The sequence below is a fragment of the Euwallacea similis genome, chromosome 9 (genome assembly GCF_039881205.1).
Source record: "Euwallacea similis isolate ESF13 chromosome 9, ESF131.1, whole genome shotgun sequence".
NCBI classification, from domain to species: Eukaryota; Metazoa; Arthropoda; class Insecta; order Coleoptera; family Curculionidae; genus Euwallacea; species Euwallacea similis.
Genome location: NC_089617.1, coordinates 261,895 through 372,152, shown reverse-complemented (window position 1 = coordinate 372,152; position 110,258 = coordinate 261,895). Strand labels below are relative to the sequence as shown.

At 33.4% G+C, this 110,258-nt stretch overlaps 11 protein-coding genes across 13 annotated transcripts; 7 read left to right on the top strand and 4 right to left on the bottom strand.

Annotated features, from left to right (window-relative positions):
* The first annotated feature begins 739 nt into the window (after positions 1-739).
* Positions 740-7,800, top strand: LOC136411026 (uncharacterized). The gene is made up of 7 exons (XM_066393431.1): positions 740-908; positions 964-1,198; positions 1,261-1,492; positions 1,676-6,065; positions 6,638-7,102; positions 7,344-7,423; positions 7,476-7,800. Exons 1-7 carry the CDS (start codon positions 755-757, stop codon positions 7,629-7,631), a joined length of 5,712 nt encoding a protein of 1,903 aa, XP_066249528.1. The 5' UTR covers positions 740-754; the 3' UTR covers positions 7,632-7,800.
* Positions 7,801-8,801: 1,001 nt separating this feature from the next.
* On the top strand, positions 8,802-20,331 carry LOC136410763 (PTB domain-containing engulfment adapter protein 1-like). Of its 3 annotated transcripts, XM_066393075.1 has the most exons (9): positions 8,803-8,873; positions 8,943-8,997; positions 17,325-17,494; positions 17,990-18,229; positions 18,291-18,701; positions 18,758-18,913; positions 18,974-19,082; positions 19,141-19,258; positions 20,100-20,331. In XM_066393075.1, exons 3-9 carry the CDS (start codon positions 17,326-17,328, stop codon positions 20,172-20,174), a joined length of 1,278 nt encoding a protein of 425 aa, XP_066249172.1. In that variant the 5' UTR covers positions 8,803-8,873; positions 8,943-8,997; position 17,325; the 3' UTR covers positions 20,175-20,331. The 3 variants fall into 3 exon arrangements, with proteins under 3 accessions (XP_066249171.1, XP_066249172.1, XP_066249173.1); XM_066393074.1 differs by having other exon boundaries at positions 8,802-8,997; XM_066393076.1 differs by lacking the exons at positions 8,803-8,873; positions 8,943-8,997 and adding an exon at positions 15,869-16,074.
* Positions 20,332-20,538: 207 nt separating this feature from the next.
* Positions 20,539-30,979, bottom strand: LOC136410660 (oxysterol-binding protein-related protein 3-like). Its single transcript, XM_066392918.1, has 15 exons — positions 30,794-30,979; positions 30,648-30,724; positions 27,375-27,694; positions 27,025-27,319; positions 26,133-26,338; positions 25,925-26,074; positions 25,685-25,868; positions 25,362-25,603; positions 25,173-25,310; positions 24,974-25,097; positions 24,586-24,687; positions 24,272-24,530; positions 23,877-24,201; positions 23,429-23,649; positions 20,539-23,376 (listed from the first exon to the last, which is right to left on the bottom strand). Exons 3-15 carry the CDS (start codon positions 27,672-27,674, stop codon positions 23,139-23,141), a joined length of 2,784 nt encoding a protein of 927 aa, XP_066249015.1. The 5' UTR covers positions 27,675-27,694; positions 30,648-30,724; positions 30,794-30,979; the 3' UTR covers positions 20,539-23,138.
* Positions 30,980-31,317: 338 nt separating this feature from the next.
* On the top strand, positions 31,318-32,066 carry Dad1 (dolichyl-diphosphooligosaccharide--protein glycosyltransferase subunit). The gene is made up of 2 exons (XM_066393180.1): positions 31,318-31,596; positions 31,885-32,066. The coding sequence occupies exons 1-2, from the start codon at positions 31,389-31,391 to the stop codon at positions 32,013-32,015; spliced, it is 339 nt and encodes a 112-aa protein (XP_066249277.1). The 5' UTR covers positions 31,318-31,388; the 3' UTR covers positions 32,016-32,066.
* Positions 32,067-32,550: 484 nt separating this feature from the next.
* Positions 32,551-35,831, bottom strand: Rs1 (Dead-box helicase Rs1). The gene is made up of 6 exons (XM_066393179.1): positions 35,619-35,831; positions 34,868-35,351; positions 34,472-34,672; positions 34,050-34,416; positions 33,585-33,905; positions 32,551-33,283 (listed from the first exon to the last, which is right to left on the bottom strand). Exons 1-6 carry the CDS (start codon positions 35,712-35,714, stop codon positions 32,626-32,628), a joined length of 2,127 nt encoding a protein of 708 aa, XP_066249276.1. The 5' UTR covers positions 35,715-35,831; the 3' UTR covers positions 32,551-32,625.
* A 7,119-nt stretch (positions 35,832-42,950) lies between these two features.
* LOC136410972 (microtubule-associated protein Jupiter-like) lies at positions 42,951-66,609 on the top strand. The gene is made up of 4 exons (XM_066393363.1): positions 42,951-43,123; positions 57,572-57,750; positions 63,381-63,467; positions 65,814-66,609. The coding sequence occupies exons 1-4, from the start codon at positions 43,062-43,064 to the stop codon at positions 65,930-65,932; spliced, it is 447 nt and encodes a 148-aa protein (XP_066249460.1). The 5' UTR covers positions 42,951-43,061; the 3' UTR covers positions 65,933-66,609.
* Positions 66,610-69,577: 2,968 nt separating this feature from the next.
* Positions 69,578-74,756, top strand: LOC136410909 (uncharacterized). Its single transcript, XM_066393274.1, has 3 exons — positions 69,578-69,833; positions 69,991-70,121; positions 73,214-74,756. Exons 1-3 carry the CDS (start codon positions 69,771-69,773, stop codon positions 74,577-74,579), a joined length of 1,560 nt encoding a protein of 519 aa, XP_066249371.1. The 5' UTR covers positions 69,578-69,770; the 3' UTR covers positions 74,580-74,756.
* Positions 74,757-75,051: 295 nt separating this feature from the next.
* On the top strand, positions 75,052-77,109 carry LOC136410829 (uncharacterized). The gene is made up of 2 exons (XM_066393183.1): positions 75,052-76,389; positions 76,449-77,109. Exons 1-2 carry the CDS (start codon positions 75,974-75,976, stop codon positions 76,519-76,521), a joined length of 489 nt encoding a protein of 162 aa, XP_066249280.1. The 5' UTR covers positions 75,052-75,973; the 3' UTR covers positions 76,522-77,109.
* A 42-nt stretch (positions 77,110-77,151) lies between these two features.
* On the top strand, positions 77,152-79,218 carry LOC136410828 (odorant receptor 10-like). Its single transcript, XM_066393182.1, has 5 exons — positions 77,152-78,217; positions 78,270-78,369; positions 78,563-78,664; positions 78,757-78,912; positions 79,052-79,218. Exons 1-5 carry the CDS (start codon positions 77,469-77,471, stop codon positions 79,103-79,105), a joined length of 1,161 nt encoding a protein of 386 aa, XP_066249279.1. The 5' UTR covers positions 77,152-77,468; the 3' UTR covers positions 79,106-79,218.
* A 4,937-nt stretch (positions 79,219-84,155) lies between these two features.
* On the bottom strand, positions 84,156-88,698 carry LOC136411081 (uncharacterized). The gene has a single exon (XM_066393485.1). It carries the CDS (start codon positions 88,612-88,614, stop codon positions 86,407-86,409), a length of 2,208 nt encoding a protein of 735 aa, XP_066249582.1. The 5' UTR covers positions 88,615-88,698; the 3' UTR covers positions 84,156-86,406.
* Positions 88,699-94,704: 6,006 nt separating this feature from the next.
* On the bottom strand, positions 94,705-110,052 carry LOC136410764 (doublesex- and mab-3-related transcription factor A2-like). The gene is made up of 4 exons (XM_066393077.1): positions 109,782-110,052; positions 103,472-103,764; positions 95,796-96,177; positions 94,705-95,560 (listed from the first exon to the last, which is right to left on the bottom strand). The coding sequence occupies exons 1-4, from the start codon at positions 109,952-109,954 to the stop codon at positions 95,269-95,271; spliced, it is 1,140 nt and encodes a 379-aa protein (XP_066249174.1). The 5' UTR covers positions 109,955-110,052; the 3' UTR covers positions 94,705-95,268.
* Between the last annotated feature and the right edge of the window lie 206 nt (positions 110,053-110,258).

Genomic DNA, 110,258 nt, shown 5'->3' with positions numbered 1-110,258 from the left:
AGTTGAAAATATCAGTGTTGACACTTTAGTGCCAAAAACTTAGCTAAGGAAGCAACCCTTTGTCTGTTTATAAGTAATATAAGTAAAATGTACTTGTAATCTTGTGTTTTACAAGAAATTTGCCATTCCAGAAGGTTTGTTTCTCGAAACTGGGGCTTTGTGAACTTCTGAAGTAATATGCCATTGGAGTTAATTTATGTGGCAAGTCTGTGAAACTGTTATTTTATGCATTTCACAGCTTGCCAGCAAATTGACAACAGATATTTAGAAAATGCAGTTAGAAATTACAATCCGTTCCCCCCTCTCCCTATCCCTTTTGTAGGCCAGCATCATCCTGTGTATATAAATGACTGTTCCTCCATTAATAAGACGATATGTTAATATTTGTTGCTTTTATATTTTTTAAAGTAGTAGGTTTGAACAATAAAAAAGTATTTTTCTGGCAAGCTAAATCTGTCAACGTTGCTTCCTAAATTTAATTACATAGGTCATTTGTTTCCCTTAAGTGTATTAAGCTGAAAAGCTGGATGTTACCAGCTACTCGTCAAATCATGTTGTCAGGCAAAAATCTGCCAACGTGACGTTAATTAAGCGAATTCTAGGTTGTATGTATTCAATTTTCATTTTCAAGTTAAGTAAGTTTTGCATTATGCTATCAGATAAGCAGTTTAGTTTCTAAGACTTCTTTTATTCACGTTTCTCAAACAAAAGTAAATTACAGTAATTATCAAATGTTTATTGTTAATAGATAACCATGAGTGCAACAAATATTCAAATAGCAATCCGGATAAGGCCGTTTATAGAACGCGAAAAACGAGAAAAATTGGAACCGCAATGGAAGATTAGCGAGAACAGCATAGTTCAGATTGATAGTACCCAAGATGTTATCGGGGAACCCTACAGCTTTGGTAACTTACTTGGTGATTAATCAGTGATATCCTGAAACAAGAAAAATGTTCTTAGATCACATATTTGACGACACAGCTTCAAACCAAGATGTCTACGATTCGATTGTACATCCTCTGGTTTTGTCATGTTTGGAAGGAATTAATTGTACCATATTTGCTTATGGCCAAACATCTTCCGGTAAAACACACACAGTAATGGGCGAAAAAGGCACTCCTGGCATTCTCAAATACATGGTGGATAATATTTTTAAATACATAGAGAGCGACGACTCCAAGCAGTTCCTTTTGAGGTATTATCAAAAAATAGTATCAGACCTTGCTCTTTACATCTGGACATATAACTGTATTTCAGGTGTTCATTCTTGGAGATATATAATGAGAAAATCAATGATTTGTTAGACACAGACGCCATAGATCTTAAGATTAGAGAACACAACAGCAGCGTATATGTGATTGTTAATGAACAAGTAATTAGCAAACGCGAAGAATTATTTTTCCTGATGCGGAAAGGCATGAAAACCAGAAAAACTGGATGCACCGACATGAACGAGAGGTCTAGCAGGTCTCACACAATTTTTAGATTGGTAAGCAAGTGTATGTTTAGTTGTTCAACTTATAGGACTCCCCTTGCCCTTGCATGATAGTTCATGGGTGTAACCTAATGTGTTTCTCTTTAATGTTAACCTTAAATTTGAAACATTTCAGTTATTGCTATAATAAGAAAATATATAATATTCTCATTTCTATGTCTTTCCTTCTCTCAACAGATCATCCAAGCCCAAAACCAAGGCTCGGGCGGTCAATATACCGAGTCAATCTTAAGCCTCGTGGATTTGGCAGGCTCGGAAAGAGTGGGCCAAATGAAGATGGACCGTGACAGACAGATGGAAGGAGTCTGTATTAATAAATCCTTGACCACATTAGGGCTGGTCATTCGAAAACTAAGTGATAATGAGCAGTACATAAACTACAGGGATTCAAAGCTGACAAGACTTTTACAGCATTCTCTTGGGGGCAATTCCAAGACACTGATCATTGCCGCTATCACCACAGCAGTGGCCGAAGAGACTAAGTCTACCTTAGAATTCGCCCAGAGAGCCAAATATGTCCGAAATAGGCCGATAATAAACAAACGAGCAACTGATAAAGATCAACTTAAAATTTATGAACACCTTTATGAAGACTGCAAGACTCAATTGGAGTCTGTAGTAGCTGAGAAGTTGGAAAGTGAGAAAACAATACTTGCTTTAAAATGTAAATTGTACAATATAAAGAAGTTTAGCGGGTTCACTATGGATAGTTCTTCAAACAACAGTACGATTCCAAATAGAAGGCACACGTTAGGGCCAGGGCACTATCATCGAGGCAAGGAAAATACTCCAGTTGCTCTTGTAGATTTTGCCAACTGCACGGAAGACGCACAGCTTGGCACTATTATTGAAAGCAAAGAGGAAGAATTAATAAAAACGCCAAGTTTGTTAAGGTCTCCTGTGACAGCGTTTCAGGAAGGACAATCTGCAACCCCAAAAACTCATCAAATACATAAACTGAAACTGGAGGTAAAATCTATCGAGGAGTCGTACGAATCTTTAAAAGAATTTACGAACCTAGAAAAAGAATTTTTTGGGGATATAGGTAATCGGCTCGGGGAATACCGCGATTATATAGGTCTATTAACGGAGAAGAATTGTTGGTACATTAGTATAATCAGTGAATTGAAAGAAGAACTTCGAACCATGAAATCAATGCTGATTCGCCTTAAAAACGGTTTATCAGGCCAATCTCAAACCAGTGAGTTCTTAGACACGATTATGGAAGAAGAATTGGATCATCTCAGCAGGAACATTCAAAGTTTACCTAGCGAGCGGGAATTTTATGAGAAAGATGAGATAATGAAAAATCATATTAGTGAGAAATTATCATTCCAAACCAGTTTGCTAGAATTACAAAGTGAAAATGATCGCCTTGCAGCGCAGCTAGCTGCAAGAGACTATCAAATAAAATCACTCACAGATGATATGAAAACGGTCAAAAAAATCAGCGAAGCAGAGGTAGAAATTCTTTCTAACAAAATCCAAAAAATGGCCGAATACAAGGAAGAAATGCACAAGAAAATGTCCCAAATGCAGGCAGATTTGGAAGACCGTACTGGAGAAGAGCAACTGAACTGTATGAAAGCTGAGAAAATACTTTTAACCAACAAACTGGAAAATGCGGAACTTCAAATTGAGAATATGCGGCAACAACTTGCAACCGCTCTAGAAGATTTGGAGGAGAAAACTGAATTGTACCAAACAATGCTCAACCAATACGGTTCAAAAGATGATCAAATTATCAATTTGGAAAAGGAGTTTGAAGCTCTTAAAGAACAGCAACTTCAACTTCTTGAAGACTCCTCAATGTATTCGCAATTTGAAACTCTTTCAAGTAAAGAAAAAGACCAACTTGCAAGTTTATCTTTGAAATTGAATGCCAAGGAAGCGGAGTGTCAAAGATTCGCTGACGACAAAGTGTCTTTAACAAATTTATTGAAAGAGATGGAAAGCGACAAGGAAAATATAGTAGGTGCGCTGGGCAAGGAAAACGCGGAGCTGAGAAACCAATTGGACACTCTTGCTAAGGAAAATCAGCGATTGGAAAGCGAACTTCAAGACGTGCAATTAGATTTCGATGCCGAGTTGAAAGAAACGGACAAACTCTGTAAAGAATTGGACAAACTAACAGATTCAGAGGCTCAAAAATCTTGTCATATTAAAATGCTGGAAGAAGAACAATCCAAATTGAAAATTTTCAGTGAGAATAAAGTTGCAGAAATAGAATCTTTGAATCAAGATCGTGAAGCTTTAAGCCGGAAAGTTACAGATCAAGATACACTAATTAAATCTCTACGCCAAGAAATTGATTTTAAAGACGAACAAATCCAGTCCTCTCTTAAGGAAAACGCTAAATTGGAAGAAGAAATTCGCATCTCAAAGGATGAATGCAACTTGAAATCGACTTTGAAAGACAGCAAAAGTTGTGAAAATGTTGCAGGTTTATATCAAGAGACTGAAAGTAAGGCTGAACAAATTGAATCTCTGCAGAAGGAAATTATTTCTAAAGAAGCTAAAATTCAATCTTCGCTTACAGAAAACGTGAAACTTCAAGAAAAAATTCGCATTATAAAAGAAGAATGTGATGGCTTGAGAACGACTTTGTGTAGTCTTCAATCAGTACAAAAGGAAATCGAAAATGTCGAAACTTTGCGTCGAGAAACTGAAAACAAAGCTGCACAAATTGAATCTTTGCGTGAGGAAATCAGTTCTAAAGAGGCCAAAATTGAATCTTTGCTTGCAGAAAACTTGAAACTTCGTGAAGAAATTCGCATCATTAATGAAGAATCTGATCGTTTTAAAATAACTTTGAATGATCTTCAATCGACACAAAAAGAAAGAATCGATAATGTTGAAGATTTGCGCCAAGAAACTGAGATTAAGGCTGCACAAATCGAGTCTCTTCGTGAGGAAATCAGTTCTAAAGTGGCCAAAATTGAATCTTTGCTTGCAGAAAATTTGAAACTTCGCGAAGAAATTCGCATTATTAATGAAGAATCTGATCACTTGAAAATAACTCTGAATGATCTTCAATCAACACAAAAAGAAAGAATAGAGAATGTTGAAGGTTTGCGTCAAGAAATTGAGATTAAGGCTGCACAAATCGAATCTCTTCGTGAGGAAATCGGTTCTAAAGTGGCCAAAATTGAATTTTTGCTTGCAGAAAACTTGAAACTTCGCGAAGAAATTCGCATTATTAATGAAGAATCAGATCGCTTGAAAATAACTTTGAGTGACCTCCAATTGACACAAAAAGAAAGAATTGAGAATATTGAAGGTTTGCGTCAGGAAACTGAAAGTAAAGCGGTAAAAATTAAATCTCTGCATGAGGAAATCAGTTCGAAAGAGGCCAAAATTCAAAATTTCCTTATAGAAAACTCGAAACTTCAAGAAGAAATTTGCTCTGTAAAGGAAGAAACTGATGGTTTGAAAAAAAGTTTGAGTTACCTTCAGTCGAAACAAAATGAGAAAATCGAAAACGTTGAGGCATTGCGGCAACAAATTGAGAGAAAGGATACAGAAATTCGGTCGTCATTGCAAGAAATCTCTAAACTGCGTACAGAACTCGGTGTTGCAAAGAAAGAACATGGATGCTTGAAAGTGACATTGACTAACCATCAGTTGGAACAGAAAGAAATAATTGAAAACTTACAAAAGGAAATTCAAAAAAAAAATTTAGAAACCAAAAGCCTTAAACAAATAGCAGAAGACAATAAGTGTTTGAAGAGTCAATTAAATGACAAGAATACATCTTACAATTTACTGTTCAAAGAACATTCGGCTTTAAATTTACGTGTTACCACTTTAGAGGCAACTCTTAAAGAGTTGGAGCAAACGATAGAGACTCAGAAAAAGACAGCCGACAACTTTAAAACCTGTTCCAAAATATTGACAACTGACTTGGCCAATTTGCATAGTAACGACTCCCAAAAAGTTACCGAGTTGCAACAAGAACTGGCTTTAAGTCAACATAATTTAGATAAACAATCGCACGAGATTCAATTGAAGACACTGCACGAAGTAAAGTCTCGTCAGCGATTAAATGAGTCTATAGAGAAAGCGAATTTGCTCTCTGAAACAACCCGTTTGCGCAACGAGAATTTAGGACTGAAAAAACAGCTGAGGTCCTTATTCGCATTGTCCGAGCCGCTGAAACAAGAAGAAGCACTTGATGATGGGGCGATCTGGGAGAGTGACGAAATGAAATCGATTCTTTTAGGAGTGCAAAAGTTCAAAGAGTTCTTCAAAGTGAAATTGTGGAAAACTGATGGTTTGGCAAGAGAAAGAAATGATTTAGAGTTCAAAATACGCAGTCTGGAAGCTTCCGAATTAAAGATGCGAGGAGAATTGCGAGTAAGTCTCAAGAAATGTCAGGAATTACATGGAAAAATCGACTTATTGGAAGAGCAACTGTCCAAAGCCAAGGAGAATGTGGTCTTAAAATCTAAAGAATCGGGCATTGGAAGTAAAAAATTTGGTCAACTCTTCGCGCAGCAACCTGAAGCATTTGACAATTCTCCCGAACCTTTAGAGTTGCGTTATTTCTTTGCTGATCTTGATCCAGGTAAGTCATAGATTTTGTTTAATTTTACGAACGTTAGACGATTATCTTTGCTTCCCATATTTCAACAATATAGTTTCGTAAAATGTTCTTTTTGTCTTGCTTTTATTTACATATGGTAAAGTGTTTTTCATATACATAAATCACCTTCAATAGATTTGAAAACGTTGCATATTGGTTCAAACGTAGAAAACTGAAGTAATCATTGGAAAGTCCGGTGTATTTATTCGTTCTTCCCTTGGAGGTAGAAGCGAAGCATCGGTGGACGTAGAGCGGCGTGTATCACGCGCTTTCAGTTCGAATTGAGCGCAGATATGTCTTTTTTCCACTGATTCCCACACAACTAATAAAAAATGCAAACTTTTTTTAAACTTTTTTGTGAGCCAGGAATAACATTTAAGGGACTTCACAAAGCTAAATTAGCTGAAATTTTTTTGCCGGAAGCAGTACGCTTAAACAGTTTCTAAAATATGGGCGCTTATTTTGCTTATTTAACCACACAGTCTTTTTAAGTACCAAAAAAATCAATGCTAAATCCTTTTTACTAAAATTTTGAATACTTAATTTTTCAACAGGTCGTCTGGCCCGCGAAAACTCCGACCTACAAAAAAAATTGAAAGATCTTAGTCGAACACATGAGCATAGTCAATCCAAATTCACTACGTTAAAACAGAACTATGAGTCCTTAATAAAAAATAAATGCGATTTAATCTCCATAGTAGAGAAAAAAGAGAATGAATTTTCAACGATTCAACGGAAACTTAATTCCATCCAAGAAGAAAACAAGAAATTGAAGCTCATAGTTGAAGAGTATCATAAGCAGGAAATAAATTTGGGAGCAAGTAGTTTGACAAACGGTAGAGAATCGAAAAAAACGTTGCCTGTTATACATGGGGATGAGGACAAGAAGTCCATTACGCCCCGATTGTCAGATCGACCACGATCAATGTCGCCTCATCAAGTGAGGAAGATCAGGAGGCAGTCACTTGTGGACCAGAGAAGAGGTTTATCTCCTGAGATAGATTCTACTGAGTGCCTTGGTAAGTAGGAATATTTAGGTTTTCTGGTCATATTACGCTTTTAAGTACCTTTTTTTTATGATCTTTGAGATTTCCTAGTCCTTATTGAACTTTTCAAATGACACACCCAGCATATTAGTACTTTTTTGGACGCTGCTGGCAATACTTTGAAAAATTTCCTATAGCAATCTTTATGCCCGTTATTTCATGAGGTCACATTTTCTGTAAATCGTAACAAGGTATCTTTGTTCCTCACGTTTAGCAAATGGACCAATACGCGTTAAAACGTCAGAATTTGATGTGGAAGAACCCGTGCGTTGTATGTTGAATAAAGAAGTACAGGTTAGTTAATTTATAACTGTAGAGGTTTAAAAATTATCGGTGATTTCTCTAGGTTTCCTGCGAATGTTGTCTTCGGAAACAAAAAGAAAATGATGAATTGGCAGATAAATATAAGAAACTGAATAAACTCGCTTTGATGAGAAGAAAAGAAGGAAATATACTAAGGCAAAAATTAAATCTCCCACCAGATTGTCCGGTGATACCTTAGAACTCGTAGCGGTCAAGTATACGTTACTGTGATATGTTAAGGTGTCAAGTCTGAATTAGTTTTAGCTGGTGGTTTTTTTCCACTGTGTTTTTTTGGAGAATTTTATTCCGCTGAAGAATGTGTTTTCATGCCTGGCCAAAATGCACTAATTTGTATTATGTTGTTAAAATAGAATTGTGATGAGGTAAATAAACAATTTTTTTTTAGTTTTTATAGATTTTATATTGTTTAATTTCAAAAATATCCAACATACCACTACAAAGAACTAGGAACAAGTGTTTAAAATGTATGGAAAATGTTTGGTAATTATATTTCATGGAATTCGTGCATTTTTATTCGTATTTGCGTAGAAAATGCTCTCTTCTTAAAAAGCATTCAAACAGTTTTTAAGCAACATGCTGATTTTCGTCAATTTTACAAACACTAAATTATTCCGAGTAAATAACACTTTTTTCCTTTTTGTTATTGACTTTTTAACAACCATAAAACTCTAAATAGGAATAAAAAACTACTTTTATTTCATTGTTATTTTTCATGTAAAAACTAAAACCATCATATGTTCTAGGTAATTTACCCACGTATCCTTGCATGGCGAAGATAACAGAGCTCGATAAATATCTTTAACAAAGAAAAGATCAAATTCAGGGAAAAAAAATGTCTCGCACTCAGTGCTGGAAAATACTAGTTTCTATATGTAAATGTGTGCAGAAAAGTGGTAATTTTCTATTAGTATATACAGTAATAGAAAAAATGATCACGTTTAGACTGAGAAAAAGTGCCTTAAAAAAGAGATTTCCATTTTTCGTTTCCCTATAATTTATGATGAAAAGAAATGAATGAAATAGTAATTTTCAGTTTTTGTTAATATCTCTTTTTAATTTTTGTACATTAAAAATTCAAAATGGCCCTCTAATGATAAAGGCGCAACAGAATCTGTATCTAATGGTTTTTGAAGATACACATAATCGTAATAGTAAATTTTGGGATAGTGTTTAAGTACTAGGGTTTTATGATTTAATAGGGAACACCCCGTGCTGTGCACCTACTTTTTAATATATTTAAGCAAAAAAAATCTAATTCGGTCTGATAGCACTACCACTGCTGGTAATTTCTATGAAACGATCGAGCAGCAGTGGGTGTACGTAGATACCTTTCTGCGACTTCCGCAAAGTACTGAACTATCGGGTTCCAACCAGCCATTCAGTCGTTCTTCGAACCGCTGGGTACCGAGAGAACCAGCAGGTTTGTATCGTTAGTTTCGCCTGCTATAGATGACGTGTTTGCATTCTTAATTTGGTTTTTGTTAGCTAGAATAACGTATCTCGGGTTTTTTTGTTGTTATTGCTGTTGGAACCACTACAACAAGGTAAGATTATTTCACATTGATGAGCAGTGCCAAATACTTATTTGATAGTTACGTTTCAAACTGTCAATATTATGATTTTAAGTGGTAACCAGAGGTGTCTTTTTTTGCATGTAAATTAAAATTTTATTTGCATTTACCTGATAGGAATGGAAGGCACATTTGAAACGCCGCTGTACGATTACTCTTAACGACAAGTGCAAATTTTCATATGACCTTAGCATTAAATTGAACTAATGTGATGGAATTCTCTTTGCTTGTACCTGCTTATTATACCCAACCATGTAAATTCTTTCTTTGAGAGATATTAACGATCGTAATTTTTCTTTTATTGAAATCCGGTAATATTCAGTGTCTAGGTAGTTGTAGATCATTTTTGTTTGCGGTATTGCTGATCAGCGAGTCGAGCGATCGGCAAGAAAGCAAAAAATGTAGTAAATACAGTGAGAATTTTCAATAAATATAATATGGGAAAGTTGGTAATATACGTAAATCAAATTGTTGTCCTATAAAATGAATAAGAAAAATAAATTGCATTTCTCCTCTATTCTTTGCTAAAAGAGGTATAGCGAAGTTCACATTGCTTGCTTAAGCTACAGAGGTGTTTGATGAGCTGTCTTCACACAGTATTTTATTGGAACAATATGCCAGTAAAGTGTACAAATAAGAAGAAACACATCAATAATATTAATTAATATTTTTATAATTTCGGAATTTTTCCAATGTTGAAAGGTCCTCATTTATACTCAGCAATTTGATCTAACTCATATCTTCTTCTGCAATCAAGATTCTCGCACTTTTACAGTACTTTGTGGCATCCTGTATAAATTGATTTCCCACTGGCACTTCACATTAATTAGATGTTTAAGTGTGAAAAATTCCCATCATCGATTGCTTTCTTTATTCAGCACTTGTATATCTATGGCTCCTGTTTATAATTTACAGAGTCTTAACTGTTTATTCTGAAAAATATGAAATATTTCTTGTTGTTGAGAAGTGTTCAAGGCTTGTTAAAATTGCAAAAATTAAATCAGAATAAATGCCAAAAGACCTTTAGAAGAAGGTCGAAATATTTTAGGTTTTAAATAAAATTCTCTGTATTTTAACGTATTTTTGGTATTGCTCCAAAATTTTAAAAATATTACGGGGAGTACTATTTCAATTCGCAATATCCATCATTTTTTGAACTTCCAAAGTCTGTAATGTAATTTCAAACTGTTTAAGATAACTTTTCATTTTTGTCAATTTATGTAAACAAATTTGTTGGTCAAACGGGTAATTTCAATAATTATAGCGTTTCCGCTTTTTTATTCTAATTCCATTTAATTTTAGTTAAAGTGGTCTAATTATTCGAATCAAAGTAAGTAAACTTACTTAAAAATCGAGGTGATTTTACAGTGGTCTCTTACCATAAAAGAGGTGAGAGATTTTTAAAGGCCACAGTTGTAGTTTTTAGGATATTTCTAAGTCCACCTGAAATCAACTAAACTACTCCACCAGATGAAGGGTTTTTTTTGATCAGAAACAGATTTGTCCATCTACTATGACTAATGCTGTTTTGAAGCATATTCGATTGCTAAAATATTGAACTTCAACTTTCTGTTTGTGTTAGACACGAGTTGGTCTTGCATTTTGCAGAAAACCAAGACTTTTTTGCTTGTAGATTTGGTTTTGAATGATGACAAAATCAGAAATGTTTCGTTTTCACTGAGTTAGTGCGGTCCCGATTTCCGATATGGTTCTATCAACTAAATATTTGAAGGATATTTACAAACCTGTTTAATTGATTTTTAATTTTCGATGTTTGTACATTGTATCCGGAATTCGAACAGAACTCTAAATATCCGAGAAATTGAGAAAGGTGAATGTTTTTAAGAAAAAACTTACACAACGGAACAGGAAAAAAATTATCCGGAACAATTATTTTCCTAACAAGTGCGAAAAGTGATACGTTGTAGTGCGAGTAAAATACTCTCCCTCGTACTGGTGCGGAAAAGTGCGTTTTCCGTCACGCAAATATTTTTTTTTCATATACTGAACGTCTATTACAGAGTGTTGAATTTTAGCTGGTCACGTTCTATAACTAAGAAATTCGAATATAAGTACAGTATGCAAATGTTTGACACGTGTTTCTTATTGGTTTTTCTTATATCTTTGAGTGTGTACCCACTTATATTTTTTGTGTGATCAAAATATTAATAAAGGTGGGTATTAACACACAGTTCATTTACTTTAGTCAACTTTCGCTTACTGGCTAGGTTGACTGGTTGTTAATATCTATTCGTCTCAGTCTGCTACGGTTTGGTTCCGGTTTATTGTTAACTTCGTGAATATTTTCCACGGGTTTATTATCAAAATAGTATTTTGTTAAACACTTTTGCTGAAAGCAAAATAAACACTCACTCTGTTGCAACGGCATCGGCATGAGTGCATACTGCTGTTGTGAAAAAGTCCTTATTTTAGGATTCTTAAAAATGGATCATTTTACAATTTAGGGGTTGATACTCGCATAGCTTTTAATCGTAAATAAATTAACATTTTAAATGGTCCTATAGCAATCAATGGAAATTTCGTCGACTGCCTCATGCGACTGCAGATCACCAAACATTCTATAGGACGTCTTACATTTATATTCGAATTCATTCGTGTAATTATTGATTCCCACCCAATCTGTCCAACCCCAAAATCTGGATTAAACCTTCAGTCATCAGTCTTTATAGCGAGTAATTTTACCACCACCGAGCTCAGCCTTGAAAACTCATGTATTCTGCACAGTGCCTCTATAATCTTCTGGAAAATTCGCCAATTCACAAGCGCCAATTTCTTTCAGAAAATTCGTTTCGCTTTCCATTGCCCCTTTTCACATTATCTTTTGACCACTGGACATTGTGTCATCTTGCACAGTTATGGGCTCAATATCTGCAGGAGTGTGGTAACACCATCAAAAAACTACCTTTTTACTTTTTTCTTTGTGAGTACGAATAAAAATCCACCACAGGTTATTCAGTTACCGTCTCAGGCTGATCAGCTTCAGAAGCGTTATGCTGTTGACAAGGTATATATTAGCTCATTTGAGTGTTCATCATTCTGAAGTTATTTTTCCTATGGTACGATTGCTTCTTCTTTCAGATCAGACTGAGCAATTTCCTAGATAAATTTTGTGTGGAATGTGTTTTTACTATCAGCAGGAATCGCATCAGCAGAAGGCTCTTAATATGCGGAACTGGTGGATGTCTTTTGAATCACAATGTTTCGTTTAAGAAATACTACTTTCCTAGATTTAACAGTTCGTTTGGTGTTAGATCGAGTGTCCTGTAAGCTTTGCTGTTCTCCGCATATCTAACAAGAATCGTAAGCGCGCACACACATACATTACTTGTGTATGAAAGTTATTGAAGCCAACTGGATTTCATTTGATCGGTACATATTGAACAGGAATCAAGTTTTTATAAAAATTCATCAAGCCAGTTTAACTCGCTAAGCCCAACAATGACTTAATCTTCACTTGAACGTAACAGCTCAACTAACATTTTTTTAAAGAAAGCTTAAAGGTCAAACGTTGCAGGCATTTAGAATTCTGAAAGCAAAGAAAATAAACTGCCTTTTTGCCGCGTATTCTGCAAATCCAGGATGTAATAGAATGTAAAACCTCAACACAAATCCGAGGTAATCTTTAACTTGAAATCACGATTTGCTACAGCAATTCGATCTGGTGTCACTGTTCCCGTTCTCATTCATGTACCATATTAGCAATGTGCATCTTTTCGCTGTAATTTGTCGAAATCGACGTGATTTCGATATTACGTTTACGTACGATTACGTTTTCAGAAAGGTCAATAAACAAATAAATTACGGAAGATTAACTATTAAATTAACGAGTAAGAAACCAATTAATACATTAAATGTAATTTAATTGCTGCTTTTCTATGAAGTTATTAAAACGTTTTCTACCACCGATGTAGGAGAGATCGAAATTGATTCGTTGGAGTGAAATAGTATATACCTACCTGAATATAACGTTATTTAACCGGTAAATTGGATTTCTTAGCAAACTTCTTGTAGACATTCTCTCATGCTAGTCTAAGTGTGCAAAAAACTTCAATATAGGGTAATACCGCAATAAAAGAAAGTGATACCAAAGTGAAAATGGAATCTCCATACATTCAGTATATTAGCTATTGGGTAAACTTTAGATATCTAGCTAAGCTAAGCATCAAAATGATCAGCCGCGCAAACTTCGGGTCGCTTTTCTAACGTGAAAAGAACTATTTTTCAGTAATACAAAAGACGTGAATCATAAGGTTGGAAAAAGCGCACAATCCAAATTCAAACAATCGTAAACTTTTCGCAAAAGATATAATTTCCGTTTCTTTCATAGTCTGAAAGGTCATCTTATGGGGGAGGTTTTTTTAATAATTACTCAATTATAATTCCACCATTTTTTGAGTCACCTTGTAGGGAATATTCCATCGACCTTAATCAACCTTTTACTGTTACTCGTCGAGGGCCATTGCAGGAGATTACGTCTGTCGCAAAAAGTTTACGACTGTTTAAATCCGATCGCAGATTCTCAATATCCCCTTTTCCTTACTTCCATAATATCATTTTCGTTATTATGCTAAATTATAACTAACGAGTTTATTAATCCAATATTTATAGGTAACAAACTTACTTGCTGGACATGATCTCGAAGGACTGCTTAATAATGAGCGAGGTGTTTAGCTGCAAGTTTGGAACTTTTGAGCAATATTTGAATGCGGTTTAATACATAACGACATACCCATAGTTAATGTAATGAATCGCAACTATTAAATATATTTCAACAATGTTGTTGACCCCTTTTAATTTATTTAAATTCAATTCGACATTCACAATAAGAATGTTGATTTTTCGTTCCTGCACATATCGAATCGACCGCGACAAGTGGGCTGTTAATTGGATCATGATATGCAGTATGGGTATGAAATCACATTTCTGAATTGGTGCCTACATAATACAAAGTGAGTAAAAACCAAAAAGTTACATATGATTTTGCGAACACCAAATCCGTACTGAATCGCCTGAAGATGAGTAAAAAGCTTCAAAATAATTCCTGAAACCAATATTTTTATGTAAACAGTGCAGTTCCTTATAGCGAAAGCCTGGCTTTGGGAAACGGGGTGAAACACGAAGGTTTTATAGAAATCGGGGTCGCAGTAAACGGAGTTTAAAAAAGAGTTTAAACCTGATGTAAATCTACACAAGAAATATTAAAGTTTTAAACAAATTTGTTACAAGATCTTGGAAGACCCACCACCACTGATTTCGGGAAGCTACGCTTTTTTGTAAAAAAAAAATAATTTTCGATATAGAAGAAGCCACTGTTTTTGGCGGAGAGTTTGAAACCTCAAATCGTTTTTCCAAATCTGCGATTCTGTAGAAATTAGTGTCGTACCAGTCGAGAAGGAACTCTGGTTCCGTTAATCACAATTTTTCCATAAACAATAATAATTAGGTTCCCACAGATCCCATCTCACGAAACGTTTCACTTCTGCATTTTTCTTTGTTTCATAAATGGCTTGTAGTTAATAAATAGAAATCTGAGGTACACTGGTTTTACAAACGACAAAGAATGCTCATTATTAACTGCCTCCGGCGAATTCTGAGATGTTTTATTATTACATAACCGGTATAAGCAAAACTAGTTGCGGTAATGATTTTTCTTTTGTTGTCATGTTTTGCATAGATAAATATTTACTTACCAGGAATTTTCAGATTTTTCAATGCTAAATTAACCATGAAGTATTTGTCTTACCTAAACACTCCAATACAGGAACGGATTTAGAGGTAAGTAAGGGCTAGGTGCAAAGTAAAATCGTGTGAGCCTGGACCTGCTTGCAATAATCAATATGCAGGAAATCCTTGGCTTAACTAATTGTTTTTTATTTGTTATCACAAAGGTTTCTCACAATTACACAATTATGTTTCCCAGGTATTCTTCTGTTGGTCCTGGTTATTATTTTAAAATTACATACGGCGCGCCATTGCTTTTAGCGTAATTAATATTTTTTCAAATTATAGAGAACTTTACAGCACTCAGTGTAATTTAAACCACTGGTGTGTCATCGATTTTTATTATTTAACATTTGTGTATTGTGCATCTCTTCTTTTGATGGACAAAAATGCATGTTTTAGAAATTACGAGGAACACCTATTCTGCTTAATAATTCAGGTAATCGTTGCTATATCAAAGTGTTTTTAAATCAAACAATGTTTAGAAATTATTTATTTTGTATTTCTTTTTTTTTTGTCTTATTTCTCAATCCAAAATTGCGTCTAGCATGCCCCTGATTTTTTATTACACCTATAGATTTTTTTTAATTATAGGAGAACCTTTGCAGATTCTTAAATTATTCTTTTATTCGTACCTTTTTCTTTTGGTCCTTGACCTTAAAATGTGTCCAGCATGCCCCTCTTTTCACCGTATTTAAATATAAAAATTGGTATCGCAGCCTTTTAAGATTCGTTAATTTTCCTCTATTTTTATTGGTTCCGGTTCTTACTGGATCCGGACGCACGTTTTTTGAAACTGCAGGGAACCCTCTCTTACGGCCGATGGCGCATTTAGGGGTAAATGAGAACACGGGCGCACCATCGAACCACCCGACTCTATGACCGTCTCTTGTTCAAACGGAGACTCCAATAAATTAAAATTACAGCACAGGTGAAGTGACGATATTCAAACAGCTGGATAAATACAATAATTACAGTCTTTTAAGTATCTGTTTGGAGTTTTTAACTATTGGGTACTATCATCAATAAACCAAACGGTTTAACTATACAGGTACCATGCATGAAACCCGACACTGTGGCACAACGACACCATCAATGGCTGACTATGTTACGGTACCACACTATCGCTTGGTACGAGCACAATACTGTGTAATTCGTTATTAAATCGCAACACAATCCACCAAATAAGTCTTAAATTGAACCATCCTGTCTGCTTGGAATGCATTCGCGTTAACCTTTGTTAAACCGTGCCCACGGGTCTGAGTGTTGTTTCATGGACACCCAGTAATTGTTTGCGGAAACTTAAAGGTAAGCCGCAGGGTTTTTTTTTTTATTAAGAAATCTCTGTTCAGTCCCTACTTAGACTTTGATTTTTTGCAGTTAAATTTAGCTGGAATATAAGTTTCTAGTTAAGGTTGCCGTAACATTAATGACCCAGTCTTAAAGACAGGTAATCTATTATTAACTCCATACAGTGCTCGCAGTTTTCCATGGACAATTGTTATTATTATCTAATTGTTTATAAACCTGCTTAATCTAAAAGGAAAGAGGGAATTAATTAGAAATTTCCTTCTAACAGCCGGATAGGCGTGCTTATTTGGCCATAATTTTTGCAATTATCGTGATTAAGATCTAATTTGAACTGGTGGAATTAGAACTGCATTTACAAGATTCCACACAGGTGTTGACTTCTGCTGACGCACGTTTTGCTGCAGAAGGCAAAGGTTGTTTCATTCGATCGTACAGTAGATTTAAGATTTCACTGTAAATATTTTTTAAAGCGATTTTTCCAATTTCCAACGTTCCCGTATTTCGTTACTCGTGCTATAGAATGAAAGGTGCAATTTTAATTTCCCTTTTAGCCTTTAGATTTATCAGTAAAATAATCGTCTCTCGTTACGAGAGAAAATGTCAGAACTATAATATTACAGTTAGTTGTTTTGTATGATTGTCTGTTTGTCATTAGGTATTCAGATCATGAAGCTGGCTCCTACGGAAGATCGCGTTGTCATTGAACTCCTTTACCACGTACCTATCTCTGAAGACCATTACATATTTCATCTCACTTGGGTTACCTTCTTCTTCTACCTCTCGTATTCACTTACCTATCTGTGGCTTGGCAATTTGGAATTATGAGTTGTAGATTTGGAAAGGGAAAAAATGATAGTTATTTACTTTGTGACAACATCAAATACTTCTCATAAATAATAAAAAGTATTCCGATCGCCCTTTAGACCAAAAAATTCACATAAACTGCGTACTTTGTCAAAGCGAATCTTCCTCACTATACATAAACTAGTTGCGTCTCTTCCTACATTTGCCGAACAGTACATTTTTTTTCCTGGTAGCAATTTAAATCTTCATTTTTGCCTACAGTAAACTCTGGTTGAGTCTAATGTACGGATATTTTAACAAATTCGAGTAAATGCATAAATGGAACACAATAGAATGGTCAGTTTTTATCTTCTAAGTACAAAAAAATTCAGAAAAATATCAACTAGTTTTTCTATGAACCCAATAAACAGCAAATTTTTTTACCCTTGTTTGTTTTTTTTCAGAATGTCCACATTGTTAAAATGGGCACAAAATACTCAAGGCAAGCTTTCAAATAATAAGAATAGCAGTAACGGCGACAGGAAATGGATTCACCCACCTGATTCGCTTCAAAAAGGGCATATTGCTTACTTGGTCAAATTTTTAGGAAACACACTAGTTGATGAAGCCAAAGGTGAGTATGTTTTTTAACTATGGCTACGTTTAATCAGCCCGTAAACCTCAAAGACCAAGTTCTACCTTATCAGATCTCGTGAGATCGGTTCACCTATCAGATACTTTCCACTGATATTGCCGATTTGTACCTGCGTTTAATTGATTCGTGATGAACCGAACTGATGATATCTAATAGGCCTTAATCGTCATAGATAACGAAAGAAATTCTATTACCTTTTCTTAAGGGTTTTTGTACCTGTGATACCTGATGCGAGCTTACGTCTAGACTGGGTTTGTTGTCGAGAATTACGTGATAAATTTTGTCAATAAACCAAGTTTGAAGGTAAACCGTCGTCATGTTTGCTAGTTCATGTCCTTATTAATGAATAAAAGCTGATTGAATTCATGCTAATTATTTTTAAGAAGAAAATGATATTTTCATTGTTAAAACAATGTACCTGAAAAGGTTCTATACAATTCTCCTTAATTTCCAGAATTCCTTCCTAATTTGCAGGAATAGAAGTAGTCAAAGAAGCCATACGAAAACTCAGGTTTACGCAGCAGCTGCGCAAAAGCGAAACTGGTGCTAAAACGAAGAAAGTAGAACTGACGGTTAGCGTCGATGGAGTGGCCATCCAGGAACCCAGAACACACAACATCCTTCATCAGTTCCCTTTACATCAAATCTCTTATTGTGCCGATGATAAAGGGGAAAAGAAGTTCTTTTCGTTTATAGCCAAACAACAAAATCCGGGTAAGGAGCTTCGAATTTGAATGAATTTCTAGTTAACGCAAAAATTGTGTTCTCTTGGCAGAAAACGAGTCAGAAGAAAAACACTCCTGTTTCGTCTTCATATCCGATAAACTTGCAGAGGAAATCACGCTCACCATAGGCCAAGCATTCGAATTGGCTTACAAACGATTTCTGGAAACGTCTGGCAAGGATTTAGAGGCCCAACAGAAAGCGATAATAATAGAAGAAAAGGTTAAAAAGTCAGAACGCGAATTGAATATTTACAAACAACGATTATTAGAAATAAGTCAAATTCCTTCTATGAAACTGGAAATTGATGCCTATTTAAGAAGGAACAATCTTAAAACTTTGGTGGATGTAGATTCGATAGTAAAGAGCAATACCAACGGCTCGAGCTCGCCACCACGAAAACAAGAAAATGGGCAAAGTGCTAGAGTGGAAACTGCTAACATTATCGATTTTAATGGCTCAGGTTAGAAATTATTTAGTTATTTGCATTGCCATATTAATAAATGATTATTATTACAGTGCCACCAGTACCACCCCGTAGCGGAGATAATATTCCAACCATAGGCACTAAACTAGAGGGTCTATTGCTGCACGAGCTGGAACCTGATGATGATTTTAATCCGAGGTCGTTCGAAAATAACAATAGTGTAGGGCAGACAAAGAATTTGCCATTTAGTGAGTTGAAAGTAAAATTTTTATCTGAATTGCGAGTATAATTTTTTTTAACTGCATTAGTCGCTCCACCTCCAAAACCCGCCAAACGAACCAATCTCACTTTGAACACACAACAAAGTACTGGCTCTGATCAACTATCTTTGTCAACTCCCACTGCAACTCCAAATAGGTAATGTACATGTTGCTTGAATTATACAAGATTGGCTTGATTTTGTAAGTTTTTCTAGTATCTCTAGTTCAAAAATCGATCCTTTTGAGATGGGTGATTTTGGAGCTAACATGACAACCTCTCAAGATATAGAAAATGCAATTGGATTGGTAGATAAAAGGATTATGGAAATGAAGGTGAGATAATACTAGTTTTAATGAAATGCGTTCACGATTCTTCATATATACGGGGTGTTTTCTAAATTTTAGACCAAAATTTAGGGGGCTACTCTCTAAGTAATTTTAAGAATTTTTTGTCTTTCAATGATTTTTGGAAAAATGCTTTGTTTCTTAGATACAAGGTGATAAATGTTTTTCATGAAATTTATTAAAAGCTACAATAATTGTTCAAAATGACTGCCGCTAACTTGGATGCATGCTTTTAGTCTCTCTTCATTGACAGCCGAACACTTTCAAAAATACCAGAACTGTTTTTTATTGAATTGGATCTATCAATTATGCAATTTCTCAAATCTTCCATGTAAACTGATGATTTTAAATGACCCTATCGGAAATAGTCCAGAGGGTTCAAGTCTGGAGATCTAACTAGCCATAAGTGAAGTCGATCACGACCAATCCAGCGATCTTCATATATGTTTTCCATTAAATCGATATGTTTCCATTAAAAATCCTCGAGAAATCCTACCAAAATGCCCTAATAAAAAATTTAGTCAATAAACATTTATGGTCTTGTATCTAGGGAACAAAGTATTTTTCCTTAAACCGGCAAAGGACAAAAAATTCTTAAAATTACTCAGAGAATAGCCCCCTAAATTTTTGCCTAACATTTAGGAAACACCCGGTACATAATTGAACTTGTAACATACTAACCGGTTTCCATTATATGGTATCTATAGATTGTACATACGTAGGTAATAAGTAGAGAATATCGATCATAGAACTGCTATTAGGCAGCAATCGTCATCACAAAAATGGAATAATTTGAAAATAATTTAAAATATATTTATCTTGTTTTCAGGCAGGATTTTCCAGAGGAATAAGTTTTGGAAACGATGATTTTTCATTAGAAAGCTTGGATCCATTGAAGAACTAACACGGCAAGTCATCTGAATTTATGAGTATTAAGTGATACATTTATTGTGTTTATTATGACATTTAATTGCACGCTCGTTACAATTGTTTTCTACAGAATGATGTAATCTTTAATATTTATTTTTATATTAAAAGTTATCAACACAAAATTAACTCTGTATTTTCTCTTTCTTTTTTCATCTCCAGTAAAAAACCGTGTAATTTATTAGTCACGTCAATCAGTAGTGAATTAGAAATGTATTAGGTGGTTCATTTTATGGAGTGTGGGTCTGCCACTGGTCTGCCAATTAGAAGCATTGAAAAGAATGTTTAAAATTAAATCATCTATTTAGAATACTGCTCTCAGGGAAATATTAAACAACAAATTGCATATTTTTATATTAGGTTTTATTGCCTTTTTCCGAATTATCAACATATCACGAATAGTGCAACAATTAACGCTATTTATCCTGCTACTAATGGTTTCTTATTCTGACAATTAATTGTTACGTTTAATGCAAAATACTTTGTTCGTATATTAGTACCTCATCTTTTCGCTAGGCGGAATTGACGACAACTTTGTTCGACTTACTGTTCGCTTAAAACTCCCCTTAAGCTTTGTAATATACAGGGCGGTCCACTTTTTTATAGCAAGACTAACAGTCGATGGAAAAACTTATTTTAAGAAGAAAATTTCATATCAACGAAGGCCCATAAATGTTTCGTTTTAAATATACCGAGCATTAAAAATTAAAAAAAACGTTCGATTATTTTTTATAATACTCCAACCTCTGGAGATCTTTAAACCAAATTTGGTATACAGCATCATATTGTATGCTGCCATATTCAGTAATAATATCACGGCCCACAAGCAACCAGTACCGGAGTTGTGGGGTTTTACTACCATAAAATTTAATAAATTACTAATACCTGTCCTATTTATCGATCCCGTCTAAAATTAAATTTTATTATTTATGACTGTTAATGGTACGTACTGCATAATTAAAAGTGACAAAAATGCACTTAATTTAAAGTAGGTGTTCAAAATATGAACCATTTCGTTGCACATATAATTCACACCGACGTCTAATGGACCGGAGAACACCGATTAAATTATGATTTCTCGAGTCAGTACACGCATCTCTAATGCTGCGAATAAGTTTTTCCTTTGCTTCCACAGGAGTTGCACACACTTGTTCTTTTAAAAATCCCCAAACGAAAAAGTCAAACGGGGTTAGGTCGGGGGAATTTGTTAATTTTTTTTTCTATTAAATTTGTTGCGCAACTGAGCCAGATACAAAAAAATGTCAAGAGACATTTTTTGTAGAGAATAAATTACTCATGTAGGGAAAAAAAATTTGATTTCAGACATGACCGTATTAATAATTGATTTAATTTTATGGTAGTAAAACCCCACAACTCCGGCACTAGTTGTTTGTGGGCCGTGATATTATACCTGCATGTGACAGCATACAATGTGATGCTGTACATCAAATTTGGTTTAAATACCTCCAAAAGCTGAAGTACTATAAAAAATAATCGAACTTTTTTTTTAATTTTCCACGCGCGATATATTTAAAACGAAGCGTTTATGGGCCTTTGTTGATATGAAATTTTCTTCTTAAAATAAGTTTTTCTATCGACTGTTAAAATGCTGCTACAAAAAAGTGGACTACCCTGTATTTAAAGCAGCGAAACAAAAATAAATTCTTAAATTTTGACAAGAACCCAAGGCAAGATAAATACCGTAGTATTTCTGCAACCACCGCACATGGCTGAATTACCTGAATACCTTGAAGCTTAGCGGTTAGGAATAACAATAACATCATAAATTTAATAATAAATACTAGGTACTGTACGTCACAGCTATATTGCGTCGCGGGATGGCCACATTTAATCGCCGTAGAAATACTCAATTTATTTTAAACTTCTTAAATTCAAAAACACCACATAAATATTTCACGTTTACGTCTAAAATTACCGAACCTATAAAGTAAAAATTGGGCTACAGTCGACTATTAATTAAAGCTTTGTTATTCCTGTTGCAAGTATGAGGAGCGAATTAGGAGAGTTGCGAAAAAAATACTGCGGTGTGATTTCTGCATAGTAAAAGAACTACAGACATAAAAGGCGATTTAAAGTATTTCTGAACTTTCAGCAAGCTTTGCTCTCTCACAGAAATCAGTGTAAGGCTGTAAACAACGCCCTAAAACGCTCTACGTACATTTCAGAAAAACTTTGATTTCAATTGACTTATTTTAAGTTTCTAATTTTTCGCGTTTACGAAGGAGTAGATCCATTAAATATGAAATAAGTAATAAAATTACAAAATGCAAATCTGCTTTGCTGCCATTCCACTAGTTGCAATTGATCATCACAGATAGATAGGGGATAAAATTGAACGTAACCAGCCACAAAATAAATTAGTATAAGTAAATACAGGGATAAAAAGCTTAACGAAAAGAAAAAAAAGGTTAACAGTTTCTCTGGAATATACACTTGCTTGAATACATAATAATACAATAAGATAACGATGAAGATTCATTCTTTTGAGAAAATGATCAATCTTACAATGTCGTTTCAATAAACCACCGACACACTAACGCATTTTAAAATAAATTCTATGCAAATTACATCAAGTTATATTACCATAACTTAATTTTTGAAAACAGGATGGATCGCAAGTTTGTCTTACATAACACATTTGCATGAATTCATTTAGCAATGATCCATGCAACATCTGTAAATAAGAAACCTTGTGACATTGCAACAAAAATCACCAAACACTCAATAAAATCAACAATTAAAAACCGTTACAAATTAAAAAATAAAATACAATAATAGGAACAAAAATTGCATTTTAATGCGACTTTTTACCGAAACGACACTACAATTTTGAACACCTGTTGTCGACTCTCTGCAACAGCATCAACAAAAAAACCTTAGACATTGAATATTTTAAAAATATATAGTTTATTTTTTATTGTCACCAAAGGGACTCAAACTGCAGATTACTGAAACCGGGCCTTTCACGTAATTCCCAATATTTACCATTATACTCCCAAACGTCTTCGCGCGGATTCGAGAACCAACGAGGTTCATACGGAATGCCCAACTCTTCCCTGCGCTTGCGCCGATCTCTTTGCGCATTTTCCAGTTGCGACTTTAAATTTTCTGCGGTATTCAAGTCGCCCTCCTCCAGAGCTTTTTGGTCTGGCCGGAACCTGATTTGTGACAATACTGCTAGGACTGGTAAATTTATTACAATCTACCCACCTGGTGTCTGTAGGCGGTAGCATGGAAGAATTGGGGCCCAGCTCGTTCAGCTCAATTGCAAATCTCGTGAAACCATAGTAGTGTTCATGGTTTTCTGGTAAGTTGCCAGCGCGCCATATACATCGGGCCGAAGGAGCGATTCCGCAGTAGAGTGACTCTGACCATTTGCCGAAGAGGCGACATACTTGTTTACCCGCCTCATCGTATACGGCACCTACCACCTTGAAAAACACATATACGTTGATTTTCTTTTAATTAACAATAAAACAATAATATAATTTCAAAGTGCTTTCACACATATCTCAGTAACGTTTCTTTATAACTAAGTCGAAGACGAGATATAAATATCACACACAAAAGTGCAATTTTACCTATACAAATGGAGGCATAAATTTGTATTTTTCAATAGTCATTATGTAATTCAAATTGCTGTTTTTACAAAACTGACCTCATGCCTTTTCGATGACCAATAACTCGCCTTTGAGAACGTTAGCTTGCAAGTAACTTTCCCGTCATCGATTTTCAGTTCACCATACTGATCAACCCATCGCTGGTTGCTGAACAAATTGTGGACGCAGGTAGTCACTTTATTCCACGTATAAACATCCCCTGTTTTGGGCAACATCACTCGAACGTAACCAACCGGCTGGAACTCCATACTTTTGCCCCAAAACTTGGTTTTAATCCGTGCGTCCTGCCAAAACGTGAAATTTGGACTTTCCGCGTAACAGGCACTGATTGGCGGATGATGAGAAACTTGTTCCCCTACGAATCTAAAATTTTTTACATGTCGAAACAAAGTTAAAAATTCGATTTAATATCATGATAGGAAAAATAATATACCTGAAACCCCGATCTTCCCTGATACACTCATACGTTTCGCCTAATAGCGGATTGAAAGGTTTGTTTCCAGCTCTACTTAAAGTGCTCGCATACGCAGACACAGCAAAAGCCGCAATGTGCACCATTCGTTCGTAGGGATCATCAATATTAGCTGCCCTATCTAATAATTCCGAATACTCCAATTCCTCGCAAAGTCGTTGCAAAGCATTCAGAGGTTCATTTAAAGCTACTGGCATACTGACTTGGGATAGATCTTTGCCTAAAATCAAGTTTTGTTAGTAATTAAATTTTGTTTGCTTTTCAATATTACTTACCTATATTTTTACTAAGGAGATTCCACAAGGAAAGACCGCCTGTATGGGGTCGTGGAGCAGGTAAGGTTGTTCGCCTACCTGTTAGACTCCGGTCTAATAAGTCTGGAAGAGAAAATATAAAATTACTCCATTGCTAGTACTAGATATACAGAGTGTGGAAATTTCTACACAGTTATAAATTATAGAGTTACAAAAAAAAACAAGATTTAAATTAAATTTAAATAAGAAGAACCGTTGCTCTTAGCTTAGAATAGGAAGGTATTTGAAGGATGTTGCTTTGACGAGTCATAAGTGTATCCTGTCCAAGGAACAATCAATAAATAAAGTTTTTTTGCAAAATTCTTACCGTTACTTTCCTAGTGCTGAAGTATGAATAAACTTTACTCACCTCCCGTCTCTAAGCTAGAAACTGGACGGTGCAACTCAGTTCCCAAATCTGATTCAGAACTGATACTTCCCTCTCCGCTTGAAAAAGAATCTGCTTCCGAGCTACTTTCTGATCTTGTACGAACCTAGTAAAATGAAAAAGGGAAAAATATATACACACATGTTATCTATAAAAATGAAATAAAATTCAACACTCTTACCTCGCTTTCTTCATCCTTTTCATCATCAGCGCTCTGATAAATTGCAGTTTTATCAGTGGCGAGGTCCTCAGCGTCAAAAAACTCGGTAGCGCTGACACAAGACGAGCTATAGCTTAACGAACTACTGTAACGCAACCCCTGGAAACATAAGTATTTATGCAAATTCAAGCACCACCTAAAAAAATGTACTTTTTCTTTTAACTGTTCCAAACCGGCAACTTCCTCCACATTTGAGGCCTCGTGGATCTTCAATAGGCGGCTCTTTAAATCCAAGTTTTGCTTCAGAATCTTACTAAGATCGTCTTTTAGGCTTATCGTATTTTGATTAGTGGGGTTATTAAATAGTGCACATGGTTCGGAATCGAGGGTTGTTTTGAGCCGTTCTCGTTCCGAATTTAAGTTATGAATTATACTTTTCAGATCACCTACCACTACGAATCAAAATTTAAAAAGTTTCCATACCTACACCTGATTAATGAATAATTCATTTAATCATATCAGGTATATCTTACCTATTCTGGCCAAATTAATAAACTCGTCCCTGAGTTGTATATCAGCAGGTAAAGATATAGCGTCTGAATTACTTATGCTATCAGAAGTCATAGACTCAGCTGTTCCCTGTGAGGGCACCGGTAAAGATGAACCCAACGTGTTTATCTGCTGATGAGATAAGGAAAGCACTGAGAAAGAGTTGGCCTACAATGGCGTTTCATAATTTATATAAAGCGTATATCACTTAAATGGAATCTTACGGATGAAGGGGACGTATTATCGTTTTCTGCTACAACTGTCGACTTGTTAAATTGAATACTTAGATCGACACTGTTGGTTTTAGCCTTCTTTTTGCGTAAACCGAACTTTCTTCTGTCTTTTTTCACATTTGGAGAAGCTGCCTCAATGGCCTAAGCAAGTTTACAGACAAATTTAATTGTATTTCTGAATAAGGGCCAATATAATCACCTCTAAAGTGACGACATTTTCAATTTGCTGTAAAATGGAGTTCATTTTATCCAAATTTTTCTCCACTTCAACAGAATTTCTTTGACATTTTTCTAAAGTCGTCGTAGACTCTTGTACCCAAAACCCAAGACGGCTTGCACTGTTGGACTTAATCTTCCTATTAAGCGAACCATCTTTAGAAACAATATCAGCTGATATATTAAGACCTGAAATGGGTTTTTTATAACCAAAGGAAAAATTTTAGAACCTTTGCATTAGCTGCAGGACAACTAATATATGGTTTTTGTTTTAAACAAATAAACGAGTGACTATGTGAAGAGTATTTCCTCATATTCATTAGGTTTCTGTGAAAGCACTAAATATTCTAACTAAAGAATCACACAAGAGTGGTCGCTTTTCATCTTCGAAAACGAAGCAATATATCGACTAGATTTTTTTAGTAGATTATAAGCTGATGGATTTTAAGATTTTACGATGATAAGTTTAAAGGACTTGTCTCTGGAGGTCTAAATCGACTCTTAATATGTCACCCACTACAAGGCTTATTCGCTGCCATCAATGTCATGATGAAGAGAAAATTATTAGTTATATGTCGTATGATTTTTTAATTGGGAAATGATTAACTAATAAAAAGTTAGTCATTATCAGTAACTTGTAAATACTCTAATCAAACATGTGAAAACCAGCCAATTGGGATATTTTCTTAGATGTTATAAACTTGTATTACCAGTGCAATAAGTGCCATATGACTTTAAGTAACTTTGATTTAAAAGACAATTCAGTTACACATTTTCAATATTTGAGAACCATGATATTAATTTACCATATGAAAATATTATACTTAAAAATCAAAATTAGTTGCCCAACAATGTTAGCTTTATCAACTACACACCATGAATTCTATCTGTCGACGAAAACAAGTTTCCTACATTAGTACCATAGGTTATAATGTGCTGACGGTACAGCCTGTGGGCCGTCAGCTGTTGCACCCAACCCGTGAAAATATCATCCGTCTTCGCTTTTAAATGGTAGATAAACTCTTCGGCATCAATGTCTACGCGACGACGACGAGCTTTCGTAGTTATCACAGAAAGGCCAATATCCAGAGTACCGTGAATTTTACCTTTCCTAATATCCACTGGATTTTTTCCATAAATTAAAATACCTTTATCGAGAATGAAATAACGCTAAAACCGTTGAAACTAAGGTAAACAGAAATACAAACTTGGGACTCAAGTTTACCTTATGCCATCCTTTCAAAGGCCACTTCCTCTTTTTATGAAGGTAACCACTATATAAATTAGGTTTGCTTTCGAAGCGTTGCCCGTCTTTTAAGCCCTCCATAATTTCCCACTCGGAACCTTTCCTGTTCCTCTTTTTCCTCTTTGCGTTTTGGAAGGTGTGATTTTGTTCCGTTCCGCTATCCGCACTTAAACTATTTGTTTCTAGACTAGCATCAGAATCACTTGCTTGGGTTGCGGAATTGGGCACTTTCGACTTTACCCTTGTAAGCTCCGGACTTTTCTTTCCATTTGTTGCCATCCCAGTTAAGCTAAGTTAATCTAAAATAAAAAATAAAGTGATACTCAAGCTCGAGTAAGCTGCTGGTACACATTGGATGTACATTAGGTCATGTAGTTTATGCATAAACAGTGTAATTTGCCAGTTAATTGCATTTGATTGTCGGTAATTTAAGTCGATGAAACAAAAACGTCAAATCAGTCAAGACAACCTTTTCATAAGCTTTGTCGCTAGATGTTCGCAAGTACAGAGTGGTCAAATTTGGAGTGTTTTAATAGGAAACTTCTATTTTCAGAGTAGATAGAAAAAAACTGGCGTACTGTGACTTACTCATCTGGGAAAATTAAGTTGCTCTTGGAGCCCTGGCTCTTTTTTCGTAGATAAAAAGAACTGATTGAATAGCCTGTTTTCTGTTAATTATGGAGGTACAAATAGCACTCTGGGGCGTAACTGCAAAATGGATTGTGAAGGCTGGAGACATAATGTTTCGATTTAGACGGGCAAATTGCATCAGATATCTCTATCCTCACATTTATTAGGACGCGTGGGCGTCGAATACGATGCATTCTTTCTATTATTCCAGCTTCTTCATATCTATGAATATTTCAACTTAAAGAGACTGTAAAATATTCAAATTATCGGGTATATGTAGATTACATAATCCAACTTCTTAAGGAATATTAATTTTTACTCTATTAAATCCAGAAATTCACGATTAGGCCTTTAAAGTCCCAAGATACCGAGATATGTACACTAATAAATTAGTAAAGTGAATAAATCTCACTAAATTCTTTAAAGAGTCAATAAAACATTAAACACTGCTTACCGTTCAGTATTTATGTCCTTTTTTGTATACCAAATAATAGAACACTTGAATATAATTACAGAACACAATTAAGCACATTTCAAAACATGAAAAACATGGGGGCCAAAATTTTTAACCTTGAAAAGGATGTAACGTAAGGGAAAAACTTTTTTATTTTGCTTTGAAGAAAACCAGTGGTGCACCAATAAAACTTAGACACCTTGTATTTTTATAATAATGCTGTTACGGACTTTTTTTATCTGAACTTCTTATCTTAAAATAATGTCAGCGATTACCTCCAAAAGTATGTTGAAATTGTTTTGAATCAACCTGTATAACTATCTCAGTATATTTTGAAGAACATATTATAGTAAAGTACCCCCAAACAGTTTCCGAAATAAACAAATACGAACGTTGTACACATGGACTGTCGCGTTTCTTAGCGCGTGTTTAGGCATAAGTACATATATTATTGTGCTTACTTAATCAATTAAAGAAATTCTGTTTCGCAAAACAGCCAGTGGACGGTCAAGAACGCAGTACATAGAATGGGCACATTGCATTTTGTCTGGTAGGCGGAGCATTTTTATAACCTTTGCACCAATTTGAACCAATGCACATGCTGACAATACGAATTTCATTATTTTGGCGATTGATTGCTTGCATTACAGACAACTACTTAGTTTTTCTATTTATTCATTAACCTGATTACCACAAAAAAGATGTACAGGTGTTTCAAATACTAATTAACTAGATAATATCAGTACAGTAGTAGTAGCAGGATTGAATAAAAATGTTGAATATGAGGACTCAGTCATATTTTTACTTAGGAAATTCATCCCTTAAATAAAAAACATTATTCCCCAAAATGCTTTTTAGTTTTGAATAAAAATAGGTAGGTCCAATATAAACTCTACAGTAAAAAACCGGCGCACTAGTTAATGTGGAAAAAATATGTGTTGAAAAGTTATTTTTGCTATATTATTGTTTTACAATTGATAAAATTAGTTTTTCATTCAGATTTAACGCCGTCAAATAATAATTTCCCAGTGTTTATTTCCATTTTTTTAAATAAAATAACAATAATAATTTTTAGGTGTTTTGCAGCAGTTTACTTTTAAATATATTATAAGGCATTTTAATTTTTTTAGACAAACTTTTTTACTTATTGTTTTTGCTTGTATACATTAAGAAGAACGGAGAAATTTATTTTGCTATTTTGTTAAAGCGTTCACGTTTCTTTTGAATAAAATTTAATTTTTTATGGCCACTTTAAATTTTTAATTTCGTATCATTTTTTAATTAAATATTATAAAAACTTTCTATTTTGTTCAAAAAATTTAATTCTTCACAATATATAACTGAAAAAAAAATTTGTTGATGCGCCGGTTTTTTTGCTATTGAATTTAGTATACAGTTCAAAGCATAGCAGTTCTTGGCACAAGCATTACAAACATGGTTTATATGATCTTTCCAGTATAGACATAAGTTAATGTGTGGCTTTAACAGTTTAAACAATACAATCTATTTCATTGTTTCTCTACTGAGAGTAATATATTAGCTTTTTTGATAATAGACTTGGTAATGATGAAACTGCATTGTGTGGGTTTTATTTTGGTTCATTACTAAATTATTATTGCAAAGATAGGGATACATGGTTTTACAGTTAAGACAAAGAAGCACTGACAAGTGTCTCTTGACTATAGGGATGGTGTTTAACTTTAGTGGATTTGCTCTGCCTAGTAAATCTGCTTTTCCACTGAATCATGAATATATCAATTACTAACAGAATTGGGTTTAAAATATGTGAATTAATTTACATGATTAAGAATGAAGTATATTAGTATAAATAATTTCTGTTTGCATATTAACAATAGGTATATGACATCATCATAAAAAGTGGAAAAAGGATTTACAAATATACCTAATATATAATTGTTTAACTACACATTACATAGTTAAATGGAGTTATCTGGGCAGTGCTTATGTAGGATGTAAGCTCAGATGTAGACATATAATTAATACCAAACAAATAACATATTAAACAAACAGAAGATTTCAGCAAATTAAATAAAAAGAGGTAAGTTATTACCTAGTGAGAACCAATTGCTCTAATTTATGTACCTATACAAGCACCCTGGATATGCCAACCAAATTATTGTTAATATAATAAATTATTACTGACATACCTTAGAACAAGTAGGATAATGATTGTTTCAAATCTTTACTGCAGATTGTAATGTGGAAGTACAGCGTAAAAAATCACCTAAAAATTTGGATAATTATTACATAAAACAGTGATTGTGATGATGCTACCGAATCGTTATTTACCAACCTTTTTTCTTAAAATCGAAGTGTTGTGTCGTCCAAGGAGTGCTACTGTTAATACTGGGAATGCAAAGAAGTTTAATGAATATAAAAGTTCTTAGATTTGTTTAAAAACATCATGAATTATTCTCTTGAAACACATAAGGAGAAATACAACACAAAATACAAATCTCTGTTTTTAATTTTTTTAACATTGATAGCTGACAACTGAAAAACTTGTTCATGGCAGACCGGCAGAGGGAGCTATTCAAGACCTAAAAAGTAGCTTATTCTAGTTATATACGTAAGGTGTGAGACTGTATCAACATGATGCCTGTGGGAGATTATAACAAAGATTTATTTAAATTATAATTAAATATAATTTCAAATTTTGTTACCAGTCTACTATTTTGTCAAGAATATAATCCCGTAAAATCCGAAAACTTACGGCGACATCTGTTAATATGTATTGTCTTCGTAAGACAAGTGGTGATCAGCTGATGCTGACAGAGTACGGTAATTGTCTACGTCACCTTTTTCCCAAAAACTTCCCAGTTTCCAATATTTTGCACATTAAAACTATTAAATCAAACGGCTAAAAAGAACCATTAATCTGCTGAAATATGGCACAAATTACCACAGTCGTGTCGAAATTCTTTAAAGATTATATATCAAAAACTCCAAAGAAGTTAAAGGCCATCGACGCCTATTTATTTTATATTTTATTAACCGGCATTATTCAGTTTCTTTATTGCATTTTAGTGGGCACGTTTCCATTTAATTCCTTCCTGAGTGGATTTATATCCACTGTGAGTTGTTTTGTATTAGGAGGTGAGTATTTTTAACAGTGTATATTCTGTTCCGCAATCCATTTGATACGAGATGGGAGAATTCACCACTTGAAATTCTGTTACATGTAGGTACCGTACAAGTATTTACATAGTCAAGTAAATTCAAACAAGCATGTACCTTACGCCCACACCTACACTTATATACAGTGTGGCCTAAACTAGGTTTACATGTATGGACATCTCAAAAGTTGTATAACCATTTTTCATTTACAAATGGCTTTTGTTTTGATTGAAAGACAACTATTCTATAATTGTATATTTTTTTCAGTTTGCCTGAGGTTGCAAGTAAACCCAGAAAACAAGAACCAGTTTCATGGGATCAGTCCAGAGAGGGGATTCGCTGATTTTATTTTTGCACATGCCATCTTGCATTTAGTTGTAATGAACTTCGTTGGATAAATTCAGAGATGCCTAAATTATCATACTTAATAAATTTTACTATTAAGTATTTTTTATTTTGAATTTCCCATCCTTTTTTACAGCATCCATTTTATGAATATTCTATTAGTTTCATAATTTGTTTCTAAATATACACAGTTTTGTTACTTTACTAGCTAAAAGTTAAAGTGCATGTAATGAATGTACTTAAATAAAAAAACGATTACAAAGTTACAGTAGTGTTTTAAACATTCCTCAGATGCCTATATCAAATATTTTCAAAAAGCAAAACCAAAAAAATTGCTATGAACCGCAATGGCGATTTAACCTCAATTAACCAAAGTGCCTAATAAGTTGTAAACTTTCTTCATTTAACATTCTTCACAACCCTAACAAATCTCAATAGATGTATCGCCACAACTGTCCACCATTTAATCTATAGGTTATGAAAAGATTTGAAGTTTTTTCTAAACTATACTACTTATCCAATAAGCGATTACTTAATCATTTTCTGAAAAATATTTTACATTATATCAGAGAAAGACGTTTTAAGAAAACCAACGTTTTATTTTGCTTTTTAAATATGGAAAAGTTACTACAATAACAAAGCAACTTAATTTATTAGTATATCTTATCGTTTCTTATTACTAGGTTTCTTTTTTTGGAATTTAGATTGGCCCTTTTGGAATTTTGGTTGATACCTCATTTGCTTTGCATTATTTGTGTTCACTAAATCATCGAAATGAGATTTGCGTTTCTTTCCTCGCACTTGCCCATTGGCACTTGATTCATTCGCCACGGCAGATATTTTCTTCTGTTTATTTTTCCTCTTCACTGTCCTAGCTTGAAGAGCTGCAATCTTCGATAGCCCATCGTTTTGTTCGTTATCCTTTGAGCCCTTCTTCAATTTCTTTTTCTGTTTTGTTTTGTCAGATTTAGAAGTATTAAGAGTTTTTAGTTTAACTTGTTCTTTTTTCCTTTCCTGCTTTGTTTGAAACCAGGGCCGTACGGCGTCCTTAGTTCCAGCCAACATTTTTTCCATTTTGTTAGCTTGGTTTTCTGCTTTACTCAACAATCTTTCTTCTTTTTCCTCTTGTAGTATCTGGATAATTTGCGGTTCAAGTGCTATGAGCTTTTGTTTATATTTATCAAGGATGTCTGGAGGTATTACACGATTTTTCACAGGAAAACGGGCTCGCTTTATTATGTCCTTCACCATTTTTCTCTCTTGTTCTCCGGCCAAGCTCACCGACACTCCTGCTCGACCGGCTCTAGCAGTACGACCGACACTGAAAAATGAATAGAAAATGCAGATTGTATTTGCAAGAAAAGAATAATTTCTAATTATGTAGAGCTTCTTGCATAGATTTGGTGCTGTTACCCAGATTTCATAATACTCTATTTTGATATTAGGTAAAATACCCCTTTCCTTAGAATTGGTTGACTTATCAAAATATATAACAGAATCAAAACCATTGTATCTATTACCGCAATCCCCATGACTGACAACCTTATCTTAGATGCCTTGCACATACATACTACACGATCATATACAGAGTAAAATACATCCAACATTAAAAAAACACTTACCGGTGTATATAATGCTCTAATATAGACGGCATGACGAAATTAACTACAGTCTTAACTCCAGCAATATCCAACCCCCTGGCGGCAACATCAGTGGCCACCAAAATATCCACTGATTTATCTTTAAACTTATCCAGCGCTTCCAGACGTTGAGGTTGCGTTAAATTGCCGTGCAACTCTGCTACTCTTAAACCAAGAAGGCCTAACAAGATATGAATGCGATGTGCTTGTTTTTTGGTCTGAACAAACACCATGCAACTTTCCCGGAACGTTCGACAGACGAGAGCTCCTAATATTGCTTCTCGGTCTTCTTCTTTCCCAGACCTAAAAACGGAAAATTATGCTATTCTTTTAATATAAGTTTAGCTACACATGACCACCAGTGGTTCTCGACTTTCATCGGAAGTAGTTAACGTTTTGTGGTCACAGCGTCTAAAAAATATCACTGGTGGCCAAGCGAAGACGTACCTTATACGAATAAACTCTTGTCTCAAATTGAACGCGACATCTTTGTTGCTATCTACAAAGAGTCTTACAGGGTTTGTAAGAGAAACTGATGCTAAATTCTCAACCTCATCAGTCATAGTGGCGGAAAATAAAATAGTTTGCCTTGTTCTAGAGCACTGTTTAATGATTTCCTTCATTTGTTCCGCAAAATATTCATCTAACATACGATCGGCTTCATCAAGAATTAACACCTCAATTGATTCTAACCCAAAACTTGGGGTACTTTTAAGATGATCAATCAGTCGGCCAGGTGTGGCTATTACTATATCTGGCTTCTTGCGTAGTACATTTTCTTGGGCTTTCAAGTCCAAACCACCAACAGCCAATCCTAAATTAATGTTTAGTTTAATATGATAGCAGTTTGCAACGTTTAAAGTCCTAACCTATTTGAATATTGGTGTACTGAGATAATTGCTTAGAGACTTGGTAGACTTGTACACCAAGCTCTCTAGTGGGCACTAACACTAGTACTCTTGTAAGAAAAGATGTTTCTGTTGGCCTGTATAGAAGCCTTTCAAGGGTAGGAAGCATATAGGCAGCAGTCTTGCCTGTTCCGGTGGCTGCACAGCCGCATATGTCGCGTCCTGAAATTATTTAAATGCTGTCATAATTATTATATATAATCAGTTTTAAATTTACATTGGTCCTAGTGAATTTTTAAAAATATTCTTATTGTGTATTTTATATTTTTGATTAAGAAAGACGTCAAAGCCAATTTTATTAAAGTTCTTAGAACTAAAATCAATGTGATCCCTTAAAAAGTTTTAAAAATGACTTACCAAGTAATGCTACTGGCACAGTGGCTGCTTGAATTCGTGTTGGATGAACAAATTTCATATCTGAAATGGCTTTCAGCAAAGGTCTTGACAAGTTCATTTGATGAAAACTTGCATTATCATAATTTTTTTCAATAATATCATTATTTTCTAGTGGTAAGGACTCTGAAAGTTTTCTTTTCTTTTTTTTTAATTTAGCAGTTATTTTATCATGCTTAAGCTCATCCTCAGATAAACTTATATCTGACTCAGCATTATCATAAATTTGAGTTTCTGAATTCAAATCCTCTTCTTGGGCTCTTTCAGCTTCTTTAAGCTTAGATCTTAATTTGTTAACTTTGTCATCAGTTTTTGATTTTGCTTTTCTCTTTACATATTTTTTAATATCATTCCAAGAATCCTTGTTGTATTCATCTACAGAACTTACAAAGTTAAAATCATCTGAAAAATCTGTGTTTTTCTTTTGAGCTTGTTTTGATGGTTGAAACTGAAAACAGATAAAAGAAAAATCTGGTGAATTTATAGAAATTGAATGGATACTAACAGTAAATTCCCTATATTTTAAAATTGTACACACTGTGTAAAATTCAACATGAAAGACCTTTCAGATTATGAAAAATACATAAGATTATATCTTTTTCAAAATGATTATGACTATTTAAATTTGAATATTAATTTTCAATGTGCTTAACTTTTCTCCTCATGTATAATTCGACGTGTCAAATTCATGGCCTATTCACGGTAATATCCTTACCTCAATTTCAATATCTGAATTTTCAGATAGATTAGCTATATCCGCCTCATCATCTATGGTAAGAATTAAATCTTTAAATCTCTTTACATCTTCCATTGATCAAAAATAATTAGTGCAACTTGAGAGAAAGAAATCACTGAAATCAGGTACTTCAACACCTATTTTTTCAAGCACTACAATGGGACAATTTTGAGCTAATAACGTAACGTATAACTAATGGCTTAATGTCCTTAAAAGTAAAATCAGACCAAATATTTTAATACAAATACTCTGACTCTGGTAAATAAAATTTTTAACAAAAATCAACGTATACTAACATCAGTGATGTCGCATGTGAGGAAGTTAGGTTAGGTTTATTCGACAGCAGTTCTCGTTGCAACGCCATGAACTTAAAATTACAAATGGGGCGACATCACTGGCAATTTTGTTTTGACGTATGCCAATTCACTTGTTTTCACCAGTTTTAAATTTTAATAGAGATTGGAAATGAAAAGAGATCCTACAAAGGGGTTCCTAATTGGATATATGTTTCTGCTTTGTCTATCTGTTAGTTGATTAACATGAGAAGGACTCTTACGTAAATATCTTATGAGGGCTACATTAGAAATAATTTCGAAATATTATCAATCAACACCTTCCATAGGGCTAAAGCGAAATATCGCATGAATCTGACGTTCACCTTAGTACTTAGACATCCATAAGTCTCATATAGGTAGGTATTACTCTAAAACATAATTTTAAACTACTTTAATTGCATTTCAATCATAAATAACGTAATAACGACGATTTTCTAACTTCAAAACACAATATTTTTGAGGTTATGATGAAATAAATGACAGACATCTAGGAGAAAACTCCGAGATTATCATTCTATCTCTCTAAGTCATGTAACTTCTGTACTTGAGACAAGGACAGATATATAAAGGGTTATTCTTGTATCACACTTATTGAGGTCCTTATCTTGTTTTTATCTCGATACTTTTGTCTTTGTCTTATCTGTGGTGACCCACTGATTTACATACCTTCAGATATATCTCTTTTTTAAATAAAACATCCCCTTTAATCGGCGCTAAAGCACTTCCGAGTGGAATGTCTGGAATGCGGATATCGCCGGTTCTGAGAATCGCTCCCTTTTTTTGCTGTTGGCTGAGGAACGTTCTTACCGGATATAACCGGTTTTTATGAGCGTCTATTTTTTTGTATTAAAGGGAAGTGGATATTTAAATTTTAGTGCGAAACTACTTTAATATATTTTTTGCGGCGTTTTGAATGAGGTTAATATCCGTCCTAATAGAAAGTTTAGATATGTATATCCCTAATAGGGACACTAAAAAGTTTCGAATTTATTTTTCAGAGAACTTCAAGAGATACATATATAAACCCTTATATTATTGAAATCAGATTAAAAAGGGCTTTCCATTAAAAAAAAAGTTGTATAAACTTTGGTCACGAAATGGTTCGTTACCGAAATACAGTGCGTTAAAATTCAAAATTTATTAGGAAGCAAAAGTGATTGTCCTTATAATGGGTAGGGAAGAAAAACTGTTCTTTCCGTAGCACAAAAGTGTTGTTTACTCCCTCTCCCTTTTTTTTCCTTCATATTCATAACATTTTTCCAGGTATTTCAAAAAATAGCAGGCAGTACATGATTTTTCTAAATTTATTTCGCTAAAATCGATGTCTTATCATATCAGTTTCGCAGAGACAAATTAGTGAATATGGAAAATATCTAAAACACTTTCAAAGTACGAGGTTTACAAGAGGTACAATTTTTGTATCAATAATATCTTGTTATTTTGGTTCAATGGTAATTTTTTTAATTCCAAGTGTCATGATTTATTATATGTTGAAGTGGAAAACGCGCTAAAAGAGGGTTGAAAATTTAACACATGAGAATCTTAACAGCTCTCTAAAAAGCGCACTGTATGTTTAATTGCACAATTATTATTAGAGAGGCATTTTACGTAAATAAAAGAAACAAGTGCGTTAAAGATTTTTGTACTAGATAATTAGGAAACTGAAAGCTTTAACGCGAATCACAATAAAATTTTTAATTACAAAGAGTTTTGGTTTCAGAGCGCGTGCATATTTTATAAGAGTGAACGTGAGATTTAATCGTTAATCTCATTATTCTACCCATATATTAACTTAAAATCAGCAAATAAAAACTCTGTAGAGCGCTTTCTTGACATTTCAATTTAATAATTGGAAGCAACTAACTAATGACATCTTTTTCAACGAGCAACTTTTAATCAGTAAAACGATAATAATAATTAGCTTTGCTGAACAGGTGACTAAAAAGTGTTACAAGCACCAAAAAGATGGGCGAAAACAGATGCATGATGGTGATACTATGATTGTAGTGGCGTATCCGTAAAGCTGTTTATTGAGATAAGTCGTGATTAGCCATCTTCTCGAATCATATCCCTATTCAAATTTCCTTTAGCAAAAGCATTGTTGCTATTGTAAGTTGTAATTACGTACGTGTAGATGCATATTTACCAATTAAATTAGCAATATTGTCATAATGTTATTTATGTGTAAATGGGAAGTTTTAAAAACAGCTCTACCAGACTGTTACAGTATTATTGGGTCTGCTTACGACACAACAATAATTTCCAATAGATGAAGCAAATCTCAAGGAATTTGCATGATTATCAGTCCAATTAGTTTAGAGTAAAATAAGCCTAAATACACTTAAAGACGCATAAGAAGACCTTTAAACATAATAGAACACATACAAAGAGCAACTGTAGAGGTACAAAAATACATCGCAAGGATGATTTACAATCACGAAAAGATAGAGGCGGTAAGTTCTCAAATGAACACACTTAGATAATGGTTTAGTTCAAGTTAGTTCAGTTAATAGTTAATGAGGCAATAAGGCAAATATTATACGCTGCTGACAACGATCATCTATGAAAGTTCCGTTTTAATCCGAAAAATTAGTTACATCCATACTGTAACAAAATTGTCAATTTGTAGCAACATTTCGAGGAATTTTCAGAAATTTCTTAATGTGCAGAACAGATACACTAATTCCACTTAATTTCATTATTTATAGAATAATTTAGTTTCAAAAATTGCGTTATGATGCAATACATACACTTTTTAGTCAGGACTTGAGTGTTAGCGACTACATTGTGAATTTTTCTTTGAAAACGATATGGATGTTCTGTATTGATTGAGATTTAGTCCTGATTGCATTTTTAAGGGTCCTACGCCAATTTTATTATTTCTCATTGGATGGTGAGGATATGATTTTAATCGGTGTATGTCTATGATGATCGGCAATGAGAAGAAAAGTAAGCTTACAAATTGTCTGCCTTGGTCAATAATGATTTATAGATATGTTCAGAATTGGGTGATACAATGAATGCAGGAAGCTTTAGTCACAGTGTCAACTTTCATGTCTACTAAATAGATTGTTTCAGTACAACAAGTGTAACAGTCAGCGATGGTTAAATAATAAGTGAATCATATGGACGGTTGGAGGGGTCCGACAAGATCCAAATTGATGAATTAGAAACGTTTTTCAGGTACTTGAGGTTTCTGGAAAGTGATAGGGTACGTCATTGAACCTTTGCTTTTTTTTTGCAAGATGACTTGGGACAAAGCTTCAGGTAAGACTATTTCTTTAAACTTCAAAGATATGCTGGTGGGTTCTGTAATAAATATTTATATCTCTATACATGTTTTTGTTGATGAACTAGCAGTGCATCATAATCAAAAATGAATGAGCTATCTAAAGCTTTTACTTAAAGGCAAATGTGAGTAGTTTGTGATTAATCTATATATTAAAGTGGTTTATTGTAACAAAGTGTTGAGAATGGTTTATAGTTCAGTGTACAGCGAACGGTTTCCCATGATAAGTACTGTAGAGTTCATAATTCATAAATCATACACTACTACTTATCTTGCCAAATGTGGGGGACACAATCAATGATCTAGGGCACAATAAGTCTGGAAAACTTTTATAAATAATTTAATTGTATTCTTTTTTTATAGGTTGATTTACGGCCGGATTTCTTGTACTTTATTGTCAACAATAATAAAAAGCTACAAACCTGTACATTTTTCTAATTTAATACTTCCATTAAAGTTGTGATCTTACAAAAATTGTTAGCGAATTGATAGTTTGGGTTATGTTGAAAATCAGTTGTATTACTACGTTATAACTAATATTTGCGAAGTAGGTACTGCATAGAATTTGTATTTATAATATCTGCTAATTTGCATACCATCCTGTTTGATATTCGAAACGTACAGATATTTTTTCGCCCTATCTTCAAAGCTATATATTTCCAAAACGGTAAAAGCATTCGATATACCATGCCTCACTGTTACTTACACGAACATGTCTAGAATGGATTTACATGGCATGCGGCTAAAACAAAGTAAAACCGTCTCAAAAGTATAGAACATACAGGGTGGATTTTTAAAAGTATAAATGCCAATATCTTGAAAATTATGCGGGCAATGGAAAAATCCAAAAACACGTCTACCATAATATGATGGGGGAAGATGATTGAGGGTACGATGAACTCACTATCCTCTACTAAATGTACTTCAGTCACCTCAAGTTATTTTTTTTTAATAGCACGAGCATGGTTCCGACATATCGTCGAAAAGCATTTTCAATAAGCTTTTCAATGGTACCAAAGTTTATGGAATTGCGCCCTCAAATGTATTGGATAATGCCTAAAATGCAAAATCCATGAGTAAGACACTTAGGCGTAGAATTAAATGGTTTTCAATTAGGAACAAATAATAGAACTGATAATTAATTCAAAGTTTTGTTGTAATTAAATCAAAGCGTAAGATTTGCTGCACAAGATTAATAATTATTTATAATAAGTGTTAGTTATTTTTCATACAAGCGTAGAAACGATATTCATATTTTTGACTCACACTGACAAAATTTTTCTTAGGAGTTGTACGACACTCAGTAATAATTCGCTGATTTAACTCTTGAATTGTTTCGGATTGGGTTTTGAACACTACAGATTTTAAGTACCCCCACAAAAGAAATTGAAGGGCGTAAGATCGGGAGACCTAGGGGGCCATTCTATCGCTTCTCTCCTTTCAATTCATCTTGCGGGATAATTGTCGTCCAACCATTGTTTAACGGGCAAAATAAAATGTGGCGATGCCCTATTCAGTTGAAATCTTAGTAAATTTTTGTCCAGTTGTAATTCGCCAATTTCGTACTCTTGATTCTCTATCTCATGGATTATCAATGGTTTTATAGTGTTTTCTGAAAGGTCACGGTACATTGTATCATTCAAATAACCGTTATTAAAAAAAAGTCCTATGATAGCGTCTCCGAGGATCCCGTCCCAAACATTCGGTTTTTGTGTATATTGAATACTTCCTTTTCTGATAACATGAAGGTTTGAATCACTCCAGATTTTACAATTGTGTCTATTGAGAGTATCATTCAAGCAAAATGTGCACTCACCACTGAAGCAAACGTTTAGCAGTAGTCGGGGCTGGTTGGTAATCAAAACTTACATAATCTCACAATATTCAATTCATCGGTCTAGACCATCTTCATTCAATTTCCGATGAAATTGAATTTTGTATAAATAAAATTTTTTTAATTTTAGAACTTTTCAGACCGATGCTGTTGATAGTTCAGTTAAAGTAGATGCATGATGGATAGTCAATGATGGATTTTGGGCAAATTTTCCGAAAACTTCGATATGAGTAAGCTCCTCTAATATCCTAAGTTGATTTCTTTTTTTATTGGCCACAGAACTGGTTTCTTCAAATTTCTGTATTAATTTCCTAACATAAGAAAAATTAATGTTCGTTCCAGAATGTCGCTGACGAAATATTTCTAAGATTCGAAAAAAACAACGTAACTCAGCACCATAAATAAAAACGATTTCAACCCGTTCCACTATTGAATAAACCATGAATCAATTAAAAATTTGCGAGAAGAAAGACGAAGTGAAACTCAGATAACAAACAGGATTCGACGATTCACTGAGTAGGAAGACATTCATAAATACCGATAAAAGAAAAATGCCTCATTGTTTACATTTAACATTATTATTAATTCTTTGATAACAATATGCGTCGAAAACGTGAATATTGTTTGTACGCTTGTATGGAAAATAATGAACACCTAATATAAAAAATTATTAATATTGAGTGGTTAATCTTACGCTTTGATTTAATTACAATAAAACTTTTAATGAATTATCAATTCTATTACTTATTCTTGATTAAAAACCATTTAATTTTACACCTAGGTGTCTTATTCATAGATTTTGCATTTTAGGCATTACCTGATCCATTTAAGGGTGGAATTCCAGAAACATTAGTATCATTGAAAAGCTTATTGAAAATGCTTTCAGGCGATATAGCGCAACCATGCTCGTACTATTAAAAAAAAAATTACTTGAGGTGGCTGGGGTGCATTTGATAGAGGGTAGAGTTCATCATGCCCTTAATCATCTTTCCTCATCATATTATGGTAGACGTGTTTTTGGATTTTTCCATTGCCCGCATAATTTTCAAGATAAGGCACTTATACTTTTCAAAAACCCGCTCTGTACTTACAATAATTTTTCCTAGGTTTTGAATGCAGTGATAGATTTGTCACCGAAGAAAGGTCGCGACAAAAAAATGTTATTTTTAGTTAGTATTAACTTAGAAGAGTGTGCAGTTCCACCGCTTTAACGACCCCTACCTGTGTGTGAGGTTTTATTAATAAACAAAATAAAAGGAAAAATGACATCGACTCTCCAAGTCTGGCAGGAAAATTTAGGTCATTTGGGTTCAACTGGGGGCGCTTCGGCTCACCAGGTTCGAAATTGGGACCTCGGTCATCCAGGCCTGACCAGGGTACCCCAGTTGTCCAATTTCGAAAGGGGGACCCTGGGGATTCAGGTCTGAAAGTGTGACCCCGGCGATTCCTGGAGGTCTGAAACATCATCAAGTACCTATGCAAAGAAGATCTTGTATTTTATAGAATATACAGGGTGTATCATTAAAAAAAGCAAAGTTTACAGTATTTTATTACTTCCTAATGCTCGTTTGTTTCGTTTTACCTGTATTTTTTTCTACGATTTACCCGAAGTACCACTTCCAGTTCAACTGAACCAAGTTTTAATCGCGATTGCGCAAAATTGGCCTAAATGGTTTTTTATATTTTGTCTTCAACCATCGTTGGTTACGACCCTATTTACAAAATGGGAAATCTGTTCAAGTTAAACAAACACTCTGTATATCGTCGGGAAACCGTAAAAACGGCGACCAACTAGTAGTTATGCCTTGCTCTGCTGCACAGAACCCCTGCGCCTATAAAATGGTGTTACATTTCTTGTCGCCGATCAGTCAGCTTACAGCAGTAGTGTTAGTTGGAATTCGTTTGCAGTACACAGATTTGTTAAGTCTTCTCGCCGTAGTTTTATAACTGTTCAGCACTTCGACATGGCCACTTACGCTGCATACAGGCACATCGAATTGGATAAAGTGGGACATGGTAAAAAGAGGTGAGAGATACCATTTAGATCTTCCTGCGGCGCCGCGCTGGATCCCTTGATCAATACCGTTTTAAATGCGATTTTTTGGGTTTATTTGTCTTGGGTTGAATGAAAGAGGCATTGACTTTTCTCCTCGGTGTAATGTACAGTCCCTATTTACGTTTTAACAATTAACTTTGCCAATTAGTCGTGTAGTTGCAGGGGAAACCCTATGCAATGCCGGCAAATTGCTATCACCTACAGACTGCATTTTACTTATTAGTCACATGTTGATGCTAGAAAATTGAGGAAATGCAAACGGCAGGATCTCTATTTTTAGTCAAAATATTTTGTTTCACATCGTTCCTGCATGTTGCATTTTTCAGAAAGTGATTTTATTGCCATAAAAGAGTATACGGTTAAATTAATTTAATGGTATTTGTGGCAATAGCTTCTAGAAATTTTAAATCGGGTTGGAAGAAAAGGTTCTCGGAAAAGTTTATCCGGTGCCTTTTACAATTATTGTTAGTGTGGGATTGACCATAAAGTTATTTCCTGCTTTGGATGGCCGAGTATGATTTAATTATTATTAATTGGGTTTTCGGGTTATAAACGATTTAATATATTGGAATTTTGTAAAGATTGTAGGACGATTGTTAAGACTTGCAGAATTCTAGGCCAAGTATTAATATTTAATAAACAATGATAAAAATATAAATGTTTTTCTCTTATTTTTTAAAGATTGCTTATGCCAATTTAACTAAAATTTTCGTGATTTATTCAACTGTAGTTCGTTAAGAAATTTCAGGAGTGTACCCACGGGACAGGTTCGTCGGAATTTTACCTAATAATGGAAACGCTCGGTAGATTTTTAAAATTTTCATTATTATTTCGAATATAGGAACTAAAAACACAACTTTACGGCCCCTTTCGAGATTAAAATTTAAATTTTTAATTAAAAATTAAAAACAAACCGCATGTAAAATGTACACTTTACGGTTCCAATCTGTTCGTTATGCATTTGTTGTTTATAAAACTCGAATCCCTTATGGACTAATTACATTCCATTAATTGAACTATTGAATGTGTAAAATTATTCAAAACAGCTACCACCAGCTAAGATGCACGAATCTAATTTTTAAATTGTGGCCGAATTCTTTCGAAAATATGTTGAATGTTTTGTCATTTTTTTCGAAAATTTCTGTTTCCACATGTGCACTATAGTGAATTTTAGATACTTTTTGAAAATATTGGGTGAAAACCCATGACGTTTGTGAGGATGAATACATAAATCTCAAATTACTAATGACACATGGCATCATCCATAGATATTCTGTTACGTACTTCTCCATTCAAATTTACCTTTTAGCTGAATTCATTATATTTAATCATTATTTTTCCCTGAGGGAAAACTCATGGTCTTATTAAATGATTCTATTATTATGCATTTCACCTTTAAATAATTAGGCTTCGAGAAAAACTCTTAAAAATAATATTAAAAAATAATGTATGTCCACTTTATGTGTTTTCATACATTAATTATTAATAACCTCGCAAGTTCATTTGAAAAGTCAGTATTATGATGTAAGTGTATGAGAGGGTATGCGTATAAGCTTGCTTTTGAAACACGCGATAACAAGTTTAAAGCATAACTGGAGGGTGTGTTTAATGGTAGTACAAGTGCTTTACGATCTATAAAACTGTAATTTTTTGTACCTATACCATCAACGTCGTGTAAAACAAATAGATAGGCATTAAGTGGTTAAAACAAGTACTTGCATGTTTCAGAAATTTGTGCAAATGGAAAATTGAGATGTCATTCAAGTCAAGTCAGTTTTTTAAATAACGCGGAAAATAAAAATCTTTACATTTTATAACTAAAAATTTTCATTTTAAAAACTTTTTACCTACTACATTTTATTATGTTAAGGGCATAACCCTATTTAAATTTGTTCTGATTTTTCTCATTCACCTATTTAGTTCCACGATTATGTTTGCCTCTTTATTCTAACCTAAATCCACAAAACCTAATTATTAAGAATAATTACTAACTGACTTGATTGATGTAAGTAATAGGTTAAAGTTTTAATGGCCTTATCCAAATTTTTCGTGGCTTCTGGCAGATTTTTTATGGTGACGATTAATCTTCGAATACGCTTATTAATTAAGCGGAAACCCAAAAGGAAATTATATGGGAAATAATAAGTTACAAAGGAAAACATAAGTATTTGCCTTTATGCGTGTCGTGTTGATTCGTTGAGGGAATTGAAAAAAGTATGAAAGAACCGATGCTTACTAAACATTATATTATAGCTCCTAAAATAATCAAAATTTTTAAAAGATATGCATCAAAACTAAAAATGAATTTCTATTATTACCGCGTATATTGACTTTTCCATTTTATCGACACATCACACTATTGGTTCATGAGAAAAAGAGAAACTAGAATGGAAGTAAAGCGAAATGAACTGTTAGTTTAATACATTGAAAAATCAAAGAAACCAAAGAAAACAAAAATTCAGTGTATTAAAGTATCAATTGTATATGTTTGAACGGTCTTGAAGAATTTTCGAAAAAGAATTCGTTATGTATCTCCATTAACGTAGAGTGTATGAAAGATGCACTAAATGTATTTTGTATTATTGTTTATAATTTTTGTCATTATAACGCAATTTCTGCTAACTTTAAAACGATAAGAGTGATAGTGATACAGCTAAAATTAAAGTACAAAACAGGATTTTATCTTAGTAATAATGGACGAACTAAGTTCTAAAAATGGATTTTTCTTTTAGTTTATTCTTTGAAATGACCTCCATTTGCAGCCAAGCGAATGTTTCTTGAGATATTTTTGCACGTTTTTTTGACCTAGTTGATAAATTAGCGTAAACCCAGGACTTCAATTTTTATTTTTGTTTAATAGCTGTAATTCTAATAGAACAGTGCTCAACGTGGGACCAAAAGTTTAACATTTTCAATTTTGAAATTTTTTTCTACTTACATTATTTTTGAATTTATAACCGTTTTCGGGCTATTTGAGGAAATAACAATTGCATGCGATGTTAGTATTAATCTGACTCAAGTTCATACCTTTTTTTTATATATATTTTGATAGCGTGCTTGGTTCTCGTAATTATGTTAATATAAACTTTTTCTATTGATTTTTAAAGTTCTATTCATTATTCACATTACTCTTCGTTAATCTTTATTTGTTTTATTACGTATTATTACACTTTTACTCTTAAAATCAGAGCAGTTTGTTTTTAAACAGCGCTTGCGTATGTGATCAGGAAGCATTATTTATCCAATTTTTCAATTATCAACAATAATTATTGTTAACTGTTTTTATATATTAATGATACTTTTTAATTTTATCTTGCTTTTACAACGACTTGGAAGTCCAGCATACTTTTTGATTCATTTTATTGATAAACAAGCAAAAACGCTAATTTACTTTAAATTATGCTCAGCAGCCTGCATTACTTCCAATTAATATTCAAACAAAGTAACTGTTATTTTTCCTATGCAAGGCTTGTTTAATCGTTCCAACTGCAACAATATCAAATTAGAAAGTAACGTAATATACTGGTGATGTTTTTCTTGATTCTCGATTCGCTTTAAAATGGTGGAAGCAAGTCAATTTTTGAGAGAAGGATATTGGTTTTATGATAAAAACATCCCAAAGTTATTAGACATGCAATAAATGTCCTCTATTACTACAAGAAGTCTCTTTAGAGATGTGCAGGTGGTCGGTGGTAAGGACTATATTTGTTACACATTCTCGAACAAGTCCTTTCCACAAGTATCTAAATTTCAGTTTCTAAAGATTGGAATTGATATTGTATTTGAAAGTCGACACGTAATATTTAGAGTGAGTACCTACATAGTCATTTCCAACACTTAAATTTGTGTTCAGTAATTAAGACTGAGAAAAAAGGTGACATTGTGGTACAGTATGCAACACGTCAGCTTCCCATAACATTAATTCTCATTGAACAGTACTCTAGTAGTCCATCCTAATTTATTTCAGTTTCTGTTGTAATCAAATAGATTCTACCAGGTGGTTAAAGTACATATCCTCGGGAGGAAAACACAATGGACAAAAAAAAATCAATTGAACAAGTTGATGGCGCACCACAAAAAGCTCAGGACATAAAGCATAAACGTTCAGTTATCCGCTTATTGACGCCCTGTACCTATCAAATCATCATACACGTAACTTATAAAGTGAATATATAATGCGTGATAAACTCATATTTTTAATAAGGAGATTTTATACTCAAGCGATTCGTATCAAGTCTTTGAATTTAGTGCTGAAATAATTTACCTAGGAAAATTGCTCGATAAATTTATTTCATCTGATAAGTGATTTTTTGGGGCTCGGTTTGGCACTCCTTGAACATCCGGAATTCGTGTGCAATGGTTGGTGACTTACTACTGTTATAAAACAATGGCGAGGATGCCTCGAAAAATCAACGGCGTGTAAAGCATCACTTATATACCGACTAGGCAAAACAAATTACCCGTTAAATGGTCAGTCTTGTGTACTACTTTATTTTCTACCATGATTTTTATTCCAAAAAATAATAAGGTACTAGTGCTTCTCCATTCGAATCGGAGAAACTCAGTTTTGCAATCTAAACAGCGGGTTGATTGATGTAGTCGTGCATTCGAGAAACTTCTCGGTATAAGTTTATTATCTCGCAAATAGATTAATTTATACCGAGAAAACAGCTAGTGCACAGATGCTGATTTGAGGTAAATATCGATTAAATCCGGTGAAGATTATTTAAATATCAAAATGGTATTTTCAATTGCTAATTATGGATAGTAGTACTTGCTTTCTGTCACCCGTTGCCTTAATGTGTTTGTCAACACTTCACATTGTGATTAAAGTTCGTAATCAGTATTGGCCGTAATTGGCATGAAAGCTGACACTACAGACATACTTGGATGAAATATAATGAAAATATGCATACAGCTAAAACAATATAATTTTATACGTACTCAACCTACTTCATTAGAAACTCCTTAACCTTGGCCACATTTCTATACCGCACTTGATAAAGAGAGGAAAGAGTGATCAATCAGTCACCTGCCCTGGAACTCCATTCATATTTAGAGGTTCTTTACGTAATGAATCTTTCATAAGACAGTTCTTCACACTTTTATCCATCAATAGTGTTCGTCCGGCTGGTGAAGCGGATTCATTTACATAACGTCGGATATTGAGAATAAGAACGGTGTTTCCTAAGCATGATTTTTGTCCCACGTTGCTATAAAAAATCAATCGGTCGTTTAGCTGTTATGTATGAAATTCTTGTTATTGTTCCAGAAATGAAATTCCGTTTAATTATACGTTCTGTTAAATGTTACTAAACGTTACTAAACAATTCCCTGTGGTTGAATAACTCGGGTTAGAACCGGCTAATTTGAAATTGGTTTCGAAATCTGGTTTGCATTGCAACTAAATATGCTTGAGAATTGGAATTTTTAAAACATACTGTGCACGGCATAAAAAAGTTTTATGAAATTGTTGGTCACAGGGGTAACACACAACTAAGCCGGATTGATACCAGACCTCAAGAAAACCATAGATACAAAACTTTGAGCTACACATACATAGTATATTCCCCCAAATTATTTTTAAAAGTTTCAAAATAACTCTTTATTCTGCTTACTATCACCTTGGCTACAGGTAAAGTAGATTAATTGCTAATACATAATACTTATAAGGAATCTGTACTGCAGTGCGGTGTTATTAATTATGGGACATCCTTTATATTTAGTGGTAATTTTAAATGAGTATCGGATCGGTCGCTTTCCAAAATTCAGCTGTACCCTGTGTTCGAAATTCCACATATAGAGATGGAAAACTAGTTAGAGACAAAGTTGCGTTTTACAAAAATTCGTTAATGTCCAGTTTTAACATTTTGCAAGATCCTCTTGCTATTTAAAAATAATCCAAAGACATGCAAATTCACATACAATACATGTATAATACACCTATATGGTCTTTTTACAGCTCTTTTTTTTCAACGTTTTTTTTTATTACAGGTAAGGATACTTCCATGCCCGACATTCTTTCCACATCGAAGAGTAATGGTAATTCATTCCCTAAGTATTTTTGTTGTTCTCTGGTGATAACTTTTCAGGTCTTATGATGGAAATGATGTTTTGATTCAAACAAACTGAGCATTAAAACTAGGAGAATTTATAACTCTGAAAGCTCAAAGATTCTGTAGTAGTAATCATTACCAAGTATTAGTATCATTACGTTTACAACGACTGTTATTACCCATTAATCACTGTTATTGACGGCTGCTGTAAAGAATGAATTTTGCGGCTGTAAAATAGACCTTCTCCTATACGGTTTCCGTCATTTCGAAATTGTGTGACGAATCTCTAACAACTTATTGGTTTCCACTTTCTTTATCTTACCTACACGGCCCTAATTTAACGCCAAATCTTCGTCAAGTCTTGAGTGTGAAGTCTCATTAACTATCTATAGGTTGATGTCTAGAGAGCGGTTTCTAATGACCAAGCAAAATGGAATATGAGGTAGTTGAAACTTCTTTTTAAAATGCATTTATGCCTTTCGGTGAGAAATGATGTCATTCTGATATAATCTAACAAAAATAATATCATGTCAGCTGTGTGCATTGAATTCTTAAACGTTGCTTTAATAAGAACCGTTATCAGTCTGATGAGCTTTGAGTTCGGGCGTTTCTAGAATTTGTAATTACTTTAATAATTACCACGAAACAATCAATAATTGGGATACACTTAAGTTGCCGTTACGAAAACGGTAGGTGCTCCTGGTGGTACCACAATGCAATGTAAAGAATTTCAACATTCTGATATCCGTTCATTTAACATTTCAAATTTTGTTGCCAATTTGTTCTGGTACTATGTCTGCAATGTTGGGTCATTTAGGGTCGAATTTTTAATCTCTTAAAACGATTACCACTAGGATAAATACAATTTTATATTTTGGTAAACAACTACGAGTATAAGTAGAGTCTCTTAGTTTTGATTATAAGGTAATCTCACTTTATAGAATTTGGTATAATATATAGGAAGTTTCTATTAAAAAGACCCAACTTTTGCTTCCAAAATGCAAATTTCATTTATTGCTGAGTACGCCACTTACTTGTTTAGAAAAATTGCAAAAACTTTTCATTTATTTTTTCCTTCTAGCTGTCGTAATAAAGAAAATAAGGATACGGAACCTTGAGATGGAACACCTGATACATATTTCATAGCAGTCTCAATTTTATATTAACCTTCTTTTACAGCCTTGTACGAATAACTTCCCTTGAGGGTTTGCAGCAGACATATGCGCGGGTATGTGCATCTGTTTAGGGTTACTATATTAAATATTATATCAATTTCTTGCCGGCCATGGCTGGCAACCATTCTCCCTTTTGCTTGACAGTCTTCCGCCGTTCGCATTAGTAACTTCAATACAATTTACGCGATAAAGTTGAGTCGGTCTCGCCTTGTTTTTCAATATTATAATCAGTAAAAATAGTTTAGTAAAGGTAAGTGTGTGGAAAAATTAATAAATTTAGTATTCTAAACATTACTGATCAAAGTAGTTAGTTGGATAGATACATTTTTCTGTTAACAAGTCTAAGAACCAGTCTAAACTGATTCAAAATTGTAATATGCTTGCGCAGACCTCGAGCAAGGTTATTTATTTGCGCATGCGAATATTCCCTGGTGTGGATTAGTCATACCAAACATAAATTCCCATAAGAATCACACAAACTTAAAGTATCAAGAAATCGCGAATGCTCAACATTCACTAAATTTATAAGTGTCGTGTCACTCCTTTACAAATTACCTCTGGTAACTTGTCACCCATTATAGATAAAGCAAAATAGTGAACAATCGATAAACTTTCAATCACGTCAATTAGCTCTAACTTACCGCTATCAAGTAATTGTAGTCCGCCCAGACCAGACGTATCTCGTGCAGAAGAAAGTGTTGGAACATTTAACCGATAGTTTAAAATCCTTGTCTTCTAGTAAACTATTCAAATGCTGCGACAAGAATTTCGTTTCGATACTGTCAAATAATCTCTTTTGCAAGGAAAGTGTTTAAGATTTATTAACCTTGTTTCCATGCCATCAGTGGATACCCGCATGGCATTCGCGGTCATGAAAATTAATCTTTAAATGTCCTTATTTACTTTTACTGATTCTAAAGACTTATTAATTTTGTATTTTGATGGCTACATCGTGAGGAAGGCGCGAATGTACATTTATTATAATTTTCTCTTGGGGACTTTCCATAAATTGCTTTTTAGCAATAACTGCGAGAAATCATGCAACTTTTTCTTAAAAGAAGTTTATACGAAGAAACCAATTTGACATACTGTTCTAACGTTGTATTTATAATAGATCGCTTCTCGATCTGATTTTATGGCTTTAAATTCTCTAATTACATTTCCTTATTGCTCAGAAATAATGCGGATAAATGCTTGATGTTAATTCCTTGTAAAATTCCATTATCTGGGTCGTGGAGGGAAAAGTTTAAATAATTTACCAGGCGGCAAATAGCTAATACTTAAACTAGACGAAACGTACGATAAAACATGTTAATAGATGAAAGCAAACACTTAGCTTAATTAATTTAGAATTGATCATGTTCACACAAGTGAAGTTTCTTTTGCACCTATTTTGGGATGGTGAGAGACATAAATGTCAACCACTGTGATGTTGATACGAGCATAAACTTTACTTTTTGTTGTTTTCGTATTACGTCCTAAATATAGCAGGCATTAAACCTCAAAGAACATTAAAATCATATACATTCCGATAAGAATGATCATAACTTTACAAATAATAAGTAAATCTCGAACAGAACATTTATTTTCCGCCAGAAATAGTGGAAGTTTGGAATTTTTAACGTTCACGCAGAAGCTAGTACAATGAATATGAAGTACGTCCTAAATTACTAACTGGAAATTTGCAAGCATATCTGCTTTGCGGTCATTCAACTGGTTGCAATTGATTGTTATAGCTAGATAGAGAATGAAATTGAGCATAAATAACCACAAAATAGAGCAGATAATTGAAGAAATTACGCAAAAATTGAAATTTGGTTTTGAAATGCGAGTCAAATCCAACATGCGGAATAAATTGATAAAAAACTTACCTATTTTTGGACAGAGTGACTGTAAGTGTGTATATACATATGTGTATATGTACCAGTGGAACGCCCGCAAAGCAGATATGTTTGCTAATTTCCATTTTAAAATTTTATTACTTTCTTTAGATTCATCGTGCCTATTTTTGTGTAGACACTAAAAAACGCTAAACTTAATATACGATATTATAACTTGGAGTGGAATAAATGAAGTTTTCCAGAAATACAGAAGGGACCAATAGGACGCCATGAAGCCATGAAAACTCATGTATGAATACCAGGAGAAGGTATTTAAAAATTAAAAATAGGCTTCCAATAAAATAGTTATACAGGGTGTCCCTGAAAATGTAGGCATGCTTTCGGATACATATGCAGGGTGTCAAAATAACATGACAAGTTCCTATAAAAAAATTTTCTACAGACCCTCCTTACCAAGATATACCACCACCTTGTATATGTATCTGAAAATATGGCCATATTTTCCGGAACAGCCTGTATATCTACGTATAGTATAACGATGCAGGGTAGCCAAAACTCTTCAAGATCATTCAAGATTTAGATATGCTCTTCCAATTACCATGAAAGTTCTTCAACACATACGGAATATGGGAGATGCAAAAATACTTTATTTAATACATTTCACTTGGTGGAAGATCCAGTTGTGCAAGACCAATCTCTTGATCTTGACAAAATTTGTTGATAGACATAATTAAAACTAATTACATGTATGTGTATAAAGAAGTGAATGAAGATAATGGGTAATTACGTGAACTTTATAAATACGAATAGTCACGAAAAGCTTGAGCCTCTTATAACTTACCTGATTTCAACCGTTCGTGAATTGTACTATTTAACTTTTCCCCAGATTGACCCCAAAAATATAAAAATCTCAGTAACGTTATAAGAATCTGATGTAGTAAAAAATACATTAAATTATTAAAAACCGACATTTCCTTTTGAGCTGTAGCAATTCTAATTCTTATTAAAAGCTGATATTATCTCCGGGCTTTATTCGCTGAAACACTCGCATTATGTTGATTCGGAAACAAATCTGCACATCTTACTCTCTATAATCTTAGTAGTGATCATCGCTTTATCACTGCTTAAGATCTGCATTTTATTGCAACTACTACACGTTTTTATTTCGAATTCAATATGTACTCTAACCATAATTACCCACCTGTCTTTTCAACCGGAGATATTATTGCCCTTTCACACTTACGACAAGCAATCTTTCGATTAGATCTAACAGCTTTACAACTTGAATTTGCATTGCACCTTCACGATCGAAATTATTATCATTAACATTAAACTTTTAACGAAATTTGGACTCGAGTACTTTCTCTCAACTTAGGAACATCCACTTTCATAATAGCTGACAAATCCGACATTGATTTGATGAGTTGTTATTATTTTAACACGATCCAGTGATGGTCAATTCTCCGGGTAAAAGTGATAGTAAAGTGGTTTAACGCGTATATAAATTAGATCACTGCTTTGTCTAGGAAATGTGTCTTACGTGCAGCCTTATGCAAGTTAATGAGGTAATTGTATATTTAGGCTCAGTTTTCTATAGGCAATGAAACTTTATTCTTGTATATAGATTCCTTTGAAACCATATTATTCATGTCCTAGAATTACATGGGTCGTATAAAGTGATTTAAATTAATGATCATGTTTCCTGTAATCGATTTTCTCTCTTTTTTTATTGAGAATATCCAGGAATTCACATATTGATGATACTTTTCCAGGAGGACATTTCCACACACATAATCGCACACACACCCACCCCCACCTGCAAGTGTGTGTTTCGAGGTTGTTTAATTTAATATTTTACTCTTCTTCCTTTATGGCATATTTAATAACACTTTTCGGCCCAGTAACACACTTTCAGCCGTTTTCATTGTTATTCTCTTCGGCTTTACATAGGGCCACAATTCAACAAAACTTTAAATTTCATTTGCTCGGTACTATTGGTGCATACAGAGTTTTGTATTGTATCCAAACTGGCACAGGGGCTTTTATTGTCTGTCCAGTAAACTACTTCCTGGATCCTATATTTAAAGGCATCAATATGCTTTGATTGAAGGATTGATGCAACTCATAATTTATTAGGCTTTGATTAGGTTGAAAGCTGAAAGAAGTAAGTGCCTCTTTCATTAGCACGAGAGTCTCACTAAAAATAGAACAGAGGGAAGATCTTGGGTTTATGTACCTTTGCCCATTGGAATTTTTCATTAAGAATAGTTATATTAACTGAATAGGTTTCAAATCAATTGGCAAAACTTGTAAGCTTTTTCCAAGAAAAGTGTCTTTTTTGCTCGTATTATTAACTATTCCAAGTCATTTGCAACCTTTTCCCCAACAATTCGATCACAAGCTTTCTCAAAAACTTATTTATTGTTGATTATTGATTAGTTGATTAATATTGATTTGAGGTTTAAGTCACTAAAATTGAACAAAGCTTTTTCAAAATTTTCATAAAAAAATCATAAATTAATGGATTTAAACTTATTGCTATTTAACACAGATCAGTATATTCCGTAGTATTTTTAATAACTTTTCTGAGAAATTTGCTATAAAAAGTTCATAAAAACCCAGCATTGTATTGACGTTAAGAATCAGGGTATTTTCAACTCTACCTTATTAAAGGCCCTAATCTGAAATGTATCCCTCAATGTCTCAATTTTGACTCAATTCGACTCAAATTGACTCAAGAGGAGACTACAGTTTTGAAATAAAAATATTGTTATTAACTTATGCATATTGTTTATTTAAAAATAAAAATTTTATGCATGTAGTAGTTTCTATAATTATTGATTATAAAATGAAGATTTTATTTTCAGGTCTCCTCTTCATCAGCAATCTTCTGGGTAAGTTTGCTACCATTCTTTTATTTTAAAAATTATGTGATATGGAGGTTTAAGGTAATATCTGAAAACCTTCTTTAAAATTAGTCAAATAAACGTCGATAGAAAGTTGCTTTATTAGCATATCTGGGAAAGAGCTTCTGTTTCGAGATACGGAGTTTCAATTATTCTAATATTTTTTTTGCACGTAGAGTTATTGAGATCTTTCGGGTATCTACTTTTTGGAACGTCTTTAGGATGTTTTTCATCACTATACAACGTGAAACTTTCTTTTTAGATTCACACAGTTGTCATACATAAGTCACTATGGTTTCTTTTTTCTTCTGCGTTATTTTTTACCATTTTCATTTTGTTTTGTTTTTATCAGAAATACTCAATAAATTTTATTTGGTAACAAAAACAACAATAAATAATCTGAAAATTTCTTAAATAAAACTTTAAAATACTTAGAACACTTTTGCTTAAGTCTTTTCAATGTAGCGGTTGATTCTTAACTCACTAACATATGACGCACAGTTCTTTTATTTACCCGTTTTATGAAGCAATATCAGTGAAATAGTTTTAGAACGATATCCAATCGTTTCGAATACGTTGTTCATCCGTTAATCCATGGAAATGTTATCGTAAGCTTATACTGAGATGCCAACAAAAATAGTCGTATATCAGAGTCTCCTTTATTTGAAAATCTAGAGGGTTGCGACTTTGTATTTTAGCGATATCTTTGAGATACCTTCTAGTATGATGTCAAATTGTACAACGTTTTCTAGGTTTAGGGAAATCTTAAACTGACCCTCTGATTTTTAATTGCATTCTTAACTGGCGAGTCTTCCAATTTTTCAACGATAAACTTTTAATTGTGCTTTTTGAATAATATATAATACACGTCCATTAGGCGTTTTTGTCCATAAGTTGTTTTTAGTGTCCCATAAAATGCCCATAATGGTGAATATTCCGTGTAACGGCATATGCTACTTTCTTACGCTTTCTTATACGAGTATATAGAGATCTTGTTCTTTATTTAGACGTCAAATGGTTAGTAAAAAAACTAACATGAATGCTTGAAAAATGTTTTCCAAATATTTTTAATCGTAAAGGAAGAAACTACCACTACCACATGTGAGTCGTTTTGTGATCAATTTTTTCAGATTGTTCATACTTTCCTCATTTACGTTAAATGATTTCCTGAATTGAATTGCAGTTTCATTTTTTTAGCATGAAATTGAACTTAACTAGATTGAAACCTTTAATGCAGTAATAATGTTTAATATGTATATCCTTAGTTTAATCTGCAACATATACGTGTACAGGATATTGAAACCTTCCTTATAGTCACTGAATAGATTTATCTAGAGTTGTAAGCAGACTCGATAACCGCAATTGAAGCTCTTAGCGTGTAACTTCATTTTAATTGAACATATCATTGAACGACATGCATAATAATTATCAGACGTCACTTTACTTTTATAATCGATTTTCTGTTGGAATCGCATTATAAAAATATGAAGCGTCATCCGCCAATAATTTAATCTTCACCAAATAAACTAAATTAGAAGGTTTCACGTATGGTGGTGGCACTTAGAAGGTTTGATCGAATAAGGGTTGTTGACCGGCCTACTTCATGTCCAGTGGTAAATTTAAATACGACCTTTCCTATTTTACTATCAGAATTTATCGCCCTGTAAATGTCTGGAAATGTCTATTTATATAAGAACATAAAGACGTTTGTATAGTGAAACTATAATAGCAAAGCAGATGTGCTTCAGGCCAAGATTTAAATATATTGGATATGATGAATATATTGGAAGTGATGGAGGAAATTACATTACGGTTATTATAGGAAAGGTCGATTGCGCACCATCCTTAAAGTGTCGTGCAGAATTTAGAAACTTAAACAACGCAGTTTGTTCTGATCTGTTTTACACGACCTGCTAGGAAAAAGGGTAGAGTCTGTGCCATTAACTTTCAGGGTGATGTGGAATAGTTCATCAAAGGCAGTTTACTGTGGCGGGTATGCGCTTAAGAGATGACCGACTATGACGCGGTATCTAAGATGTGTGTCAGCCTTGTATTTATTGTTTGTTTTGATGAATTTGCCATTACATTAAATAAGACACAAAGGGCAAATGTCTCAGTTAAAGATAATATGAGCATCATTTTTTTAATAATAGGTACTGGATTAATGCAAAGCAGAGAAATCTAGAGAATAAAATGTAAAGTTAGAAACATGAAATAACTTATAAGACTTGCAAGTGCAAGACTCTTGTAATCAAGTCTCACGCGGATTTTCTGCAGTTTTGTAAATTTGGACTTGGTCTTAGTGCTGTTTTTTCAGATAATTCTAGATAATTTTGGACTTGATGTTGAACTTCGTGTAAGACCATGACTAATATTTTTTTGTTCCTCCCTATCCTATGTAAAATAGACGAGTTCCACATTTCGTATTTTCCCTTTCTAGAGTACGTAATCGTTCATCGGAAATCTTCCAAGCACTCTGCTCTCCAACGGACTCATCTCCAAAATCAAATACTTTCATGGCTAGACGGGCTTCCCAAGGCAATGATTCTTTTCAAAGGCTCTTTGGCGCACCTGACAATCGTCGTATTCCACCAAGAAGAGGTTCTTTAACAAATCAAGGTAAGTGTTTCTGTTGTGAAGATTACAAGCAAGTTATTAAATTGTAATCTGTTAATGGCAAAGAGCAGATACGATTATCTTAGATTTATTAATTTTCACATCATGGTGTGCATTTTTAACACATGATTCCATTACTTGCTTGTTTCACATCCATATCGACACACTGTGTATATCGACACCCGGAAATGATCGGCGTTACTCCGGAAATAGATGTCTGATTCAAAGTGCATAAAGTCCAGGAAGAGGGTAATCCTCATTACTGAAATAAAACCAGCAGGAAATCGCCTCATTTATCAGTACTATGTGTTGGGCTCAAGAAGATAAACCGAACTTTTAACGTTAAATTTGCATTTCTTTATCGCATATCATTAATAGACCATTAATAATAATACTTTCATCAGATACGAGACATGCATTATCTGCAGATTATCTGCAATAATAACAATGATTTATCGAGAACATTACGTATTACAGTAATGTTAAATGGTTCGCAATTCTCCGAGTATTTCACCTATATTTCATCCATGATTTTTTCTATTCTTGGATTGTTTGTACGGCTAAAGCCGTACTTTCGCTTAACAAGACGCGCATTAAATTAGACATCTTAGGCCCGAATAGAATCGTTGTAAAGGTGTGTTTAAGTAACAAATACGTCTTAACGATGGCCTGCAATTATTATGGCAGGTAGGTGGGAAATCATTTATCATGGCTGCATTCGAATAATAATTACTTAAGGAAAAAAAGGTACGTTATATCGTACACACAGCTATGCAGCTTTCCCTTAAATCAAAAGCCGGCTTTCGGTTAAGTACAAGGTAATTCTGTAAATTTCAATACCTGCAAATAATTGGGCGCGTTTTTCCATTTCGACTTATAGAAAGCTATGATAGCTAGGTCAACATTATCATAATCAAAGGCTTAATGTATTCATGCTTAGAAATAAAATTGTTTTGTTCAGATAAACCATATTTCTCAAGAGCCATGATTTTTATTTTTAAATTTGCAGTTCTGGAAACGGATTAGAATGAGTGATGTTGATTTAGTGAATATCGAATATTCTCTCTCTCCCTCTGGTTATCTAACATTTGTCTTTGTTGCGCAATGATATTTTTCTATTTCGCAAGGTAAAGTTCATCAAAAATAAATCCACAATCCAACAAGTTCAATATAATACGAACGAAAAAAATCAAATGCTTTTTTGTATAAGTAGCTGAGGGTTCTAAGCAAAAAAAAGTAGAAAATATAAATTACCCAATAAGTGAAGAAAAACTATTCGCATCTCTCTGAAATAATGCAACTTCACCGGAGATCATATTGGATTATATTGGACAAAGGAGTATTCTTAACTGTATACTTCAGTAATGGCAACAAGAGTATCCAGTCAACTCTCAGAGATTGTAAACTTTGTCACGCCGACGACTTCGTATTAGAACATGACACACTCTTTCTGAGCAACTTTTTAGAATAGTTGAATCAGTAACGATTAGATGAATCGCAGGACATCATTACCAATACTCACATTTGTTAAAAGCATGAAAACTTGGGAAAAAAAGAAATTGAAGTCTGAAAACTTCCATATTTTCACATAGACTATTAGTTTCATCAGATATCAATTTTCGTCGAAATTTGAAGTTAGACAAGTTGATATGCTACAAATCTGAATTGATTCAATGAATAGTGAATATGTAATAATTTTCTGGAAATTTCCCATATTTAGTCCATTTTTTCCAAGACTTTTCAAATTATAAATTGCGATCATATTGAACAGACCTGCATACATATTGAATTAGTAACCCAAGAAATGAATGATAGTTATATCATTCATTCATCAATGAATTAATTATTCAATGTAAGAATCATTGCATGATTTATAGTATTATGCACGTTTTACTGCAAGAGGAAACTTTAAAACAACAAACAGCTACATTAAGTTGTAAAACCTAACACTTGTTGGACGTCCTGCAATTAAAAAGTAATTACTCGTTTGAATTATCTTTAGAGTTCCAAGAGATGATCTAAATAGCATCCTAATTATTACATTATACCTCTCGTGCAGTAATAGACCCGTAACATCTGGTACCGTTATTAGCGTTTTTGAGTGAAATTATTTCATTGACCCAGAGGCAATTATTTTCGTACACATTTTTTGATAAGGTCCAGTGGTCATCCGGTGCACCATATTTCCTATCGGCACTATCATTAGTGACATTAGTACTTGTCGCCAGACAAATGAAGAATCACTGATCTGTTGAATGAGAAAGGCACTGCGGTGGAAAATAAAAAAAATATAAATCATAAATTCTTGGCTATGCCTCGGTAAGCAAATATGGTTTCACGATGGTTCGGTAATACCAACCAGAAACTTAGTATTACAATGGGAATAATGATGGTAATATGCGAAAAGCCACCTGCCCAAGTTCAGGTTTGCTGCACTTGAGAATGTAGTAATCTTGATTATTATTAATGATGGGCATACGAGTCTTAAGAACTGGTTTACCATTTCTCAATCATTAGCACGCACACGCATTTCCACTTAATCACTGATGAGACTTTGAAACTCTGCGTAATAAGGTATTTTCTAATTTTAACCGGCGCTATTATAGTAGCAATTATGCAGCCTATTTGCCGGTAAAAATTTGTGGTCTCATTTACTCTCTATTAGAAATTTTCTTTAAGTGGAAACCGAAAGTATCAAAACACGGAATTTGAACATATTAAAGTAATAACGCTTCAGAAAAATTTTTCATGAAAAAAGCGATCATCGTCAGGAAAATCGATGAATCAAGTTAGTGTCTTCCATTCGTGGTATTCCTAAGATGCGACGGAATCCTACATCCTAGGGCATTCTAAAACATGCAAATGTGGTAGTGACTTGCGTCTCAAATATAAGATATTATAAGACAATAGCATGATCATAACGGTGGCTGACCTACGACGTGAATCATGAATATGATTTCTCCATTTGACATCATCTTTTGTTTGCCATGAAATATTCCTAAAAAAATCTTTAATTAATCTTTGAAACGTAGGCATTTTTCGAACTGCAAAGAAATTTCACTTGTCCTACATCTGCCAACTACCAAAAACTATAAAATGAAATTCCAAAGGAAGAAATAATAAATATTTGAATGGGATTGAACTACGAAGTTGAATAACGAAGTCCTGTCATTGAGAGCCATGGGCGAAATGAAAGGGGAGAAATCGAAAAACAATTTCTTCTTCCTCGGATCAAGATACAAAATGTCATAATGGGGCCAGCTCTGACTGCCTCCTTTAGACCTAACTAGGCATTAATATAGTGTACCACTAATGAAAGATTTCAATAAGCAAAGTAAATTTGCAAATGAAATAGAGCTTTTAAGGACGTACATCAATGAAAGTTGACAATATATATATATATATATATATATATATATATATATATATATTAGAATATCATCACATTGATTCAAATAGAGCCTTGAATGAGAGGACCCGATCTGACAAGCCCGAAATCTGTCCTGAATCGGATTACAACTTTAGGCAAGTATTTCGAGTTTCAGATATAATTAGGTAGATTGAACAGTAAAAGTTATGTTTTTATGAGAGGAGCATTTTGTCTCTTTAATATTTAAACATTTTCTTTACTTCTGAAAATAAAACATAAAAATTGAACTCACTCTTTCCAGACTTAACTTATATATTGAGAGCGCGAAGTACGAAAACAAGCGAAAATAGATGGATTGAACTTTTCTCTTCACTTGTCTTATCCAGAAACAGCTGAATCTTCATTTAATATTTGAATCTGTTTGGCGAACTAAATTTCCAAATTTGTCCTAAGAATCAGATCCAATTAAGTGATTTGATGATCATTCGGAGTACGATTCTGCTTTACTTGCTAAATCTAAAGATAGCTGATTCTTCACTAGTCTTTGCAAATATTTGATCAGAGAAATTCACACGAGCTAACCAAATGATATTATGCTTTATTTTTTCTTCCGGAGACTGTCGAAGAATCTATTTATTCCCTAATATGTATTAATAATCAGGTGACATTCTTATGAAGAAATCTTGCAACTTTGTTTCAGTTCAATAATTAGAGTAGCGCTATTCTGCTTCACTTTCTTCACCTAGCGACAGTTGATTCGTCACGATATTGTGTGCATATGTTTGATTAGAGCAATTCATAAATATTTACTTAGAATTAGGTTATTTATCGTTAAGGAAACGTATATGGTTTTGTATGAATCGAAGTTGTGCCATTTTGCATTACTTACTTCATCCAGAGCAGCTATATGTTAACTTATTTGAAGAGAGAAACTTCCAAATTTTCAATAACAAAATGAATCTTGCGTATTTGGTTCAGATAAATACCGTGTTACTGTCATTACTGCCTTCATTCAAAGATACCTGGATTTTCTTGTAATTTTTACATGTATCTCATGTAAGAAATTTCCATTTTTTTTCTAAGACTCAAATCACTTCCTATTGAAGAAACTGGGCAGATTATGTTTTCATGAATTGAAGAGATAAATGTCCTGCTTTATTTGCTTTTCTAAAAACCTCTGACTAATATCTCAAGTCAATGTTATTCCATATTTTAAGCTAAAAATGTTCATAATCCAAAATATTGAGAAAAAAAATTTTAACTAGAATTTTATTTTTTGCAATTCTACATATTGACTTTATTAAAAATATTATTTAGCATGTTTAATTTCTGATATATTAATTTTTTAAATACGGACTTGGATTATTATGTAGAACTCTGGAAATAATTTTCTATTCCCTCTTCGATAAGGACACGTTTAACAAGTTTATGTCAACCACTTTCAATGCAACTATTGGGCAGTTTGTTTTTTTTACTTACAGGTTAGTTGGTTGTTGTATAACGTTCGAATTCTTATTAATGCAATAAAACCTTTAAGGTTCCATTTTAGTACTGATTGGTAATTATGAACTTAATTAATTTCATTACAATGTAAGTATTGTGCATTGTTTTAGAATGCAAGAAAGTGCCAATCATGCAAAGCTAGCAAAAAATGCAACGAGACACCCACTATTATAACTTGAGAATGGTAATTCCAAATAAGTAAAGTAATAATTAGAAGAAGTAATGAGTGCATTTATCACTTCCGGGGAAAATCTCCAAGTAATTTTTTAACTAACCTAACTAGCGACTACTGTAAGTTGTATTGATTGTGGAGAAAGATACATTTTAAATCCCAGAGTTTTTATTTAATTATTTTTATCACTTATTTAAACAAAATTTCATTTAAAAAACTTATTACTGTGAATGAAACTATTTTTATCATATTGGAAGTTTAAAAACGTTATTCACTTCTCCATCATAATTAACTATTGGTTTTAGATATCCTTCGAGAAGAAATCCCATGGGTTTAGGTTTGGAAAAAATCGTGACAAAGAAGTAAATTAATTTTACCCTATCCTATGTTTATCAGTATAACAAATCTGTTTATTGTGTTTATTAGTATAATCAATCTATCAGTATACTCAATCTGTTTTTAAAAATATTTCTTCTACATTCAACCAATCTTTGACTATCCAACTGAGACAGTGAATCAGAAGAATTAATCTCGATTTATGTGATATTACAACATAAACATTTTTAAAGATGTGTCTACCTTTTCTAGATGTAAATCACAGAAACCCCGTGACTGGAAATGGAGTGTCTTCATGGGATGCCAAGCCAACCAAACCGAAAACCAAAGTGTTCAAAGGTTAGTAAACAATGTATGTATTAAAATTACCTATCTATATTTTAGCCATTTAAAACAAGACTGAAATGAAAATAAACGACTTTTTCTAAAATTACGGAAGTACTCATAAAGAATCGCAAGAAGTAAAATAGGTCGCTTATACACATTACGAAGATAAAAGAATCAATTGTGCACCAAAATAAACAACACCATGAATGAGAGGTTTCACCTGTTGCAATGTCAATAACTGTATTTTTATTAATGTTTACTTGCGAATAGAAGACACCGAAAGATATTTTCCGCTTAACTGATTGTTATGCTTTCTGAACTCCTGTCACACGTCCTACATGTTAAGATATTCTTGAACCAAAGAAAAACGTCGATCGTGTCTTCCATCTGAACTCGATATCAATTTGAATTATGTTCAATCTCCGAAAATAACTTTCTTGATTCCGAAAATAGCATAAATTTAAATAGAAAGATGAAGAAAGGAAAACACCCGCTAAATATTAAAAACATTCGTCATTAAATTTTATTTTAGTTGAAATTTTTACTTCAAAATAAGGCTGTAGACTATAAAGATTTGTGATGCATTATTTAACTTAGCGGCATCCGAATGTAATATGATTAACACGTTAACATCCTTAACCGTGAGCCATGAAACTAAGGTGATTGAACTGGGTTTTTGCATTAATTGTTAGGATTAAATTTTAATAGAGTTGAGATGTTCGTTTTAACAGGGTTAACAACTCTTAATAATAAATCATTTCACAAAAAATTTGTTTATAAAAGCTCAATACAACGGAAGTATGAAGAATTTCTTTTTATCCAAGACGTGCAAAACGAAAGCAAACATTTTTAAATTTATTTTTTTAGAATCTTTTGGTTTTGTTAAATAAAATAGCCTGCATATTTTCCAGGCTTAACTCGTCCCGATTTTTTTCTTCAGAGCTTAGTAGGTCATATCTTTTCCTTGATTTCGTCTAGAAGACAGTTAAATATGTTTGTAATCTAATTTTTTGTCATTTCTTGACATTTAATTCAGTTTGTTTTGATTCAAATCACTTAAATTTAAGAGTTTTACAACCTAACAAAATAAAAATGTAGCAGGCAATTTTAAGTCTAACACCTTCAGTCGAAAAACATCTTCAATACTTCTAAATTGCTACTATATACATAAAATTTATATAGGAATAACAGAAGCAAATATGGATAGTCTCTGTAAGAGACAGCACATCCAAAAGATAAATTGCTCTTCTACCACGTTTAAGTACATACAAGCTTGAGATGTTCGAAGATAGAGAATAGCAGATTAATAATGTATCATATTATATTATTCAAAGCTGTGAGCAAATAAAATCTCGAATGCGAATATTTCCTATTTCGGTCAATGGATGACAAATGATATATTTCATCTATTATATGCATGTATGCAAACGGGAAAAACCATTAGTATGTTATTTGTATACCTAACGTCAGTTTAGATGATATACTGTGCCACTGTTCGCAGTGGCAATGTGGGCATGAGGCGAGTGATGTTCGAAATACCAGCATATATCATCCCATTTACTTTTTATTTGTAAAGCAGTAAGCCATAAATTCTTCATTTTTTTCTCTACCAATTTCGCTTTAACACATCAGAACATTCAGGGCAAAATATTGTGGTCTTCGCAGGGTATTGTGGTCCTAAGACCATAATATCCGACGATTTTCTTCACCAGCGTGAATTTCCTTATCTCCTAACATCGGGTACATCAGCGTTTCTTTTCAAATTATCTCCGGGATATAATACCGAATGATTGCATTAGTATTCTCTAATCTAACCTAGTCTTTCCCTTCTTTAATCTTTTAATAACACTCACCATCTTCTCTGTATGATTGATCTCCACGTCATATCTATCTCGCACCCTCTTTTTCCTAATATATTCACCAAGTTCCGTCATCCCTGCCCACAGGAGGATGATGCTTAGGTATAAATTCTACATCACAATCATCTGTACTCACGTTTCCTCCTTTTGTGTCACATCTTCTACCCTCGATTGTACCATGCCTCCCATTATTTCCCCCATTCACGCTACGGTTTTTTTTTTGTAAGCTCTTATAGGAAAATAATTTGTATTCATTAAGGAACTAGTTGGAATATGGAACCGGTTTAGTTACCGATTTAAATTTCAAAAACTGTTACTTTGTTAAAATTCGATTTTTTAATGATATTCATGATTTTGAGGTTTTTAATATAAGTGCAGATCCAAAAGTGCAGCGATATACTGGGCGTTTGGCTGTATACCTAGTACTTAATAACCTTTTGCTAAACGGCGCAGATTACCTTGAATTAACGGCATTACTAACTTATTCCTTCATTTTCAGAACGCAATCCTGTTACCGGTGAAACCTACTTAATTCCCGTATCAACAGACACTCCGACCAAATTGGACAATAACTCCACGATTTACATTAAGAGCGAAGCAAGAAATGGAAATATCTAAGACTTCTGGATTATGGATAGTTTCAGTGTTAATGACTCCTATTCTCTGTTTTCCTAACTTGCAATAACAGTCAATTGAATTTTTAATTTTTGATCTTTAAAAGCTTTTTCACCAGTATAATTTCATACATTCAATTTATTTAGACAAGCAGTATCCTAGATTTTTCCCTTGGAGTACCTTGTACAGTCATATGAACTGCTCCAAAACTGTAAACTTATTCATTTTAATATGTTTATGTTATAGTAGTGTTAATGATAACTATTTTTTTCCACTTTGGAGCAGTATGTATAACCAAACCTCTTTCTTTCTGCTGAAGGACAATTTTGTTTTCTTGGAATATGCTCCTAAAGTGTGCTTATATTTTAAGGGTCGGATCTTGGTGGATCCGCAACAAATGTCTGACCCAATATAATCTAAAAATACGTCCTATTTTATTATAATACGACCAATATTTTTAATTGGCAGCTTCCAAGAAGTATTTTCAGTGCACTTATTAGCCTTTAATAAGGACTGCTAAAATATAACGATTTAACACGGTTAGATATACATGTATTTATTTGATAATTCGAATTGTTTTATTGTAATTGTACGTAAAATACTTTAGAATCACGAAAGTATTAATTAATTATTGTTGTTTATAACAAGTAGAATTTATATAATATACAGCTTTTAGTAAATTTATTTGATTTTTTTTTAATTTCACATCGGATTTTTTTCACTTTCATTAATTCCCATTGCACATTTTCCAAAATAAAGCTTAAATCATTGTCGTCCTAATCTGGAGGAACCATTCATTAATATTTGTGAAAGGTCGTTAGTGGAGCGTGCACACGGATAGCCTTACTTGAAGCTTCTAAATTAAGGGTCAAAATATTAATGGACTACCAGTTTTAACTGTAGGCTAATTTACATAAAAATTTAGAAATAGAGCCTAGACATTACTCAGCTTTCTATACAGGGTGTCTCAAATTTTATGACGCAAATAATCTTAAAATCTCGAAGAGATAGAACATTTTAAATTCAATAATTATGAGATGTGTCCCCCTTTCAGAAGCGTGGGGCCGGGCCAGGCCTAGTTGGGCCTGGATGAGGAGGAGGGACTTAAAAGGAACGGCTAACAAGAACGATCAACAGGGTGAAATAAAATATATGTTTGCCCATTAATTTGGGTTACATTTACTTTATGTCTTAAGTTTACAATAATAAGAATATGCAACGGCTCCTGTATAGACCCGCTCACTTTCTTTTCTAACTTTACTCTTCCTATCAAACGTTACTTTTCTCATATCATCATCCTTGTTCTAGAATAGATGTTAAGTTATCCAAGAAAATCCATTTTACAGAAAAAGAATGAGTCAAAAACTCTAAAAGTAATTGAAATTGTACAATACGAAGATTCTATATTTTAATTTTTAAGGCGGATTACAAAAGAGTACGTCAGCACTCTTCGCTACCTTTATCGACACTCAAGAACTTCGGAGTTGATTCGAAGTGTTTTTTTTTGTGCTTTATTCAATAACTGAATCTGCTATCCTCTTCCAGGTCTAGACTATGAAGAAATATAGAGTTAAAAATAAGAAGACAAATGAAAGAGAGCAGAATCTTCGTCTTTATTTATGAATGTCAGCCCTGTTGCTTCAGGGAAGTTGGAGGTGAAATGAGATTAAGCTGTATTAATGTAATGACTGGTGTTAGTTTCTCATATATTTTTAATCTTTATCTCAAACGAGAACCATATCCATTAAATTGTAGCGAAACTAATGATTTTAGAGTTAGTGCAGATTTTAATGACCGAGACTAGTGCTATTCGAGAGACCGTGACGTTACCGTGTTCACATGTTAAGTTTAATGTATGAAACAGTACTTAATAATTAGAAAAAGTCAGCGTACTAAGCTCTTTCTTATATCGACACTTTCAGGCAACTTTTTGTAGTTTTGACAATGCGAACTTCTTGTACGTTGTCATTTAAATTCTCATTAATTTCTTTCATAGTTTAGATCTGACTTTTAAGAAAACTTATACACAGATTATATTTCAGTTGCAATAATTTATAATAACGGACCTGTGATTACAGTGATTACAGTAGTAGAAAAGCCTTTTGGATATGGGGGATGGTAAAATGATTTATGGCGTTATTTCAAAATCCTTAATAAACCATATCGTTAGAGTTTTTGTTATAGAATTTTAATGGTATAAACATTAGTAGAAGTAAGAAAATGAATCGTTCATCATTAAGTCTAGAAGAGTATAATAAAACGATATCAATGACATTTCATTTAAAAAATGCACATCCTATAGCTTTAGTTAGTTAAATCCATATTTAGCTGTTTACTGAGTACCTGAATAGTAAATAGATATTGCATATTCAAAAAAAAAAGTAATATTCGAATATCGAGATGCTAAAGCCAGTAAAAAGAAAAATCGACTGCAGTTTGTGCACCTATAACATTATACAATGCTTTCATTTCAAATGTAGCCACGCCTTCCTTTTTCTTATACCTAGTATAATATTTTAGAAAAATCCTGCATCAACGTCACAATATTTTCAATTGAGGATGATAAAGTCGTTAACCATTTATCTTTACGGAGGACAAGTCCACAGGGCCATTTTTATAAAAACATTAAGGGGTCTATAGATTCCCAATGCGTCACTTAAAACAGGATTTTTTGCTAACGTTTCTCAGTAGTTATTGTTTAATTTCCATCATGAGTGAGGTCATAAGATTTTTTTTTTAACTTTGACAGTAACAACATTATCTTTCGTCTCATAAACTTGTTTTTTTTACGTTAATGCTTAATTAAAAATTAAGCTAAATAGTTTCAAATTCATGATTGATTTAGGGAATTCCAATTTTGTTCCAGTTTGATGTTCATAGAAAATTGTGGCGGCTCTTTTATTGGAAAATGGATCTTAAAACAGACAGAGAGACAGAGACAGAGAGGTTTTAAATATGGTGACGAGAAACTTTACTTTAAATTTAACTTGTATTAACTTTGCTTGTAGGTTCAAGATTCGTTGAATGCTCATTGCAGCTGTTTTCGTAACAAGTAGAGAAAGTAGTCCTTAACGCGCGAGTGTGAAATATTGAGCGCAAGCCTCAGGTAAGGGCAGTAATAACGCGAGCCTGTGAAGAAACTTTCTTGCGTGTGCACTATTTTTCCTACGATCACGAACCGTATGCAAAAAAAAAACAAAAAAGGTTACCCAACCGAGACATAAATGGAGGGTATTGCAGCGGAAATCCGACACTACTTCATCCTTGCAAATCTGCGAAAGGCTCTTTTCATAATAGGCGACTAAGTCTTACATTTGACATTTAATGATATTTTATTGAATATTATTATCAAAATTAACATGTTTACTTATATGTATCAAAATTAGGGTTATTTTTAGCCAACGAAAATTTCCTCCTTTTACAACCGTATTAACAAAAGAATTAAGCAGATAAACTAATGAAGTATGTTCTAATTATATAATGTATAAGCTTTATCCATAACCAGTCTCAGTATTTTCCTTATCAAATTATTAATGGCAATATCAATCACAAATAATTCAACAAATAACACTAATTAACTGGCTGCATATCTATGTCCATACATATTACGACCGACATCATCAAATGACGAGCGAAAATTTCACGACCTGTAAAAACCAAGCTGATTATTTCACATTGCAATTTCTGTGAAGAATGATTAACACTAGTGAATCCTATCGATCTTCGTATATACTCTTGAGCCATAGCCCGGAAATAAGCATAAATAACGATAATTGCCACAAGTTCGGTTCTGTGGATGAGTTAATTATTATTAGTCGACACCATCAACATCGCTTTAGACATGCCACTTAAAATTTTCTTAGGTTTCGTATTGTGTTTAATTGTTGGATGTAACAGTCACAAGGTACGTACTTTAACGCCAATATTTCATATATATTTTTTCCAATCTCATCACTTAATCAAAAACTCACAGTGTTAAGTGATTTGTCTACTCAAAATCATACATCTTTAATATAAAACGGGAACACAATTATCCACGAATTTGAAGTGATCATTAATAGGATATAACGTCTCTACCAGACACCTCTCCAAAGGAACATCCATATGTAGTCACTCTCAAAGGATTAGAATACTGTAGTGGAATCCTGATTAGTGCTCATCATGTGTTAGCTCCAGCATCCTGCGTTTGCGAGTGAGTAATAAAACCGATAATTTGTTTAAATCAGATTCAGTTCTAAATGCCTAATGACAAATACTATTAGAATCTCGCAAAAAGTATTGCAACTCGTTTATAACTTTCATAAACCTTATATTTTTTTAAAATGTTTAAACACATAATTTTATTTTAAAAAAGGCATTTAATGCATTATTTTCGATGTTCAAATATTTCACCCCTATTCAGCTACCCCTATTAACTTTTTATTTCCAAATGGAAAGGTAGCCATTGTAGTTTATCAAATGATAGGCAATTCAACAAGGAATACAACGGTATACGCAGAACTAAAATCGGATCTACGATTTTCTTAAAAAATAAAATTATTAAATACAAAATAAAATGACTCACTAATATATCAAACAAAATCGAAATTTCTTCAATAAATACTCAAATTGAACTTCAGTAACAAATTAGCAATGACTTTATCATTCCTCAAACTCTCTTATGCAATTATCCAGTGTTGCTTTTTCTATTAATTATAATTCTGTTCCAATTCTAAGATTTAAGTTATCTAAATTTGATGGTTTATTTTTGTAAACGGAACTTTTTAAGTGGCCCCGCAAAAAAATCAAGAAGTGTCAGATTTGGAAATCGTAGCGGCCATTCTATTGTGCCTCTTTTACAAATCCATCTCCTAGAGAAAAATATCATCAAGATACTCTCTCATAGCTATAGCATAATGTGATGGTGTACCATTTTGTAGGAACCAAATATTTTTGCCTGCTTGTTCCCTATTTTCTTCAGGAAAAATAGCGGCGATTAATGGAACTATTTCGTTCTATTATGATGCGTTGTTTAAGTGTCCTTCTATGAAAAATAGACCAATAAACTGATGGTCGATTATATCCATCCATATATTGAGTTGTTGCGGATGTTATATACATATGTAGAGTTTGCATTCATTGAAGATTATCTGCGGACAAATAGCAATAATTATGTCGATGAATAGATCCATTTAAGCAAAACGTTGCTTCATTCGAAAATAAAATTCTAGAAAAAAATCTATTATCCCGAATGTCTTTTTCTTGCATCAATTCACATAAAATTTCACCCTACCATCAAAATCTTCAGGCATTAACTCTTGGGTAAGGGAAATTTACCTCGTTTTAAACGACTGCTTACTAGTAGATACATCAAATTCATCGACATTTTTGTTGATAGACTATATATGGTTTTCATCGATAGATAACAAAATTTCTAGTTCATCGCCATCAGTTGCTGTTCGAGGTCTTCCACATTTTGGAGCACCTTTCAGATTTCCAGTTTATTGAAATGTTTTATTAATCCGACAAATTACACTTTTATCAATAGGTTGGTCTGCATATTTCTCATTAAATATGAGACACACCTCTTCGTATATTCTTTTGCAATCTCCATAACCCAAAAAGATTAATATTTCAATTATTTACTTCTCAAATAAACGATACATGTTTTGATATTCTAACTAAAAACTGAATTCAACTACTAATGAATTTTATGAAAACCAAAATATTTTGTATCTAAAAAATTGTTTACATTGAAGACGTTTTGGAATTTCTACGTCTCATTGTCGTTTTTTCACTCTCTTCCAAAGTGAAATAAGAATGGATTGGCTATGTAAGAAACAAAGATAAAAAGTTTTAATCTTTTTAGGATATAGACTTTGCTCTATTTTTCTTTCAGTGAAACTGTAGATCCAATTTTAATTCTGAGTATACTGTTGTATCCCTTTTATTTGATATACTACAATGGGTACTTGTATTGTATTCCTATTTGAAAATAACAAGTTAGTAGAGATAGCTGAATAAGGGTGAAAAAATAGAACATCGAAAATAATGCATTAAATGCCTTTTTTGAAATAAAATTATACGTGTTTAAGCATTTTTTAAAAATATCAGATTTATTATAGTTATAAATGTGTTGCAATATTTTTTACAAGCACTGTATATATTGGGTATATTTCGTGTGTATTGTGTATATTTAAGAATATCAGATTTAGTTTAAATTTGTAACGTTGTAGGGCTTAGAACAATCAAATTTTCTTCGCCTACCTCTGGATAGCAAAATAAATTCTACTGCCAGTTGTCATGATCTATTTACCGGTTTGAAAATAATAATATGCATATATAATTGCGAAGAAAAAATAAAATTAACAAAAAATATGGTATTTTACTATTTTAATTACTGCATCTCTCTATTTTTATTGTGTATTAATATGTTTTGTATTCCTTCTAATGCCTTGTATGTACTGTATTTCTATTTTCCTAAAATCAGAGAGGGAGATCCTAGCATCACTCTGAACTTGTTTCTGATACGCTACTGACTTGTTTCATTGAATTTAAATTTATATTGTAAATAATAAAAGTTTTCGTCTCCTTTATTTATATATCAGTGCAAACTTTACCTTTAAATCAATGCAATTCAATTGAGTAAAATGAATTGAAAAAACTTCATTAACTGTAAAATTCGAATATCCTTCTCTTATTATAGACTTATCCTTCATTTCATTAGAAATGTTTCGACTTGCAGTAGCATGTATTACACTGGTGCTTCATAATTTTCATTTCTTCTATTGATTGCTCCTCTATCTGTAAATGTGTTGGTGATATCGGCAAAAATCAGTTACCTTCCACATGGAAGAAAAAAATTCTTAACATTTTTCCACTCGGCTAACCGTTCACTTGTCCAAATTAATCCCTTCCATGTTATTGAAAATAAAATATTATTTTATCGCCTAATTAGTTGTTCGTTTCCTGATACATAATGCTAATTAGCGTAAAGTGTGAAAATAACTCTATTATTCAATTCTATTATGTTCATGGTGAAATCCCTTGTCACCCATTACTTGTTACTTAGTATTAAATTAAATGAATAGTTTTGCAAACGTTGCAAGTTGATTGATGATTTCCGATATCCATAACTATGAAAACCATGCGTTTTGGATAGACATTTTTGGCAAAACTAGAATTTTCATTCTCTCTAGTATTCATTCCCTTCACCACTTTCAGTCCAAAATTTATTAGACTTAATTTTCCCACACTTTCATACTTTTATGCTATACTAAAATTCGCATTTTCCACATCTTTTAGTGTACCCAAAGTTGCAGTACTTCTGGGCTTCGAAAAGTACCCTTACTTTGCCGAAAACCGTTTGGACCCAAATGGTCAGATCATCGTCTCCACCGAAATTATCCTCCACGAAGACTACTACAAAATGCAACCGCATCGTCATTTGAACAACATGGCAATAGTAAAGCTGCCTCATCCTGCTAATCTTACTGATAATGTGCAGCCTGCCAAGCTGCTTGATCCAGAAGATAGTTTTCAATTGGATGGTAACACAGTGAAAATTGTAGGTTGGAAGTTAACTACTAACACAAAGCTAAAAGAAACTGAGGCTCGCTTAAGGAATCAAGACACGTGTGCAAACATGTTTGGTCAGCAATTCTTCAGAAATCAAGAATCTTGTGTAAGATGGTTTCAGAAAGGACACTTGAATTTGTTAGGAAATCCTGTTACCTTCAAGGGGAAGGTTATAGGATTCCAAACTGCTACTCCGAATTGCAAATGGCCCACCCTAGACTGTAGTCAAAACGACTTCGTTTTGAATATAGCACCTTACATAGATTGGATCAATGCTCATGTTTATGGACATGTTATTAGCAAAATTAGGAGCAATGAATTGGAAGCTGCTGCTCAGTATGCGCACCTGTTAAGCGTTATTGAAAATCTGAAGAAAGAGCAACTGGGCGATAAAGCGTCGATTAATGAAGAGTTGAACGATCTGAAACTGAGCATTCAAAAAAATAGTAAGCAAGGACAGGACATAGCTTTAATGTTAAATGAAGAAATCAATGGAGTAAAAACTGAAATCGCAAACAGAGATTTAATGTATAATAAAAGCATTTACCAGTTGAATGAAGATATTTCTGATAGTAGGCAAGAATTTTCTAACGGTTTATCTGCTCAAGAAAACTATCATAAGAATTTGGTGCAACGTGTTGATGAATTAGATACAAAAAGCCCAAAAATTGACGAAGCGCTAGACCAAATTCAAATTGCTCTTAATTCCTTAGAGGTTCAGAGCGATCTCACCAAGTCCAGCTTCGAGCATTTGACAGAAGAATTGAAAGAGGAAATTAAAAAAGTGAAAAGGCATGTCGAAGACCTAGAGGCCACATTCGGTAAATTGAAGAATGTCTCTCAAGAAACCGAGGATCGTATTATTGAGGTTGATGAACATATTCATCACATCCACAAGGAAATTGATGACTTTAATCCAAGAATAAGTTTAATAGAACAAATATCTGATGAAACACGACAGCGATTGGATAAACAAATTGTTACGGTACATGAACAATATCAAAAAATCCAGAGAGAGAATGATTTAATAGTTCGAACTGTAAATGACTGTTGTAAGAGAAATGACTACTTTTATGCACCACCAGTTCAATAATTTACTTATTATTATGCTAATAAGTATAATGAATAATAAATAATTGGAAAAAATTTCTTACCTTTGCAATAAATGTACGATATAAAGTGTTTTGTTTTTTAAAGCTTATTTCAGATTAACAAATTTCTTTCCCAATTTTTAATTTAAATTGCAGTGTTCCTGTACCTACAAGCTATATATTAAGCAATATTTAAATTATAAAAATTACGTTATTTGAGCAGGAATTTCAATATTATTCAGTATCTCTTTATACAAAATGGATGATTGAATACGGTATGGGTCCTAACATGTTCACTCATCTGGACAAACAAACCACAGCAGGTGTTTATAACAGTGATACCATGAGATCCAGGAAGAATTTCCAGCACATGGAAATATTTTGGGTGTGGGACACGCCTGCAGCGGTGTCCATTTTTTTCTTTTTCGTTTCTTTCCAGGATACACCCGCATGTGCAGATGAAGATGTGGGAGTTTAGAGGGCATAATCCCATGGTGTACATTTGCCTACTTGTGCACAGACGGGTTTGATAAAATTAATAAATAGAAGCATGGATTGCCCATATACCAAACCTCATCTTTACTTTCTACTTGAAAACTCATGAAACTGTATGAAAATCAGCATTTTACTAACATCAACTACGTAAACATTTCCGTGTTTGAATAGAAACAGTAGGATTAAAGACCATAAGAGGAATAGCGGAATAGGACAAATTGAGCAATTGGCTCTATTTGACCACGCGCTCGTTGAAATGCGTTTTAACAAAGTAGACAATCTACATCAATCCCAATGCTACTATTCATGGTCTACAGTGAAAGCATTGGCATCAATACTAGATAAGAACTTTAATAAAGAAAAATGGCAATTTACCATAACAAAAAAAATGAAGCTTTAAATGACTACAGTTTTACAGATATTCTTGTACAGTTTGTCATAATTTCGAGATTTGCTCAGTCCTACTTTCTCTGAATGGCACATTTAATATTTTGCTCCAATGCTGTAATAGATATTGAACATACCCACTTAGGCAGAACATATAATATATAGGTATATATATGTATAAATTTTTTACACTACTTATTAACTATAAACTGCTCCACAAAAAGATAGCTCCACCCATGTTTTTTGGTAATTTACGAAAGTGTTTAAACTTTTCTTAAGTTTTTCTTTTGTATCATGTTTGTTGACCAAAATCATTAGGCTCTGCAAAGAACCATTCACATCCGCTTCCTTATACCGTAATAAAGTATACTAAACCGAAAATCGGCTTCCACATAATGATAGCTCCACTTTGCTTTTGTAACTTATCGATGTGTTTTTGTTTATATTGTTATTTTTGACAGCGTAAAAAACTGTTTTGAAAGATCGTGTTCGGTTTGGTTCAGTATTTGCTATAATGGGACGTGGTCCGTCTTTAACTGAGGTGGAAAGAGCAGATATTTTGACTGATCATCGTTATGGACGCTCAAATCGTTGGATCGCTCGTGAAATAGGACGTAATAATCGAGTTATTAATTTTTTTTTGAAGGATCCGGTCTCTTCCGGACGAAAAAGTCCCCAGGACGGCCGAAAAAGCTTAATGCCCGTCAGAGAAGACGTATCATTAATGCAGCTTCAAATGTTACCGTATCGTGCAGCACCATCAAAAAAGATCAGGACCTTAATGTGTCAATTGAAACAGTTAGGCGTACGATTCGTCAATGTGGCTTTATTAAACGTTCAAAAATGCTCACAGCACCAGAATTGTCTGACGTTCACAAGATTCAACGTCTCGCATTTGCACGTGCTAATGTTCGCACTGATTTTACAAATGTAAGTTTTCAATGTTACCAGCAATTATTTAACGTAATTATTTAACGCCTTTCATTTAGCTCATTTGGTCTGACGAGAAAAAATGGAATCTCGACGGCCCTGATGGATTCAATTCATATTGGAAAGATTTGAGGAAAGAGCCTCGAATTTTTTCACGTCGAAACTTTGGTGGTGCACGGTAAAGTGCGTTTAGCATTTCCATCCGCTAAAATAAATTCAAAAGAATGTCAAGAACTGCTGGACGCATGTCTTTTGCCTTATCTCGAGGAAAATGACGGTATTGAATTCCAGTATCAGCAAGACAATGCACCAATCCATGTGTCGCGATCAACGAAAGCTTGGTTTAATGGAGCACAATTGCCACTGGTCGACTGGCCTTCCCGTTCACCGGATTTAAATGTTATCGAAAACGTTTGGGCGATACTCGTACGTCGTGTTTACGCAAATATCGTACCATTGAGGAGCTCAAAAATTCAATTGTGCTCGAATGGGAAAATTTAGATAATAACCTTCTTGTTCGGCTTGTAAATTCTATGGATAATCGTTTATTTCAAGTAATTCAGAGGAATGGCAGCGCCACTGATTACTGAAATGTCGTCAATGTTATTATTTTATTGGTAATATGTAAATAAATTATTGTTTTTGAAGTGGAGCTATCATTATGTGGAAGCCAGTTTTCGGTTTAGTATACTGTATTACAGTATAAGGATGCGGATGTGAATGGTTCTTTGCAGAGCCTAATGTTTTTGGTCAACAAACATGATACAAAAAAAAAACTTAAGAAAAGCTTAAACACTTTGGTAAATTACCAAAAAATATGGGTGGGGCTATCTTTTTGTGGAGCAGTGTAGCTACCTTACTCAAACTTTATTTATAATTAATTTCTTTCCACCTCTTGATAGAACTTCCAAATTCATAGCATTCATTAAATAAAACAACTTAGCTCATTAATACATAATTCTTTCCTAACTTTTCTCCCTATTAAAAATTAAACACTGATCTAAAATGCCCACTAACGGCGTCAGAGTAACATACGTGGCATTGTGATACGTCTCAATTGCGAGATAAGTGCAATAATTATGACAAGCACATCATTTTTGCGAAATTTAAGATACCTCATGATTATGTGCGGTACTTGGCAACTTCCATATTTCACCAGTACTAAAGTTCGAAAAATCTATCGCTACTACAGCCTTTTCTTGCACGTCTTCTTCTATTCTGTGTGCTTTTTAATGTGTCTGGAATTTTTTTTCCTGCTCGATCATGATATCAAGAGACTAACCGATAACGCAAAAGTAACAATCTCAGTTACACTGGTAGCTATCAAGGGATATACCTTCCAGGGCAGAAAAGTTACGAAGATACTTGAGCTTATAATCAAGAGTGAAGAGATTGCTGTGCTTGAAGGTTCAAAGGAATTGCTGACTATTAAAATTAATGTAGTGAAGTACATCGATAAATTTGCAATTGGAGTTGTCTTGCTGACTGAAACTACAACTTTCTTGCTTGTGGGAGGCACCGTAATTGGTAGCTTAACACTCAATGATACGTCGGTAACGGAAAAACCCATGATGCTTCTAGCTCGTTTTCCCTTCGATCAGCAAACACATTATTTTCGATCTCTGTTAATCCAGGGATTATTTATTTTAATCGCTTCCGCGTATTTTTGCATGTCTCAAATATTTAACATATCGGTGATATTGTTCGTAAAAGCACAGTTGAAGTTCCTACAACACAAATTTAAGAATTTTGATTGTTTTAAGGGCGGTGATCGCAGTGACCTCGAGCATACCATATCGTTGACTAAATGCCACCAATCAGTAATAATGTAAGATGTTTAGCTATCATAAAAGAATAAAGAAACATTTTTCATTTTATAGGTTGGTCCGAGCCCTTAATGAGGCAATGGAACCACTATTATTGTTAGAATTTTTGTTAAGCTCGATTAATATTGCCACTGTTGCTTTTCAGACTATTTCTGTAAGTATTTGATTCTTTTGTTAAATTACAATAAATATTAGTAAAGCTTACCACAATGGGTTAAATATTATTATAAGTGAGCGTACCTTTAGAACAATTTGTTCTTCAGGAGCGATGAGATTAAAAAATGATTATTGAAAATTATTTATTTCTTAATAACTGAAAACCTTGAAATTTCTCATTTTGCTTTTAGGCACATACTCTTTCGGACATAATCTTTTGTGTCTGTTACTTAGTGGTTTTATTTGCACAACTTAATCTATTAGCTTGGTATGGAAACGAGATTTATTTAGAAGTAAGTTCTCAATTTTCATTCACAAGTCTAAATTTGCATCATTTTATGAATATGTGACAGTCAATTGAGATTTCAAAAAAAAAAATTCGTAGAGTATGGCTGTTTCTGATTCAGTATATGAATCTCCATGGACTAACAAAAGTACAGAAGTTAGGAGCATTTTACGAATGATTATTTTGCGGGCACAAAGGCCTTTGGCCTTGAAAATTGGACCATTTCTGCCATTAACTACATATGCTGCCATAGCAGTAAGTAAAAGGTTCAACTATATTTTTTAGGGTTGAATAGTTGGGTAGGTATCTGCATTAAATTTCAGCACTTGGAAAACTCAAACTCTTTGTCCTTTTTTCTAATCGTTGCCTACTGTTAACTTCGCTCAAATTTTAGGTTATCAAATCAGCTTATTCCTTCATTACCGTTATGAAAAGAACAGATGATTAAAAGATACCATATGCAAGATGCAAGGAACATTCAACGACAGTAGTAGGTATAGTCGTGCCCGGTCTTCATCTTTATTCTTCATTTGACAGTTCTATAGTTCACTCACCATACGAATCAAATCATAAAATTATTTACATGCATATAAATATGTCTTAAACTGATTCCTTGTTCTTTTTATATTGTTTCCTGTACATCATTGTGATCTTGAAAATTATAAGAAGCACAGAGTCTGTTAAGCAAACTTAACAATCAAACATATTTTAAAGCTTAAAAGTTTCCAAAGGTTATTGGGATATCCAAACAAATAGCAAAACAGTTCTTTTTACCCGAAATATTTAGATCTACCTTGCATAAGTACTAAGAAAATTCGATTTTGATATTTTGAAATATGCGAAAAGCAGTTTTATTAATGAATGAGTTCTTTATACACTTGACCAGATGATGAATGAGGGAGATCTATGCTTTTTCACCCGTCCACTTAATTCATTACAATGCAAGCAGCAAGAAGAAAATGTAGTAAGATGAGCTTCAAAAAATTAATAATATTTCGGCTTTCATTCTTTTGAGAACCACCATTATTGGATTCATTTTGAAAGAACAAAATTTCCCAAATTTTGAATTTTTCTCTATATTTCCTGAATCAAATAAAATTTAACAATACTGTTAAATTTTATCATCACATATATATATGTTATATCTCAAATTATCTCAAATTGCTCTTAAACTTAGCAATTTTGTCTTATTTACCTGATTTTCTAACTCTAACGGTTTAGGACATAACAATAGTGGACCATAACAACTGAGCAACCCTGTATATTGGTGTTATAACTAAAAGATCTATCATTTCTGATTTCTGAAAAATACCTATATCTATAGTTTGTTGGTACTTAGTTCAGTCATCATTTGAAAAACGCGATCTAAATTTTAATAGTTTGAGTTGAATTTCAGATCAAAATTCTTCATTATCTTCAATGATGAGTGAAACAAAACCGACAAGCTATTAGTTCAGGTTAGATATTTGACATGTTTGATTTTTCTATAGAATTATAGAATATAGAATTTGATATTTCTATAGGGTTTCTATAGAAACAATATTATACAGGGTGTTCATTAAAAGAAAACTTCTTAGAAACCGTAAAGGTAGGGTGATAATTAAACTATTTCCCATTCACTATCAAACATCTGACAAATACTAGATAACAGCTGATGAATTGATCGAAGACATGCTATCGATATTTTAACGCCTACTTCGGGTTTTTTATCGATCACCATTTATCAACAGTAAAGAGATTAAGTTGCGAGGTAACAGCTTCTGTCGACATCTATACGTAGTAACGACAACGCCGATCGGGCGCTTTATCCCAATAATACAGAGTTCGCCTACGACATTGAAAGAATTGAACAGTTTTGCCTCCACCGTGATATCAAGGAAATATAAATACATTAAATTATGTATAGTTTAGTAGTATACAAGATAGTATACAAAATAGCAACTCTGGAGCTTGGACTCAAATTCAGGAATCAGAAGTTCGCCTTAAGTGCGCGTACGGTATGAATCTAATTTTGACTTTTCCTTCCCGGACAAAATAGATTCAGTCAAATATTCAATTGCGTGGTCTTCGAATATAGTAACAGATCTTATCCAGATCGTTTCTGAATTTGGTTCTCATCCAGACAAGACCCGGTTGCGTGCCTTACTATTAAATTTGGTGTTAAGAAACAGCAGGAGGACCGGAACAGAGATCAAAGAACAAGATTTCTTTAATTTTATTCACTCAAAAGCGTGACAGCAATGTGATTAACCGATGCGGTAGATAAATATTGTTGACATAACGTCATAATTTTGTGACATTTTTGGAGCGAATGCAGTTAATGTCTTCCTCCTGTCTTCCTCGTGGAGAAAGAACGAGCAATTCCGAAAGTCAACAGTGTTAAATCTATTATGGCAGATTTGCTTCTTTCCAGCTAAATTCGCTAAAAACTTGCCACACACTGCAAAATGCTACGGCTACTTTAAATGACGTATTTACTAAATGGACGTATATTTAGGTAGGCCACGAATTTTTTTATGAATATGTACGTGAAATATAGACACTCATGAAAAGTGTCAATATGAACTTCATATTAGTGTCTGCACAGTGTCTCAATTTTTTAATGGATGCATGAGAACTTTTTGTAGTTACGTATGCATATTTCCTTGGGTTCCTTTAGCTAAATTTGAATAGAAAAAATTAAAATGCGAAGGAATAGAAAATAGATCGAACGGATTAATTGAAACGCGAATTGGATCGCTAATTTTTATTTAGTAATTTTATTTATATACCAACTACATCTTCACTTTCTTTCTTTTTTTTTCTCTTTTATGATATTATTCGTTTTATTTTGGCAGAATACTAAAATTATCTTAAAAAAACACCACGTATAAGCAAAAAAGCATCTCTCATAATCCACTAAATAAAATCGTCAGTCGCCTATGTTATATTCAATATTCTTACCCCTCCAAGAGACATTTCCGTCGAATTTCGAAACTCACATATTAAGACCGAAGTAGATCTAAGATTTAAACACAAAGCTTCCACTCAAGAGGGAATGTACCTACGACGGTATTATCAGTCAAAGTGATTTTCCGGTGCCATAGTCGTATTTGTGTTTATTAAATTCAATTACATATTTAACTCCAGCACGTGGATGAGTACAATAGATCCAAATTAAATTTTCCAAGTTACTCTCCCGATGCTCGCAATAAAGTTGTGACTTTGCATAGATATACGCCCGGAGCCGACAATGCGGTGCCATTAAAACTACCATGAGAATCCATTAATTTTCTACCGGGCATATATACGAACTTATTCCCTATTCATGTACTTCACTCAATAGCTTTATAACTTTGTTAGGTTGGCAAGAATTTATTCAAGAATCTTCAGTGTGAGCATTTGCTAGAAATATCGTTCTGTGTTCCAAGAAGTCAATCTACTACACCAAGTAGAGTGCAAAAGGAAGTGAAAAAATCATAGATGAATAGTACTTGCAGACCTTTCTCTAGTTCACAAAATAAATTCCAACATTCAGTCAAGATTAACATTTTAAGCAGGAACTAGACAAGCATAAAACCTTTCATTGTTAAGGAAATTCCACCCTACGCCCCTGTGCAATTTGCCGGATTTATACCGTTTATATAAAGCAGTACATGTATAACAAGATACTTGTTGGGGTTTCGGAGATAACCGATATTGCTGCCCTTTTACATCTCAAGAGCCCTTTGGCGCCCACAAAAAACATCAAACTTTGACCTAAGCCAAATAACCTTTTCAATTATAATCCCTATAGGTCCTCACACAGCAGGTAAATATCTTTTAACACAAAATGGTTTCATTTTGGTTTGGAAAAAAGGTTGCTTTCGATAATATGCCTTTCGGTGATGATTTTGTGGGATGTTATCTTTTGAAAGAGGGGTCTTCCTTTTTCAGTGAATATGCTCTTGTGACTTTTTTTTACATACAAGAGGTATGTTTACCAATTTGATAAAAAAGACATCAATTAGGTTGGTTGGAAATGTTGTTACGGGGATTAATAAAATTGTCATTGATGGGATTCATTTGGGCATAGAGATATTTTTAGGTTCCCATCGTGGTAAACGGGCAAAAATACTATATCCGAGGTTCTCTAATTTAATAAATAACCATCACTTCTTTGAATTAAATAGGAAAATACACACAACTGCAATGTCTAAGGATATTTTAAATACACGTCTGTAATATTTCTTAAACACTAGATTTAAGTTGTTTCACGGTTATATAAAATTAACTTATAGAGGAATACAAAACAAAAACATTTGAACAAAATTTAATATTTGCCGCAAAAAAAACTAAACCTTTAAAATTTAGTACAAATGTACCGAAACAAAAAAAATCTCACGTTGGAAATTTAATAAAGTGTACGCCCTTTTCGATTATTTAAAACCGACCGGCATCGTCTGAGCACACTCAGAATGAAGTTATCGATGTCCTGTTGAGGTATCTCATTTCATGCTTCTTGAAGCCTTAAAAAAAGTAATCTTCTGTTGTCTCTTGGCCTACCCATACGAAGAACTCTTACTTGAAAAATATCCCACATGTGTTCGATAGAGTTAAGATCTGGGGACTGGGGTGGCCATGGTAAAACATCAATATTGTTGTTTTCCCAACAGTCCATTGTAACTCTTAATGTGTGTGGTCTGGTATTGTCATGCATGTAAAGAAAATTGAGACCAATAGCTGCTGCATATGGAACAACAAGTGGTTCCAGTATCTGAGAATGAAATTGGTATTTCCTCCGATACCGATTCTTCCCCAGATCATAATTGTTCCCCTTCAGAAAGAGTGCACTTCCTGAACATTGCGGAGACAATTTGAATTGTCAGATTCTGTTCATATGCGAATCCTTCTGGAATCAGAATAAATCCCAAACCGGGATTCATCGGTGAAAAGCACAGTTGCCCAATTTTCTTCTCGCCAGAAGGAATGTTCCTCCGCTCATGAAAGTCGCACTCCTCAATTATCCCATGATAATGGTTCAACTCTCAAAAGTCGACGGCTATGAAGGTTGTTCTCATGTAATCGACGACGACCAGTATCAGCCGAAACACCAATGTTATGTACTTCATGGAGCATAAATCGCAATTCTGGTGCTGTCAAGTAGGGCGTTTTCGAGCATTAAGTTACAGAAAACGGTCTTGTATAGGGATAATAATACGAGTGTAACCACTGTGCCTCTCCGCCGCATCTCCCTCTTCTCGATATCGTGCATAAAGTCGTGATATCACACTTTGAGTAGTACCCATTTCGAAAGCAACTCGAATTTGCCTCATACCTCCGTCCACAAGACCCACTGACCTTATCATCTCTTCTCTCATCAAATGCCTTCGCTGCATGATGAATCAACACTAAATTGATCTAAACTCATACAATTCAAAATCATCTATTAATTTCTTTGCAGGAAAATTAAAAAAATCTAATTTACTGGCCAATTTTACTTTATTGTTTAGGGGTAAACATTAAGAAAAAAAGTCGAAGATTGTTTATAAACGGTGTAAAATGGTACTAAAGGAATGGTGTTATTATAAACATTGCAACATACCACCAATAAATCATCAAAACCTGTGAAAACATATAAAAATAATTTAAGCCAAAAATTAAAATATCCTTAAACATTGCGGTTATGTGTATGACCATCCCGCGTGATCTGGAAACCGCTCGACTAAAGCTGCCATGCAAATATTTAACATTTACAAGTTCCTTTAGAATTGAGACTCAAATCGAACGGAGCTTTATGCGGAACTCTGAGTTTAAACATATCAGACAATGAAATAAAACCAATTTAATTAGGTTTCATAAAATTCATTACAAACTAGAGAGCATAATTATAGTGCCATCTCTTATCTTGCGCCATTTATTTTTAAAATCATTTAACAATAATCCGTCGAAACACTGCAGAATTGTTTTCAAGAAACGTAAATTTATGTGAGCACACTCTTTCCTTAATATAACCCCAAAAGAAAAAAATTGAAGGGTTCAAGATTTACGACATTATTGCCCCCCGTGTGGTACCACGTCTACCATAATCTAAACTAGGTGTAATACTTTACAACACAAAAAATACTTTTAATCTACACACATGACAAAATGAAAAATTGTTAATTCAGTTAGTATACGAATAGTATTTGTGAATTTATTGTTGGCGATTACTATAAGCATTTTCAATGTTTTGATATATCATTGCATTTAAAACAAGTATTATATTAAGTAATGGAACTTTTTGATCCTCAAAAAATGCAACAGTAAGGCATTTTGTTAATATTCACGGAAATCGGAAAGAATTTTTTTTTACAGTAGAGTTTCTTTAGGTGTTCCCACTAAATGTAATTCCTTATGTTATAAATGTATATTTAATCCTCAATGCAATGGTTAGGCAATCCTTAATAAAAAATAAAAAAATAATTGATGCATATCAATTAAAACTCAAGAACAGACAAATATTAATGATTTGATGATATAGTTATATTATACATACCGGGTGTCCCAGAAATAAGTGCCATAATTTGAATCAATAATAGAACTCGTAAAAAGTAACATTTTTTGCGTAAGAGGTATAGTTTCCCAGTTCAATTCATTAAAAGATTTATTACAATTCCGTTACGCGCCTATGGCATCTAAAATTGTTTATCCTATTTCGGATCCTTCGCATTGGTACAGTTATATGGCTATTTCACCTTACATTGTAAGATTTAGATATGATTCATCATCTATTGTACGTGTCAAAATGACGAATACCAAGTTTAGCCATATCAGCAACTAATTACTATAAAAGGCGAAACCATGTAAGCCAATAGTTAGTTATAAGTTGGCATTCAAACTAGATGTAGTTATCTAAAAGAATCTTGTATCACTCTAATGAATAAAGTTTTTAATATTTTTAAAACGCTCATTTCACGATCAGGAATCAAATTGTACCTAATGAATTTTTTGCCTGCTTTCTGATGTGCATGTCTTTTTTTGCGAATAGTCAATAAACGCGTACAGTTAAGTAGGAAGAGTTACTGGTTATTGGGGTTTTACGTTATTTACTGTTAAAATAATTTAAATTTTTGACTTACCTATAAAATCCCCCGATAAATCCTTCGAGCCCGATTAGAATTTCCACGGGCTTCCCCATAAGCTAACACCATATCAGTGTATTCGTTATTTGTAAAACGCGGCATTTCACACGAAAATTTCTCAATAATTTCAATAACAGACAATAACAGAAACGACACGTATCAATCGTAAACAATATAAGCCTTCCGGTGCATCGAGCTTGACTCACGCTTAGTAAAAAAACTTTACGATAAGAAAACATCAACAAAATGTCCAGTGTGTATTTGGATTTTTTTTTAATCCATAAGCGGTGCCATAGAGTGGTTTTAATAGGTAAAAATACCGGAAGTAAATGTAACTTTAAAAAAAACTTCTTTGACAAAAGTTGTTACTGTTGATGAGTTCTGTTACTTGTTGAAATTATGGCACTTATTTCTGAGACACCCTGTATATTTAGATATATTTTTATTATATACAATATATTTAATATGCATATAGATATATTTAATACATTATATTAGTATAGATTAGATCATTAAAAGTTTTTAAATAATGCCAAGGCAAAACCAAAACCATAATCATATATTTTTAAAGTGCCTGTCGATTACAACATACTATAAGTGGTACATTATACATATTATATATAATATAAAATTACTTATTTTTCACGAATTGGTTTTTATCAACTACTTAGACATTGCCCGCAATACGATTTAAAACTGTCTGTACATTAGGATTTCCACTTTGCCTTCCCAACTCAAAGACTGTTTCATCGTTACTGGTCTTACTATTTATATTCGCTTGATTCCTAAGCAAAAGTTCCACAATTTTATCCCAACCATGTTTAGCTGCTATATGTAATGGTGTTGTCGTATAGCCACCAGCCTCAGTAGTCTTACAGTTTACGTCAGCTCCATACTCTAGCAAAAGCTTCACAATGCACTCATTTCCTTTTTCAACCGCTATGTGAAGAGGGGTTCGATCTTTGTTGTCTTTCGCATTATGATTTGCATCTAATGTTAACAAAAAGTTAGTTATATCATTTTTGTTGTACTCAACTGCTATATGCAACGGTGTTTTTCTTTGGTTATCAACAGCTTCAAGGTTAGCATCAAAACCTATTAGGGCTTTCACCATCTCAAAGTGGCCTTTTGCAATGGCAAGGTGGAGTGCAGTTTCTTCATTTTCGTTTCTGGCTTCGATTGTTGCGCAATTTTCTAATAGGACCGTTGCAACATTTATATCACCCTTTAATGCTGCTCTGTGCAATGGATTTGTACGCTTATCCCAATTGAATTCCGCTCCGTGTCTGATCATAAACAAAACCACATAAAAATGCCCTTTAATAACTGCTCTTTCGATTGGTCTTATAGATGTTCCTGGAGCACACGCATTAATGTTGGACCCCTTATCGATACGTAATTTTACAATGTCCAATTGTCCATCTTCAGCAGCTCTCGATAAGGTAGGTATGTGCAGATCAATTTTGAGCTTCTTACTGTTGCATGGGACTTCGCAACATTCTTTAAGCTCAGGAGGTATCGCCCTGTATATATTAACATGGATCCTCTTTAAACTTTCATTTAAATTTGTGTCCTCAGTAATGAAAACCAACTTTTTTCTATTACTAACACTTAGCTTAAACATCAAACTTTCCAGCAAATGATTTGCGGTATCTGGAGAATATGTTTGACAAATCAGCATTAATAAATTGGGAAACTTGAGTGTTAATCCAAAGGTATTTTTCAGTATTTCAACTTGCTCCCAGTAAAGAAAGAGATAATTCTTTAGCGAATATTGATTTTTTAATGAGTCTGGTAGGTCCTGGATATCTCTGCGTAAAGCTGTAGCTGTAGATAAAACATAAGGGGTTTCAATCACATAATAAGCTCTGTCTCTGCTTAATAGAAACTGAGATATATTGAAATTCTGATTAGTCTCATTGGGAAGGTCCTTCAAATATTTACTCGAAATGTTATTTAGTATTTGCTTCCCGTGGAGCGCAGCTTCTCTAACTTCATCAAAATTGGTTTGGTTTGACGAAAGATAATCTCTGATTTTGTCATTTACAGTAACGAAGATTATTTTCTTTTGTCCAATTTTGTAATGTTTCAATAACAGTTGTTTTAATACTTCCAAGTCAGCTGGTTCATTTTCATCGCAAACTAGGACTACTAATTTAGGCAGTGCACAGGCTAAGAACTCACTTTCGAATCCACGAACATCCTTCCAGTTAAGAAACACACACTCATTTGCATAGGTGTGATTTAAATCTTCAGGTAAACCAGTCAGAACCTCTTGTATGTTTAGTAACCTGTCGGTTACTTTACTTGACTTACTTATGATATATTGCCACTCAGAGTTTTTCAGAAATGTAGTTATTTCTTTTTTCAAGACATTGTCACCATGCGATGCAGTTAAGAAATCTCGGGAACTCTCTTCTAGATTTCTCTTCAGTACTACTAAACGATGTGCCGAGAAGTCATACAGCTGCAAAATTTGCTGATTAAATTTATTTATTTTTCTGTTTATTATTATAATTTTGCTTTTGCAAAAAATCACTGTATTGATTATGGTTCTTATAGTTGAGATTTCAACGTTTTCTTCTTGGGAAATTATCAGCACCAACAACTTGGGCAGTGAAACTTCCTTTAAATCTATATTGGCTTGGTTTATATCCAAAAATTTGTATTCATCAGAGCCATATTGTGTTGTCAAGGTTTTCAGGATAGAATGTATTTTCTTAGAGTGCTCTTTGATTTGATTAGTCTCAATAAAGTAGTAGTTCTCAGAACCTTGAAGAAAGTTCTTCACTCCATCTTCAATATCGTGTTCACATAACAAATCGTTCATACATCGATTTGAATAATTATTTAATAGTTCATTGAACAACTTCATAATGAATCTAACACACTCGAAATGTTTTTATTAATTGCAGTAAAAACTAAACCACTGTATTAAGAGATGCACGTATTGTTCATATAAATGTTTCAGTAGAGACTAGTTGCTTTGCAATTTATTTTGATGTGCTTTGAGTGATAAAATAAATTCTATCAAGTACCGATAATGCTTTATGATTCGAATAACGAAGATAACATTCACTTAGGACAGTACCTTAAAAATAAGTAAAGTAAAAATAAGCCGAAATAAGTTAATTAAATTATAAAAATTATTGGGGGCAAAAAGATGTAATGAAGAATGAGTAATCATAGCATTCTTGAGTTCTAATGATCTTTGATCATCTGGAGCTTTTAGTGCATTTTTCACTAAACCTTCCACATAGATATTCGATAAACATTGAAACGAAGTAGGTATGTTGGATTAAAGAGTCAATCATGTATTTGCTGTCCACTTAATAAAGAGATCTTGAGGCACACAGAATATTAGAAAAGCTATTTTCTGACAATTATGGGATATACCATACATTTTTGCAAAACAGTTAATGTTATTAGATTCAACGATATAGATAAGTATTGTTTTATAGGCTTCTCAACGAGAACGATGATAAGATATACATTTAAACTGCCACGGCCCATTTGAATTTAATCTTTAAATATTTTTAAATGATCAAATCAAATACATATTATATTTTTTCCACAATTAAGTGTACAATAAAATGCGAGCTATGATATCTCTGACGTGAACCATTCATTTCGGTACGAAAACTGTCACTTTCGATAACTTCTTGAATTATCGGGAAGCAGGAGCTTTGCAATGAAGACATAGTAGTGTATGAAGAGAGATAACTAAGTTACCTTCATTCATAAATTCAAAAAGGAATTCAATATTAGAATAGTTGCTAAGAAAAAAAAACACATTACATTCACCACTTACGAAAACATAACTACAAAACGAAAATTAACAAGCAAAAAAATGTCATAGAAAACTCCTTGCCAAGGAGAGAAATTTTATATGGGCAAAACCTCAAGACCCTTAAAAAAGAGAATTAGAGAATATAAAAATCGTATTGAAATTAGATCAATTTGCAGGTCAAATATATGCCAGAATGCCTTTGATAATGGCTACAGAATTAAATGGGAAGATGGTTGCATCGTTACCAAGAAATAATGCTCAAAAAAGAGTAAAATTAAAGAAAATGCATATATTACTTATGTGTTGCTTATTAGCAACCGATGTATGTATGTATAGGTTCTTGTTCCGTAAGCATGGATAACGGTTGGTTACCTGTGCTTGAACAAAAGGTCAATCTCAGACAAATACAAATATGCCAGAAACTAGCAAATAGCACTTACTACAATTACTAACACAGATAATACAGTTAAAAAAGAAAACAGGTTAAATTAGGCAAAATGCTCAAACACTAATCATTTACCTAAAATCAACCTCATGAAATGACAAGACTCAGTTTAAAAACTGTTAATTTAATGTTTTTACATTAATATAATATTTTATATTAATTTCCTAGATTCTGAAGATCGTGACAGATTTATCACCAAAACGTTAACAAGGGTCTTCACGCGAGCCCTTAGTGATAGGTGAATGTTATTCTCCGTTAGTTTTAACTGAAAATAGTGTGCAATTCCACTACTTCTACAATCCCTCCTTGTATGTGACGCGTTATCCTCAAACAAAATTTTTAAAAAAATGAAGAAAATTACTCAAACCAGACTAGCCCTTTTGAAAAATTGTGTGAATGAATGAAAAAAGGAGCAATCCGTTTGAAACGTAAAGGGAATATTTAAAAGTGAAAGTTACAATCTCGTCTTAGATCTAAGCAATAGTGTCAAGACTTACAGTACAATAACCCTCAACAGATGTCTATTCGTAAATTCCTGAGGGTCATTTATAACACCGTTCACCAACACATAACGTATCTATTACCCAAAACCTCCGGAAGGCTACAACACACGAACCTAATTCCTTATACATTATTTTCTATTAGCCACCACCAACCAAAAATCAATAGCACGAACATCAAGAGAGTGTTTCGTAGACGCGTTATTCTAAAGGGTGCTTAAGGGTAATTGTAATTCATTTTTAAGTGTGGCCGTTGATAGGAAATCTCGGTTGGGATAGAGGAAACACACAATGTCTGTCACTAACAGGCCTGTGGGGTTGCAGGAGATCGGCTGCTTAAGTTAATAAAATTGGCAAAAGAAAGGGTGATTTGCATTTAAAATACACTTCGAAAAAGTACAAAGGCACCCCGAAAGGGAAAAATAAAACCCCGCTATCTAAAGATCTGTGTTTAATTTTTAAATTATACAGTTTTTATCGTCGTAGAACCAATATAAAGAGCACTTTTTGGGAACTATTATGAAAATTCTTGTTTTACGAATTTTTACCTAATTACGTTCGTCAAGTTTATTGTGAAAAAATTAATCGGTATTAAAGGGCGTGTTCTATTATACGCGAAGCGAATATGGTCCTTTGTGAATAGGGTGATTGAGGACGCACAGTATGGACTGGCAGTTCAGCATGCACCGGGTAAATTTTAAAATAAAAACGTTTTAGAAATGAATCTTAAACAAAGGACGAAACCAGTGGGAGGTAGGTACACATGCTGCGACAATAAAGAGACCTATTATATTTATTATTCCTCAATAGGGATCGCTATATCAAGCGATTGTTACTGAAAAGGTACACTCGACTTTCAGAGATCTCAGGCATAAAGAAACTCTACTTGAGACACAAAAGAGGTTTAGAAGAGAGAGAGAGGAAACTTACAAATAATTGCATTTTAACGTTCAGTTTCCGGTGTGTTAATATGATACCTTGATAAAATTCTTTTTTGCCTTAGTGCATATACACGGGTGTTTTCGATTACAAAAGGTATTATTTTTGTATGGCCCTAGTAGGTTTTAGGGTGAACGTAGAATGGGTGTAAGTGTTACCAGGAGCTAAGGCTATTTGATATCCAAAAAAGTATTAGGTCGTCTTAAGTAACTATTATAGTATCGTGTTCAACCTGAATTTGGATGTCATGAAGCTCATTGTTGTCTTGATTGGAAGATTTTTGACGTGTTGCTTTTGTATACGGTCCAATCAACCATAATATTGGCAAACACATGATTAATGAATTAACATCGCTGAAAACACAGCTGTGCTGTAACACAAGTTTTCTTGCGATTGTCAAGTTTGTGAGCTGAAAAGCGTCTTTCCGTAAACAGTATTCAAATAGGCATCAGTTCTTTTGGCACCTATCGCCATAATGAAGCCGCCAAATGGCAATGACAAGAAGGGCACACAACTTCGCTAATTTTGTCAAGTAAAGTGATGATTTCATAGTCGAAATCATTAACTAAACGTGTTTCATTTTAAATCTAATTGCGAAGAAAGCCATTTCTTAACTGAGTTAACGAATAAGATCACTAGTAGACCAGTTTATGCTACAGCAGGATATCAAGGAAACGACACTAAAAACCGGTACCTCAATATCCTCCTAAATTGAATATGGAGTAAGTTTCAGTCGAGGTAATCATCGAACCAGTCGTCCTCGGGTCCGTTTTCGAGGTTTTATCCGCCTTGTCTAACTTACAGAGGGGTCTACTATACAGGGTGTTAATTAAGTACATGTTCATATTTCAAAGGATAAATCTTTAACTGATTTTATCACAAAAAGTTTATATGAATCTAAGTCCGCAATGTCTTCGTTTAAGAATTACAGGGTGTTGAAATATCATTTTTAATTGTTTTTTTTTAAATATTTTCAGACAGAAATGTAATAATCGGACAAAGGGTTACAGGGGTTTTTTAAGACGCAAAATCCAAATATTGTCTTAATTTTTTTCTTACTGATGGAAGGCGCCACATATAAGGTTCCGTAACAATTTGATTGGCTCTAACTTTTTTGCGCTACACTATATGTATAATCCACTTTTATATTAATAGGCTTATTGTACATTTGTATTTAAAAAAAGGTACTCGTGTAAAATATCTGTAGAAGTAACCGTTTCGGAGAAAAACGAGTTTGCAATTAATATGACTTGGGTAAAATTGATTTAATAACAATTATTGAAATTATTAAAATTAATTTAATATTACAATAGTTGTTGAAAACAGCCACCTCCGACTTCTATGCATGTATAGAACACCGTATACTAAATTTTGTCCGATTATTATATCTCTGTCCGAAAATATTTTAAAAAAATCAAATTAAAAATGAAATTCCAACATTATCTAGTTTTTAAACGAAGACGTTGAAATCTACATTCATAAAAACTTTTTGTGATAAAATCATTTAAAAGTTCATCCCGTGAAATAAGTGTACATGTACAATACTTAATTAACACCCTGTATATGTATATACATGCATATATTAGCAATACATAGTCGAATATTGGGATGTCTTCAGGAACATTTCGAACATTTTTTGATTATCGTTGACAGACCAACATTACATTTATCACCTCCTCTCGGATGCAGTTTAATCCGAATTCAACCTGTTGTTAATTCGGAATTTAACTATATCCATATTTCAAATTAGAATTTTACTAAACTTTGATTTTAAACTCGATATTTTAACATAAATTCCATTTTTTTATAGTCAAATCTATATGTATTTCCAATTTCTAATTCTTTTCTTAGTTTTCTGATTTTCAACAGTATAAGTTCGTAATTAGAGGATGTTTAAATGTCAATAACATTTAGTAATGGCAAGTGAATCGCCTAAACACACAGGGTATTTTTATATAAACTATAGGGGTTTCACAAAACCGCGAAATACATTACACTGAAATCTTTATGGCTTATGGGAAGAATATCACCCTGTGTCACCAACTGCAGATTTTCAAATTTTCTACCTGACAACACTTTTAAGAATCATTAATTTTCAGATTAATAAAATCTTCTGCAAATGAAGAATTAATTTTAAATAACCCCTCAATACTGCGAATAATTAAATCATCATCAATCACTTTAAACCGCTCGACAACAAGGGAGAATAACCACAGTTTAATGCGAACAATAAAACTAAACACACGCCACTGTTTACAATATAATTTATACGATCTGTTAGCTACAGGCCAACAATGGGACCTAATAACTGGCTTCATGTATTCAATACGATACCGGGGAGCGAAACTGCATAGTAGGGTGACCCATTGAATAGAGGGACGGAACCCGGTTGATTCATAATATGTATTTTATAATTAAATTTTGATGTGATTGTTCGCGTGGAAACTTTGACTAGTCTCCCCATTAATTGCTTGAACGCAGACAAATCAACCTCTTTTAAACAACCCAAGGAGATTCCACAAAAGGATTTAGATAATGCGTTTCAGATTTTGTTCTCTCTTACGTCGAATTCATTTGTGTAAAAGTAAAATTTATTTCTTCTTTCACCATTTCGACAAGAGCTTTTAACGAAGAAGTTTGATTTAAAAATGTACAGCTTAAGCATTAAAAGTCTTTCAAAATCAATAATTATGAGCTGATTTTTCATGGAAATAAAACTTTGCTTAATGAATCCGCTTTGTGTTTGAAGTGGCTAAATTCTACCTGCCAATTCTAAAGATCGAGGTTTCTAACATGTTGATGGAAAAAAATACCCTACAAGGACTGCTGAAATACTAATGTTTTTGTATGAGTTTATAAGTCGCACGTATCTCATATTCACGAGTTATCATAATCATTTCGACAACCAGATTTTATATCATTTATTTTCTCTTATCATGTTATACATCATTGAATGTGGTGCTTATATTTTTACATTCTTTTTTCTATTATCTCGGACGCAAGATAGTACTGCAGCACATTCCGATAGGATAACTGGAATTTCAAGTGAACGAAATTGCATTATTACTGGATAATAGAATAAAGAATGAATATACTTACCAAAAGGCAGGAGAGTATCTCACAATGTCTTCACCAAGATCAACACAGTTGAAAAGAATACATTTTCACAGTTTTTCAGATAAATTTGACACCGATGGACAAAAAATATGCATAAGTAATTCTTTGTATACGACCTTTATTACTTATCTATATTTATATAATTTTTATATACTTCTATGACTTAGTTGGAAGAATACGAAGTCCAAGACGATAATGGCAGATACACGAAACTTCCACTTAATACGTTTAAAATCCTTCTAAAGTTTTATGAAGACTTTTGCTTAAAAGCTTGAATGTGGAAGGAATATATTTCACTAAATAACCATTAAACATTTTAATATTTATAGCAAGTAACATCAATAGTTTACAATAATTAGATGTATTTTCTAAAGCCTTATTTAGTTATGATGTGTGAGGCAAAGGTTTAAAACCTTTTGCATATCAAGAAGTATTTTCCACTCGATACGACTTATACTAGAACAAAGCATTTTATATACAGGGAGATGCAAGAAAATCTAATGAACCAAATGCTACATATTTTATGCTCAATTTAAAATATTTAATAACAACCCTAAGTTTGGCACGAATCTTCACTAGACAACGTCTTAAAATCTTACATTTCCTTTACATTATTACTGATCCTACTGTAGTAAACATCAATATTTGCGCTTAACGCCATTAAATATTTATTTGTTTTATATCACTTTATAACAAAAATCACTAAATATTATTTCCACTTTTGAATGAGTACAAAGGTTATTCCGAATAAGAAGTTTTATCTGAACTTGTGTTTGACCCAGGAGAAGATGCAGTGGCTTTATCGTTATAAACATCATGTAATGGCCCCATCATGGATAAATAATCTGGTGGTGGTCTGATAATTGATGATAAATAACCGGTACCTGCGTAAGGAGCTGAGAGGAATCTTCTAGAAGGGCTGTACCTGTGGAAAGGATGAGGAGGCCCCAGGGGTGAGAATGCCGATGGAGAGGATGGCTCCTCGTTCTCTACCATAAGCTCCATTGCTTGGAGGATATCTCCTTTACATCTGAAATGAAAATTTTATTTATATGTTAATCAAGAATTGCACTATAAACATTTTACAGTAATAATAATTCTGTGTGTTTAAGAGCCAAATTTTAAGCTCAGAGTAAAAGCAAAACTTGATCAGCATATGACGAATAAAAAAAAACGAAGGCAAGAAGTTATAAGGAGTTTGGATATTATTTTTACTCCTCTCATAAAAATTGGTATTCGTAGCATAATTTTTTCTTGTTTCATACCTTTGTAGTATCGCTTCAACGTCTGATCTTCTCTTCCCCGGAAACACTCTCATTAGTACATTAACAGGTGACCGTTGAGGTGATGCTTGAACTTGAGAATGCTGAGTAAATCTGGCATGATGATTTGCTATGAAACTTTCGGCATTCTGCGAAATTGGTTCTGGACTGACGTCCCTCTTCAATGAGAGATTTTCTGGAGTATTTGTATCGTTCTCTTCAACATTGAGGTCAGCCTCTGGACTAGTTGCGGGTTCTGGAGAAGAGCAGGATACTACTGTCTGTGAGATAGACATCTGGCTGGATATGGCCGAAGGGCGGGAGCATTTCGTGTCCTCTGGGTCGGAATCTGATTCTTCAATGTTGATTTTGGCACGTTTAGATGCTGAAAAGAGAGACCTCAGTTAAGATCGTGCAACTCTTTCTCGTACGTAAAGAGAAAATATCCAATTTCACTTGAACCGACATATTACTTTCAGTTTCTATTCAAACATAATTCCAGCATTGTCTGCTGCTCTTAAACCTCTGCCCACAGGGTCATCCCTTTCTCGCTTTTGTACTCCGTCAATTGCCCTTCGATCTATTGTGCATTTCCCTATAAGTTACCCCTAAAGTTTTTCCGAGGTCGATATTTGATTCAGTATTATCAAAATTAACTTAAAGAAATGTGTGACAAAGATTTAGTTTTTGAGAAAATTTATGCTAAAGAGATTGATGAACGCGACCATCAATGCAGGGCAATTATAGGATTTAGCATAAGGGACCGATAATGTTACGCTATAAAACTTTCAAACTTCTGGCAATAATATTCGAAAGAAAGAATTTTAAGTACCATAAATTTGATTGCTGCCAGTAACCACGCATCTTATGGTCGGAAACTTTTATCCGAAGGGCAGGGACAGAAGTCTCGTAAACTCTTAGAATACCGGTTAATTTCTTTCGGAAGTTTAATGGTAGCTTAATCTAGACACTCAGGGAAACTTTGGGTTTATACTGGGCGTTTCTTGACAGTAAGTTTCTATAATGAATAGGCAAGTTTCAGGACGATAATAGCCGGGGACAATTTCATTGGTTGCACCGAATGCTTTGTGCAAGTAGGCGGGAGAAACAAATTGCAGTTTCTACCCATTAGTGCATGTTTAAGCCAGTTTCTATTCATTTAAAAATATATCCTAATAAGCGTGTGGAAAGTGCCTCAGAACAATAATTGCTGGAACAATCCACGGCAATTTAATTTTAATATCCGTCGACTGAAAACTAACAGTCTTTTCAAATCGCGTGTACGCGTATGTTCCCTAATGACTTGTGTATCCTTTTCAAGAGTCGTTAGGGTAAGACGAGAACTGGGGTTGATCAATTAAAGGGATTTTCAAGAGATTTTCTGGGTACTTTAGCGGTGGCACGATATACTTAGGCGCGTTTTGCATTATGATTTTCTCTTCACAAGTCAACCAGTAAAACAAGAATAGAGTGAACGTATCATACAGTGGCGTGCCCTTTTATTGCAAAATTCCAAGCAGCATCGTGATGGGAAACTATTAATGTGATTTTTCTTGCTCTAATCGAGATGTAAATGCTATGTTGATTCTGGATACTTTCACTGGGGCTATAAAGTATTAAAATGTTAATCTACCAGGAAAAGGAAATAATCTTCCGTCCACCATTCAATTGATATACGAGTATATTTCATCCACCATAGGGTCGACTTGTTCAGCTGCATTTCCGTTATTTGAGTTCACAATGAAAGGTATAATATTTTCATAATGATATTTTTCTCTTCTAGATTGATTCTGACCTCGCCGACCTCTTTTTTATTTTTTTGACTTGGTACTTTTCATAAGAGGTACTACTCGTAGGCAGGTACACTTAGCCGTCTATCTAGATATTCATTTATCACTATTATAATTAATTAATAAAATTATTGATAAATATTTCAAAACAAAAAGAATTGCCAGAAATGCGATAACTGAAGGCACTGAAGAACGTTCAAAGTTGACGGTCTGCTTAAGCATGCCATTGGTTTATAAGGCAAAACCCATATTAAGCCAGAAGTCACGCTTAAAGATAAAATTAATTATCAATCCACCAAACCATTATAAGTCGTAAAGAGATATTTAATTTTCCTTTTATGGCAATGCCCAACAGATACTCATATTTATACCGGCATGTCACCCTCCTATTACATTCCTTCCTTATTGCGAATTCCCAAGTATCATTTACGGGTAATGAAGAGGCGACGACGGCCCTTTTAAAAGACCCTTATTAACTCTACTTGCTACTTGCTACTACATATCTTTGCTCTTCAATTTTAAAACCCCCCGCGAACCTGTTGATTTTTAGTGGAAATGTCAAAACGAAACGATTTATGTCGGCCTAGTCGCGCTTGACTCTTAAACTTGTTGATTTTGATTAAGATAACTCCATGAAGATAATTCGGTAGGTAGTTGACGTAGGATTATGATACGATTGATTCTCTTTGTAGATTTCTCAAGTGTATGGACTGGCGACTGACGTATCACATATTAAAATGGAAAACAATTTAAGCAAATATTAAGCATAAGTTAAAATGGCAATAACAGTACATATTTGGGGTTGGAAAAGAATTTTCTTTGGAAGGTAATGTGACTTAGTCAAAAATTTCGTCGCTCATTTCATTATATGTGTAGTCTCACATGCATCTATAAAGAAACGTGCAAAAGGAAGGATCAATCAAAATGCTGCCAAGGACCAGTTATTAATCAGAAGACAATCTATTTTAATCCTATTTTATCGCAACGCCAGAAATCACATTCTGAAGTTTTTCAATGGAATTCTGAATCACCTTGTGGGTGTTTGATTGTGAACGTAATGAAACGGTGCAGCTTTAAAAAAACTGGCAAAAAAGTATTAGGAAACATTGCATTGAAACGACGACGAGGTCAGATTCTTTCATATTTTCACATTATTCTCTATACTCTTGCTGGATAAAAATAGTCTGAGGTGAAGATATTCAGATCGGGCTCCAATATGCGGTGGTGCCATTAAAATGAATTCCCTCTGAGTTGCCTGAGTTCACGCAATTGCTTTTCGAAAATTCACATATTTTAAACAGTAGTGGCAGTAGTCATACTTCTATGAGGAGATTTCTTATTTTGTTGAAGTTTCTGCGATTCTGACAAAATGTTGGATCGAAAAGTAAACATCCGAATAGCTTGTTGGGTAGAGTACATTTCGTTAACATATTGACTTCTTCAATGGGACATCTTTAGAAATCCATGTCCAAACTCACAAGTTTACGTCTCGGAGCAGAAGCATATATTACGAAATTTTTTAACGTATTATGTTTCACAAAAAATCCAAAAAAGCTCACATTCAGAACTAATAGCGAAATGCTTTTGTTCGAGTATAAAAGGCCCTTTATCCGGTGAAACAGCGCTCAAAATTGTTTCAATGGAACTGGAACTGGTCAGCCGATTAAACGAGTTTAAAACTGTAAAAATGCGTTTTCTCTTCGAAGCAATTGAAGTGGTGGTCATTAAATCGGAAAAGAGAAAAACACAGTTTTCATTCGTCGTATCCTAACGGACCTTTTCAAAAGAATTAGGCTTTTAATTAAGTACTCGAGGGAGCGAGGAATTTTTAGTTATTGACTTTCAGTGGAGGTGGAGTTTGTGTGGTTAAGTATGACTAATAGCGTTACCTAATAAAAAAATGAAATAATAGTCTACAGGAAAATCGTAAACATCAAAATAATTTTCACTTTATATAAAAAAATTTTAAATTAGTAGGTAGCAGGAAATTCTAACTCTCTCTAGTTAAGCTCGCCCATAAAACTATATTTAATCTTTAGTATACTTAAAAACTCGATTAGTTCCTACCCACGATATGTTTTTTGTGATCTTGGCTCAGAGAAAGGAGTTTATACCTCAAGATCGTCGCTATTGTTTTTTTTTCCATTTCTTTCCCTTATCTCGCACTTTTAATAATATAAAGCCGCTATGTCACAATTCCAACTCGGGGAAATAAAGAATTTTGTGGGATGGGAAGCACTTGTGTTTCCTTCCCTTTTTCCTTTATACATACCATTCGGTTCGAACAGCCCCTCGTTTAACGAGTTTGCGTTTATGTGACTTTGTTCGGATAAACTGGATTTAAAGGTCTGAAAGTGTCATCATCAGCACATCAACCTATGCTTAAAAATTTAATGTTGTTGTCGATGGTTTCGATGCCATAATAGGTATCTGGGATTTCCTGTCAGGCATTTCAACGTTTTTAATTTCAATATGAGTTTGCTATCTCCATTTGCACGATTTGTGTCAAGGACAAATTTGGATACATCTCATAATCCGAGGGATTTATTTAACTTAAGGTAATCATCATGGGAGGAACGATCATCAAATTTCTCCGTTATTATGAGAACTTAACGATTTTATAATTTCATCTGTGAGCATCTCTTCATTGAAAATTAACGTATAATGCGATAAAATGGCAAGAACTTTGACTTTGATTCTGATAATTTCATATGTACATACTTAAGATAATTTCCTTTATTTCCTTGAAATGTTCTATTCGATTTGACTTATTCGTATAGAAAACGACTTACTGCAAATGCTCTATCGTCAAATTTCTTATAGTTTATGTAAAATAAATTTTCAAGACATGATGCCGATCTGTCTATTATGTATGTGCATTTTGATATTTTGAGGAGACTTATTTACTCTTGGCTTAGAAGATTGAACAATATTGTTTGAAAGAATAAATTATGCTTACAGAAAAAATATTGGTGAAGGACAGCAAAATGGTTGTGAGATTTGCAGAAATTTTGATTAATTCTAGCATTTTTCAATTTTTTTTAAGCAAGTTTTCTTTGAGGTCGAATACACTATTATCTGATAGAAATTTTATGATGTTACCGCATCGATCTTACGGGTTTACAGAAAAATTAATCGTTTTCGACGAAGTTGACAATGATTCTTAAAGGTGTAAAAAATTCAACATATCCGAAAAATTCTTCAAACACTCATAAAAGCACGATCTACAACTCTTCGAATGGACAATTTGAATTAATAACTGTAACACCTTATTGTTTATCGCAAAGACCAATGCTGAGACTTGATCAAACAATCAAAAATCGAAGACAAACAAGACTAAGTCCAAAATTCATTTTGCAAAGCCGGGAACAAGAGTCTCGGCGCACGAATAAGACCAAAGCCAGTCTAGGCTTGGTTTTTAATCTTATTTTCCTCATCATTAATGACATCGAGATCATGTGTATGATCATATTCTTTTACTGACTAGTGGGTTTGACCATTAACCGACACTCCCCCTTAGAATCTTAGAATATGCTAAAGGTCAGTTCCACCGTGCAAAAATAAACAGAACCTAATTGAAACCGTCCACCATTCTTTAGTTAAATCTTACACAATAACATTAAAACATCGAATAACCATTACACTACGCAGACATATATTATAGATGAGGATCCTCGAGAAAAGTATAAAACGAGTATTCCATTATTTGCCACATAATTGAAAACGAATTGGTAAATTAGTTTAAAACAAGCATGCTTGGTTCTAACGGCAGAAGAAAGGACAGAGTCAACAATATCTCCTTATAAAAACACCATTAGTAGGCTGTATTATTCAAACATTAATCTTTTGTTTACCAAATACAATTCCTTAAAATATTAACGACTTACTTGTTTCTTAAACTGGCTGATATTAGAGAGCTCTCGACAGAAAATATCGAATAAAACAAAGATAATTTACTGTTAAGTACCTGTTGGACGGTTTATATCGCGTGGCAATGACATATTGCAGCCCAAATTCGGCAAACCACTCAAGACCGACTCCATAATAAGAGCTAAATGTTCAGCTCAATACAATTAATTATAAGTATTAACGAAAACTAAACACAATAAATACCTGAACTAACAGTAATCTCAATGAATGGAAAAGGGTTGTGGTAGATGAGTACGATAGATGTCTATTGCATCGCGGTAGTATTAATACCTCAAACAAAGATCTTAAGTGACTCTTGTTTGCCTAACCATTATCTTAGCAAATGTTACTTATTCTAAGTAACAGTTTCACAACGACAAATATAATTAAAATTAAACAAGTCTTTTATATTAAGAATAACTTATATTGACAATTCGAATGCAAATAATGACCGGGAGACCTTTAGAGAATGGCGTTTGGGAAATTAGCTTGTGTTTGATCATATTGGTCTCTGTAGATGGGCAAATGACGCGTATAATATGTAGTTGTGGGTCGTTGACGGTATGGTCGTTAATCAGCCATATTGTAAATAGTTATTCGTCGGATATAAGGTACTATAAGCTTAATAAATAGGTCTATTATATCAGACTGATCCATTACTCTAGATATCATTAATTTACTATTGAACATGTTTTTGTAGTTCGGTTCTCGACACTATTGTAACTTGATATATTATTATTTTATTAAATCATTTTATTCTTTCTGATTTAATATAAATATAGGATTTAATAAAAATATTGGATTTCTTAAATTTCTCTACAAACGATTTCCCTCAAACTGATCATTTTTTGTGCTTCATGAGGGTATTATGTACGACGGAAAAAAGCACCTTAATATTACAGTTTTTAATTCGTTTTGCGTATTAAACTTAGATGATTTGTTCTATATTATGTTGTTTCAATCGAAATGAGTAATTTCGTAATCTCTAAAGTTCGTAAAGTTCTAAAATAACAAACTGCAATTTCAAAAGATTAAGATGTAAAGTGCTCTGTTTATGCCCACACTTTATTCTTATCGAAATATGTGATAATGAAAAAGGAAAATGTCGTTTTGACTCACAATGACGTACTCTATAACTTTGGGGTATAGTCCCACCACAGTACGGTCCCAATCATACAACGCCAATATCCCAAAATTTCATGATCTCTGTGTATGTTTAAATGCCGTTTTCTCTCATAAAATACCTAGTATTTTATTCAATAACGAAAAAAATCTTTTTACCCAGGTGTGTAATCTACCATTTCTTAAAATGAGCCTATCTCCCGAACGAAAATTCAACCTTGAAATTCCACATCATTCCCACAGAATGTTCTGCTGCCCAAAATTGAAATTTTTGTCCATGGAAGAAGATGATTCTCTCTATTGGTCATAAATCCGGAAAGGTTCTTTTATTATACTATTCTGTCTCACTCTCTGAACTCTCGAGCCTGATTTTTGCCTATTTTGACGGTATATTATTTAATCTGGAGAAATCCTATGTACCATAATCCACAACTGAAGTAATCTTTCAGATGACGAGTGACCGAATTGTAATTCAAATGTAATTCAATTTAATTCAATTATAATTCAAATGATATGATACCTTATAACATTAGAGCAAGATGTTATCAAATTTTTCTCTGCATCTATTGGATATTCACTTTCTCTGGATTTGTTCTCATAAAACGGATTATTTACCCATGTCCAGCTCCATCCACGCAACTAGCATTTCTCATATTTCAGTTAATCTGATATCTATAATAGAATATGTTCTCTTCACTTAAGTCGTTCGATGCATACACTCTACAGCTGCGATAATAATCACTATCAAAATATTGAGAAATAGACTATTTAAGTCAAAATGCAGTAATCATTATAATGTGAAGCAAAAGTTATGGATTCTTTGAGATTCTGACGGATCTTTTGTTAGTGCATACTTACTTGGACTAGAAGGATTGGACGTATCAGAAGCAATAAACGAAGACTTCTGATGATGAATAAAGGTTGTCGTGGCTGCTCCGATATCCAATGGAGCTGTTGATTCCGGTGGAGTCAATGGCGGTAAAGTTGCCTCATTAATGGTGGCTGGAGTCGGAAAAATAATGCCCAACTCGCGAGCTTCGTTCTCTTCTTGGGCTTGTTGCCTTCTGAGGGCCACTTGTGCCGCCATCACTCTTTGTCTTTCGGCAATCAAGGTGCATTTGGCGCAGTTGCAGTCTCTCCATCTGCAATATCTGCAGCGAAAAAAAGAAAAATATGACACAGACAGTTTAGAGAAACACTATTTATGAAGATCAGTGCCTGCAAAAAAATTGGTAATCGTAAATTTTGAACAATTTTTTACATCACCAATTTTGAAAAATGTATGGAGAGCGAGTTTTTTTAGATTTTGAATACAGGGATTTTCATTTTTTTAGCTTTTAGTATATTTTCCGATAACCTCACTAAATTATAGATCAAAATATAATATGATGACTTTATAAATACAAAAACACCATTTTAGCAATTACTTATAAAAATCTGTTATTTATTATGAGCCACTGATAATTATTTTTAGGCAAAAACATGAAAGCGATGTTTTATATGTATATTGTGCCAACTTTTCAGCCTCGTACGATAAATAACAAAGTTATCAAAAGTGATGAGAAAACGAATATTCCACTAGTTTATTTCTGTGCAAACTTAATGTTATAGGAGAAAGATCCCGAGAAAGGGATTTCTCGCTCCAGAAACTCCAAGCCGACATCTTGTCGGGTTTGTATCCAGTATCTAGTGTCTCTTAAAGACAAAGTTTTCAATTCTGTCTAGCCTTAGGCTACGTAATAAATTAGACCCTGCTCTCGGAAGTTGTGTCTCTGACGTCCTTTGGAAACTATACCTATATAAAAGAGGTTTAGCGTTTGGCAATTTAGTACTTATCACACCAGATATTGCCAATACCAGAAAGGAAAACGCTGTGAGTTATTGTGGGTGTGGCTATGTAGTTTTATACATATAGATAAGTATAAGATATTCACTATTAACGTACGATTTTACTATTAATTATACATTTATACCATTTAATTGTATGATACGTATTGTACGATTTTGATTTAGACTTTGTACTTTCAAGGAGAATACAGTTATTGCCCATTCATGAGGTATGATAAAAGATGATTGATAATATCAGTCGGACCGTCTGGTTACAGGCATGTCAAATATCATAACATTCATTATATATTTTCTATTCACATGAGGTAGTACGGTCAAGTTATCATCAAACAGGACAAAATTAATATTGTAATATTTGATCTGATTGGGACCAGCCCGATAATATGAGGCGTTCTTAAGCAACACATAATCGGATCAAATGCCCTGCGGACGAGACTTCTTCGGCTCAAAAGGATAGTGGATGGTTACCGGCCTACTGACTGACCAATTAGTATCGTATGGGCACCCGAGAAAACATCTGGACAGTTGCAAAACGTTGGGAGTCATTTTGTATATACCCAATATAAAAAATCGTCTATCTACATACTCCAGAGCGAGAAATATTAAATGTGTATACTGACATTTGCAGTAAATGAAAATAAATATTTCCATAAAATTTCAAAAATGCTACACCCTCAGCAGTTTTCCAAGTGTTTATTTCAGTTTCCCGTTTCACTTTGAAACAGTAATCGCTTTATTGTGTGACATGCCTTTTACACATTACCATTAGTACGTTGTATGCGTTTATAAATGACTTTCTGAATATAACGTTCAAAATTAACCATTTAGTATTTTAGCGACATGAGTTAGGGACATAGACTGGGTGGACGTTTCTGGTGATGCATTTATTGGGATCTTCTAAAATTCAAGGATTTTTAACGCTTAAATGCTGAGATATACTTTTTTTTTAAGTTGTAAAATTCCAAATAGTTCTGGTGAACCAAAAAGAAAAAGAAAATTTCCGTTAAAACCGAAATACATATATCTGGAAATATTCGCTAGAACTAATAACTCTTTTAAAAGATATAACTCAGCATTGGGAGAGAGATTGAAGGATATCTTTCTTATTTTATCATAAACACTATATTTCTTAGAAAGTCTTTCAAAAAATGCATAATGTACAAATGAATGCATAATAATGTAATAAGTTAGAAAAGCGTTAAATTTACACTTTGTGACATTATCACCGTGAAGAAAAAGTGATTTTATATAATTCGAAATTATACATATGTCGCAATGATTTACTGTACGGGTACTTCTATATGTAGCTTACCTCAAATGATGCAATTCTATTATTTTCCAAGATATATTATACATTATACAAAGTGTCCGCACTTCAAATCTAAATCGTTTCAAATCTCGAATTTAGATCGTTCCTCAACTGCCATCCTATATGTTTATTTACTTTTTGCGTTAAAATTACCAAAGCGAAAAAGAACACGAGTTTTAAAGTTTCCGACAAAATATATGGAAAGAAACATGGACAAATAGATGTATTACCAACGTGTTATTATCTTCCTATTACATATTCACGAAATTTTTAAGAGTAGCTTCTCACTCGGAATTATTTTATATGGAAAGCTAGAAGAACCTTGATAGAAGTGCCGGCATTGAAACACTAACTCGAAGATATTAATATTGCAAATAACATTATCAAAATAGTTAAACATTTCGAAATCAACCCTCAAAAAATATTCTAGAAATTAAATTTTCTTTTTTCTGTCTTAATTCATCTGATCACTATAAGCCTTCTATCATTAGTGAGCATAATGGAGAATACATATTTCGACTTATATGCATATGTTTAAATATAAACTTAAGTATTCACTAAAAATATTTTTTTTAAAGACGAATCAAGAGTTTACGCTACTTACGATAAAATTGAATGTGATGTGATATTATCATGAAGGCCAAAAACATTGAAGTGCTGGTGGTAAGTTTGCCGAGATAATAGTTTCCATGGAAACGGAGGTAAGAGCCAATGACAAAACTCTATTATCCAACTTAAGAAGGGCTTTATGTTCCTGTTAAACTGGCCAGAACATCAATAAAATAGTAACTGCGTTTAGGGACTGCTAAAATTAGCATCAAACCTACTTGAATTTTTGACTTAACTCACAAATTTTAGTTGGGTACTAAATGCACAAAACGCGAATATCGGAACAGGCATCAGTATGTACTTACATACATATGTATAATCATATAGTTTGTAAATTATATTATAAGAAGTCATACCTATATACGTGGCACCAGATTAGGCCTGTTTCGGACGACAAAATGCTACCAGCATAATATGGCGAATGTAATGGAACTACTGCCCTAAATAAATATCTGCGGCATTTTGACAATGGACATGATTGAAGCTTTAATAACTGTTTCACGATATGATAATGCTTAGCACAATCGCGTTAGGTTGCAAGTTCGGCCGTCAATCTTCGTCGAGGACAAGGATCTGCTGACCTATTTTGAGGGTTGAAGGAAACCAAAGTTGTGTTTTTTTGGCATTTTAAAAAATCAATTACTTTTGGCGCTATGTATATAGAAAAATCTAAAAAATACCTTCCTATTAAAGATCGGAAAAAAATCCTAAGAAAGTGATCTCCATTTTCGTCCTCCTTGGTATCTTAATCCAAAAAAAAATATGTAAATTGAATATAAAATTTCTTGGATTTTTCCGCAGATATATCTAGAAATTACCGAAGTTTTTTATTATTAGAAACCAACTCTTCACTCAAATTGTTATTCGTTATAGCAAAATAGTAATGTAAATCGACTAATCCTCCTTGATGTTCTAGAACGGCTGCAGTATATTTTTATAGAATCAAAAGTTATCACCAAACCATCACTATCTATATAACAGTTTCAAGGTATATAATGTACCTTGTGGAGTAATCTTATAAACTTATTATTTTTTATGGGGGTACGCAAAAAATGAAGTTTATAAGATTACTCCTATCAAGACTGATGACATGAGAATAAAATTAGAAATGTTTTTACTTCTCTTACGCCACAAATGCTGGAAAATGTCAGAAAACCTTTTGAAGAAAGAATCAAAATATGCATAGAAAAAAATGGTCATCATGTAAAACACCTGATATACATTTTTTTAATCATACTTAGTTTTCTGCTTTTTGTTAATATTGTTAAAATTGTAATATACAAATATACGCAAGTAAATAATTACATTGCATGGATATCTTGGCAATTTCATATGGCATAATGTTAAAATTGGGAATTTAGATATTTTTATAAAAATGTATGTTTTTTGCGAAAATGAGTAGAGCTAGGTATAGGGAACCCTAACGATATGCGATAGATAAGTAAATTTGGCATTTAACAGTAACACAACATATCGGGTGTCCCATTTAAATTAAAGAAGTTATTAACAGTTAAAAATTGAACGAATTTGGCGCTATTTTTAGAGCACCCTGTACAATTCGCCGACTTTTTGAAACTTACAGCACAAAATTTGGTCCTTTGATGGCTTCCTATTAAAATTTTGTTTTAGAAACTTAAATATGGGATGAGAGATTGGGTGTTGAAAATTATCTTGCATTTTGACAAAAACTGAATTATTTCAAAAACTGCTAGAGTTAGATACCATAAACCTTAATAAAACTTAATTGTATTTTAATGGTTGAGTTCAAAAATTATATAATATACAGGGGATCCTATTTAAAAAAATGCTACTTTGATCAATTACATGTGTTTGGGACACTCTGTACACTTTGAAAATAATTTTAAAATATAGCTCTAGTTAGTCTGTATACACCCCAAAAAAGAAACAGTTAAAAAATCTCTTGGCTTTGTCATGAAATTCCGAGGCGTTACTCGTGGCCCACCCTGTATAATTTATTAAAATTCTCACGTTCATTGCAGTGCATTCTATAAGTGAATATTAAACGGAACTGAAATCTCTATCATTTTAAGAACTTCTCTAATTGCTTGATTATACTATCTGCATCTCACTTTACAATGCTAAATAAACTACACCAACATTCTGAATACCTACTTTGACTTGTTCTTGATAATCGCAGTTGAGGTGTTCTATTGCTACCATCTCGCTTAATTTTATTTATCGATTTTTTCCATTTATCTTTAGCTTTTTATTTCACGCTTAATTATATTTTGTTAGTACTTTTTTCTTTCTTCTTCTTACAAAATAGTAATTATGCTTGACTAGGTTGACTCTATAAACCTGATATTCTGAACTTAAAACAACAATCCTTTAATATTTCGTTTTTTAGTTTGCCACTGATATAACAGTGATTTCTATATAAGCTTTTCTGTTACTTGGAGATTTATCAATGCGCATGTCTGCCGCGTAAAACCGCGCTGACTAGTCCATTTGTAATGAACATATAGTGCTTTTGAACACTATACTAAGTCAGTGAAAGGCATAATGTTGCTCAAAAGAAAATGACGGATAATTTTACACAAGGTTTTAGCTATAACTATAATAAAAAAAAAAGAGAACTGATCTATATAAATACATTAAAAAGCTCACAATGTGACGAGAACATATCTTAGAGCAAATGCTATACGTAGCAAATTTTTCCAAACTAGAAGAAACTTCTAAATAGACAAATAATTGAGACTTTGTAGTTTTCCGGTATGTTTAAACCTAATTTTTGACAGCATAGAATTCCCTAAAATAAAATTGAAAATAAAAAAAACTGGTGTTTGTTGTTATGAGTAAAAAAGGAACTTTTAACTTAATTTATTTGAGTCAGTTTGACTCGTACAATCCTGATATCATTAACTACTACTAACTTGAATTAACCTAAACAGAATTGAAAACTATTCAGTCAGTCAAAATTCCGTCCATAGTCTAACGTCAAAATTAACTAGGAATGTGATTTTGGATGATGTATATGGATGGATTTTGATGATGGCGGACATCGAACGTCAAATTTGGACGAGTAGAACTCCGGCGTACATTTCCAGTTATTTAATAAAACAATTTTTTTTGTAAACTTGAGAATAAATGTTAATTTGCAGCTTATAGTATATATCAATTTTAGTGTTAGTTTTTGAATAAACGTACAACTTGCGAAAGGTAAACCCATATAATAACGTAACGGCCTAATAAGAAAAAAATATCTGGTTAGGTTTCAAAAATGATAGCTTAGTATATTACATGAGGCGGTTCAATATAATTTTTTAAATGTATTTTCACAAATATGTATATAATAACTATATTTTTAGTACTATGCACATATATGTTGCGTATACTTTTTCACGCGATTTTTAATAAAAATACACAAATGGGTTTTCCTACCTTTTATGTCCCTTGAGAGCCGACACGACACCGTGATTTCGACACCGAGCGCACTTAGGAGTCCTTTGATACCTTTCGGAGGTGCGAAAGAATAGAGCTGGCGGGATGGCGCCCAAAACTGGATGTTGCGACATTATCGTCGACATGTCCATCCCACTATTCGGTAAACTCATTGTCACCACGATTCAAACCTACATAAAATACCGAAAACGATCCCCTAGAGTAATTTTCAAACTTCCGTCTTAGAATTACCAGTTTCAGCAACTGACACTCCTCAGTCCTTAAAGTTAATAGGTATCCGGTGGTCGTTACAGTGTTGAGACTGTTGGCTGTCACCGCTTGGTTACAACAGCCAATAGCAGCGCCAGCATCCGTAAGACCCACCCTTATTTAGTGACGTTACGACACAAGCCCCGCCTACCACCCCGCAATCTGGTGTTTACTGTATTATGTGCCGTTGCACAATGAGTGGTTGAA

Bases quoted from the DNA above. Each gene is read 5' to 3' on its own strand.
- LOC136410972 (XM_066393363.1), top strand. From the start codon at position 43,062: ATGGCCACTTACGCTGCATACAGGCACATCGAATTGGATAAAGTGGGA. The intron at 43,124-57,571 runs GTGAGAGATACC...TTCCCTTTCTAG, and splicing joins GTGGGACATGGTAAAAAGAG to AGTACGTAATCGTTCATCGG. The intron at 63,468-65,813 runs GTTAGTAAACAA...CTTCATTTTCAG, and splicing joins GAAAACCAAAGTGTTCAAAG to AACGCAATCCTGTTACCGGT.
- LOC136410828 (XM_066393182.1), top strand. From the start codon at position 77,469: ATGACAAGCACATCATTTTTGCGAAATTTAAGATACCTCATGATTATG. The intron at 78,218-78,269 runs GTAAGATGTTTA...TTCATTTTATAG, and splicing joins TGCCACCAATCAGTAATAAT to GTTGGTCCGAGCCCTTAATG. The intron at 78,665-78,756 runs GTAAGTTCTCAA...AAAAATTCGTAG, and splicing joins GAAACGAGATTTATTTAGAA to AGTATGGCTGTTTCTGATTC.
- LOC136410660 (XM_066392918.1), bottom strand. From the start codon at position 27,674: ATGGCAACAAATGGAAAGAAAAGTCCGGAGCTTACAAGGGTAAAGTCG. The intron at 24,688-24,973 runs GTGAGTAAAGTT...TTTCTCTTCCAG, and splicing joins TTCTAGCTTAGAGACGGGAG to ACTTATTAGACCGGAGTCTA. The intron at 24,531-24,585 runs GTAAGTAATATT...ACTTGATTTTAG, and splicing joins TCTCCTTAGTAAAAATATAG to GCAAAGATCTATCCCAAGTC.
- LOC136410909 (XM_066393274.1), top strand. From the start codon at position 69,771: ATGCCACTTAAAATTTTCTTAGGTTTCGTATTGTGTTTAATTGTTGGA. The intron at 69,834-69,990 runs GTACGTACTTTA...GATCATTAATAG, and splicing joins TTGGATGTAACAGTCACAAG to GATATAACGTCTCTACCAGA. The intron at 70,122-73,213 runs GTGAGTAATAAA...CACATCTTTTAG, and splicing joins CCAGCATCCTGCGTTTGCGA to TGTACCCAAAGTTGCAGTAC.
- LOC136411026 (XM_066393431.1), top strand. From the start codon at position 755: ATGAGTGCAACAAATATTCAAATAGCAATCCGGATAAGGCCGTTTATA. The intron at 6,066-6,637 runs GTAAGTCATAGA...ATTTTTCAACAG, and splicing joins CTTTGCTGATCTTGATCCAG to GTCGTCTGGCCCGCGAAAAC. The intron at 7,103-7,343 runs GTAAGTAGGAAT...CCTCACGTTTAG, and splicing joins AGATTCTACTGAGTGCCTTG to CAAATGGACCAATACGCGTT.
- LOC136410829 (XM_066393183.1), top strand. From the start codon at position 75,974: ATGGGACGTGGTCCGTCTTTAACTGAGGTGGAAAGAGCAGATATTTTG. The intron at 76,390-76,448 runs GTAAGTTTTCAA...CCTTTCATTTAG, and splicing joins TTCGCACTGATTTTACAAAT to CTCATTTGGTCTGACGAGAA.
- Rs1 (XM_066393179.1), bottom strand. From the start codon at position 35,714: ATGGAAGATGTAAAGAGATTTAAAGATTTAATTCTTACCATAGATGAT. The intron at 35,352-35,618 runs GTAAGGATATTA...ATCTGTTTTCAG, and splicing joins ATTCAGATATTGAAATTGAG to TTTCAACCATCAAAACAAGC. The intron at 34,417-34,471 runs GTTAGGACTTTA...ACATTAATTTAG, and splicing joins GTACACCAATATTCAAATAG to GATTGGCTGTTGGTGGTTTG.
- Dad1 (XM_066393180.1), top strand. From the start codon at position 31,389: ATGGCACAAATTACCACAGTCGTGTCGAAATTCTTTAAAGATTATATA. The intron at 31,597-31,884 runs GTGAGTATTTTT...TATTTTTTTCAG, and splicing joins GAGTTGTTTTGTATTAGGAG to TTTGCCTGAGGTTGCAAGTA.
- LOC136410764 (XM_066393077.1), bottom strand. From the start codon at position 109,954: ATGAGTTTACCGAATAGTGGGATGGACATGTCGACGATAATGTCGCAA. The intron at 96,178-103,471 runs GTAAGTATGCAC...CTCTCTTTTCAG, and splicing joins GTCCAATCCTTCTAGTCCAA to CATCTAAACGTGCCAAAATC. The intron at 95,561-95,795 runs GTATGAAACAAG...TTTTCATTTCAG, and splicing joins GTTGAAGCGATACTACAAAG to ATGTAAAGGAGATATCCTCC.
- LOC136411081 (XM_066393485.1), bottom strand. From the start codon at position 88,614: ATGAAGTTGTTCAATGAACTATTAAATAATTATTCAAATCGATGTATG.
- LOC136410763 (XM_066393074.1), top strand. From the start codon at position 17,326: ATGTCCACATTGTTAAAATGGGCACAAAATACTCAAGGCAAGCTTTCA. The intron at 18,702-18,757 runs GTTAGAAATTAT...TTATTATTACAG, and splicing joins TATCGATTTTAATGGCTCAG to TGCCACCAGTACCACCCCGT. The intron at 19,259-20,099 runs GTGAGATAATAC...TCTTGTTTTCAG, and splicing joins AAAGGATTATGGAAATGAAG to GCAGGATTTTCCAGAGGAAT.